Consider the following 144,179-nt stretch of genomic DNA (forward strand, 5'->3'; position numbering starts at 1 on the left):
ATTCCTAGCCAACATGGCTTCTCAGCTTACAAAAGCAAGCAAACAAAACAAAACAAGGACAACAAAAACCTTCCTAAGGGTAGTGTTACAAATTAAAAAAAAACACACCAAAACCCAAAACAAACATGCACACAAAAAGACCAGCCCTTTAAAATGTTTTATAAAGTGTCGTTTCTGTGAGTAAAAGGCCTTGGCTAAGACAAATTCTGTCTGTTCAGCTGAGCAGCAGTGCATGTCTATTGCTGAACCATACATAAAATATAGAATAGTGTACCAGTTATCAGACCTAAAAATAATATCTATAGCATGTACTATACCCACACATTTAAGGAAGAGGAAGACCCATTCTTCTATTTTTTTTCCTTTTCATATTACCAATATACCCAAATTTATTTTTGTCCAAAAAGGATAACAGAATAGCATAGTTCAAAATATCCCATCTCAGGTTCCTGTTACCTTTAGATAGCAAGACAGAGAAATATCAGTATAGCTCCATTAATTTCAGATAAGATTCTAGGCAGAATGTAGCAAATCTGAAAAATTTTCTGTGTACATGCGTCTTTGGTAAACAACTTTAGTGGTTAGAAATGTCTGTTTTATATGTAATTTATATTATCTTACTATATCTTTATTATTTATTTTATATTCATTATTGGCATTTATTATTTGTATTAATTATTTTATTATTTTATTATTTGAATTCTCTTTTCGTAAACTGTTAACTGACTGGGAAACTGTCATGACACCAATTCTTGGGCTAGCAATTTGAGTCTTATTCTGTGTTATGATGAAAAAAGAGCCCAGTTTGGAGTTTATGAAGATATTCCATTAACAAAAACGTCATTCACATGAATTGTTGTGTGTAGGAATTGTTGTAAGACAAGTTTAATTTGGCTTTTTTTCCATATACAAAAACCTTTAGTAAGAGGTATAATTAAGCCCCTCCAGAAAAGATATTTATGATTTTCTTGGCTCAGAATAAGCAAGAGTTTTAATTATTAGTCGAGGATTTACTATTTTCCAAGTTGAAAGCGACATTATTTTTTATTTCTTCAACTTGCAGTGTTTTTGAAGTACACTGCTTTCTCTACCTTCCACTTAACTACAGGGATTTTTTTTAACTAACAAAGTAGCACAAAACTTTTAGATGTGCTGCTTTGGAAATGATTTACATAAACCAACCTAGATATGTAGGCTGCTTTTAAAAGTAATGTCTTCTATTTATTTACATATAAACTACAACAAATAACACAATAACATTAATATGTAAAGCAAATTCTCAGCTGAAAAACACTAGTTTCAGGTATAGTTACCACCACTGGCTATACATTGTCACCAGTTATGATGAAAAGCCTGCATGCTGCCCTCATCAAAATCTGCATCAGCAGACCACTGTTGCTGTCACTGCTGCTGAAATGCACCACCCCTCACCTAACTGCACTCATCTGTACTTCCATCCATGTCAAATGCCATTTTGTCAAACGGCCCCTCTGCTGCTATCTGTCACATGGAACAAAATGTAATGAGTTGCTTCTGGTAAGGTTCAGTCTCTACTGCTGTGCTGCCAACATCTCTTTGACATAATGGGCCAGTGTTATAAAATATGAGGCATTACTTTCAGAGCAGCCTCTATACTCCTGGGTACAAGAATAGTGAAGCTTTGTCAAAGTAGATATCACACAGAATATTTATTTTTTATACTTATTCACTAGCCATTCTGTCATCCTTCAACAGCAAACTAGAGAAAGAATAAGATATACGTTAATAAGCTTATAGTTAAATACATGAAAAATATTCACAAGAACGGTGAAAGAAAAACAAAAAGAAACAAATGAGAAAAAATTCCATACTAAAAGCAAAGGAATATTAGTTTGTGTCCATGAGTGACGTGACAGAATCACATAGATAAATTTGATTCTTTTCCTTAAAAAAAAATTGTAAGAAACCTAATTGGAAATATGTTGGTACCATGCTCAATTGTTGCAGTTTCAGAGAACATCCCTATGAAAAGCTTAAAATGCTGTTAAAGCTCGTCTCCTTTTCTAACTGAAAGATAAGAAAAAGCAGAAATAATATTTTAAATTTTATTGGAATCCTATGGAATGCATTTATTATTGTATCATTGTTTTCTGAAAAATTTCTAAATTGGTCGTATTCAATCATTCTAAATTTGAATATTAAGAATATTAACTTTCAAAGTAAAATGGGTTTTCTCCCCTTATTTTCTTCTATCATATATAATACCATGAAAAAAAAAATCAGACTAAATTAATGTTTTATGTATACTTTAAAAAACAAATAAGATGTTGATCAGTACTATGTATCACCTCCTAAAAATCTTGTATTGGAGCTAAGGCATAAATGATTGAATTTTCAGTTGTTTCTTTGATTTTTGGACAAAGAGCTGTTTGAATTTCCTGGTTGTTTGTTGGTAGGATGTTCCAGGGTTTTTTAAGGCTGGTTTGTTTTCTTGGGACATAAAAAGCTCTTTCAGACTTGCAATCATGAACAGCTTGAATGACCAAAAGGCAATTAATTACCTCAAGATGAGAAAGCCCTTTTCACTAGCACTTAAATATTTCGCAAATAGAGCTAATTAACTTTCATCTTGCTGTCAGACCACTTGAACCTAGGCACTAATTTAGGTTCTTAAACTAAATAATTGTTCTTGTTGATTGCTACTGACTAGACATGCAAGAGGAGTAAATTTGTCCTGGGAGTAATTACACGTACAATCGCTAGATTCTGAGTCATTCACTGTTATTCAGTAGATACGCTTGGTGTAGTCCTGGGAGATCAGGACCCAATAAATGCTGGTGCTGCCCAAAGGGAGAAATATTGGTAGAATATGTGGCAAGATGATCAAGAAGTGTGATGCTCATGTGACTTCAGCTAAGCTTCCTGTTGTATTTCTTTTGCTTTGGGCTAAACACAATTTATTGGCACAGAGTTTTACTGTGAAATACCTATACATTGAGATATTTAATGATAGATCTAAAAATAAGAGAAAGAATAAGAAAAATAAATCTGTTTTGAAGATGCTTTTTCAAACCTTTTAAAGGGAGTTACAGGTTGATATTAATACAGGATATTTGTATAATAAAATGAAAAGATAGGTGCCAAAATGATAAGAATGGGAAGTGAATGAGAAGTGAGACTGATCAGAGCTGGTAATTTTTTGGCTAAAATATTCATCATTACATTGCTGTAATCAGTGAGAATCTTCATTACATTTCCAGATGTTACACTTACTGTAATATGCCTGAAATATGGTCCTGATTCTGCAAGCTGGAAAAAATCTTACCACACTAAATGGTGGTACTATAAGAGGAAAAAGTAGCTTTAGTTTTCCTAATGGGCTTTGCTTTTGATCCATCATGTATCTTTGGGTAAAGCCCTTTAAGCTACTGTTTCTTTTCCTACAAATTGCTAATGCCTTCAGTCCCCTCTTTGGGATATAAATTGATATTAGGCCAGTGGAGGCATGGGTATTCACCTAGCAAATGTAATGAGAGCTGTTCATTGCATTTGTTAGTGTACATACCACAAACAGCATAATCCAGCCCTTCAAATGGTTCTGTTGGGCTTAGAGGGAATACTTACACATGTAAGTCTACGAGGTTATTGTTTAAGTCTGTAGAGCCAGTGAGTCTGATCGCAAAACATAAAACAAACATCTAGGCAGAATCCCCTATTTGCATCCCCTATGTGGTAAGTTACTTAAAAGGTTTTCATCAACTATTTATTTTAGAGATAGTTTTTAAAACACGTTGTCTTCCTAGCGTTTAAGTGCTTCAGCTATCCCTTGAACAAGTGCAGATAATTAATTAAAGCAAAGATTTCCCATAGTCTCAGGAAAGCACACTTGTCAGGCAATCTTTACTATTATTTTAATCTCCATTGTTTCACAGATTGTTTATGTTAATCTTCTCCTGCCCTTTTTACTGTTCCAGGCAATTTTGTGGCAGAATTGAAAGTGGAGGAGGCTGAGACAGACAGCATGAGGCATGACAGCCACTCAGGCTCTCCTAGTCTGCGTATGGTTTTATGTGCTTCTAATTATCAATGTGTGGGAGTTTTGTCAAAAAGCTGGGCGTGTGGTTCCTTTTGTTCTTCTGTGTCTGTTGTGGTTTATATATTAAATGGGACACAAATGTGATTTATAGTGCATGGCATTATGCAGTTAGGGAAAATTGGTCTTTTCCAGGCAACACAAACATGACCAGGAGAAAGAGTGCACATGAACAGCATGTTCCTCTCAGTCTAGAGGGAACACTTCAGTGAAATTCAGAGAGATAGGGAAAAGTAAACAACATGTGAGAATTCCTCTTCAAAAAAGGAAAACATCCTTCCACATGGTCAAAAAATACATAGCATCAAAAGACAGAGCTCTGAGAGATCAAAGATAGCAGTCTTCCAGCAGAACCACACTGAAGTGTGAGAAGCACCACGACAGCGTGAAAAGTGCTGTATGCTCGTCAGCAAAGTGTGCACCATAACATCAAGGGATATCTTTTGGCCATCTCAACCCTGAGCAGTGCAGGTCAAAACAATCCTACATGAAGATACTGAAGGGATACTGTCTTACTCACTAATAATGTAAAAAAAGCTTTCTGTAGACTTACACATCTCTGCTTATTGCAGTTACCTGTCAGCCTATAAGAGAGGAGGACATAGTACTGTGATGGGGTTGCAAAGATTATGGATATGCTGTGACATAGGAAAAGTAAAGAATAAATTAAACATGCCCCGGTGGCGCAGTGGTAGGAATGCCGCCTTGCAGCACTGGGGCCCGGAGTTCGAATCCCCCCTGTGGTGCAAGTGGTAGAAGTGTGCTGTGCTACACAGAGGCTCGAATCCCGGGGGCTGGACTCGATGATCTCTAAGGTCCCTTCCAACCCGCACGAGACTGTGATACTATGAGACTATGATGATGATGCCTATTCATTTAAAAAATATGACTACACAAACAGACAGAAACTTCTAATGATAAATCTTGATGGACTGCTAATGAAATACACTTAATATTTAATTTAACAAAATAAAAATATACTTGAGGGTAGTTCTTTATACAGATAAAATGTAAGGATACATATTCTCAGAAAAACAGAAAAAAAAAAAAAAAAAAGAGGAAAACCAGGGGGACACTTTGCTTTTTCACTCCCTTTTAAAACTGAAGATTTTAAAAACTAAGGTACAGTGTCTGAAGTGCAAGCTTCTAGGGCAGAGGTGACTATTCTAAACAAGGGTTTGGAAAGGGTCAGCATCTCTTTCTTCTAAGGATGCATAGTGACTTTAAACTCCCCCCAAAAGACTAAGCTTATTTTACTACTTGTAATTAGAGTAATAGGCATTATATGAACCTGAAATAAACACAAGACAAGAAGTGATAAGAAGTCAAGAGAAAAGAATGAATACGTGGGTATGTAATTAAAAAGAGAAAGATATGAAGATTTAATTTAAAAAGTTCTTTTGAAGATACTTCTCTCTAGCAAATGCCCAAAGTCTGTAAAATTCAGTCAGACCTATGAATAACACCCAGCTCCAGAACACTGTCTCACAGTTGCTAAATTCTTTAGTTCAGACATGGAGAAGGGAAGAAAGAAAAAAGCTCTTCTAAAAGAAAACCAAATTTTGAGTTGGGCAGTAAAAAACAAACAAGCAGTAATGGAAGAGTAAGTTGTCTGCAGGTTGCATTATTTTTGCATGTGAGAAAAAGCAGTAGAACAGTTTTGTACTTCAAACATAGGAAAGTGGAAACCCATATGAGGGAAAGAAGAACTTTTTAAACACACTCTGGCATATGGTTTGTGACTTTAAACAGAGACCTGCTCTTTAGAACAAGAAATCTTTGCAAAGACTTTCCAGGATTTTGCTCAAGTCCTTGTTTCAAGTGTTCCCTACCTCATTCCACCAACACACACATTCACAACAAAATGCTGTGCAATGACAAGAAAACGAAAAACACTTCTGCCTCAGGGTATGCATGCTTTTCTTTACTGGATTATATTTCTTCATTCCTGACGTTTCATCCACTTATTTAAATTGTTCGAAAAACATTTCATTTGTGTACATTAATGCAAAACACACTCTACTGGAAGTTTCATGCATTTTTTCTCTCCACATTTTGGGTATTTACTGTTTACAGCTGTGGAAATTCCATATTTTGGCACCTTTCAATTGTGAGGTCTAACAGTATACTTTAGAAATAACCAATTTATGTACTTGTTGTACATATACATATTTTGGGTAGGTTTTTCTTGAAAGTGCTCCTTCAAGGCTGAAAACTAAAAACCTGTAATGGCAGAAGGAGTAGTGTGCTAATTTGACTTTGCTTTGACAAATTCACTTCACTAACTTTACTACGAGTGGAAATTAGAATGTCCTTTGTGAAATATACAGTGGCTTCTGTCATCTATGGCCTGGTCTTGTTCTTCTATTCCTAAGCAAAATTTGATTTTCAAGTCAGCCCATGGATCTGCAGTTTGATAACTGATTCTTAGTATTTAAGTAGGCCAAATCAGTTCTTGCATGAGGTCAGAAATACCACCAACTCTGTTGTTTGTGTTATTCACAAAGCTTTCCTCAATTTTTGAATCAGAAGTAGAAGTAATTTGCATCTTCAACCATGCAGCAGATACCTGTAAATGCATCTGCAGTTGAACTAGTAGTGAGATAATCTGTTGCGTTTGTAATGAAGTACTTCAGTGGTAGTAAGGTAACTGGTAGTGAGAATCTTATGTTTTTAATGCCTTTTCTGAATTATATATGTGGAGTATTTAGAGTGAATCTAAGGTTAATATTTCTAGCAACTTGGTTATCAGTCAGGGAGCTGCTTATTTTGACATTCAAGCTACCTTTCAAAGCAAGAGAATGGAAGATCCTTGCAGTATGCAAAGGCAGTAAAAGTTTGTTTGTTTTTTTAATTGAATTATTATGATGAAGACATTACATAGAACTTGTATCATTACCTCTGTACTAAAGGGCTGAAATCCCCTTTCCAATCAGACAAAACAAATTGCCAATCCAAGTGAAGATCTGCAGGAAAATGCTTACTAGAGCTATCACTGAAGGGTGGGCTGGGTCTTATACAGGCTCTGTGTTTTCAGGCAGTGGAAGGCAGGTCGGTCCCTGACCTCTTGCCCTTCACAAGCCTTTCAGTTTCACTTACGTGTTCTTCTGTGGTGCCCATAATAAGTGGCTGAACTAAAGCAGAACTTACAGTTGATTAGCATGGAACAAATTTTTAACTGAATATAATGCATGAAATGGCCATCCACTGTGCTGTGATAATTTAGATTGCAGACATATTAGACATATTAGCTGCTGCTGGTTTTGCTGTTTTGCTTTGATGCCAATCTCTCCCTCTCCCTCTTTTTTTTTTTTTTTTTTTTTTTTTGGCACTCATGGAAGCATTTGTTTTGTCCTCAGTCAGCCATCTGGTGCCTATCCATTATCACCTTTTGGGAAAGTGCCTGTTTCCATTGGGCCAGAGTCTGTTTAGTTTGAGCATTCTGTAGTCTGAATTCCTGGAGCTTGAACTGGCTCAGGAGTTCTGATTGCAGGGAACTGAGGAGTTATTTTGAGACCAGTACTGCAACATGGTAGACAGTGTAATTATGTAGAAATAGGACAGACTGTACACTTTAATCCATCTTTGAGACATTTAACCTCTGCTGGATTAAATATGTGGTATTTTTTTACTGAATATATAAAAGACAGATGAAAACTACTATAGAAAGGAAAGGAAATCTGCAAGGCAACAATCTGAGGATGATTACATAACAAATATGAAGCTGGCATGCCTCTTTTTGGAATAGCTCATCATGGTTTGATCACCATTATAGTTATCTAAAAAGAATATTTTTATGCGGTAGATTATGCTGTTGACTTCTGAAGTAACTGTCATATTGTGGAAAGTCCAGTTTGCTATCTGTAGAAACATTAGTAAAATCCTTGTAGGTCAGCCAGTACAAAGCGGAGAGTCAAACTATTGCACACTTTCCCTGGATAAATGACTAGTTACAAGTCAACACGTGCTTGGGGATTCCTGGCAGTTAGAGAAGGTCACCATCTGTTATAGGAGAATAAAGTCCAAAATTAAGTAAATTGGGTGAATCACCTTTTTCTCAAGGGAGCTTTGTTTACCCTCAGTGCATTAATAATTAGACTTAGGGTTGCGAAAGTTTGCACAGTAGGGAGAATCTTGCACTTGAAAGAAATAAACAAGTAGCGTGAAAACCAGGTTTTAAAAGCCCCAGTTTAAATAAAATTAAGCATGCTTTTTTAATAGGAGGAAGTAGGAGACTGGAAAGATCAAATAGATCCAGATGTCTTTCCCTGCATCTTCATAGGAATAGTAGTGGGAGGGGGAAGAACTGAATTTGCCCACCTCAAGGAGTCCTGTGAAACATCTTTTGAGATTTGGGAGAACTTGGAAGAGTACCAGAAGTGATGATGGGAGGGAGACAACTGAAACCTGAATCAGCAAGATGGAGAAAGGTGTACTGCTGTGAGCACTGAGTTGCAGTTGGTATAGTGTTTGAGAAGTTCTATATTCTGTAGAAGAAAACATGTAGATGTTTGCCATCCTTGAGTGCAGTGTAAAGGAGAGAAAACAAGGGGAGAAAACTGCACTATTTATTAATTCTGCAAGAACAGCCAAAAGTAAATATCTTTTATCCAATAAGATGAAATAAGGAAAATAATGAAACATACGAAATGTGCTACCACAGTGAGAAAGTTGGAAGGGGGAGGAAATATGAACTGTAGTTAACCCCCTCTGGCTCTTTCTGAAAGACACATCAAAGCAAGGTCTGCTAGTATATTGCTACAGAAAGTGAGATGAGTAATAGTTATCTCTGTGGTAGCACTTGGCATTGAAGATTGTGGTACCACTCAGAAAGTTAAGCAAGTCAGTGACAACTGACCAGTGACCTGGCCATATGAAAACCACCCGTATTCTTTGTAAAGGAGTGAATATCTGACAGGAAACTGCCGCTGTTCCTTTTTCTGTTGATTGTTCTGTATTAGCAATAAGATGTTCATCGATTAGTCACAGCAATGGGATATGTCATATTTCTTGTAGTTTATGCGTGAAATCACCCCTTGTATACACTTGCAATATTATTTCAGTCATTCTTTTTCTCAATTTCTGGATAGCTGTTGTGTTTTCTGGATAAAAATCTTGTGTTGTCTGTTGAATTGTACTGACTATATTGCTTGAAAAGTATGGTGCTTTTGTTGCTTGTCAGTGGGTGGATTGAAAGTCTTATCTGAAGAATAATTGATTCCTATGCCCTTTTGTGACTCAAGATCACAAACAATGTTAGCTGTTGTGGTTGTATTAACATGGTCATTGCTAGGTATATGATTTTGGCAAATTCCTGTCCATATAGCATCCTGATTGTGGGTTCTCTGGTTTAAGTCTGGTGGGTATTCAAGTGATATAACCCATAAGACTACTTGGGTATAGCGTTGTTGTCCAGGAGCTTCCCTTGAATGGTTGCACAGTATTATGATTTTCTTTTTCCATCTTTCAGTGCCTTCAGTGTATGTCCTGACATCTGTACCTTTCTGCTTATAATCTCCAGCTTCCATGAAATTAATACTTCCAGTACTGTCAGGGGCATTTCAGAGACTCAGAAATAGGATTTGTAACAGCAGCAGTATTATAAACACACTTTTATTGAATCTCACTTTAAAATGATTTTACCTTAGAATATAAGATAAGACGTGTCTTGAACTACTGCAGGTACTACCACCACTGAGAAGATAATCAGCATTCAAATTAATGGAAATGGCTTCTTTACATTGTCTTTAGTATTGAGTCACAGTGTCTGAGCTCCTGCAGAGTAGTAGATAAGTGTTTTCAGCTCTATGTGGAGAGAAGGCGAAGAAGTAACAGTGAATGATACATTCTCATAAATCATATCAGTTACAAATTTTGATTTATATTACTAGAACACTGCATGTAGAATCAGTTACTATAATCCCAAGAAACCAAACTGGAAATATCAAATGCCACCCTGGAATACCTTGTACGTATTAATGAAGTTCACTGTTTGGTGACGAAAAGAACCACGCAGTGGTTCTGTGGCACTCCCTGTTCTTTAGGAATCAACAGATCCTCTGAAAACTTTGGCAGAATTTCAGGTAATTTTGTGTCTCCCCATCACTTCCTGCACTGCAAGACAGAAATGTGGTTAAATATTTGTGTTGGTTTTTTTTTTTTCTTTTTTTTTTTTTTCCAATTTCCAGCCTCCAGTTCTGTCTCATAGTGTTGGAGCCACTTTTATTAGAGTGAAGTTAGGCTCCAGTCCAGGAAATGATAACTATTTTGCCCACCAGAAACTTTCAGATGACATGCTTATTTAAAACAGTTTTGTCTGTATTCCAAAATGTTTCATTCTTTAGAACAACTGAACTTAGCAAATGGAAACATATTTTTCCTCCCTCTTTTTATATCTATTTATTCAAATTACTTCAAGATTTTGTTCTTAAAGATATGGAAGTTGCTGTGTTTCGATCCTTTCCCAGCAGTCATTTTTGTTTGTTTTATGTCAGAAAACTGTGCTGTAGAGCAGTTCAGCTATGTGAATCAAGAGTGATACCACTGAAGCCAACTACTTTATCTTCATTCTCCATTCTAAAGGAGAAATAGGTCAAGCTTAACTATTGACTAGGGAAGGCATTTTGACAAATATGTAAGACATTTTCATGCAGAGTTATGTTAGAACCTGCTGTAAACAAGGGAAAGGAAATGCCAGTGCAGAATTCAGGCACAGTTTCTACCTTTGAAATACTAGATCAACAAATAGCTTGATCCTACTTTTTATCCCTCTTGCAAGAAACAAGTCATCAAGGAGAAATCATAGGAAGCCTCAGAAAAGATACCAGGTTTTAGAAATGGACCACTGGTACCAAGTGGCTTCTTACTAGCCCTTAACATAAAGATTGTCCTGTGTTTACTGTAATTCACATCATCATTAAAGATAGAGTCTGTTGTTTGGACCATACCCTGCCTCTTCTGACAGAGAAAACTGGCTTGTTAGAGGTTGGCAGCGTAATGCATTCATAAATGATTGCAGATTTAGTATAGTGTTCAGGAAACATATATTTAGTTATAATGCCCATTTTAATTAGCTGTCTACTGGAAATGTTCTATGTCAGTCTTGAATGTCCAGTTATTAAAAAAGAGGCTTGAGCTGGAGAACAAGATAATTTTCTTTGTTTTATTATCTGGACAATCCAATAAATGTAAGCCACCAAAAGAAAAAAAAAAAACACACAAAAAAACCCAAAACTGAAAAAGAAAAAGTTGTATATTAGTACATTATTTATTACATAATATACATATACATATATATAATACATATACGTATATGTACAGATATATATATATACATCTGTGCTCTGCAGAGATATCTGAGACAACTTGATCAGAGAGCTTCTTAACACAGGGAATTAATATCAGCAGTAAAATTTGCCCATTTTCTTGATTGTCTATGCAAGTGTAACTAGTATTATGTAGGCATTCCTTCGCTAACCCAAGAGGAAGAAATCTGCAGGTGAATGAAGATTAGCTCTTCAGACATTTAATGTGAGCAATCAAGACACCAATATTTATGTAGCTGTATATAGTTTTTTTCCTGTAAATTATGTACACTTGTATCAGAATTAATGGTGTTCTAGCTAACCTAGACTATGCCCCGGAGAGCTGTTGAGTTGACTGTTGGCAACTCAAGTAGTGTAGCTCATAATCTTTAAATATCTTCTTAATGATTTCCTTAGTTCCATTGCAATGGAACAGAGTGCAGAGCAGGTTGGTGGAGCAGACTGGCTCTGGTTTCAGCAGCCATTTGCCACCAGTCTGGCCTGCAGCCCACTGAGGGGCTGAGCCTGTCCTCCAGGCGCTCCTCTCAGCCCCTTTCCCCCTGCAGGGATCATGCTACCCAAGTTCAAGTGGCACCTGAACGATGATGAGGTGATGGGCTCGGTGAAGAGCGAGCAGAGGAAGCTTTTAGAGGAGGATTCAGATGAAGACTTTGTCTTGAGAGGGCCTTCCAGACCAAGGTTTGGACCCAGAAATGTCAAGGTCGGGCATGTCTAGAACCAGGTGGATGAAGTCATTGATGTTATGCAGAAGAACATCACAAAGGTGTTTGAAAGGGGCGAGTGGCTGGATGACCTACAGGATAAATCAGAGAGTTTATCAGGCAATGCAACAGCATTTAGCAACAGAGCCAAACAGTTCTGAAGGCAGATGTGGTGGCAAGGCTGCAAGATGAAGGCAATCATAACACTGGTGTTATAACTCCTGCTCATGATCATCATACTCATAATCCTGAAGTACCATACCTGATGGTGGGTCAGCTGTAGGCTTCGATGGAGCTGGCTGTGGGATATTTTAAATTTCTGGACTTCAGTAAGGCCTTTGCCTGGACTTCAGTAAGGACTTTGACACTGTTCTCCATAACATTCTGGTGGAGAAGCTGGCTGCCCGTGGTTTGGAAGGGTGCACGCTCTGCTGAGTGAAGCACTGGCTGGATAGCTGGACACAGAGAGTTGTGGTCAGTGGAGTGGAATCCGGTTGGTGGCCAGTCACAAGCAGTGTCCCCAAGGGCTCATTGCTGGGACCGCTTCTGTTTAACATCGTCATTGATCTGGATGAGGGGATTGAGTTCACCCTCAGTAAGTTTGCAGATGACACCAGGTTGGGAGGGAGTGTTGATCTGCCTGAGGGGAGAAAGGCACTACAGAGGGACCTGGATGGACTCAATTGATGGGCAAAGGTTAATGGCATGAGTTTCAATAGGACCAAGTGTTGGGTCCTGCATTTTGGTCACAACAACCCCAGGCAACCCTACAGGCTTGCGGAGGTGTGGTTGGAAAGCTGCCTGATGGAAAGGAACCTTGGTGTGCTGATGGACAGTCGGCTGAATATGAGCCAGCAGTGTGCCCAGGTAGCCAAAAAAGCCAATGGCATCCTGGCTTGTATCAGGAATGGTGTGGTGAGCAGGACAAGGGAAGTCAACCTGCCCCTGTACTTGGCATTGGTGAAGCCTCACCTCGAGTACTGTGTTCAGTTTTGGGCACCTCAGCACAGGCAAGACATGGAGGTACTGGATCAGGTCCAAAGAAGGGCAGTGAGGCTTGTGAAGGGCTTGGAAAATCAACCCTACGAGGAGAGGCTAAGGAAGCTGGGGCTGTTTAGTCTGGGGAAAAGGAGGCTGAGGGGAGACCTTATAGCCCTCTTCCAGTATCTGAAAGGTGCTTACAGTGAGAGTGGGGCAAGTCTCTTCTCACTGGTGACAAGTGACAGGACGAGGGGAAATGGCTTCAAGTTGAGCCAAGGTAAGTTTAGGTTGAATGTTAGGAAACACTTCTTTACAGAAAGGGTAGTTAAGTACTGGAATATGCTCCCCAGGGAGGTGGTTGAATCGCCATCCCTGGATGTGTTTAAGAGCATTTTGGATGTGATTTAGCAGAGGGTTGTTAGAGTTTGGGTACTATGGTTAGGCAGTGGTTGGACTTGATGATCTTTGAGGTCTTCTCCAACCTGGGTAATTCTGTGATTCTATGATTCTATGAATTTCAGTTCATATTTCAAATGTTTTCTTATGGCTCCTTTCTGGTTTTGAACCAGGATGTAGTATAAAAGACATGGAAATAAAGAGAAATATGTAGGGGGGTTGATTTATTAATTATTATTTGTTTTCTTTCGAGTTTTCCCAATTACTACTATTTCAGATTTTTTTATTGTTTGTTTGTTTATTTATTTATTTTGCCAGAATACTGGTTTAAGTCATGCAAATTTTAAACGAGATAATAGCTAAAACTGCAACCATTTTGGAGCACTTTTTATTTTCCATATGTGCTATCCATATTTTTTCACAGGCTGAATTTGCATCTACGTAATGGCAAAGCTATAAGCTTTGCAGTACTATTAAGAAGGTTTAGGAGCAGCAGCCTTATAAGCATCTAGAGCTTTCACTGGAACTCCTATAATATCCCTTCTTGATTAAATATGAAATGAGATGTGCTTGACTGGAGCATATATGCTTTGACTATAGAACTTGAAGCACATTGCAAAGGCAGAATTGAAACCATACGTTAATGGAATGCGGATATTGATGACAGGAAGGATGTTCTCATAAACAAAGCATTGGAAGCCATATCTCCCTCCTCCTTTTTCTTGCTTCCATCTGCTAGCCAACTACACCCCATGACTCAGTCTTTATTAGTTACTGGAAATAAGCCTAAGAGTACAGAGGACCACAAAAAAGGTAACCACTTAAGTGCAGCAGCAGCATAAGTTGTGAAGTCATTAGCACAAGTGTGCATTTGAACAAAATCGGTCTCCTGTGTGAGTGTAACCCTCTACTGCCAAGGTAAAAAACTTCTTCATGCCAATAGACGTGTTTTTCTTCTGTGACATTTAGTTACTGGCAGCAAGCACACAAGACAATATTCAGAGTCAAGCATTTAATCTGTCTTTGTATTGGTGGAATAATGTCTGTATAATGTATATTTGATTGGTTCAAGACAGTTCTCATCTGGATGTAAGAAAGCAGTTGCTGTGAAACAAACTCTGAGAAAAACATCATACTCTTCATAATGCAAGAAGATTCTTTTGCAAAATGTACTTACCACCATAATATAGAAAAATGAAATTAGCATCTATTTTGTTACAACTGTGTTGTTACAAACAAAGGAATTATTTTTCATCAAACCTCGTCTTCATCAGAAAATGCATTAAGCTTTTCTAAAAGACTCTTGGCTGTTTTAGAAAATATTGCTGGAAAGTTTTCCATCTCTGTGACCCATAACTTTATGAACTGGCTGTTCTGTAAACTGGACATTGCATGGAATCCTAATTGAGCAAGCCTTTTGAGGATCTGTAGCATAAAATAATATGAGATCTCACTTTTCACATAAAATGGGAAGTAATTGATATTATTTCCATATGGTGCTTATAGAGTGATTGTCTTAAATTTACTGATGAGTCTAGAGTCCAGAGATACATTATGGTTGGATGGGGATATGAAGCTGAGTCAATCTTTTAGCGTGAGTATAGAATCTACAGGAGTCATTAAGTAAAAGGACTTGGGAACTGTAAGTAAAGCGACTTGGGAACTGTAGGAAAAAAAAAGGAAAAAAAAAAAAAAAAGGCTGTTGTATGGCTTAAGCATTGTGATATTGCTCTGGAGAAACATCCCTGCTTCTGCCATCTAATTCCACAGTGATTTTGCTCTGGAAAAATAAACCTGCTTCTGCCACGTAATTCCTTCTTGTATAAACAAGTTTTGTAGTATCCGAACATAACTCAGACTTTTTGTTTACAGATTACTTGTTTTCCGAGTACTCAGTTTAGCACCAGTACTGTGTACTCAATTTAGCCTTTCATTGCACAGAAAACTGACTTACTAGTCAGATATGGCAAAATGGTGGCATGTTTTATGTAACTCTTTAGTAGGAAGAGAAGTAAATTTGCCAAGAAATGCAGAATAGTCCAAAAGAAATACATGGAATTTGGATGAAACTCTACCACATTCCTCTTTCTTATCATGTCCATTTTGCCTGTTCTCAGACACGGCCTGTTCAGTATTGAGTAATTTGAAGAAATGCCTAAAGGTAAAATTTTTATGTTCTTCTGTGAAAATACGCAAAAATAAACATTTGACTCACAATCTTAGCAGCTGTCCAGATAACTGAATATATTGTGCAAGAATAGCTGTTGCATTAAGACATGAAAAGTCAACAGATGCGCGTCTTTGTATGAGCACATATAACCACTCAGTGCTACCACATCAACCAAAAGCTCAATGAAATAACTTAAGCTCTTATTGCACTGAAAATATTTGAGACTCTTGCCTGGAAACCTTTTGTGGAAGGGAATAGAAGATGTCTTTCTTCCCCCTCCCCAATAAAAATCGGGTACTGAAAACCCATGTAAGTCAGCAGCAGCATGACTGCTGACAAACAGCAGTGTTTGCTTGCATCAAGAAATATAAACCTACCAATTTTGGGAGCTGAACAGTGGATACTCCTCTAACGTCTTTGATTCACCATCAAAGCACAACTAAGACTTCAGCTTATTTGTAAACATGAATGCAGAGCATCCAGCTCAGCAAGGAAATGACTAATAAGGAATTCCTGACAATTTGACTTACTGTTGACTTCTTGAGTGACCAGTTCAAATAGCCAGAGGATGTGTTAACAAAACCAACAACCAGATTCCAGTGGGTGGAGGTTATGACAACATTTGTCTTTCCAATCCCATGCCTGTTGACACAGACACAGGGCAGATTTCTGATATTACTATTTTGCATAGTTCATCTTTGGCTTTTAAGAATATGTATATTGTAAGAGCAGTGACAGGAAACCATCTATACAAGTGAATGGTAAATAACTACAAAGCCGTGCTATTTTAAAAGCTACATCTTTGTTTAGAATAGTTTGCACCTCTTGTCTATCTGAGTGCCTTTCAGGTTGGAAAGACAAGATATTATAATTCCTAGTAGTCACTGATACTATTGTTTGTAATAGTAATTAAGTCAGCATGTTCCGGACAAATTGATACAGGGCATTAAAAAGAATTACCATAATCCCTCTCAGAGCTTTCCAACAAAACCACCTCTTTCTTGCTGTACTGCTGTAAATTGACCAAATTTGCAGCTCAGGAAGATTCTGATGCTGAGAAACTTGTATTGTGCTATCATACTATCATATTGTTTAGGGATTTTTAATGGCAGAAGGTATTGGATCACGTTATGGAGTCCTCTTTCAGTCACTTCTCTCTTATTTTCAAAGGCTGATCAAATGAAATGGCCTGTCATCATGATGTGCCAGTGAATTTTTTGTACATATTTGTTATTTTAGTCCCTCACAGGAAAATGGCCTTCTCGTTCTTTCACTGTAAATGTTGCAAACAAGGTATATAGTTCTCAGTTTTATAGGGTCAGGATGAATTAATTTGATTGGAAAGCTTCTCAGAAATTTTGGGATATTGTCTCCTATTTTTGGTGATAATTGAGAGAAAGAGTGTAGTGAGATATTTGCCTCTGGTGTCTTAGAAAGTCTAAATCTGTGTTCATTGTGTTCAGGTCACTCAGCTGCCAAAATGCAATGAGATCGTAATTCCTATTATGTTATCCTGTTTTTGAGTGTCTTCAATCACTAAATTTTAAAACCTAACATTTCATTTTTTAAACTGTAAAATGGAAATTGCCTGTGGCAATAACACAGATATATTCTTCCTTATTCTAGTTATCTTTCCTTCAAAAAAGGCATTCAGAATACAGACCAGTTATACAGATATATGCAGATCTCTGACCCTGAAGATGCACTGCAAAATGCAAATTCACTTTCATTAACAACAGCTTTAGACATGTAAGAGAAACAAAAATACAGCTCCTGTTCCACTTGGATTTCTCTCTCATTACCTCAAACATAGTTTATCCAGCAATACAATATTCTTTCTGAGATTCAAACCCCATAAATATATATGTAAGTCATAAGATTTGATAAAAGTAATTCTGGATTTAATGTCTTCTGCTGCTTGATTCCTCTGACTTTACATTTTCAGAGTATGAATACTAAAATAATGTTTAAAAAACAAGTTTTTCATCTCTTCCTACGTCTCTTCTAGTAGAGCCTACTCCTGAAGAAGTGGTGGCTAACAGTGTAAAACTAACAATAAACTTGCAGTCTCCATGCACACTAGCAATTTTGAAAATGATTAAAAAATAAAAACAAAAATGGAACTGTATTTGATTATGGAAACAACTACTCTGAAGAGGTAGCAATGGTCAAACACTTACAGGTCAGTTGTTTGATCCATTGCTAATATAATGGATTTGAAAGTGCCAGGCATTAATGCCAAGATATTCATATGTGAAAACAGTTAACTTATTGCTTTATGGCAGAAATCACTGTAGAAGAATTTTATGGTTGCCTTATCCACTGAAAAATATTGTAGGTTGTTCTTCATCAGTGTTCACACAAATGTACACATTGCTCCTGAATGTCGCATGTCTTTTCCCTAAAAATTTTGCATTCAATCTGCCATTCTCTGCAGATTTCACTGGTGTTATTTGGTTGGTTATTTAATGGCCCTTAGGCTGAAGTCTTTTTAACTGGCTCAGTGGAAAGAACCTTTTCTTACATGCTACAGTACAGGATAGTTTCCTTAAAGAATGTGAGAAATAAACCAGATCATCCTCCATAATCACTTCTTAGGTTTTCTGCTATTGAAGTCCAGATTGTGGATGTACACCTGACCTGTTCTGGGTCAGCCCCAGAAGCAATCAGCTTCCTCTTCCAGTGCCTTTATTCTCAGCCACAAAGAGAAAATCAAAGGTAGTACCCTGAGGTGACTTAATTGCCTCACTTCCAAAGGGAAGAAAGACAAACATTTGGGCCTGTCCCATAAATAGTCACTGTTTGTTACAATTTCTCTTGTATTTTCTCTTACATTGCCTTCTCTTAAGTGGATCAATTCTGGTTCTTGTTGGCCCTCACAGGAAAACTCTCCTTTCAACTTCCAAGCTAAGAAAGAAAACTATCAATCAATGCAGAGAACACAGGAAAGAAGAAATTAAAGCTAGAATCTAAACTAGGCATGAATTTCTCAGACAATAATGAAGAACGGTATGCAACTGAAACAAAGTATTTCATGATAGGACTCTTCTTTATTTATTAAGAGACCACATAAGGCACTGTGATTTAGTCAGTGGCTATGGTTAGGAAAATAGAAATCACTGTAAAGTTCATCACTGGAGCATAGGACTGATATAAAATGGAGAGGTTTGCATATAGAGTTCCTTTTACAAGCATTTGGAGTTGTCTTTGACTAGTGCACATAAATGAAGCTCTGACTTTGCAATATGCTGATTTATCTCAGGTGAGATTATGGACATTAACCTGTAAATCCCATGACTTATTTTCTTAACTATTACTTTTTTTAACATCTCTTTGTTAAGTAAGTTATAAGTGGCATATTAATGGCTGTGTTTAGAGTGGTTGTGTACGTTATGTACAAATGCACACGTACAAACACATATACATATATTCTGCGGATACTTGTCACAGACATGATTACAGCACTGGGCTGGAACTCAGGACATCTCAGAGTAGTGGTCATACTTACCACAGCGTGAAACTAAAAGCAACAATATTGGTAGGAGCAAAGGCATATTTTTCTCTTGCCTTTATTAAGTATATCCACTTTTCTCTAATGATTTCTTGGTAGAGGGCAGAAATCAGAGAGTACCATGTATGGAATGCCCATGTGATATATTTTTAGAGAAATGCGCCTTAGATACTGTTGTGATTGGCAGAGAATTAATACCTAGAATAACAGTGGGGCACCTACACCCTGAAATGTTGTAATATCTTTTTATTTTCTGATTTGAGCTAAAACCAAACTTGGAAAATATTTAAATCAGCTGTGCCAATAGATCACACGGAAAGTAGCTATTTTTGCCTGTCTCACTAGAACTGAAGTCATGTAAAACTTTTGGAGAAATCTGGTCCTCATGTGATTTTTAGAGTGAACCTAAGGGGGAAATGAATTTTAGAAATACATAATAATAAAAAACAGATTATTAAACCTGCTACCCAAACCTCTTATGGTTTGAAGAAGTTCCTAGTTCAGGTGATAGCTTTACTCCTTCTTTATCTGATCTGAGCCGCTATTTCCAGATGAGCAAGTTTGTCTGTATACAGGCATAATTCTTCAGCCTCTGTAATTTTTTTTCTTTCTTTTTTTTTTTTTTTCCCTGAGCTATGCAACAAGAATTGGAGAGGATTTTTTTTTTTTTCAGATATAAAAATGTGGTAATGAAAAACACCCCCCAACTGTTTCTTTAGATCAAAGTCCAAAGTTACAGATTACCTGAATTATTTTACAGATTGGCATGACAACCAACCACTGGTGAGTACAACCAACCACCAGGTAATTATGGAATCCTTGAATTGCAGGAAATGGAAGAGGCCTGAAGAGATCATTAAGTTCAATCCCACTGCTAAAGCAGGTTCCCTGCATTAAGTTGCTTATGTTGGCATTCAGACAGGTCTAGAACATCTCTGTGGAAGGAAATTCCACAACTTCTCTGTTCCGATGCTCCATTACCCTTACTGTAAAGAAGTTCTGCATTTTATATCGAATTTTATATGTTCAATAACAGCCTGGCCAAATTCATTTTCCTCCCATATCCCTTTAAATATTTATAAATATTAATCAGATTTCTCCTCCATCTTCTTTCCCTCAGGCTAAACAGACTCAGGCTACTTAGTCCTTCCACATATGGGAGATGCTCCAGACCTCCAAATCTGCGGTTCTCTGCTAACTCCTTTCAGGAGGTCCCAGTCTTTTTTGAACTGGGAACCCCAGAACTGGATACAGTATTCCAGATGTGGCCTCACCAGGGCAAACAGTGGTGGAGGGTCACTCAACCTGCTGGCCATGCTCTTTTTTGTGCATCCCATCATACCACTGGCCTTCTTGCCACAAGGCCACACTGATGTTCCATGCCCAACCCATTGTCTACCAGAACACAAAATTCCTCTTCTGCAAAGCTTTTCTCCTGCAAGTCAATCCCTAACTTGTACCGAAGCTTTCAGTTATCCCTCTCCAGGTGCAAGACTCTACATTTGCTCTTGTTAAAATTCATCAGGTTCCTCTCTGCCCAACTCTCCTGTCTATCCATGTTGTGCTTAATGGCAGCACAGCCTTCAGTTGTGTCAGCCACACCTCCCAGCTTTGTATCATCAGCAAACTTGTTGAGGGTGGACTCCATCCTTTTGTCCAGGTTGCAGATAAAGATGTTGAATATGACTGGATGCAGCACCAACCCCCGGAGAACACCAGTAGTTACAGACCTCCAACCAGACTTTGTGCTGCTGCTGAAAACTCTCTGAGCTCTGTCTGTCATCCATTTCTCAGTTCACCTCACTATTCACTCATCTGTCCTGTACTTTGTAAGTTTTGTAACAAGGATGTTGTGGGAGACAGTGTCAAATGCTTTGCTGAAGTTGAGGTGTACAACCTCTATTGCCTTTCTCCATCAACTCAGAAAAAGTTGACATCATAGAAAGCTAACAGGTCATTTGAGCATGATTTCCCCTTGGTGAATCCATGTTGACTACTGATAACTTTCTTCTGTTCCCATTGCTTGGGAATGACATCCAAAATAAGATATTCCACTACCTTTCCAAGAATGGGGCTGAGGCTGACTGGCCTGTAGTTTCCTGGTTCCTCTTTTTGAAGAGTAGAGTAGACACTGGTTATCTTCCAGTCTTCAGACACCTCTCATTCACCAAAACTTTTCAAAGATAATGGATAGTGGCTCACCAGTCACCTCTGCCAGCTCCCTCAGCACAGGTGCATCCAATTGGGACCCGTGGATTTGTTTGTGTTGATTTTGGCTAGATGCTCTCTGACCGCCCCCTCCTCAACCCTAGGGAAGACTTCCTTTCCCTAGACTTTCTCTGTTGTCCCCAGAGTCTGGGATTCCCAAGGGACAGCTTTTGTAGTAAAGTCTGAAGAAGGCACTCAGAATCTCCACCTTCTCAGTGTCTCCTGTTACCAGGGCACCTGTCTCATTTAGTAGGAGTGTTTCCAACTTAGAAAAGTCTAATTCATAAAAAAGCACTTCTCTCCCTCAGCAGGTTGCTCCTGCTCTCCATTAGTCTTTTTCCCGAGTAGTCTGAAACCAAGTGTAAGTCTTCAGTTAAAGAGTTTGAGATGCTTTGGCTACATTTGTCCTAGTAAATTAAAACTGACCAAGAACGTTTCCAAGGACTGATACTGTTCCCAACCAGCACATGTGACCCCTGTCTCCACTAGTAAATTGTCTTCACCTTAAAAACAAGGCAGTGACCTGCAAAGTCCCTTTGGGGAGTAATCTCTGCGCTGCTCTAGCTGCCAAATTATACTCAGCAGTTACTTGGAGACAGCAATTGGAATGGCTCCACTCATACCAGGGAATGTACTGACAGTTGACTAGCACAGTGTTTCAGTAACTTTACTTCCAGTGCAGTCTAGAACTAGGGTAGATTATGACATCCAAAATCTCAGAGATGGAAATCCTGATTGTCATTTTTCTACTTGATTATAAGAATCTTACTCATGACAGCTCTCCCCTTCCTTCCTTCCTTCCTTCCTTCCTTCCTTCCTTCCTTCCTTCCTTCCTTCCTTCCTTCCTTCCTTCCTTCCTTCTTTCCTTCCTTCTTCCTTCCTTCCTTCCTTCTTCCTCCCTTCCTTCTTCCTTCCTTCCTTCCTTCTTCCTCCTTCCCTCCTTGCCTTCTCCTTCCTTCTCTTCCTCCTTCCTTCCTTCTGCCTTCCCTTCCTTCCTTCCTTTCCTCCCTTCCTTCTTCTTCCTTCCTTCCTTGCTTCTCCTTCACTCCTTCCTTCCTGTCGTTCCCTCCTCCTCCTTCCTTCCGTCCTTCCTTCCTTCCTCCTTCCTTCCTTCCTTCCTTCCGTTCCTTCTTCTTCCTTCTGTCCTCTTCCTTCCTCCTCCTTCCTCCTTCTTCCTTCCTCCTCCTCCTTCCTTTCCTTCCTCCTTCCTCTCCTTACTTCCTTCCTTTCCTTCCTTCTTCCTTCCTTCCTCCTTCTCTTTCCTTCCTTCCTTCCCTTCTCCTTCTTCCTTCCTTCCTTCCTTCCTTCCTTCTCCTTCCTTCCTTCCCCTTCCTTCTTCCTTCCTTCCTTCCTTCCTTCCTTCCTTCCTTCCTTCCTTCCTTCCTTCCTTCCTAAGACAATGAGACATTATCCATGCTAGCACAAGCAGTATTCAATCATAATTTACAGCATATTTCAAACTTGATGTAGTTTTGCTCTGTGACTTTGAAATTAGACTTTCCCTTGTTAGAAAAGGACAGTAGAAAAGTAGTTAGAAAAGCAGGTGGCATAGGCACAGCCTCTTCTAAAGTCTCTGCAGCTTCAGTTTCTTGATAGCATGCTATAACCAGAAAATGTTTCCATATCAAACTACAAAGTGGCTTCAGTTGCATGGACCTGTTCAAAGTGTTGGAAAAATAATAAAAAAATCATAATAAAGAAATTATTGTTGGTACTTTAGAGCAGTTGAGAAAGTAAGCACTAAAAGGTTATAGACAATGGAAAATAACATAATCTGCTTATAGTGAAGTACATGGGATAATTTATTTTTAGCTGAAACAAAAATAATAGGCTTTTAATAAAACATGAGGGATAACAAAAGCAGAGACTTCTTTCTATTTCTTTCTTCTTTCACCTATCTGTTTTCTGTTTGAATTTTCTCTGAGCTTTCTTTGCTCTGCATCTTTTAACATTTGCTTTGTTGTTTGTCTATTTTCTGTGAGTCATTTTTAGTTCACTTTTAAAGCAGAATTGCCAACCTCCCCCATTCTCCTAGAAAGTAAATAAACACAATAACCACAATGTTTGTGTGGACTCACAATTAAATAAAGAGTCTTTCCATCTTTTCACAAAACACAACGTACTGGACTCACTGATCTTGGCTATGCTGTCTGTAACATCAGGACTTGCCAGTAGGTACTGAACATTCTGTGTATCCAGATATACTAATGGTTACTAACTTAATTTTTTTGCTTTTAACTTTTTCAATTTCAGTCTGAGCTCAGCCATTTTAGCTTTAAATATTCTGCAAGTTGCTTTTTTTTCATTGACAGTCTTTTACTCATTTTACTCAGTGAAGTAGGACGTAAAATGATAGAAGTAAATAACTAATCGGAAATAAAAGCTAATTATTTCAGTGCAATAAAAAGACATTGAAATAATTTGTTCATCCTTTCCTATATTATTAAGCTAGTAGTTCAGTGTTTTTCTAGTTAAAAAATTAAAAACATATGCATATTCCCAGGAGACTGAAATTAATTTCTTGCTTTAAGGTTAAATTGTTATGTAAGCTGAAAACTGGCTAAAATCACTTCATGTTATGTAGCTTTTAATTTAGCCAAGCCTGAGTGATTAAGTTATTACACAGGATGTGGGCCCAGCAGTAACTCATCCAGCAACTTAACTGAGGTACAAATCTGCCATATCATCTAGGAGCTGTAAAGTAGCCCTTTGCTTCAGTAGCTTAATTCTCAGGCAGGCATTTTGTGGAACACCTGCTCTGCTGTTTTGGCACATCTTACCAACCTGCAAACTTTTTCTCTGTGCAGCTCAGTATCTATAGTCCCATAACTGAAAAACAAATAATAACGGTTGAGGAATAAAGGAAACAATTGCTAACAATATATTTGAGATACTTGAGTTTTTCATCAAACCATTTTCTCATTTATTTTTTTGAAATAATTCTTTGATGTCCATTACTGAATACTTTAAAAATTAGGTCTGAAAAGCATCACTCAGGAACAATGAGCAGAAGAGATGTTTCTGACTTGCAGGGCACTGATTAGAAGTCCTCATGAGACTGCTTGGAATGTGCCTGTAAGTTTAAGGAACGAGAACCATGATTTTCACCCAACATGTGTTTAAATAATCATACATACTATGAGGGGTGCTCTGAAAGTAATGCCTCTTCATTATATAGGCACATGATATCAGAAGCAGACCCTGGGGTACAGCAGTAGAGACTGAACCTTCTGGCAATATCCAGGTATGTTTTGTTGCTGTGTGACAGATGGCAGCAGAGGGACAGTCTGACAAAACAGTGTCTGTCGTGGAAATATGCATGAAGCAACGGTGTGTCACTGAATTCCTCCATAGAGAAAAGATAACACTCACTGACATTCACTGATACTTGCTGAATCTTTAAGGGCACCCAACAGTGGATGTGAGCAACATGAGGTGGTGGGTGGTGCATTTCAGCAGTAGTGACAACAACAGTGGGTCACGATGATTGGTGAGGATTTTCACAAGGATGACATGCAGGATTTTGTTCATTTCTGGTAAAAAATGCATTGCTAGTGGTGGTATTTATGTCAAAAATGAATGTTTTAAGCTGAGAATTTGCTCTATAAAATTGTGTTATTGTGCTCTTTGAATCTGTTGTTTGCATGGAAATAAATAGAAGATACTACTTCTGGAGCAACCTGTATAGTTGCAAATGTATTTGTATGTATGGTTGTGAAAACTGTTCATGCTTTTCCGTTCTCTGAACATTTTTCTTTCTGAAGATCATAGGCTTCAGTTAAAGAATTGGGATGCTTTATAGCATGTGTGGAAATCTGTTTTTGGGCTACACTGTTGCTTACTAGAAGAATATTTGCAGAATGTTAACTGTCATTCAGTATTGATACATTATTAAATAAAATGGGCATTTATTATTTTAATTATTAGTTTCTACTTTCAATAGAATAGAATATCATGGAAGTTATTCTCATATTTAGCCATGACCTGGAGCTTTTATTTTATTTTATTTTTTTATTTATTTATTTATTTATTTATTTATTTATTTCTGTTAATGAAAATATTTGCTATTCCAATACCTCTTATTTAGATTTTAGGCAAATAAAGAGCAGCTTTAAATACCAGAAAATACCCCAGAATTTCAAAGTTACTGTACTTGTTTATTACATAAAACACAAGTGTTTTGTTTGGGATTTCTATATTCCATTCCTGTGTAGCCAAATCCTTCAGAAGTGTGAATCATTCACATATATTGAAGTGACTGGTACTTTTTCCCCCAGTTTTTATGGAATCAGAGAAGACCAGAAATGCATAGATTCCCGTTTTCTTCTTTTATCTACCTGTTGTGGGTCAACTATCTCTTCTACAGGGAGAAGGTATGAAACCCATAGCTTTGTAGGTAGAAGGAAAGAGAGAACATTCTATTTCTGAAGCAACCATTTTGAAGCAAAGAATGGCCAGAGTGTGGGGAATATTTTTCACTCTTTCTCTGCTGAATTCTGTTTACAGACTTAAATAACTTCTCCAGTTACCAAGTTCACATTGAATTCAGATCCTGTCCTCTGCATTGCCTGCATCCCTGTCACTACAAATGATTCCGCAGAAGGGTCTCTCAGGTGAGTGTACTTTGTAATTCAATAGTCAATATTTAAAATGAATATTAAATACTTACAGGCTCAGGACTTAGCCCTTGTGTGACCTCACTTGAAATATCTTTTGCATTTGGCAATGAAAGTCTGGTAAGTATTCTAGATTACTACTTTTCACTGAGTATAATACATTCATGCTGGACATTATCAGTCTATTCTTGCTGTCTGTTTTTCTACAGTTTACAACTGAGAATGTTACGTAGAAGAATATTAAAAAGCTTATGAAAGCCAAGGATTATCCAGTCCGCAGTACCTCTGCTATCCAGTAGGTCACTTTGTCAGGCAAGAAGTTCTTCATTTATTGAGATTTTGTAACAGCTAGTGCTTTCACTGTTTCCACTATAAATCCATACTTTCAGGGAATTGCACTGTGGTCATAAAATATTTTCCCAGCCTAACACTTGGGTACTTAATCCATCAGCACATTTGTTTTCATAATATTTGAGAAATCTGTTTGGTTCTTTTTTAAAAAATTACAGTAGTGTAAATGAAAAAACACAAATAAAACATTAAAAAAAAATAGTTGCAGCTTTCAGATGTTCTTCCACACATCTCTAATAAAAACACTGTGTTGTTTTTCAGAGTGAAATTTTTCAGGACCTCTCAATCTGCCCTGTAGTGGTTATGGACCTAGACTTCTATTTGTGGAAATAAACATTTTAAAATAACTATATGTATCATTCTGGAAAAAAAAAAAAAAAAAAAAAAGGAAAAAAAAAAAAGAAAAAGAAAAACCAAAAGAAAAAATATCTTTTCTTTTACATGTTTAGCCACAACTTACCCAACCAAAAATGTCACACATCTTTAAAATTGGAACATGTGGCAGTTGCACTGCGACATATAATAATAAGCCACAAGAAGTGTGTGCATTAGCAGATTGCTGGTATACATCTTGAATGTAATGTGAGCCTGCAGACCAAAGGCTGAGAGACTTCAGTATCTTCAGAAGTGGGTTAACAGCACACTGCTGTACATCTTGACATGATTAATCGGTCTTAAGTGCAATTTACTGTTACTGTTTCATTGAACTCTTCTATATTTCATATGCTGTATCTTTTCATTATGAACAATGAAAATCAAGAGATGAGTGATAGAAATCAACTAACATTTTGAATACATTCTTTCCTTTCTTTTTATTTATTTATTTACCATTTTTCTTCTCCAGCTTCTTGATTTATTCATTCACTTTTTGATGGATTTCTTTTGTCCTAAGATACTGACCTGCCCTCCAAGCTGTAGTTTAAGACAATAGCAACTACTATCATTAAAAATCATCAGCCAATTTGGAATATTGAAAAGATTTATTTCTGCTTTAGTTGTAATTTCCTATCAACGCATACTTTTATTACGGCTCACTGTCATAATACTCCAGTGCAATTCACGCATGCTGGGGATATAAAACTGCCTTACATTTGAGACTGCAAGGGATTCTGTTACATTTAACTTGCTGCCAGTGCAATCCATTCAAATGCTATGAGATCATGGGCAGAAAAGTGATCTATTGGTATATGTATGTCATCTGAACATGCAAGTGAAGAATTCTTCAGGAAAGAGCTGCCAGTGTAGAACACATTTTATTTAATTAACATGTAGGAAAGGAATACATATGTACATACATATATATATGTATAAATATATATATAATCTCTGAAAAGGAAGTAGAAATGGCAAATGTATGCATTTAATGAGATAGAACTATGTTGAAGGATCAAAGTAAAGTATAACCGTTTACATCTTTGTGGTTTGACAGACTGTCCATTGTAATTAAAGTAAGATAAAACCACAGAATTACAGCATTATTCCTACAAAGAAGTATACCATTCTTCCAGATGTCATAAGCAAATGCCAGGCTGGTTGATATCAGTTCATATGGTAAGGATCAATATTTGCATCCTGCTTTTCCAGTAGGAGGAAATTCATCTAACTTTTATTACTGAGATGGTTCTTCTATGTGATTGAAGAAATGCCTAAGTGCATTCTGAAATTGTAATTCATTTTCAGCAGAGTATAAATAAATACAGGAAAAAAAAAAAAAGAGAGAATATTTAAAATCTGCTATAATTGATTAAATCAGTATCTGGGGAAAAAAAAAAAAAGCAAAAAAAAAGAAAAAAAAAAAAAGCAAGCAACAAAGAAAGAAAGCTTTGGCTTTGGACTACCAGACTAACCACAAAAAATCTCTGTGAAATACCTGGCTCAGCACGTACTTTACAATGGTAGGGAATGCCCAGTGGCATTTACTTAATAATTATGTTAAAGGGAGAGGTTTTTTTTTTGTTTGATGAGTGCTGCTACACACCAGGAGGTGCTTAGCAGGCTGGAATTATTTTCTTTTGCTCTTTTTTTAGTCCAAGATTTTCACAAAGAACTTTTCATTACTTTTTCTGGATGAGGAACATAAATCTTCTAAAAATGTATTTGGTTTATGTAACTTTAAATCTATACAGTCTTAATATTCTATGAATTTCATTTTAACCTTTGAAAGCACCTTCTTGTGTGCAAAGAAAACACCAGTTGTTCTTTGTGAGGTGGGAAAAGAGAACACATACCCAGTTTCCCACATGGTGATGTCTTTTTCACTATGCTCATTCTGAAACTTTCATTGTGCAGGACTCAGCGCAGATTCAAATTCTGGCTTGGAGCTAACACAGACACACTGTACTAGATCATAGTATAAATCAGCACAGGTGCCACCGAACTGAGTGCAACAGGAACCCAGAGTCTGGCCAAAGGTTTCTCTGTTTTTATTTGTTTGTTTGTTTGTTTGTTTTTAAACCAAAACTGAAGCCAAATGTAAATTTACTAAACAAAAACAAAAACAAAAAACAAAAAACAAAAATCCACCCCAAAACCTAAAAAAAACAAAAAAACAAAAACAAAAAAACCTCAAAAAACTGAAAAACCATACCAAACCAAAAGCAGTCTAAGACAAAAGAAATCCCAGTTCATCTCTTCAGCATGTATTCAGCAGAAGGAACAAATGGAACTGAAGACCCCCTGAACGTGGCTTTATGTTGTGCACACTCCACATCTCCAGATGGCAGGAGAAGATGCGCTTCTGAATTGCCAAAAGCAGTTTTTGTGGTTATGTGCAGTCCTGGTAGTAATAAGAAAATTAAGAAGAGAATGGCAAGAATGGATGTTTTTCTGAAGTTTTTGCAATGAGACAAATGTCATTATTTTTAAATAAATCTGGCAAAACTAAAATATTGTCAATAAAGTCAAACTGTCTATGGAAGTCTGTTTTAAGGTTTGAAATGGGGCTGCTGAGAAAAAATGTTGGTCTCTTGCTCCATGTGTGACTCAAAAGTTAACAGTATTGAGTCTAATAATAGCTCAATAGCACATTTCTCCCAAAGTAGTAACAAAAATGGTTGTTTATTAAACAGTGGTGGAGCTGTAATGCTCTCTGCAGTGCTCAGTGAAAGTAAAGGCAGTCTTTAAGACACACTCAAACAATTGAAACTATAGCATTATCAAGCTCTCAGAATTTGTGAGATTATCACACCTCCAATTCCTAAAATTCAAGTAATAGAACTGAGAAAACTATGAACTGAATGAAACAATGTATGGAAAGTGAAGTCCATTCCTTTAGATGATTTTTTGTAGGTGGAAACAGTTTTGATAAATGAGTACAAGGTATTTTACTTTTACCATTTTCATCTACAGATAAAAATTTCTGATCAAGGGTTTTCTAGGAGATCTTTTAGTAGCTTCAAGAGCCTTTGAAGCAGGCTCTGGTCTGTTTCGGGCAGTCAGGAAATACACTCCACACTGGCATGCTACAGTGTAGGTAGTATTTACAGTTCTTAGAAGGTGTTTACCATCTCACTTTTTTCTTTATAATGATGTATCAAATTATTCTTGGCTATGAAAGCAGCAGACTGCTGTCAGCTGGCTTTTGGCTTTATTGCATTTATTTAGAGACAGGTCTGTCCTAAGCTAGTTTGACTTCTTGTTAGAACATTTTTCAGGATATGAAATAAGTGGAATATGGTTTCTGCATACAGAGCCAACATGGTGGGAAAAAAAAAAAAAGTGTTGGATTTACTTCTCTCTGGAGTTATTTATATAGCCTCAAATGAAACCATTTGCCATGCAATTATTAGCTGGAACTGTTTTCGGCTAAACAAAGAATGCAAACACAGAATAATAATTATATTAACAAAATTAGAATATCTTGAAATTGTATTCTCAGATGCAAAGTCTGTAACTTTGGGAAGTAGCTCTTAAAAGTAGCTACAGTACCTAAATGCTTTGTGACTTTGTGTTCTGTGTGATACATTTTAAGAATTCAGGGGTACCATAATTAAATGCCACTTGCCAATATTTTCCAGCACTGTGTAATGTTAACTGCGCATATAAAACATATTGTCTCCTGCTGCTGACTTTTTATTGTCCTATGTCTGTAGCAAACACTGTGTTGGTATGCTTAAGGATGTAATTTTGTGCAGGAAACCACAATAAGGTCTGGGAATAATTGCAACATGAGATCAAGATTAGAAGATAGATTTTCTCAAAAATCATTTCATGTTTTTATCACAAGGTTTTCACAATGTACAATAATTCTAATGATCGCTTAGTGTATAAAGATAAATGTTAGAAAAAATAACTGACATTTAATGTTGCCACACATCAATCTAGTTATATAACTCTTGATCAAGGCATGATGTTACCTTGTCATCTGGTCCAACAACTCAGCTTGAATGCCATTTTGTTACAATATTTTACTATCCTTATAACTGTGAACAGTTTGACTTCAATGAATACATGTAAGATATTTAGTTTGTCCCAGTCTTCCACTGTTACTGGTAAAGCTTTTCTTGAGGAAAATTGCCATGCCTGGAGATCAATAGAAGATGTGACTGAATATATTTTGCCTTCCTTTCCTTGTTATTCTAATCAATTTTCTTTCTGGTATAAGAATTCAGGAGAAAGGAGTTAATTTATTGCAACGATCTCCTCTTTTTTTGTTTTATTCAGAAGTCATCCTCTTCTTGATACAAAATAGAAGGTTCCCCTAGCCTCAATGACCCTTGCCATTTTGCACAAAATTCTCTTTGAAATATTTCTTTTCCTTTGAGAGGGAGAGGAATTGATTTATGGTTCCAGCATTTCACAGACAATTCAAACCAAGTCCACAGCAACAGAACAAGCAATGCTGTAATCCATACAGCATGTGCCATCTGTAGAGGATGTAATTGCAGGAGTGTTATAACCTCTTCTCTGTGGGCCAAACATGTGGAACATTCTCTAAATATTATGTTCGGCTGAAAATGTTTAATGTTGTGGTATTTTGAATTGGGACGAACATCCAGTAACAATGTACTGTTCCTAAGCATTGAACAACTGTATCAAACACAGCATTTGAAGAGGGGCTTGTAAAACACAATGTCTTATAAAACCTATAAAGACCTCCTTGGTGTAAGAGTGGAGGAGTTGCACTTTAGAGCTTTGATATAAGATCAGTAAATTTGCTTAGAAGTGTTTATTTAGATCAATCTTTTCTTTATATCATTGATTAGAAAGCATACATTAGTACTTTCTGCTGTTAAAACGCATTGCTTGGAATAATGGCTAAGCTTAGATAAGTAGTAATTTTTAACAGTAGCACCTTAATTGCTATTTTTTTGTCACAGAAGTTGCTATCAAGATTGTGAAAGTTTTGTGGAAGGAAGTGGCACATGATAAAGCCAGTACTCTTCTGTAGGAGCTTCAAGTCTTAAGTTGTTCCATCTTCAACCTGATGAATATTAACTGGATACCAACTGGGTATGGGCAGTGAAAATATGCTTGTCTTCTTGGAATAAACATTTCAATTTGAGAAAATTTTCTGCCACATGTCATCCTGTCTGTTGCTGGAAGAAAAAGGTTGCAATATATGAAGAGCAAAGTGATAGCTTCTTACACAAAGCTGCACTCAGGCTCAAATTTTCAAGAGGAATCTTCCCAGTTCAGCCTTTGATCTTAGAATCCATCTGAGAATCCACTCAAGCTGCACCTTGAGTACTGTGTTTTTGGTGCTCACTACAAGAAAGACATTGAGACATGTGCAGAGGAGGGCAATAAAACTTGTGAGGGGTCTGGAGCACAAGTCTTACAATGAGCGACTCAGGGAGTAGGGATTGTTTAGCCTGGAGAAGAGGAGGCTCAGGGGAGACCTCATTGCATTCTACAGCTTCCTGAAGGGAGGTTGTTATGAGGAGGGGCTTGGCCTCTTCTCCCTGGCAACAAACAGGACCCAAGGAAATGGCTGCAAGTTGTACCAGAGGAGGTTTAGATTAGACATAAGAAAAAAATTTTTCTCTCAGAGAGTGGTCGGGAACTGGAATGACTGCCCAGGGAGGTGGTGGAGTCACTGTCCCTGGCAGTGTTCAAGAGGCGCCTGGATGACGGCTACGAGACCTAGTCTAGTAGCTTATGGTAGCAGTGGTGATGGGAGGATGGTTGGACTAGATGATCTTGTAGGTCCTTTCCATCCTTGAGATTCTATGATTCTAGGTGCCAGAAACAAAAATTTACAGCTAGTTGTCACTGCTCTTTTCCTGAGGAGCTCCAAGGGGGCTTCTGCCTTTTAAACTGAAATTATTTAGTTGTTTAGTAATTGCAACTGAAGTACGATGGACAAAAGTTGAGCTCATTCCACAAAGACAAATAAATACTTAAAAGTATCATACGACAATCTGAGAAACAAGCACTGCTCTGAACTATGGATAAACAAAAAATTAGTTTTAGATTCTTTTATTGGAGAAGGTAGTGGTAGAACATGAAGTAATGACTTTAAACTAAAGGATTGTCAATGGCTTATGGGCTGGTTCAGCCTGGTTCTGTGACTAGTGGGACAGATGGATTTTGCAAAATTTGTGCCTCCGGAAAATAGAAAACACAGGACCCCAAATTAATTAAAAGCAGCGTCAGTGACCAGGGAAAAAACAAACTAATTTACTAAATATGCTATCAGAATGCAAGATAACACACTATAATAATAATAATTAGAATGGAAGCTAACAAATCAAATACAGTGGGAGAGTATCTGAAAGCTGTAGGCCTTACAATAGTGCTAAGGCGATGCATGCAGTCAGGACAAGCAGCAGGCAGGTACCTGGAACTGGAGCATTAACACTTTAACTCCCAGTGCACTACATGATGTTATGATGTGGAATACCAGTAACCAAAAATCACAAATCCATGACATTTCATCCCTTATTCTACATTACTACGTCATGATTAATTTATACAGACAAACAATAATTAACAAGCATTAAACACAGACAAATCTATATATATTTACATGGAATTACTGACTGCCCTCCCCCAGTATAGACTTATATTAGACAAGAAATTCTTCACAAAGTGGGTGGTGAGGCACTGTCACAGGCTCCCCAGAGAAGCTATGGATTCCCCATTCCTGTAGGCATTCAAGGCCAGTTTGGACAGAGTTTTGGGAAGCCTGGTACAGTGGGAGGCAATCTATACCAAAGCTTTGAAACTAGACAGTCTTTAAGGATCTGCAAATCCAAACCACCCTATGATAAACAATTTCCATGATATTTTCATAGTTTTGGTATTGCAAGGGTGAGATTAACTGAATCCTTAGCTCCTCTGAGTACCACACCCAGAAGAAAACCATGCTTAGGAGTGAGCTTAAAACTGACATTGTGAATCCTGCTAAGATTTATAACAAATACTGTTTAGGGAATCTCAGTGCCTAAAAAATTTGGGTGGCAGCCAAATTAAGGTTTTTAGATTAAAACATATTATTCAGACACCTAATCCAGTCTTGAATTTTTATTTTAGTTTTTGTTGTTGTTATTGTTTTTTAATATCTATCTTTACATAGCTTGCAAAGGTGATGTATAGGCATGGTAGCTGAGATTTGAGGTCAAAATACCAGTCCAGTGCCTTATCCACAAGATTATCTTCTTGCCTAGGCACTAGAGACATCGTTTGAAAAGTTTCACCTGTGGTTAAGATTGCAAACAGATTTCCTGTCTTCTACAGTAAATGTTTCAAAGAGGGATAGCTTTTGGTATGAGGTAGCACTCAACAGTGGCTCTTCAGAAGTGAAGCATAAGGCTATAATAATACATTTAATATGAGTTTTCTCCTGTTCTTCCCAGCTTAGGAAGGAAAAAAGATTTCATTCTGTCAGAGCCAAATAAAATAAAAGTTTCATATTATTTAACCTCCTTTCCTCATTTTGAGGTTCCATAGCTCTTCAGTAACTCTTCATATGACTCTAAAAACAATCTGAAAAACAACAGAGAAACAGACCCAAGCCCTTAAGTTCAATGTTAAATAATTGCAAAATTTGCTAGTCATTTTGCAATCAAAGATATAGAATTACATCAGGGCATTAATTTGGCATCTTTACTTCAGCATCAAGCAGGTTTCAATAAGGCAACTCTTGCATCCAGCAACCTGTTCTTAATCTACAATTTTTACAGAATGTTAAATCTTGCAGCTAATCACTTGCTCGTGTTCAGACAACTAAGTGACTCCTCTGGGTATTCTTTTAGAATAAAAATAATCACTAGGTAACAGAGAAAAGGGTAAATATTTTCATGAGAAATAGTTGTTTTTATTATTTTTGGGAATAATATGAATAGTTAAAGACACTTTATGCATAGTTGTTTGGTGCTGCAGTGTAAAGGTGTAGAAGTCTCAGCTTAAAGAGAAGAAAGCCGAGTAAGACACTACATGTAAAACCTTTTTAGTAACTACATAGTAGCCAATTCTGGATAACAGGTAAATGAGGTGGTTTATTTGCACTTGGGCTTGGGAACAGAGTTCAGAGCTTGAATGAAGGATGTGATTTCCATAAATATTTAAGGGGAAAAATTTCAGGTATATTGGGATCCCTGATGGCTGGTTTGTTAGTCTAAATCAGGGAAGAGGTTCTTGATTCCACTGCTCCCCTGACCATACATATGTATCCTCCACTATAAGAGTAGGGTTCATAGTGTAGATCCAGTCCCTTACAGATAATGTTGGAGTTTGGCTAAGTGCTTCATACTTAAAATACCATTCAGTTTAGGTCTACTTTTACGTTTTAAACCCATTCAGGGAGGAAAAGAGGCATACAAGTCACTTTTTGTAATAATCTGAGTGATTGCTACTATAGAGCCAATTAACCAAATTTGTGCAGCTGGGAAAGAAGGAAGTGAGCAGAAAATATATTCATTTCAAAGATTTGGATGCTTTTAGGGGCAGAAAATATCCTAGGTTTTGCTCCTTGGTTCCAGGCCATTCTTTATAGTTACAGTAGCTTGATGTAAATATAAGTAGCAGTTATTAATTGATCCAAGTAGGGCATATCTTTAAATGGTTGATGACAGAATGAAATTCAAAATTCTTGCCAACATCCAGATCCCTTCTTGCAAGCATAGTGGTGCTCAGAGTAAGCTGCTGTAATGACTGTCTGTTTTTAATGAGCAGTGTTAACTGAACAATATTCTTTTTCGCTTCTGACATCTGGCTTTTTGTTTACTAAGTCTAATGATAGATTATTTTCACTTTGATAAAAAATTTAGAAGAAAATAATTGTTCTCAAACAAAACTTTTGCATGGCATACAGTCATAATTTGAGTGTGTGCATGTGTTCACTGTTGAGTTTAAGATAAGTACTCAAGTCCTTGTCTCTTGACAAAGTAGTCTCTGTTAGTTTTTTTCCAGTTGAACCACAGGAGTTCATAATTACTTGATGGAGTAAATAGTTACAAATTTTCAAGATAAGACATAATTAATATAGATGTTAAGTGAGACTGAGAAATGACATTTCTTACCTATGAAATAGGCTGTGTAGCCACTTGTTCGAAACAGCACTGGTGTCAGAATATTGGAAGCTTAAAATGCAAAGTAAAGTTTTTCCATTATTCTATATTAGTCTTCTATTAAAATGTGGCTGGAAAAACTTTGCAAGGCTAGTTGGTACAACTTTGCTGGCAAGTGTGACTAGTAGATACAAGGAAAATATTCCAAGAATGGAGGAGAAAAACATGCATAATGTAGAGGACAAGTTGTGCCTTTATGACATGTTTATGAAAAATGACTTTCAAGTGCTTTACATTATCTGTGAGGTATGATATAACCATTTCCTAAAATGTCTTTTTTTTTTTTTTTTTTTTTTTCCTGTCTGACTTTACATCTGTTTACTCTTGTGTCATGGCATTTCACCTTGAAATTTTTGTTTCTTTAATGATGCTGGTGTGGAATTATTGCTGGAGTTTTCAGCAGAGTGATTTGTGTTTTCTTATTAAAAAATAATATCAACAATGGGCATGCTCATGAGCTGTATATGGCGCTTTTCACAGATGTGCTACATTCTGATCACTTCTTTCTGAAGGCGGGGAAGGAAAAACTTCAAGACCTTTCTTGCGCTGACTTCAGTAACTATGGCAGATGCAGATGTTCCCATTTATTTATTTATTAAAATTATCTAGTAATAGGGGTAACAATCAGAAAACAGCCTGTTACTGAAGACATGCTAACTAGTTATTTCTAGATGTGTAAAATGTGATACCTAGGATGTGAGGATGTGTAGGTTTGCTTTAGATTATTATAGATGATGTTGGCTGCTTGCTAGACACTCTGGCTTGGCAAGTGTTAGAATAAAGTAAACAAGTTACACGTGTTACATGTTAGAGTAAACTAACTAAAGTAAACACTTGCCTATATGAGGTTTATATGGAAACTCAGCCAATTTAGATTGACTCTTATTTTCTGGATCTCCAGAAACAAAACTGTTAGCAATGCTCTTGGAGCAGTAGTTGGATCTAGTAGACAGGATTCCGTAGAAAATAAGTGTGGGTGACTGGGAGAGGAGAAACTCAGTTTATTGTGAATTGTGGCTCTTGATGGGAATCATCTGAGTCTGGGTTAATATTTATCTGGAGTGCTTGGGTGCTTCCAGTTCAGTCCTCTGCACCATTCTTCAGCAATATCAAGACATATGGTATCAGTGAAACCAGATGAAGATGGTTGAAAAACAAATTAAATGTTGTTCACTGGATACTTGAATGCATATATGGAGTGGACAAAGACTGGCTTTGCAAATAATGCAAAATAGACACAGGTGAAAGAGAATGTTAATTTATAAAAGAGGCAAATGTCATTCCAGAAAGTTTTTAAATGTGTGAGGAGTGAGGATGATTTTATTTCATGCTACCTGCTATTGGTGAGGGAGAGGGCACATTTTCTGAAAGGCACATAAACTGGTGATAGCTTATCATGAATTGAAGGGAAGATAAGTAGTTTGGAAAAATCTGAACTCCAAAGCAAGGATGAAAGAATGCAGTTTGTTTAGTCTGGAAAAGAGAAGAAAGAAGAAGGGATATGATAAGGGGTTTCAGATGCAGGGAAGGTTATTACAGAGAAGATGGTGATCTATCTATTTCCATCCCTGCGTAAGGCAGAAAGTGAATTAATTGGACAAATTTGTCACATGGCAAATTTTTGTTAATTTTTAGAAAAGTCTTTTACATCAAAGGACAGTCCAACAGTCACGCAGAGTGAGGAAGAGAATTTCCATAAACAGGTATGTTGATATTGCTCAATTATCTTCTTTCAGGGAAAGGCTAGGTAATGGATTTTAATTTAAGCAAAAGGCTGTAACACAAATTTTGTGGTCAATTTGGTATCACTAGTCTGCTGAAAAAAGCAATAGTTTATAGGCAAATATAAAATTAATGTAAATTTTCAAAGAGGTTTAGAAATTCAGTGCTTGGTTGCTTTACCTGGATAAGCTACCAATTTTTTTGTTTGTTTGTTGGCAACTCATTATTAATGATTCATAAACAATAAAAATAGCATGGATTTTATTATTTATGTTTCTATGGCAAGTTACTGCCCTAATGATTAGCTGTATGATTATTAATGCATTTGTAGATTCAGTGAAAATTAAGATGGGAATTTGAGTTCATCAAATTAAGCACAGTGATGATAAATTTGTTTTTCTTTATCTTTTGGCACTTTGGGATTCATTCAAAACTATTAAATAAAGTTTTATTCTCTCTTTGTAGAAAATAAAATTGTGATTATCATCAGAGAGACCTGTAGAATAATTCAAGGTTGTACAAACCAGCCTAATATAATTTCTGCTACAGAACTGCAGTATGAGAACATAGTATTAGCTAATTGGATATTTAGAGCTTACAAAATAAATTAGATTTTCTTAATAAGATAACAAGTTTGATAAAGTAACCATATAAATGCATACTACATTTTATAAACATTCTGTTTGGCATCATATTGTATTTCATTTACAGAAAGCAGCACTTGAAATTGTCCATAAAACATACATTAGAAGAGAAGCCAATTGACAAAATACAGCACTTAAAGGGAAACAACTGAGCAGGAGGCTTGGACAGACGTTCCAGGAATATACATATTCAGCCTGTTGCAAATCAAGATTTTAATGAGAGGCTTGGAAATAAGCATACACTTCTTACAAACTCACGAGTTATGTTCATAAAAAAGCATTCTGTGACAATAGACAGATTTCTTTCATCTTAAATACAGTTGATGTTAAAAAGAAAGTTTAGAAAGGGTTAAAAACAACATTTTCTTTTGCTCATGTAATATTAGGATACTGCATTTACTATAGATGCTGCCATGCAAAATAGAGTCTTAAACAGTATCAAAGAAAGAGCAATGTGCATTTCAGCTGAGCAACCAAAACTATTGTGTTTGGTTAGTTATTAGGAAACACTGAGAGCACCTTCATTCCCGTTCTTCATAGAGAACAAAATACTGGAACAGGTACAGTTGAACCTATGATTAGCAGTGAAGATGAATTTTAAATAAAATACATAAATGGGACTAAACTGGGTTCACTGTCTTTTAAAGTTTTTCTGTTAAGATAACATCACTGTGAAGAAGACCTGCTTTATTGAGACACAGATTAGGCTGTAGTCTGAACTTCACTGAGTCAAACATAGCTATGATTAAGAAATTTGTGAAGGTGAACTGATATTCCCTGATATTTTTATTGATTTTGGATATGTGAAAGATGAAAAAGATAACTGCCTTGTTTGCAAGAGCAATTAAAAAAAAGTTGAACTTTTGAATAGGTATATAAAACTAAAAAATAATTACTCATGGTCAGAGACACAGCAGTCTTGAGACTGGAAGCCATTGCACGTTAAATACTTTTAAGAGTTTTCAGTCAACATTTAAATCCTTTTTGTACTGGTGGAGTTATCTTGCTGACTGCAGGCCGTATATTGAAGTAATGGTAACTGCACCAACACAAGTCTGCCAGACCACTGTGCAGCCTGCTTCCCACACTCCTGCTTTTTTTTTCTCCACTTTTTTGCATCATTACTTCATTACTTTTTTCTGTTCTTCCCTATGCTTCCCTATGCTTCCCTATTTATTAGCCCTCACAGGAAGCAATTTTTAGAGCAGAGTGGAGCCCTCACCTGGCATGTCTCATAGACCATTGATTACATCAGCTCTGTTTTCCTTTTCCACTGTATAAACTATTTCCATTCCTGCTCTACATTGCCATTCTTCCCAAGAGTGGTCTGACATGATAGCTGACAACAGCTGCCAAAGTAAAAAGCTTCTTCCCCAGTGGACTTTCAAAGCATCGCTCTAACATAGAGATCTGGTTTACCATGCAAGTTAAACTGCCTTGTTATTCCCTGCAGAAGAATTTAGGTTGGCATGAGCTCCATGTTGTGTGCCTGGAGAGGCATGGTCTGTGCACAGTACCACTGTCACTGCTGTGGCTCCATACAGGACTAGTTACATGCATTTGCAAGGAAGAATAAAGTGAGAGTGTATCTTGTTCTGTTCTACCTAGGTGGCAAGAAATCTGTTGTGGATTTCATGCTCAATAAAAAAAAAAGAAGACAGGAAAAGCCACAAGATTCCTATGTATTGCAATAGTACTCTGTTTAATTGGGGCTGTCCTTGTTACATGGTGCTGTTTTAAATGTGATTTGGCTCAAGTTAAGAAAATTCTCCTTATTTACATAAAACACAATAAAGTTACCAGTAAAATATTTACAACATAGACCATCTGGGAGGGACTGAAACAAACAAAAATCATATTTAATTTAATAATTAGAACCAAATAACAACTTACTTCTAGGACTGGGTTTGAAGAAAATTTGAGCTTCTCCCTCAGGCTCAGGCATTGCCCAAAATTTAAGCTGAACCTTTTCTGAGAGGTTCTGCAATGTTAATTTAACTCATTCTTCCTGCTATTCCTTTTTTTTTTTCCAATTTCTGTGCTGTCTGGTCTAGCCACATTAGTATCCTGTTGTTGCTGTTGTTCTATGATGTCTATACATGCCCAGCAGTATGTGGCAGTGATTGCTGTGCATGAAACTCCAATTATATCACTTAGCTAGACTTAGGGCATACCTTCTAAGCAAAGATAAAGATGGCAGTTTTACTTCACAGTTCTGATACAATCCATTTTACTATTCTGCAATGTCACTGCAGTGATCTAGCTATCTGTTTAAAGAAATGACTAGAAGTAAAACTTGCTCAATAAAGTATCTATATGCGGCTCTCTGCCTACTCATCCTCACCTTCCTGCATTTCTCATTTGACACACAGATACTATATGCAATTTCAGAATCAGCCTCCAGTGTATCTGTTTTTTGTTTTTTGGGTTTTTTTTTGTCTGTTTTATTTGTTTCTCATATTTCTCCCACTGAACAGAGGGATGAATATCTGCATAAATTTCTGTTTATTTTCTTGTAAATTTCTCCTTAAAGACTATTTCTGCCATAAGAGTCACAAGTAAAGACACTTCCTCTCTAACACAGAATAGAGGTATACATAATGATACTTTCATGATAACACTCTCATCTATTTATTGTCCTTGGTTATATTCCACCATATCAGACAAGAGCCGTAATCATTAGTGCAGAGGAAAATGTCTCCTTGCTTATCTTTTCTTGTTTGATAACTAAACAACAGTTTTGATAACAGCAGTAGCTGTAGCATTTTGTAGCTAGCATTTTGCTGTGACTGGTAGATAGCTACCAAAGACACAGAAAAATAGTAACACCTGCAATAATGACTTTGAAATACAATATATCATATAGATTTAAAAGATCCTGAATGTTAGCTATGAATTATAGACAGTTGGGTGAGGTCTCAAGGTCACTCCCACTTGTTCTTGTGGGGGACTTCAACTTCTGAGACACCTGCTGGATTAATAATACGGCAGATAGGAAACGGCCCTGGAGGTTCCTAGAGTGGGTGAGAGGTAACTTCCTGACACAGCTGGTGAAGGAGCCAGCAAGGGGAAGGAAAAAATCTGGACTTGCTGTTTGTTAACAGAGGTCTTGTGTGGGATGTAAAAGCTGGGGGCTGTCTGGTGCATAGCTGATCATGAGATGCTAGATTTCCCAATCCTTGTTGAACCATGGAGGGGAGTCAGCAGAACTGCCACTGTGGACTTCTGGAGGCAGATTTTAACCTCTTTAGGACTATAGTTGAGAGGGTCCCTTGGAAGGTAGCTTTGGAGAGCATGGGAACCCAGAAAGGGTAGGAATACTTTAAGGAAGTAATTTTAAAGGTGCAGGAGCTAACCATCCCCAAGTCACGGAAGATGACATGACAGGCAAGGACTGACTGATGAAAAGGGACCCCAGTGGGACAGTTGGCTGAATATGAGCCAGCAGTGTGCTCAGGTGGCCAAGAAGTCCAATGACATCCTGGCTTGTGTCAGGAATGGTGTGGTGAGCAAGACTAGGGAAGTCATCCTGCCCCTGTACTCAGCATTGGTGAGGCCTCACCTCGAGTACTGTGTTCAGCACCTTGGTACAGAAAGGACATGGAGGTACTGGATCAGGTCCAAAGAAGGGCAGCAAGGCTTGTGAAGGGCTTGGAAAATATGCCCTACGAGGAGAGACTGAAGGAACTGGGGCTGTTTAGTCTGGGTAAAAGGGGGCTGAAGGGAGACCTTACTGCTCACTTCTAGTACCTGAAAGGCACTTACAGTGAGAACAGGGTTGGTCTCACTGGTGACAGGTGACACAAAGAGGGAAATGGCCTCAATTGCACCAGAGTAAGTTTAGGCTGGATATCAGGAAAACTTCACAGAAAGGGTAGTTAAGCACTGGAATAGGCTCCCCAGGGAGGTGGCTGAGTCACCATCCCTGGATGTGTTTAAAAATTGTCTGGATGTGGTGGTTAGGGACATGATTTAGCACAGGGTTGTTTGAGCTAGAGCAATGTGATTAGGGTGAGGTTGGACTTGATGATCTTTAAGGTCTTTTTCAACCTGAGCAATTCTTCAGTTGTATGATTCTATGATTGTATGAAGCATGATTGAGATAACTTTATACTGACACTGTGGAATCGTAGAATCATAGAATCATAGAATCACAAGGTTGGAAAGTACCTACAAGATTATCTAGTCCAGCTGTCCTCCCTTTACCATACCTACAGAAAACCACTAAACCATATCTCCTAGCTCCCTATCCAGACGTCTTTTGAACACTGCCAGGGATGGTGACTCCACCACCTCCCTGGTCAGCCATTCCAGTGCCTGACCACTCTGTGAGAAAAAGTTCCTTCTTATATCCAGTCTAAACCTCATCTGATACAACTTGTGACCATTTCCTCAGGTCCTGTTTGTTGCCAGGGAGAAGAGGCCAAATCCTTCCTCATCATAACCTCCCTTCAGGAAGTTGTAGAGTACACTGAGGTCTCCCCTGAGCCTCCTCTTCTCCAGACTAAACAATCCCATCTCCCTGAGTCGCTCCTCATATGACTTGCACTCCAGACCCCTCACAAGTTTAATTGCCCTTCTCTGGACATTTTCCAGGGCTTCAATGTCTTTCCTGCAGTGAAGAGCCCAAAACTGAACACAGTACTCAAGATGCGGCCTCACCAGAGCTGAGTACAGGGGGATGATCACCTATCAGCTCCTGCAGGACACACTATTTCTGATGCAAGCCAGAATGCCACTGGCTGCTTAGCCACCTGGGCAGACTATTGGCTCATGTTCAGCTGAGCATCAACCAACATCCCAAGGTCCCTTTCCTCTTCACATTCATCCAGCCACTCAGCCCCAAGCCTATAGCACTGCGTGGGGTTATTGTGGCCAAAGAACAGAACCTGGCAATTGTCCTTGTTGAACCTCATCCCATTACCCTCAGCCCAGTGATTCAGCCTATCCAGATCCCTCTGGAGGGCCTCCCTACCCTCAGGCAGATCAACACCACCTCCCAACTTGGTGTCATCAGCAAACTTACTGAGGGTACACTCAATTCCCTCATCCAGGTCAACAATAAAGATGTTAAACAAGATGGGCCCTAGAACTGACCCCTGGGAGATACGACTTGTAACAGGTCACCAGCAGGACTTAACTCCATTAACCACTACCCTCTGGGTACGACCCTCTAGCCAGTGATATGACCCTCTAGCCAGTAGAGAATAGCAGCAGGAGATAACATCAACACTCCATTGGTGTGAAAAACAGAAAATAACATGATGAGTTTTGAAGAAAATTGCCAGTGGTAAATATCTGTGTGTGTATGTGTGTTGTGTTTATGATTGTGGGGTAAAAAAGTTTTTACATATTGCACATATTAGAATCTGTTAATTTAAGAAAATGGAGAGTTTGGAGTGTAGCATGCTGGATTTTATGGCACATCCATGCCTTATTGGAGCTACAGTTAGCTTGAAGACTAATTCTACCAACTTCTCCCTGTATTTTAATTATTCTTAACCTTTGCAACACTTCCAGAGACTAGGTAGTAGCAAAATGGTTATGAGAACTGTATATTTCCCTCTTCCCTAGAACAACCCCTTTTTTAAGAGCTTATATAAAGTGATGACAAAGAATATAATAAGAAAGTGTGGTTGGCTGAGCTTTCCCCACTGTAAATAGTGCAGGGTCAGTCTATCATTTAATAGCTACCACACTTTAAAATGAGCATAAGAAAATATACATGCAGTGAATACAGTACTTATTAAACTGTCAACTGCTCAAAGCTTTGCATTAAATAGAACAAACATAATTACTAGTTAATTTATATTTCTGTTACTGATAGCTGAAATATGTAAACGTTCTTGGGCAGTATCCTCTAGCCAACAGATATAAGGGCAGAGCACATTTTGAGGAGTGAGGTAATTAAGAGATTTATTCACTGTGGCATTATTCTTGTAAGGACCATGGAAAATTTTAATAATTATCTGTGAAAATCATGTGGTGTTTTTTTTGTGCATGTTACCAAATATCCAAAGGGTATGGATATTGACCTTCGCATGTCTTTACTTGCCAGGTCAGTCATGCTTCATGCAATCAGTGTGTGATTGAGGCTTGAGTCAGACCCAGACACCATCTCTCTGTAACGTCAATTTATTATCATTTCTTGGGTGAGTTTATGCTAGAAAACTTTGTGCTGCTTTTGGGTTGCTTTTAGTCATAAAATCATAAAAGGCCTGGTTGAAAAGGACCATAATGCCATAAGGACGTTTAATAGGATCTCTACACACTCATTACTGGATTCAGCTTGAGTCTGCTGCTACTGAATGTAGACTTAAGCTGCATCTGACCGTCTACTGCTTCTACTGTTTTATATAAATTTAGTCACAGGCTTCGCAGAATTAGGGAAAATATTGCTGTAAGAGATCTTGGAACTGTGACAATCCATCCTCCTGCCTGTGGTAGAATCAACAATCTAAGCCATTCCTGATGACTGTTATGTGCTTAAAATTCTGAAAGGAAGTTGTAAACTTTTCCAAATTAATTTTTTTTTCAGAGCCATTAGTATTAGGAGTTCATTTATTTATTTATTTATTTATTTATTTATTTATTTATTTGCAAATATATTTTAATTTCCCCTGCTTATGTTTTAGCATTGAGCATTCCTCCAAATAAGAGAGTAACCCAATTTGATTTATTGGTATCAAAATCAACACTACAGGTTTTAAGCAGTCTCTACATAGTTGAGGAACAAATCTGATTGATTGTCCTGGAAAGTGAAAGGCTTCCTCCAAAATTGGATTCTCCTCTTTATCAGATTATGTCTATATATACTATGAGGTATGTCAGTGCTGTCATATGATGGTCACAAGTACTGTGGCTTTTGGAAGATCTCAGCCTTTAGGATTAGCAGTGCAGGATTGTTTTGGAGAATTTGATACTACATACCACTTTCACTGCAGTTTAATTTACAAGGGCTGCTTTGAAAATAATAATTTTATGTTATGATGTTGGCCAAAAATGTCAGAGATGGATGTTGAGAATATCGCAGTAAAGGCTGAATTTTCCCAACAATATACTGTAATATTCTGTTGCCATGTGACAGATGATTAGCAGAGGGGAAGTTTGAAAGAATGGTATCTGACATGGAAGTGCGCATGAAGCAAAGGTGTGTTTCTGAATTCCTTCAAGCAGGAAAAATGGCACACATTGACATTCATTAACAATTGTTGAACACTTATAGAGACTGAACAGTGGATGTGAGCACAGTGAGGCAGTGGTTAATGAATTTCAGAAGCAGTGACAGCAATAGTAGGTCTCCTCCACTCACCAAGATTTTTAGGACTGTAGCACATAGGCTCTAGCTCAACACCAATGAAATTACGCAGGTAGTGATGGTGACTATGTTATAAAATAGTGTTTTATTGCTGAGATTTTGATCTTTCAGCTGTATCAGCTGTAGTTTCCATAGTAATAAATAGGAAGCATTACTTTCAAAGTGACCTACTTATTATGCTGATAAAAAATGTTTCATTATTTCTAGTGTAGTACAATTGTATTTTGCTTTTCTTATTACCTGCAGAGCAGAGGGTGAGGATCTGGCTTTCTGTGGTGTATATTGTGACTGCATTTCACAAATGAACGGTGTAGATGCAGTTAGTCTGAATAGTGCTGGCATGATCAGTACTGTGGATGTATTCATCCACAATAAGAGCAGTGGTTAGATGGGCATTCTTGGGAGTTTGAAAGTTGGAATAGAATGGTTGGGATAGCAAATGAAGTGTTAGAGCCATATTATGTAAGAATAAAAACTTCCCTCTCAAACAGTGAGCATAAAAGTGTGGTATGAGGAATGAGCCTAGAAACTGAGTAACTTTTTTCATATTTCCTTGAAGAACACTTCTGTATTCCATCAATGAGAAACTCAAGGACTTCAGGGCCCAAACCAGGACCCCCTTTTTATAAGACTGCTGAGATAGCTATACTATGAAATAAGTTCTAGTAAAAAGCCAGTATAAGTATAAAAAAGCAGTATAAGTTATGTATTTAGTACCAGTTAAGAAATCAATGAAGAATGTAAATAACAATAATGATACCATTTTTTTTCTGTTTCCCATTTCTTGAGTGAATCAAAATTTTGTTTGAAGTGTTGCTTGGAAGATCTCAGAGTGTTGGCTGCAAAATCTAGAAGGTACTTTTTGAATCTGCAAGATTACACTGTTTGTAGACTGGTCTTTCTGTAATTAAGAATTAAATAGTTTTTTAGGCTTTTAAGGTATCTGAAGCATACTAACACTAGAAGCTCAAAACATTTTGATTGTCATGAATGGATTGTTGCAGTACAGTTTTGAAAGAATGACGTTTTTTGTCTGTAGACTTCTGAGAACTGAGCACAGGAAAAAATGTAAACAAATGAGAGAACATTTTCAGTTTGCTGTGTTTCTTCCCATTCATACACACCTCACTGAATAATACAGGTTCCTGTATATTGTGCATTGAATGCAAATCTGTTTGTTTAGTTGTTTTACAGCTTGACAAAACTGCAAATTCAGATGTAGACCAGTGTTTGGCCCTTTCTCAGATTTCTCTGAAAACTGTTATCAGAGGAAAGAGCTAAATAAGTTATTTTAGCAATTAGCAAAGCAGACTCATTAAAAAAAAAAAAAAAGTCATGTAGCATTATTAAAATCAAGTCAGAGTAGTTTGGATGGGGAAATAGTTCATCTGGGTTCTGAATGACTGGCTACACTGAAGCCCACTGAAGCCACACATGCATTACACTGCAGCAGTAATAAAGAAGCTGTGGTATTCTGATGCTTTTTTTCATACATTATCTCATGATGTAGAGTCTAAGCTTTGATGAGATTGTAGATACAGCTTTTCTACTACACCAGATTGTCTATCAGTGCCATAATATTTCATATTTCATACAGAAATATACAATAGGATGATATCGTGTTTTTTTGTTTGTTTGTTTGTTTGTTTTGTTTTGTTTTGTTTTCCTTTCATGTACCATGATGTCCATAGACTCATATTTTGACAATGAACTAGCATGGCATTTTCACCAGCATATCTGTTTATTCAGGTGTATGGATTTGTGTTTTGCTTAAGAGCTGTTAATGTAAGGAATTTCTTTGAAAGTTCTGGTAGGGAATTTCGGGAGTCCAATTTGTCATTTAAAGTACTGTACCCTGAAAGATCACTGCTGCCTAATCACTTACTTGAGGCTTAGTCATTGTTTATTTTTCCTTTCACAGTGGCATATTTTCTTTGCCTTGTTGGTTTGAGCAAAGGACACAGCATGTGTTTCTTCTGGGATTAGTGAGTGAAAAGACATCAGCCAGTTATGTGAGATTCACTGTGTTTCAATGGAAAATGCCAGTACCAGATAGTTAATCCCAAAACACAGTCTTTGAAAGCCTGCGTTGTAGTTAAAAATGAGGTACAAACATTTTGGGTGGGTAGACATAGCTGTAAATCTTAATCTGATAGGTTCAAAACAAAGTAATATTTCATATTCCGTTTCTTGCTCATACTGTGATGGGAAAATAACTTTGCATATGTTTTTCTGTTATTTGTGGTTGCACTGAAATGGTTTCAGTCAATTAGGGCAACAAAGCTGGTGAAGGGTCTGGAGCACAAGTTTTATGAGGAGCGGCTGAGGGAACTGGGATTGCTTAGTCTGGAGAAAAGGAGGCTCAGGGAAGACCTCATAACTCTCTACAACTATTTGAAAGGAGGTTGTAGTTGCATACTCTTCTCCCAGGTAACTAGTGACAAGATGAGGCGGAATGGCCTTAAGTTGCACCAGTGGAGGCTCAGCTTGGATACCAGGAAAAATTTATTCTCTGAAAGAGTGGTGAAGCATTGGAATGGGTTGCCCAGGGAGATGGGGAAGTCACTGATGTTGGAGGTGTTCAAGAAATACACTGATGTGCCAGTTAGGATCAAGGTTTAATGGGCAATATTGGAAGTGATGGTTTGATGGATAACTTGATGATTTCAGACATCTTTTCCAACCCCAACCTTCATTATTCTATAATAATCATACATGGACTAACTGTAGCAGAGCATGATTTTGTGTTGATGTATTCTCACTCCAACTGCATAGGAAATTAGAAGGATGAATCCCACCAGACAATCTAATTCAAGAGAATAAAAAATGACACTTCAAAGTAGGCAGTGTCTTCCAGCATTGGTTTAAATCCTTGAAGCAGCTATGGCTGATGCTGTGACTGATTGTGTGAACATAGGTAATCAGTTTCAGCAGGGGCATGAATTACAAATATTGACTCACCAACTTGTACTAAAGCTTACTAACCTCTAAAGAACTTTATAACCTGAAATACCGTGAATGAAACCTTACATAAAATGCAATTATTTTTCCTTCTCCAATGCTTATTTTAAAAGTGTAAGTACTAGTTCTTCTTCCTAAAACCATCATGCTTAATAATCATTATTTTTTCCAGTGTATAAACTAGGTGGATCTGAATACTTATGGGAAGAATCTAAAGCATTTGGTTGCTATTATTGTGGAGATAACACATGTGAAGAGTTAAAGAAATTTTTAAAATGCCTTAGTGATTTTTGTTTTGTTTCAGAGCTATATAGCACCAAACCACATCCTGTAGTACAACGTCTTTTCCCTTTTTATATGTATGTTGCAGTATCAATTCAGGTTAATAAAACAAAGACAATAGTCTTATTCTCTATTCCCCATATTTTATTATTTTTATTTAAATATAACATGCTATACATTGTTGCTCAGTGATTTTTGTTTTTCTTTTCTTTTTTAAATCTCTCCTTCTCAAGAGTCTATCTGACAGAGAACAGAGGATATGGTAAAGAAACTGTGAAACTCTAGAAAAAGGGACTTCAGTTTGCTCCTACCACCACTGGGTATTACAGTATGTTAATCATGCAGGAATCATTGTTTCCTTAAGGACATTTTGTTCTGGTTCATTTTGAGAAATTCATGTCAGAAATGACTCCTGACTCACTTAGGAAAAGTGATGTTTTTCATGATTTTGGCCTCTGAGCAGCATAGTGTTCTGCGTACTATGATAATATTTATGCACAAATCCTCCCCTGATCATATAAACTAGGTAATTCTGTCAAGAGAACCTCACCTGTACCCTAAATATTCTTTAAGTACTGCTTTTGCCCAAGCTGACATTGAATGCTCACTGTGGGTGGTCCACTATGTCTTGACAGTTTTAATAATCGATTACAAATTTTTAACAACAGATACTCACTTTTATTATGGTCATTAAGTTTTGCTGATCACCTGAAATTACATTCAAAATCTGAAGTTCTTATTTCCCTGTCTAGAAAATCTCATTTGTGAGGAAGCAAGCTGGAGATAAAGTACCATGAAATCCATTAAATGTAATGTTAGCTATCAGTTAGAATGTTGTGTCTCAAATTACTTTCTGGTTTTAAAAGAGTTGACTTTATTCAAGAACAGGAAATACAGTCTGACCACTTTGTATTTTATGGGAAACCTATTATTTTTTGTGTGTTGTTTTTCCTTTTTTCTTTCTTTCATTATTATTATTATTATTTTTAACAGCTAATATTTAAATAACAGATTAAGATTGAAGTGCTGGTTAAACATTGACTTAAATAACTTAAAGAAGATTCCAACAACACCAGCCTTTATAGAGGTTAAACATTCTCAAAAGAAACATTAAGCAAGGCTCTCCTTTGTACCAAAATACAGTTTCCAAACAATAAAAATAAAAATGACTTTTTCACAACAAGAAATATTGAAGATAAAACTGCATCATCAATATAATCTCATAGTTATTACTTAAAAGTATTTAGAACAAAATAATATTGTACTACTTCTGTTTCTTACTACAGACACTGCAAAGGCTTAATTATTTATTTAGTGGAATACATTGTGAAGACAGTGGTACAAATTATTTGTTGTACTGCTTTCTATTTATCTGCTCTAACAAAATGAATCTCAGTATGGTTACATTGGTGAGCTATCCAGAGCTCTATAAAATTACAGAGTAAAGCAAAACATAAAACAAACCTTATGTACCTTTAATTGAACAGACTTCATATTATGCTAAATTTTGTTATACTGCAGTTGCTCAAGTTAAGCCATGGGACTAGCAACACTTAATGAAAATGTGCTGGATATTATGCATTTGGAGCCTTCAGTGACTATGGTGGATATGAAAGGCATGCTAAAGCTGGATACCAGCACAGCTTTTTTGTTGGCTCTCATATATAATATACATGTGAGTAATAATCTCTGATAAATGCATGAGCATGATTTTGGATTCCCTATCCCTCAGTCCTTATTTAGGTATTGCTCCCACTCTTTTTCTGTGACTCTTCAAGCTCTTAACAAGGACAAATGCACTGAATGGCAATATTAATTGAATAAGGTGTGCTGTGTTGCTATCTCATCTTTCAGAGACCAAATTTAACACTTGGAAAGTTCATTCTGTTTAATTTAAACAATGGCATTATCAGTGATTCTAATAGGACTGTCTACATCCAGGTGTCAGCCCAGTGCTTGCTGCAAAATTTCTTACTGATTGCAATGCATTTGTTCTTAATTCCACAATGAAATCAAAGTCAGACGAATATACAAGCAGATGCATTGATACCCAAGTACAGAGATGGACCCTGCTTTCAGTTTAAAAATAGCAGAAAGTACCTTTGAAGTATTTCTTGAAGTTTGTTTTTGAGTGCTAATATGTAAGAAAACCTCTCAAACATAAAGACACACAATACCATTAATCCAAGCACTGCATGTTTGGTCTTTTGATTAAGTGCAAGAGAGTTAGGAAAAAAAATGGATTATACACATGAAATTCTGCCTTTAAAGCCTTGTCCATTACCTATTCTCACAGTACTTACAAGGTTCTGATCTTTTAACTTATCAGCCCTGTGTGAAGCACTGAGAAAAAGGGAAAACAACAAAGAAGCAAATGAGGAAAACATTTCAAATAATAATAAAAAAAAAGATATTTAACATCCTATTAAATAAATAACTTAGAGAGAAATAAAAAGGAGTGAAGTTAGAACATACAAGCAAACCATAGTATTCGTTTTGTTAGAACAGTTTGATACTGCTTTGCTTATATTCTTAAATCCTATCCATTCTTCCACAAGGCTTCTCCAGAAGCATCTTTTTTTGTGCATATGACCCAAGTGCTTCCAGTAAATGCTTGCATGTCTAACTGTTCATAGGCTTGAATGAGCAATTAAGGTCTTTGATATGAGTTAGTATTCCATAAATAACTTTCCCCACGAAGATCATTCATTAGATTGTCTCACATTCCTTAAGTTCTGTTGCAGAGAGAAAAAAAATTGTTCACACTGGCAATGACTTATATCCCCTTTGATTCAGCTTCTATCTTGCTCTTAAGATAGAACACTGAACTAAATAAAAGCATTTCATTTGCCAGCAATGAGTACAAAAACTTCAGAGGCTTCCCCTGCTCTTTTCAAACAAGCAGATGTCTGCACTATTTCTTTGCAATTATTCTTCAAGAAGATTACCAATTATTAGTGACATAAGAGCCTTTGGTTCATCTGCATTGATAAAACAGTTCCTTCATCTATGACATTACTACCATTGGAAGAAAGTGAGCTGAAGTGTTTTTCCTTCTTGTTTTCTGTCCCCTCTTTGTGGCTCCCCTTCCATTCAGAGCAACAAACATTTGCCTTCCATTGTGCTTCCAATTTAAGGATGCATATGTGTTGTATCCATTTTCTTCTATTCTTTCCTTCAATTTGCAATCACTATTAAACTCCTTCTGTTGAAAGAATAAAAAAAATGCACCATTTCAGAACAGACATAATGCTTCACTGTGTAAATACCATTGATATCAACAGCACTTATATAGCAAAAAAGTGGGAAAAAGTTCATTTGTGCACAATTATAGAAATAAAATGACAAAATTCACTGAGAGTTGAATTGCAACTTCTCTGTAGTGGAATATAACAATATTAAATCAAATTCTCAGTCATAAACTCAAAGTATGAGGTAGCAATCTTGGAATTATTCATCACACTCCAGTTCTAATAAATACAACCTTTAAATATCTTGAACCAGATTATTGATACCATGTGTTAAAGTAAAATGCATGGCTTAGACCTACTTCTTATTGAAAGTAAGATCCTTTACACCACACTGGCAATGAAAAAGGGCTTTTTTAATGAGTATGAATCACTGTTACACTATTGTTACAGTGGATGAGAGGACCTTTTACTGTGCTGAACTGAAGATGGGCTTAGTCTAAAAAGATTCATTTACTAGCCTTTATGATTCATATATAACCCTGTATCTTACTGAGAAGATATTAAAGTAAACTTGAGAGTAATTTTGGGTAAAGTAGTAGTAGGACCACAGAGCACAAGTATTTTCTTAACAGAATAGAGCACACTCAAATCCAATTTGTTTCCCAAAAAGGTTTTTCAGCTTTCAAATGAGTAGTTAGTTAAACAACCATAAATACTATTTGTGTTCATAAACCTACATACAGATTGTTTAACTTCTACTTGCAGTAATAATACTACAACACAGGAATAATAACACAGGAGGTGTCAAGGCATTAATAAAGCAGGTGGCTCTTAATCACATTTCAAATCCACAATAATTTTTCCAGTCTGCCAGACTGTTATTTTGCTAAATAAATCCAAAAATTCATCTTCCTTGTCTCCCTTGTTCTAGCCAGTCAGTCAGACACCAAAGTATCTGATAAACAGAGAAAACTGATAAAACAGAAACAGTGTCTTGACTTGTTTTCTCAGATGCAGAACCACACTGCAGACCAAACTTTTAGTTCTATTCTTAGACAATACAGAGGGAGCAGATGATGTTGAGAAGTGGCTAAGAAGTATTATTGGCAGGGGTCTGAGTGTTAGCCCAGAATTGCTTTGCTCATTTCAAACGAATTTCAGTATAGCCCTGCACCAATGTCTATTATGCACATGCTTAAGAGTGTTTTTAAAATTTTTATTGGTTCTGTTTTTCATATCCGTCTGCAAACTGCCACACTGTAGTAATATGAGTCTAACTGCAAGTCTAGGGAGGATGGGAAAAATAATAACAGAAGCATTCTTGAAATCTCTGAAGTATTATGGAATACATTTTGATAAGTCATTATGTTGTGATTTTATGATGTGAATATTGAAAAATTATCTCAGTTGGAATTAAAAAAAAAGGCTTTCCACATTCGTATCCCCCTGTCAGCACTATTTCTAATACACTGTGAATTACTGAATCTTTTGGCAGCAGTTTCCACCTATGGTACACGAAAGCTGCTCTGCTTCTCTTTTTTTGTTTCTCTTTAGTTTCCTACTTTCCTTTCTCTTTAGTTTCCTACTCAAGCTAACAACTTGAGTAGGAAAACTTACCAGAGCTTTTGGGATAGATCATCACAGATGACTATGTTAAACGTAGTTAACTGAGACATATGGACTTAGGATGGTGTTTTAAACTTGCATCATTTTGTATGTCTATAAGCATACCTGTGATCAGTATAGCAACGGAGCTTAAGTGACAAAAGGTAACTTTGTCAGCTGCGCATTATACCTTTACATCTATCAGTGGTGTAGGACTGACCACTAATCATCTAGTATTTCTGTCTAGTGTAATTTATCAAATTAAAATCCACATTTATAGGAGCTAAAGAATAATTTCTCTGTTCAGGTCTTTGAGGAGGTCAGAGGTAACTATGAAGCAGGGCTGCCTAGAAACAGCATGGATGAAGAAAGACTGTTTAGTTTGTGTGAACTAAACACACATAAAGTAATTTCTTCTTTACATGGGAAACAAACATTCAGGTCCCTCGATCCTCTTGCTACTCTCAGGTTAGCATTACTTCACAATCTGCAGCAGAGACAGACTTAGCTACATTGCTCTATTTAAGTCTATAAATATTTTGAATACTGATCAATTTGAAGACTAGCTCATTGCCTTTGTAGGTGACTTGTATAAAGCAAACAATATGCAATAATAGAACAATCTGGTGTCTGTGCCATTGTGTGGATGTGAGTATAAATCAGAGTTTACTAGTCTGAATTACAGATCATATTGATTCCTGCTAAAAATATTTGGGTCATAATTTTTTTTTCTAATGGAAAGATCAGTTAACCCAGTCTTAGACAAATGCAGATTTAAAGACAGCTTTCAAATGATAGCCAAATTCTTCTCAGTCAAAATCTCCGTCTCCTTGTACTGTCTATAAACTTGTGTATTAACTGGTACATTCAGTCTATACATGGCTGCTTTAGAAATCTTCTCAACATTCAAAGTTAGACAATTTGGTGTGCCTGCTCCATCAGCTGAATTTTTACAAGATTTTGGGTATCCCTTCAGAATAATGCAGTCTAATAAATGTGGTTGTACTACAGAGAAACAAGGAAATCTGGTCTTAATTTTCAAATTTTGTAGACCCTTCTCCATCAGCCATTATTTAGTAAGAAATGTGCCTGAAGCAGTGTGCATGATAAATGCCTGGAACAGGGAGTGTATGGATGTGGGACCACCTGAGGATGAAATTTTGATGAACACCTTTAGTAGTAATATGTGGGCAAGCAGGGTTTCAGTAGGCAAGAAGGGGAGCAATGCTGACTACTGCTGTCTGTTGAGAAGGTAAAAATAATACTTACAGAGCCGTAGACTTTTCCTTTCTTGTTCATAGCTAAATAATAGTTGCTTTTGATGGACTTAACTGCCACAACTCCAATTTCTACAGATGTTATCTCCAATATGCCTAAAAATAGAAATTGAAATATTTGTTTCATTAGGTTTTTTCACTACAGAAAAATAGCAAAAAACTTGAAGAATATTCCACCTCTAGTATTCAGCACCGTCTGACTAATAGACTTCAGCAATGTTCTTTTCCAAACCACTGCAAAAACGTACACAAATATTGTTTCAATTAACATGTTTCCTTTGCTAACCCTGCATTTTAAATCTCATAAATACTGAAACAGCTCCATTCTTCTTAGCATAGATTTTACTAAGATTTATCAGAAGAGACATCTGAACCACAGCATTAAATTAAATCTATAGCATATGTCAATAGAATGTTAGATTTATCCCAATCTACAAAACCAGTGGTAAACTATTTATTCCTTGTAGGACATTTAGATAAACTAAATCTCTTGGCTACACTGAGCTGATAAATTCATTTTTTGGCAAGCGTGTTGACATCTTGGGATATAGTAAGACTAACCCTAATGGCCACATTATCTTCTTTGCCTTTCAGATATCAGAAACATTTTACTCTGTTTGTAATAAATATGATTAAGCTTTGTTTCTTTAAAACAAACTATTTCTGGGATACTGGATGACTCAAGGGGCCAGTGATGGGAGACAGAGCTTTTCATCTCTGTATTTTCTGCCTGCATTTTCTGCATACTGAGTTGGGACTGGTAGAAGTTAGTTAGTACCACTTACATAGTGAGTGACTTCAGAGGTCTGTTTTCAGCTATTATTAGAGCAACTGGACTGCTATGTTGTTTTAATACGTATACTTTCACATAGAACAAATACAGGTCCAACCAAATAACTTCTAAATATTTTTTTCAGGTAGCATCCAGGCTCCAGAATTTCTACTGATGTTGAAGTACTAGTAGTCAGAATACAAGACACAAAGGGGCTACCACTGGGGAAACTGAAGGAAGAGCAAAAGGAATGAAAAATCTTAGAGGAAAATATCCTAGATGGAGCCAACAAAAAGCATGACCAATAGGTCACCTGGAACAACATTTATGAGTTAGCTCACTTAAAAAAATGAATATGCAACAATTTCCTCCTAACTACGTCCAAAGCATTTTATCTGAGCACAGAACTAGAAAATTCATATGTTCTTTTCATTTACTGAAGAATTCCTTATGCCAACCACGCATCAACAGTATAGCAGGCTATTCAGCTCTTTTATCTGGAAATGCCCTGAAAATATGCCATCTATGCAGTCTGTGAAAGCATGTGGACTTTAGGATGCAGCAGAAGCTCTTACACTGCTTTTTTTTTTTTTTTTTTTAAATGAGAAATCAGAATGAAAAATTAGTTCTGGTAAGGATGGACTTGATATATACACTAAAAAACCTTCACCTTCATGCTGTGATAATGCTGAATGTCCACTAACTTCTTGCAGCCATATGAGAACTGCTCTGCTCAAATCCTCTCTCAAGCTGAAATTCAGGGAATTTGAATCAACAGTGAAGACACAGTTACACATGGCACTACAATTCTGCTACCTGAGAGGGAGCAGGAAAATTAGTTTCCAAACTCAGAGGTATCCAATTCAGTAGCAGCAAAGGCCTCTCTGATATCTGGATCTGCCTCACTACTGCCAAGTGGAAAAAGATATGGTCAGTTAGATAAATGAAAACTCTAAACAAAATTTCCATAAGTTATTTCTATGTAATGTTAGCTTGGAATCAGCACAAGGTCCTTAAGTAGAAGTAAGATGAACTTTCAATTAGTGGAGTACTCTAGGAAGATCCAGAAAATGTGTGGGTAGTCAGTTAAGATCCATGTCACAGTATCACAGTATCACAGTCTCATGCGGGTTGGAAGGGACCTTAGAGATCATCGAGTCCATCCCCCTGGTTTCGAACCTGGGTCTCCGGTGTTGCAAGCGGCATTCCTACCACTGCGCCACCGAATGTCCTACATTTGAAGCTGACTTTATTGTTGCAAAGGAGCTCTGTGTCATTTTCCACATGTAAAATGAATAGAGATACACTGTTTAATCTGAAGTTGTGAGGTCTCCTTAAGGTCCAGATAGCTAGCCCAGGACAAACAGATCATTGAGCCCATACCAGCCAAGGGGTGTTATGCTTTTTACTTAGTAATGTTGCGCATTTTCAAAACAATGGAAAAACTAAGTTTCTTCCTTGATTTTCTACTAGAGAATTAATACAGAGCAGTGGTCCTCAATATTTCTCTCCTGTTGGTTATCCCCTAAAATAACTGTGCTCTAAATTCAGGCAGAGTTAAGTAAAATGGTTTGGGCTATATGGGTGAGAAGCCATTAAAGAATAAGAAAGTGTTGTGAACACTGATATGACACTGTCTTCTTTTTGTGTAGGTAATGTGTTTTTAGGATTTTCCATGTCAAAAAAGGAAAAGAAGAATTGTCAGAACATTAGTGCAGAGATTAATATCTTTGTGCCTGAATTGTCTCATGGGAAAGACTAGACTGGTTCCATCTCAAACATCAGAAACAATAAAAAGAGAATCTGATAGTGGAAATCTTGCCATTATTACTTGTTACATTTTGAGATAGGTTAAACTAAATTATAGTTTGTCACATTATCCTTGTAACAAGCACACCATATTAGATTTACAGAGTATTACACATGTGAAACTTCTGAGAACAGTTGGAGAAAAACAGCGTTTAAATATGAAACTTGAATTGAATTAATAAATTTTAAGAAATTTCCCCTTAATCAACAATAATAAATTACTCTGCAATACATCAGCCCAGTTAAAGTAACAGAATTATTCACAGAATATATGAAAATATAATAATATGTTTCTGGTAAAGTTTGGTCACAATCTCATATGCTATTACATCTTCAATGAGACAGTCAAAAGAAAGTCAAGAGGAGAAATCTTATTGTGTTCATTTCATATTATAAAGCACGGTAACTAACTTGCTTTCACCCCATTATAGTAGTAACTGCAGCTAAATGTGTCTGAATTCTTCTAAACTGCTATGTTTGTTCTCATAAACACTGATCCTGGATATATTCTCAGTATGTTTTGTGTATTTGGAAGTTAAAAATATGTTCTGCAATTTTCCACTTTTGATCTATTGCCTCTTGGGCAGCACAGATTCGGTTTGGTACATATCTACCTTGCTGCTAAGAGCACACCGTGGAGAATTTATGGAGCGATACGCTCATTATAAGCACTCAATTAGCTATTTTTTAAATTGAAAATTATTCATCAACATTCACAGATTTTCATGGAGGAATTTCTCTCAGGACTTTCATAGAAATCTACTGAAGGCAATGGGAACCTTTTCATAGGTGTCAGTGATGTAGGCACAAATTCCAGAGGTCAACATGAGAGCATCAACTCATCTGACACCAATCTCCACGCAGAAGTGATAAGGAATTTCCAGAACTTTGAAACAGACTGGATTTAAATCAAGCCTCTTTGATGTAAGGGTGAAAATATGTATTTTATTATTCTCGAGTCATTATTAAATTCAGCAGGAACGTGTAAAGAAAAGCAATTGAGGCGTACAGTATGAAGCATAAAACTGTAGTTTTTTCACCATCTAATGATACTGACTTCTTTGAGGGCACACAGTTTTCTGTGTTTTCCTCATAGTTTCTGTGACTGAGTCATGCACCATGACCAGGCCTCTATAGTACTGAAATAAAAAAATATAGATAATTTCCATTGTCTTTCAAGAATAAATACTTTAAAACTTAATATTCATCACTTGCTACAGTTTGGAAGCAAGAATCTGTAAATAGCCATAGGCAATATGGCTGAAATGATGTAATGACAAGTGTACTCCTTGGCCTTAAACAGGAAAACTATTGTTGGCAGATGAATTGTCCTTAGACACTTTTATAACATCCGAGGTGGTTTATCTCAGTATTTACATTAGAATGTTTTTCTGGTATCTGACACGATCTTGTTTCAATTTGGGCCCATTATTTCCTGTTTTAAATGTAAGTTGACGGGAAAAAAGAATTCTTTTTTTCATTACAGATAGCTTTTACACGTTCAGAAGTTACCACACCTACTTTTCTACCTACCATCTTAATCATTCTAAGCAAGTCCAGTTTTTCAGTGCATTCCTTAAAGCTGTCAGATTTTCTAGGTCTTTAAACACTGTGGTTTGTGTCCCCACAGCACAGCTGTAGTACTCTTAGTAATGTCTTACTGGTGTTGAAACATGAAGAAACATTTCACATTTCCTGCAAATGATACATGCGTCTTCACACATTTATGCATACTTCTTTCTTTTTCATGGGATTCATTTCAATTTGTGATTAAATATTTGAAAGAAATTCAAGCAGTCCTTCTTATCATACATTTGTGAATTTGATTATACTTAATTAAGTTTCATACTCTGCATATGCTTAAGTGTCCTCTGCTTTATTCTGTCACTTCTCTAATATGTCATACTAATTCAGACCTCCAAAATACGTGCAACTATTCCATGTTTAATACTATAAAAAAATTTTATTTTCAGTTCTTTCTTTTAAGCTGTTTATAAATTTGAGATACTTTGAAGAAAATCTTGAAGAACCTGATGTCCCTGTTCAGACCGACACTGAAAAGCTGTTAACTGGTTTCCTATATAAGACTTTCACTTAGTTTTTGCTGGCTGATCTTGTTGAAGAGAATAGCCTTAGAAATATTAATTTCTAAAATATTTTGCAAATGTATGATGCTTCACACTTCTCTCCTGTACATGAAGATTTTAGCCCATTATTGGTGAAAACTCAGTAGATTTGGTTTTACAATTAATTCATTTAGTTAATCATTTCTTAGGTACTTATAACATAAACACTACTTATTCCATCCTTTTTCTCAGTATAGGTATTGTCTTCAGATCTTTTGTGTTTCTCTTTGTAGAGATAGATATTTTATGTTTAGCTCATCTTCAGTCATGTCAGAAGTGAATAAAGTGAAAACCAAGTAACTCACCCAGCTTAACTTTATCTTACTATTTTTCTGTTCTAGCACATGCCAGTTTCTGTTTGGAATTCATGTTAATTTTTTTTGTAAAGAAGGAATCAAAAACAATATTTCAAATACTATCTAACATATACAAAATTAATAAAATAAATACTTTCTATGGAATAATTTTATTTGTAATGAGGTTTGATAATGAGAAATTTAAAAAATTGTATTTTCAGGAGAAAAAATCTGGTCAGTAGTTACTCATTTCTTGTTTCATGTTCTTTGGGAGTGTGTAAAGAAAAATAAAATTATAAATTAAAAAAAGAGGACAAAAAAACCACTGTGGATTCCCTTATGGTTTTAAAACAGATAGTACACTATTATTTTACAGCCATTACTCTGTAAACTTTAACAATTGTAACTAATCCCCTTTGACCACATCCACTGTAAAAGCATGGCTTTCAATATCCAAACCATTTCCGTCTCAACATAATTAGAAACATTTTAAATATCAAGGGATGTACCCTGTAGCCATGCATGTGCTATATTTACAGGTCCCAAGGGCTAGGAACATACTCCCAATGGAACCCAAATATATTTAACTTAAATAAACTTTATTTTTATGGTTTATAAAAGTGATCATTATATAAATGAGAAAGTAACGGAAAGCTGTCTTGCTGCACACAGAGGGACTGTTTAAAACCAAAAGAAAAAAACCAAACAAACAAAAAACAACCTCTTACATAATTCTGATCCCTAATTCAAAATTTCTTATGCTCTTATAAAAATGTCAGTGATATGCAGCAAAAAATTTACAGAACATCCTACAACAATCTGAAATTATGCCAGGCAGTTTCTTCATAGAATTATAGAATGCTTTGGGCTGGAAGTGACCTTTACAACCACCTTGTTCCAACCCCCTGCTATAGGCAGGAACACCTCCCCCTAGACCAGGCTGCTTAAAGACCCATCCGGCCTGGCCTTGAATGCTTCCAGGGAGGGAGAATCCACAGCCTCACTGGGCACCCTGTTAGATTGTCTCACCAACCTCTAAGTAAAGAATTTCTTCCTGATATCTAGTCTAAATCTACCCTTTTCATTTAGAACCAATTTACTTCATCCTGTTGCTAACTACCCTTACGAAAAGCCACCCCCCAGATTTCCTGTAGGCCCCCTTCAGGTACTGGAAGGCCACTATAAGGAAACAGTAAACTTGACACAGTGCAAGATATGTAATCGATACTCAGTCGATCCAGTTGTGCCAAACAATAAGAACCACATGATTCTGGAGTCAAATTGAACTTCACAGTGTGAAGCAGAGGCCATTTTTCTCTGTCCTGTGTAAAGTAAGTAAGTTCTTAAAATGCACTGTATATTTGTCATGCCAGTTTTAATGTAGAGGAAAAGAGACCTTGCATCCTCCCCTGTTCTGAGCCTAGTCATCTCAGATAAGACGCCACATATATGGCAATCCACAGGCAGTCCCTCCTTCTCTTCATTTTTCTTCTGTGTGATTAAATACTGTGGATTAAGAGTGATTTAACTTGGATGGAATGTGATAACTGAGAGATTATGAAACTTTCCAGTTTCCTAAATGATGGCATGAAGATGCTGGGCCTGTGAAGGCAGCTGCAGCTCTTGGCGGGTGTCTGGAGAGAAAGAGTCTTGGCAACACACCTCCTACCTGAGGTTTGAGAACTTTGGTTTGGTCAGCATCCACAGATAGTATCTGGGAGGGTTCTTTTGACTGTCAGTGGCTTGGAAGTCACTGAGTCACAAAGTCGGTGATAAAGCATCATGTTGAAGATCTCACTGTTCATAACAGGTGATTTGAAAACATGCTGTTTAAAGAAGAGAGAAGACTGATTGGATGTGGTCATGCAAGAGCAGAGTGAAATGCTTAGGAAATGAGAGGCTGTTGGGTCCATTTCCTTCCTCTTTCACCACTGAACACATCTCCAAATCAGAACACTTTCCTTTTTTTTTTTTTTTTTAATTTGTTTTGCTAAAGAATTTTTGACTTCAAAAAGAGGAAGGTAGCAGAACAGAAAATAAACCTATGAAAAATAAAAAGGGATATGCAAGAGCTGACTTTGGAAGCACTTAGAACCAAGCAAAGTAGCTCCACTAAAATGTAACCTTCTGGATTTCGTGGCTCTATGTGAAATATAGCTCCAGGTATAAATCTACAACGTAAAAGAGTTACAGACAGAAATCCAAAATAAGCAATAGCCTGAGCCATAACCTAAGCTTTGACTTAAAACCAAAATTTTATTGGAAGTTAAAATCACTTTGGTCCTTTTTATTATTATTTAATATTTGTTGAGACCTCAACCTTTCCTGTTCTAAATCAGATGTCAGAATATTGAAATATCACTAAGAAAGTTTCTGATATGTCATATTTAGATCAATGTAGCCAAAATGTGAATGTCCCGTGAGCTTTCTGACATCTGATGCATGTGGATAAGCTTGAGATAAATGTCCAGACTTCTGAGAGACTGTGGGAACAGGACTTCAGAGCCCTCCTGCATGAGAACAGTATCGGCATAAGTCATGAAGCATCCATTGTTCACAAAGACCATAAAAAAGACTAATTATTAGAGCTCTTTATCAGATTAGAAGAAAATAATCTTCTCCTCCTTTCCTTATCTACTGCTTTTATGAGTTTGATTTCAGAGCAGAACATGGATCACTTAACCAACACTCCTCTGTACACTAAATAAATGATGGAAACACTATGGTACACAGGAAGAGAAAATCTTATGCAATAGTAAGATCTGTTGGCTAGCAAAAGAGGAGCTTAAAGTTAGCTGCTTTATGTAGCTGAATGTCAGGAAGCAATCCTGACATGTCTGTGAAATCCATTCTGACATTTAATTAAAAATGAGTTATACCTGCTAGTCAGTGGAGAAACAGGCACTTCTGAACATCATCACTTTCTGTGCTAAATGTCAAAAGTCAGGCAAGTGAAACTTATCCAAAGCAAATGCAAGAGGACATATCTATGTTGTCATTTGAGGTCAGATCAGTTTTTAGGGACACCTTGTCTCTCACTTTCATCACTTACATGCAATCATTTCATCAGATTTCTCCACAGTACTGCTGGAGCTAATCAAAGGGAGGGAAGATGACAAAGATTCTTTCTTTCTTCATTTAAATTTATTTAAGCTATGGAGATGTCTTAGCTACTGATAAAGCCAACCATGCTTTGGGCAAAGACAAGAATAGGTACTGCTAGCTCTGTGAATGTTGATGGAAAACATAAGAGTCTGAAGACTTTACTGTGCCAAATATTAGTTTCTGGGGTAGAAGAATTATAGATGACAACTTAAACTGACCAAGTTATTGTAGCAATTCACAGACCGAGAGAAAAAAGAGGGGAAAACAGAACACTCCATACTGGTATATATGCTTAGTTGCATGGTTGTGCTTGCCTGGTTTGTTAGCTCTGTTGACAGAGATGATTTAAGGATTTCCAGCCCTCCCTTCTCCCTAATATTCTTCTCTGTCTCTATGCTGAAGTTCACCAACCCTTCAAATATAACCGTGGAGAAGGACTGTAAACAAAATTGTTGGAATGATGTGGCTTGGAAATAAGCTCTCAGTATGAAACAAACCAACCAAAAAACCCTAGGGAACAAACAATTCAGGTTTTTGCAGTCATTCCTGGTAGTATATGTTTTCTAGATTGCTATTATAATTGCAGGCTATTGCTTTCTTTCTGGTCTCTTTCCAGCAGCTAATTTTTTTAAAGTGAGGTGCCCAAGACTGGACCAGTATTCTAACTGAGGTCTGATGGGTACTGAATAGAGCAGAAAGATTACTTCATGTGTTTATAAGGAAACTTGGATACCAATTCAAATCCTAATCGAAACTTGGCAGACCATTTGTGTTTCCATTTAGTCAACAGGACTAGGCACTCAGGATTTCGTCCAAAACTTAAATTTTTATGTTTACACAGAAATACATAGGATGGTGCAAAGCTTTTAAGATACCAATATAACTCAAAATATTTCCTCAAAGGTGTATGGGGCTGCCCATTTGTAACCTTTGTAGAATCCCATGTTACCTTTCACATTAATGATTGTTATATTCACCTCCTGCATTTTACCATTTGTACTTGAATAAGAGAGCAAATTGGAAGAAACTTTCAATTTATTGCCCAGCCTAACACACAAGGAAAGGATAATATACAGACAATGGCATGGTGAAAGAAATGTCAAAATGGAGGGTGTTTTTCTGGACAAATAGTTGTCCTTCACTTACAGTTTCAATTAGGGCAGATCTCTTCTGAGGCAGTCAACTAATGATCAGCAACAAGGTCTTAGCAAACACAGTATATTAAAGCACTGGGCACAAATTATATATAATGGGGCACTTAGGCACTAGCAGGAAATGAGCCTGGGTGCTAAAAAAGTCAGATAAGTAAAAGGTATTTCAATAAGATGTTGTATCTCTGCTGTATGATGTGTGAAACTGTGCTGCAGGTTGCCTCTGATGAGCCTCTCTCAACAGTCTTTATTCAAGAGACAGGTCTGTTGCCTCCCACTCAGACGGTTTCACACATGCTTTAGCTATTCTAGTTAAGGTGGCTGAGCTGAACATAGAAATGAGAGAACAGTTTAATTCAATAATTATTTTTAATCTGTTATGATAGTTCTCAACTTGACTTGTTATACAGGACAATAGGATTGGAAAAACATCTCTCAAATACTTATCCTCTTGTGTAAGGTGGGAGACAAAGAGAAACCTATTGCATAACTGTAGCACAAAAGTTGGGAATTTACACTGCACTGCCAAGGTAGGATCCTTTACTAAATCTGTATGGTCAAAATGACCTAGATTTGGGGTAAAATGGAAAATCACTAAGTTTTAAAGGCTCCTTTTCATGGGACCTATGGCTAGGTACAGATTCCAGAACTATCCTGCTACTAATGTGTTTCTGTGTAAAAGTCTTGCCAAATGCATTAATCCACCACATCATTTAGTTGTTGGTTCTAATGTTTTATGGCTGTTTTTGCTTCTCCCAGGAAAAGAGGTACTTTACATATGGGATCTGTATGATTATAATGTAAGACAACCCCTGGACAGAGATAATGATCACTCTTTTTCACATAATTATCTTAGGTGGCAGTTACTCACAAACATTTTCATCAGTTTTCATCTACAATGTCACAAATTACCCCAATTTAACTTGGTCACAACAGTAACATGTTAAAAAAAAAAAGAAAGAAAAAAAAAAAAGAAAAAAAAAAAAAGAAACATCATAATGATTGAGGGGACAGAAGGAAGATTTTGGAAGAATAAATTGGGGCAGCTGTACAAAAGGGTTATTAGAATCATCAGTAAGTGACTGCAAACAGCACTTCATTCCGTCTTAAAATTCCTAACTGTTATTAGTCCCTTACAGCTTTTTTCTCCTCCAAATTATTTTACTGTCTGCTCTGGATGTGACAAAATGAAGGGGAGGTCTTTGATCCTAATACTCGTATTCACATAATTTGGGTCTATGTTTATAATTTAACACTGTCATAGACTATGAGTAGCTCATAACTCTGGAGGATCCGTTGCCAATAAACTACTGTCTTAACTTTTTTAGAAAAGACGTTCACTGAAAAAGACAATATCAGCACGTTACTGGATAATCTTGGAGTAAACAAAAAGACATTGTGAATGGACTGAGAAATTCATTGCAAGTTGTTAATGCAGAAGATGTTAAGGCCAACAGCATACTAGCTTAAAAGTCTTACATAGATGACCACAGGTCATGATTTCATTGCTTTGCCTGTTAACTTTTTGTTTTCTTTGACAAAAATTATTCTTAATTCATCCTAAATTATAAACAATCAAAAAGGCACCATTCAATAACTGCAAGTATTATTATTACTATAATGATATATAATTAGCTTTTATTTTTATTGTTAGACTTGCACTTTGTCCTACATATCTTTCATTTAACCATCAAAGGTAAGCTGAAACACTAAAACAAGTAATAAGGTCTGTACACTTGCTCACAGATATAAACTATTGCCTACTATAGCAAAAGCACCTGATATATGTCTTTCACAGTGTTTTCATCTTTAATACTTGGCTGTCTCCTAAACTGGCTGGACCTGGTATCTTCAGTCTTCTAGTACAAACAGTTTTTTTAACTCCCGATGAGCAGTGATAAGCACTGTCTTCTTAAATATTCATTCAACACCTCATCAAAAAGCAGAACGACAAAATTGTCAATCTTACACAGAAACTTAAAAGGCTGATCTGCAAAGCACAATCACTTCACACCCTTTTGCTTCCATTACCTTCATCTCCTATTTTGTTTCCCAACTTGCCTGCTGACATCTTCAGATAACAGCTAACAAGCATGTTTTGCACACAGGATTATCTGATCTAATAGCACGTGTGGCCTGGGTTGCTGGAATCTTTTTATTTCTCTCTTTTCTTGAAACACACAAGAATTCTGTGCAAATACAGAACTATGTTTGGAACAGTTAATGGACAATGGGATTCAGAAGGTCTGGTACATTCTTTCCACATTTTCTTCTCAGCATTCAGTGTTTAAATTGAGTCTTCTGCTCACTGGATTTTAGCAGCACAAAAACCCATTCAACTAACTGACATCAATCAAATCCTCAGCTGACAGTGAGTGGGATTTTTCCTGCAATCCCAGCAAAAGCCTTGCTAGGGAATATGTGGAGTTAAGGCAAACAAAATGCTGGCCCTCACCACTATGCACTTGTATGCCAGATTCAGAGATACCTTTAGTTACACTATGGCCTAACACTACAAAGAGCACCTGGATCCTTAATCATATTGTTAAAATTATCTGACCTTCATACTTACACCTCCTAGAGTGGACTGGTATATCTGTGAGAGCCCCTGGGATGAATTCAGTCTGATTATTACCTCTAAAGACTTTAGGCATACCCTCAGACAATAGCTTGTTCAGTTCTGCGTGTCTGACATGTTGTGAAGACTGTGTCACATCCCATCAGTGTGCTGCTTATGATGCCAAGGTTGTGCAGACTTCCTCTTGCAGGGTCTGGCATAAGAATGCATAAAGCCAAAAGAAACAAACCAGAGTTTGTCTTGTCCATATTCCTTTCCAGAATTTTTTCCTGAAGTGAGCTAGTATGAAAATTTTGAGGAGGTTCATCTCAGGAAGAAAGTTTCTCTATAAAAAAGCAAGGAATGAACTAACGTGCAGTGTGAAGGATGAGGAGCATTGGATCCAAAAGCCACATGGGCTGCTAAAGTATTTGATCATGTAGACCTAATCTTAGACAGTTATGGAGATGAGCAGGCGTAGAGCTGCTGTACTTCTGTCAGTGGTTCTGCATGTGGAGACAGATGATTCTGAGACATGTCAGAGTTACTGTGCTGCTCATACAGACTGTGCGTAGACAATAAATACAAAACTTTCCATGCATGCTCTAATTACTGGGGCAACTATATTCCCTAAGAGGCATCATCTGTTTTATATACCTGCTATGGAACTATTGTATAGGTAACAATTAACAAAGAAGTAATGGGTTAAAAACAGAGAACGTAAGAAATCACTTTTCACAGAAAGTCACACGTAAAGTCTTTGCATTGCTTGTGCTCAGCTGGGAGTAAATGTAGAGATACCACAGGATTCCAGCTGACAGGGCAGTAGAATGCCAGATAAAACTAAACATAGATGGGTATTTTAAAGTGATGCACATAGGGAACAGTGATGTTAATTTCATAAAAACCAAACCTTGTAGAACTGATTATGTCTCAACAATCACTTCTTAGTCACATAACAAATAGTAGAAACAAAAATTTAGGAAAGTACAGGAAAGGAATAGGGAATTTTTAGGTTATGGAAAATATAGTAGCAGTGTTTTAATCTATCTGAGCTTCCATTTCTAACATACAGGCTGTCCTAGTCTCTAATCTCATAAAAGAGGGAGTAATCTTGTAGAAATTCTACACAGAAGGGGGACATGAATGGTCAGAAATTAGAATAAGCCTGAGAAATGACTGAAATTTAGGTTTTTAAAGGTGTAGCAGAAATAGACTGAGGAGATGGAACTGTGGGCAACACCGAAGAAAGGAAAACTATGATGCCTCTCAGATGAAATTATTGGTTAGATGCTGAATATGAAATAGTCTATTTTTTTCACATTCTGCTTGTTAGATAACACCAGACATTGGTGGGATGTCAGTTTATGTCAAGAGCAGTCCAAATGATTAACTAAGCAAGTTCTAGGACATAAATACCAACATTAATCTCTGAACTGAATACTAGTAGATACTAGAAAAGCATAATAGACAGTTATCATTGTATGTGTTTTTCTTTCCTGGCTTCTGCTACTGCCAAAAGCAGGAAATCAGAATGACCTTTAGTTTGAAGTGGTGTGTTTACCCTTTAGTTTTTACATATACATCCTCTCAGAAACAGAAATGGAAGAAAGTAGAGAAGCAGCCAACACGAATTTGTCAAGAACAAATTCTGTCAAATCAATTTCATTTTATGACAGTGTAACTGTTTGTATCTTGAAAAGAGCTAATTAGTTAGGCTTTCGACCCTATAATGTTACATTATCTCAAATACAGTAAGTACACATAAAACTGTATTTAAGTGTAATGAAAATTGGGATAGAAAGTGAATTAAGAGAATCACTGTCAATATTTCACTGCCAGAACAGAATGAGATATTGAGGAAATATGAATGCAGATTTGAAAAAAAAAAAAAAAAGAAAAAGATATCAATTTTGTAGAAAAATCGCTGTGCGGCTACTTGTCCACTGTCTGGACTTGAGTGAACAGTATGAAAAACAAGCATCTCCCTAAGACATCTCAAGATGGATAGCAGGAGTGAAACAAAAGAAAGTCTTTCTATTTCGTCCAGCACTTGGAATGTATAAATTGGGCTCTGTGCTCATTTCAAGATGTGTCTAAAGATGAACAACTAGCGCTGTAACATGTCTAGAAAATACAATTTGCAAAAGGAAGTGAAATAAATTAATTGTTTATCTTAAGAAGAAGAGATTCAAAAGTGTAAGCATATAAGTAACTTCCAGATTCCACTGATGAGGAGTAGAAACAGTGGGCTAAAGAAAACAAAAAAGTAAGAGTTCATATTAAGGAATGATTTTAATAAGAGTGTTGAAATTTCTCTATATTCTTTGCAGATGCCTCAGAGTGTGTGAAATCTTCCAGAACAGATGTTTCTACCTATAAGTAGTCAATGAAATTCTGCACTTTTTACATGACATTCTGTATGGTATTTGCATAGCATGTCCAGCACTTTCAGAAATGCACAAAATTATAGCGTTCATAGTGAGCACATGACCTTCTGAAATATTCAACACTTTTGGCTATTGAGAAGCCAGAAGGAACTGGTAAATCTTAAAGAACTTAGGGTTCAGAATTGAGAAGCTGGACTCCCATCTACAAGAGTTAGAGATCTGTGGGACTTCTTTCAAAAACCAGGCTTACAGACAGTAAGTGTTCTAATAAGTAAGGCACAAAGATCACAGAAACACTTTTGAAAATATCATTCTCAAAGTCTGTGTTCCTCTGCCTACCTCTGATAAATTATTTTCTTTTTATTCACCATTTCTAGGGCCTCTTTTTCTCCTCAAATCCACATTGCAATCTCCTCTTTTCTCCTTATGGAAGTCACTAAATAAATAAATAAATAAATCTGCTTCATAGAAAAAGAGTACGCTGAAACATGTGACTGAGAATTACAGTGGTTGCCTTTAAACTGTCAGTCTATGACAGATATGTTGATATAATTTGCAATTACTCTACAAATATGTAAATATATATATATATATATACATAAATTCTTTATGACAGTAGAGAAACATCACTGTGATACTGACACTATTCCCAAGTGATCTGTAACTTCAATTTCCGTATGTTTCATGTATACACTGAGCTGTAGCTAGTGTTCCATCAAATCTTGAATAAACCAGAGACTAAGGAATTCCAGTTTAGCAAAACACCTTCTTGATTCTCTACTATCTTGTGCGAGTTCTGTCAAATTGTTGGAAGAATCTCCAAGCTATTAATGCTGCTGCAGCAGACATCAGCTGGCAAAACCCAGTGCCCACTGCTGTCAGCAGTCACCCAGGCCCTGTGTTTTACCACCCCCATGGCAATGAAATTTTCACTAATGACCAATCTGAACTTTGCCTGGTGCACCTTTGTGCTCTTCCCATCCTCCCGTAATAGACTTTACTTCTTCAAGAAATCTGGGTTTATACCTAGATTATAAGTAATAGATGGGCTAAAGCAAGTGGCTGATGGATTTATTATACTCAGTGATATCTTCATACTCAGGCCTCATAAAGTAGTTCTTATCTTTGTGCATTAAAAAAGGCTATTTCTATTTACTGTTAACAGACATGCTGCTGAATGACATGTTCACATTTTGTACATATTAGCATAAATAGTACAAAATTCCTGAAAATGTGTGACCCTCATTCCAGCATCAATAAGTACTGGAGATCAGGTTTAGAAGCCAGTAACTTAATTACACTGGATTAGGAGATTGTTTTGCAGAATAACAGCAAAGATTGAAATAGGACTTGCATATCTGAATTCCATTTCAGAATTTTATCCAGGGAAACCACAATGTTTACACAGAATAAACTTCTCTAATTATCTTACCTGTTTTAAGTATCAGGTGATTCCACTATAGCATGTCATAGAAAAGACTCCTAAATGCCTTTTTAATTCATAGAACAATATAAGCTGGGAAGATTTCTCAATCTCTCTGTTCAGAAAAGGGCCACGTTCCAAGATTCATTAAGTTGCTCTGTTTCTCTTCTGTGGCATGTTTATTATCTCTTATGTGTGGAAAAGAGCCATGTGAACTTCTATAACTGAGGATCCTTATCTTCCATCTCTATCAAAAATCTCTTCCAAAATTAGGTCTGCCATAAGCAAAGTGAAACCTCAGTGGAAGTCACTGGGGTAGAACTGGCATTAGATTCAAACCTGGACCTAATTCCACTGTAAATGAATTAGAAACCTTAAGCTTTGAGAAGATCACCGACTTTTGACAAGAAAGTGGCTAATGGGACACTGTAAAACACATGCAAGAAGACAGTGGCAGCTGATTCTGATTTCTCTTCCAACATGTGGATTATGTTACATTCACCCAAGAACTAAGCTTTCATCTCAAAGAGTTGTGAAGGTGAATGCTTCTGGGGTCTCATTCTCTAATTATGCCTGACTTAAAATTCACTTAACTTAGACTAACACACATAGGAAGTCAGGTTCTGTAAGCTGTTCCACCTTTCACCTTACCACACATCTGGGAAATATTCAGATCAAGATCATAACCTTACATTTTGGCATTAGCTACCTAAAAAAAACCATTAAGATATCACCAACAATTTGCCTTTGAATGGGAAAATTAGAAGCATACTTAAGATGTAAACAATGTAGTGGCACTAATATTTCTGGTAATGATTAAAGGCTACTACTTTAACTATAATGGAGTAAACCAAAACTGACAGTCCTGGTCCATGCCCATTTTCTGTTAAAATAAGATAAGAAAATCCCGGTGGTATATAATATTCTGAAAGCTGGGAGTATTTAGAGATGAGTATATTTGGTGAGGTATACAAATGAAAAACAGTATGTGTAAAGTACTGTAACAGCTTTGTGGTTACAAAGCAGAGCAGGGGATAGGATCCAGATCTTCCTACTAACAGGTATATTTCTTGAACCTGTGAAAGTTGTCTTTACCTGTAGAGAGGCTACAGGACCTGTGGATAACCTAGAGACTATGCAGTAGAGTACAGCACTTATTAGCCAATTAATTTCACATTCATTAGCCAATTTATTAGATTATCATCATCATCATCATTGTTTTGCTTCATGAAAAAATACTTGAAGTCAAATACTGGTACGTGTAGGAGTCTGAAGGGAAGAGCAGCTGGGGCATTCCACATATGGAATGGGGAGATCTAAACTCCCTTTCTCCTCCTGTTTCCAACTCCATACTTAAAACCCAAAACTAATGTTGGGCTATTGTTATGAAGGTTTTGTTGTTAGTCATTCTGGCAGACCTTTTTCATTCCTAGGATTACATCTATTTTGAGATTTCTGCTCTTCGTTCCTTTCCTTTCCTTTCCTTTCCTTTCCTTTCCTTTCCTTTCCTTTCCTTTCCTTTCCTTTCCTTTCCTTTCCTTTCCTTTCCTTCCTTTCCTTATATTCCTTTCCTTTCCTTTCCTTTCCTTTCCTTTCCTTTCCTTTCCTTTCCTTTCCTTTCCTTTCCTTTCCTTTCCTTTCCTTTCCTTTTCCTTTCCTTTTCTTTTCCTTTTCTTTTTTTCCTTTTTCCTTTCCTTTCCTTATATATATGTATATATATATATATATATATATATATACACAAATTATTTTTATTTTAAAGTAATGGCTGTCTAGTGTAAAATATCCAGAGACTGAGCAATTCTGCTCAACTTCTGGTACCAGCTATCAAAGACAGCAGGTGAACATTCCCCATACATTGATACATCTGAACAAAGACTAATTCCTTTTTGGATGTACGTGAGTTATGCTGAAAGTGCAAGTTAGTATTCTCTCTGCAGAAGGAAACGGAACAGGCTGCAGCATAAGGAGTGAGAATAGGTGCTATGGTCTTTCCATGCAAACAAGAACTCTAAAAATATTGTATATTAGCAATTTGCTGTCTATTTATCTGTTCTTTTTATCCCTCACAGTTGTATTTTCAGATTAGAGTTGTAGAAAATGAAATTTCCTTCCAGAAATGAGTACTTCCTACTCAATCAAATTTTCACATTAATGAGTAGAAAAACAGTTATGATCTCAAATTCTAGAGCTGTATATACTGCTAAAGATGGTGAAATGAGATACAGCGCAGGTTAACAAAAGCATCTGTCTTGCATGTTTAGTTTCTCAAGCCTTTGATGTGTTTCAAACATCAGTAGAGCCTTCTCCTCATCTTCCCCTCTGCAGTTCAAGTTCAAAGAAAATTATATTATGAAAAGGCTGAATTGTAACAAAAGATTCCTAGCAGCTTTGAACTGTCACATAAAGTTTTGTATAACTTTATAAGAAATGCTACAATATCTGAGCTAACATGAATAATTTTTGTTAGTTGTTGATAATTTATCTACAACAGGAAAAATATCTGCATGTGGTAGAAATAAAGTATAGCTGGGAACATTAGGAATATGCAGGATGTAAACAAGCCATTGGATTTACTGTGAAAAATTCAATTTATATATTTAGCAGAAGACCCCAAACAAACAAAAATTTGTTTCAAGTTTTTTGTTTTGTTTTGTTTTAAATCTATAGCTGTATTTGAATATCCTTGCTCCTCACAGAAGAGATATGCACAAGTCTGGTATGAAGGATCTACTAAGAGTAGGTAACACTCTGGAAGAGTGAGGTATAGATACAAAGATAAAAGCCACTGTCAAATATCACCACCCAAAAGAAGGTGGAGGGGGAAAAGAGAACACTACTCTCAAGACCTAATTGATGAGATATTTCCATACTTACCTTTTCTGAAAACAAAGTTATTTTCAACTTAATTAATAACTTACCAGATTAGTGTAGTCTTTGCTTCATTTTTATTAATAAAATTTATCATGTTTGCTCATTTAAGGGATACAGAAAGTGCACCTAAACCTGCCATTTTTACGCATTAAGAGCTACCTCTGTTCTCCATGCGTTGCTTTTCCTGGAACTACAGGATGAACCAGCACTGTAAACTGACAAAGCAGTATATCAACCATTACTTAGTCATGCGAGACTAAAACAGTAAATACTGACTCGCATTTCAGGTAATTTACATTTGTTTCCTTAAAAAAAAAAATAAAAAAAAAATGGATTAATATGCAGATTATTGAACATCTGCAACAATAAATTTCAAAGCAATATGTGAGTGTGATGTGGGGAAACAACATGTAAAACTACATATGAACGTACTTGAAGTAGAGTTTGCATGGTGGTGAGGAATTAAAAAAACCACTAAGTAAATTATATGTTTAATGCCATCACATTGTTCAGACAAACTATCTCTTGTTCTGTATTTCCACAGTGCTGGGGATATTTGAACTAGCATCACAGATTTCTAAGTGCCCAGCATATGATGTATAGCTCAGCAGATGATGCAGCAGGCTGATTTTGCCCAGAGGCTTGACTGCTATTAGTCCTAAGGCCATGAGGTTTAAACTAACTTGAACATCTCTGTGGCAGAATGGTGAAGAAATATATTGTATGTTCACAGAATAAGTGTCACCCAATTTTTCTGATTTGGCATGCTCAGCCACATTTGTACTGGCTTTCCATTTTTGATCCTATGTTATCAAATTTACTTATAAATTGGTATATGGTGGTAAAGATTCATTAGCCATAAGCAGTTTTACACATCCTACGACTTAAATGCAGCCAGAAAAACACAGGTTCACTCACAAAACTGAACTGGCAGAGGCCATATCTCTATATAACTTTGCGCCTGAACATACCTACATTCATTTTATTCATTACATTAAAGTGTGGGTATTTTTTTAACTTGTATCTATAGTGACATGTACTAATCAAGTGTAGATAAAGCTAAGTACCTAATTATGCATGGGATGAGCCAGATGAATGTTAGCTTCTGAAATACTATTTACAAAGGCTTCTTATATATATTGCATAATTAATGAGTACTTTATATATGTATTCCTAAACTCAGAGATGGACTTAACAGGATGGGAAATGCCTGGTATTATCGGAAACCAAATTACTGCATAGCTATCAAGTACTTTCAAATTACTTTGAATGTTTATAAAGTGCACTAGCTAGTACTGATTACTAGTACTGATTATTCTTATGCAGAAAAATTATGTAGAAAAAGGAACGTTACAGGCTCATTCATATAGACAAAATTATAGTGATCACTTGTAAGTAATTCATGCAATCCAAGGGCATAGGGTCAATTTGCTTCTCTTAAAATTTCACATATTTCAGCACATGCATGAGACAACAGTCATCCTCCCTTCTCATATTTCTACCCGCAAGACAGATGTCAATGTTGTCTAATGGATAGATCTGGTCGAAGCTATTTCCCATCTGGAGGCAGGCCAAACAAAAGAAATAACAGCTACAGCCAGAGAAGGATCTAATTTAGTAATTATTTGAAGCTTTTCACTAATTACAAATATTCTTTCAGTTTAGCTGTGTTTAGTCAATACTTAGCAAGCATCCACAAAAAATACAGTTTGTTTTTATTGCCATAAAACAACATGTGCTTACATCCAGCATTCCTACAGATACTAATTTCTACTACTAATTATCTAATTATTCAAGATTAAACTCATTAATGTGGGTGTTAGCATTACTCTCCATACCACATGTGTTTTCTGCCAGATGTCCCATAATTTGCTGGCATTTTCTTAATCCTTTAAGAAGAAACATCATCAAATGACATAAAGAGAATAAATGATTAAAAAGGAAATTGATGAACAGTGCAGTGGGTGCTTCAGCACAAGACTGAAGTGTATTTGTGCATCATGCACAAAATGACTGCAGATATATTGCAAATGCATCATCAAAAAATTTGTCTGTAAAGGGACGCTTAATTAATGCAGAAGAGATACAATGGAGCATTTGGCTCACAATGCTGAAAAGTAACTGTGAAACATAATAATAAAATGCAGTGTCTGAAAGTAGGTGTACAAAATGGTTGGGGTGTATTGTTTTTCTTCCTGTGAGCCATAAACAGGGCTGGCAAATGCAAGTGGTGACAGAAGTTTTAGTAGAGATGTGTCAGCTACAGTTGAGTCATATGCTTGCTTTCCGATTTCTCCATATAAAATGCTTTCACTTTACAGCATGGAAGTCTTGCCAATGCTGGAAATAATTGACTGTTCAGGTCCCTGAAAACATCATGAATAATAAAAATCAAATTAATAATAACAATTAATGAATGTTGCAGAATTAGTAGATAATACACTACACAACAGCATTTAAAGTTCATTTTAAAACTTCCAAAACAATTTTTTTTTGCTTCGTTTATTGTGGAAATATTTTGATTTGGCCTGTAGAGTGGGCAAATGACATTAGACATGATGTCAGACAAGCATGACATTTAAGACTTGCCTAAATGTAATCAGTTTATTCTTGTGCAAACATTACTTCCATTAAAACTGTTGCTGTTTCTTTCAGTCCTACTTTCTCCTCTCCCCTTGTAATAGTTTCCTCAGTATCTACTGACTGAACATTCGGCCTTGAAGTACTCACTGAATGTGCCGAGTAACTTTTTAAAGGTGGTTTTCAGACATCCTACTTTGCTCTGCCAGATTCCTAGTTAAGCCTGACATCAGTAACAACAAGCAAATGCTGTTTTCCGCTGGTGTAAGACAGAGAATCTGAGCCCCAGCTCACCTTATGCCAACATCTTGTCCCCCTTAAGTGTAGACTGCTGAGATAAGACAGGAGCAGTTCCTTCTCGGATATGACTTTATCAAGAAGGACATATGTGAGATTCAAATGTTAGCAGGATCCTTGTACATCTGTGCCATGCACTGAGGATGTCTATGGTGAATAAACAGATATTTTGATTGCAAAGGGTTACACAAAAATCTGGATATGATAGGTTTGACTTATGGAAGCTGCTCAAGAAATTATTATAGACAATGTGGCAGCACTCCTTGTCATTAAAGTGCAAACCGTGACCTTACCGTATAACTGGAAAAATACAGGTCTGTAGCATTAGATTTGCTTGAATATTTTTGTTTGAATCAAATCTCATATGCTTGGTTTGGTTTTTATTTAATAAAGTTTATATAATGAGAAAGTTTAGCCTTATAATAACATAGTAAATTTGATACTGAAAATCATTATAATAAGTGAAGTAGTACATTTGCTAATAAAGCTAGAGGTCACCCACTTGGACAAAACACTTTGCATCAGAGTTTTAACAGGGCAAATAAATTCTTACAGCTCATTCAGCTTACTCAGATAAGTAAGTCATCCATTCCAACCTAAGAAATGATTGGGGTTTTGAAAGAAAGTAAAATTTCTAACAGGAGAGAAATTGATTATTAAAAACAAGGTGTCAGTAGAATAATTCTGCTACTTTTAAAATCTAAAGGGCACAGTAACTAGAAACAATTAGTTCAGTATAATAACTGCATACAGTCCTTGGCTTAATAAATTAGTTCATACCAAATGCAAAGCATGTTTTGACAAATTAGTCCTTGTGTTTCCAACATAATGTCACTTAATGTAGTTTAACTAACAAAACAATGTTAAATTGGCTTTTGAAATTTTAGTTACATGCTAATTTCTTTCAAAATGTTGCTTGACAAAAGCCATATGTAAATAATTATCTTGTAAATAACTAACTTATCATTCACAATTTTCTAGCAAAAACAAAAAGAAAATAAAATTGGAATTGTTCATTAAGCCATATAACTACCCATAGAAATGTCTGCATATACTTTGTGGTTAGCAGAGGACAGTGTTAAACAATACCAAGCACCAAAAATCAACAAAATAACTAAAAGCAACAAATACAAAATGATAGTTTTCAAATTGAATATTTCTGCTGGTCACCGTAAGTTGCGATAACACAAAATGGAATAGTGTAGCTGAGTTATTTATTACATGAAGCAACTGCATCATATATGCAACTCATAAACACATAATTCTTGCTTAGATTCTTGTTTAAGTGCATGTCAAAAATCTCCTGTATTGCAACTAAAAAAATAAATTCCAGGAAAATTTTCTAGAGAGTCAGCTTTAACCACTGAATCATTATTCATCGTCTCAACATAATTTGGGGGCTATTGTTTGTCTTCCTGCTTAAATACATTAACAAAGAACACTTATGTAGGAAAACAGTTACAACCATATCATTTTTAGATAATCTTGTCTTTGGAGAACAGTAGTTGATATGCTATGCAAACAGGAGGACACTGTGAATAAACTACAATCTGCTCTTGTTTGTCAGCTGTGTAACTGAAACTGCAAACTTGGTCATAGAATCATAGAATCACAAGGTTGGAAAGGGTCTACAAGACTGTCTAGTCCGACTGTCCTCCCATTACTGTAGCTACAGCAAACCACTAAACCATACCTCAGAGCTCCTCATCCAGTTGCCTCTTGAACACTGCCAGGGATGGTGACTTCACTACCACTCTGGGCAGTCATTCCAATGCCTGATCACTCAAAGATCCTTCTTATGTCCAATCTAAACCTCTTCTGGTCCCTTCATGAAACTGAGCCATGGACATGCAAAGTGCATTTATGCTAATATTAGGATAAACACTAAGAAGAAAGAATGAAAAGCAAGACAATTCCTCTTAACTTCTAAATCCACTTAAGCTGAACTTAATATACACAGATGAAGTATGTATAATAAACAAAGATGAAAATACAAAGATAAAACACAAAAATAATACACAAAGATGAAGAATTTCTATTTAGCTGCAGTGATGCTTGGAGATCTCATTCAGGATCTGCTGTCTCATTTTGCAAAGTTCTGTATACACACTTGTTCTTCAACTGATTCTCACCCCCAAAGTTTCCATTCTACACACATATTTGAAGATGCAGTGAATGGGATAAGCAAGCACTAGTTAATACTGTGATTGTGTGGTTTGATTAACTTGCAACCGCTTTTAGTGAGTGATACTATCTACAGATGAAAAGCAGAGATTGGAAAGAATGGCACGATATCTTCAACAGATTTTTGAAAATCTGAGAAAGGTGAGAAGGAACAGACAAGAAATAGCAAGGGCGCTTATGAAAGATGATGTAATAATGGTCAGTAAAGACTAATATGGCTAGCAGAGCCCAAGCAAAGCTTTCTGAAGGAAACAGTTTTCAAAACATGCTAACAGACTTTGTACAGTGAGTCATAACTTCATACTATTAACATTTCTTTGACTAGACAAAAGTACTGCATAGATGAATTCTGGGCATAAAAATGGCTGCGTGAGAAAAATGAGTTGGAAATTCTATGAGGGAAGATTGGTGGAAGATGAGAGAGAGAGATCACAGTGAGATCATCTCCAGATGTCAATGAGACCTAAATCTTTGAGGGCAACCATGTGTCCACTATAGCCCTTTGAGACAAAACTGTGTTCAGAATACGATGCTGTCAAGGATAAGTTCAAAGTCATGTTGAAATTGCTATTTTTCAGGAGGGTGCATGCTTGTCTCTGAGGCAAACTAAGAAACTGGATACTTTGTCGTCCATCCCAAGCATACAGTAATTTTTATGGATCATTAAAGTTTGGAACATAGAATGGGAATCTTCTGGGATAGTCTGAGAGAAAGGAATATAACAATCTCTGGCCTTTCCAAGCTTTCCTCTAAGCTAAAACACATTTTAATTATTAGCTCTACTTAAAATAAATATTCTGCCAGGATGACCATGTTAGAAGTTAGCTTATCTGGAATTACATTTAAAACTGATTTTAAAACTTCACTTCAAAAGTTAAGGCAGGGAGGAGGGCTTGAAGATGAGAAGCTAAAGTTAACTGTGTATTTGAAAGATTTTCCCTCTTATAAGGGTTACAGCTGAGCAGCAAGAAGTGTATACTTTTAACACTAATAATGCAGGGACAAACCTCTGTCTTATAAAATACTGGTTTACATAAGAGAACTGAAGCTCTTGCATTGAAATTATCTGTTGTTATCCTTCAGCTGTGAACCAAAGTGCAATGCAGTATGTATGAGTAACCTAAGGAAATAAGGCATCTTTAATTTGACATTCAATACTGTCTGGATTTAAAGTTCACCATCATTGGTGAAAACACTTCTATGAACTTCCCAACTCCCTTCTTTGCACATAACACAGTGAAGTCCATTTCCTTGCAACTCAAACTCAACTCTCAATCAGGATAAATGCTACTTTATCACAATCTGAAAATATACACACAACAGAGAATACTTCTGTAAAAACAAAAACACCAATAGGAATTTATGTTGCTGATCAGCTATATTTGTGCCAAATACAGTTAACAGTTGTTCTTTATCAATCTACAAGGAAGGATAGATTTTTATTCAAGAAAAAAAGAACGATAATCGCTCTATCAACAGCTCTCAGCAAACATAAGCAAAGAGGCATTTCCTATTTCACCATTTAATGGGAAATAATTGAATACCAAAAAACCCACAAAAATTCTCCTAGCCATTTCTCACTTACAAATACGAGCAAGAACTGTGAAACTAAGAAGAATAAGAGGATCAAATGCTTATCTACTTGATGTAAAAGTGTTTTACTAAAATCAACAGAGTGACTTCATTTGCACATCACTGAGGCCTTAAGTTGACCTTTTTAGGGGGGTTGAATATAACCTTTTAATAAGTTTATTGGATATTGGTTTGTTTCAATTTTGTAAGTGGTGTGGTATGTAAAGGCTTTGGGGTTACTTAACAATATAACAATATAATTAAGTTTTCATTCTGTAGTTTTAGTGAATTAGTGACTTTCAAATGCAGATGCCCAGAGCTTCTGTAACCCACTGAACAATGCTTATATTCTAAAAAGAACAATTGCCCCAAACATACTCATTATTTCATTATTTCATTATTTCATTATTTCAATCTTTGACACAAAAGTAAGAGGCTACTTAAAAATAAAGAAACAAGCACACACACACAGACACACACACACAAAGGAACCTCAGTGATTTCAACAGAGATAAGTCAGCCTGTGTATATGGCACCCAAGAATGTGTCTTAAATTGTTAGTTTTCATGCTGCTAATGAGGTATTCTCTCAGCTAGGATGTGCTACACACCAAGAATGCCCATGGGAATGAGCCATGGGAAAGCGTCTGCCCATGAGTTTTATTTTGTCAAAAGACTATTCTGTATGATATAAAATTAGTAGTAGACTGAGAAAGGTAGTTCAAGAGCTGGTTTAAAAATGCCATTTCCTTTCAGAAATCTGTGCTTTCTACTCTGGTGAAATGTAAACTATCCCTTCTGCCAATGAATTCAATAGCAAAACTGCTGCTGATCTGAAGGGAACAATTCCAACTGCTACTTTCTTAGTATAGCGTAATACAAAGAACAGATGCACAAAATCTCCTGAGGATGTGATACTGACTTTGTTTCTGTCAGAAAACCAACATTTACCAACTTAGGAAAGAAAACAAAAGCAATATATTTTATTACTGAAAAGATGTTGCACCACAATGTGACAAGACAGTTTTGATTTATATGATAGAGAAAAGGGTTGGCTTGGATTTTAGCAGGTGCTCTTTAGGGCTGGAAAAAAGGAGGGTAATTAAAAACTGTTCGAGCTAAAACAACAACCCAAAATGTAATATTGAGTTTGTAATATTGTAAATACAGTATTGTAATACTGAGTATTTTTTCTTCTGAAATAGATGCACTAAGTCATATACAAGTTTTAATAGCTGAAATTCTTGTTTCCTTTGTAAGCAAAATGTGTTTTCTAATATTCATTCTCATATACATTATCCAAGCAAACCCATGGTCAGGGGCCCTTTTTCATGCTTCATAAGTTCAGTCAAATTCTTGGAGTTTGCACCAGGAAAATTTTCCCATCGCTTTGATCAAACTTGCATCCTTGCTCCACAGCATATTGCAGTTACAGAATGTTCTTTTAAAGTAAACTTATAATTACACCAGGTAAGCTTTTGTTTTTCCTAAAGAAGTAGAAAAATTATTTTACAAACTTGTCTTCTTTCTTCCTCTTGTTTCCTTTCAGTTTCCAAGGACATGAGTTAAAGATAACATTTATGCTGTGACTACGCTTTTGTAAGTGTTCGTCCATTACCTTGCAAAGCAACCATTGCGATCCTGCAAACTATTTCTTCACACAAAGAAAATATTTAAAAGAAAACTCCAACCAACTAGAAACAGTGAGAGAATAGTCTGGCATTCTTCAGGTGTATTTTCAAAAACGGAGAACTTCTTTCCATGAGAAAACTTAATTGGCATAATTTTACAGTAAAAGAGAGATTACCTGATGTCTCCTGGCTTGCAAAAAACATCCACAACTTAGGGTAAGCCATTTTTTTTTTTTTTTTCCAACTGCAACAGCAGAAAATTAATTTTTTTGCTTGCTATTTTATTAGGAAAAAGGAAGTTCAGTTCACTAGGTGCTTGCTTATATGCATATGCATATACATACCCAACTTTCATTTTCTAGTGCTTGTGTCTGCTTGGTTCAAGTCAATGACAACTTGACTTCAGCCAAGATAAAAAGAAAAATGAATTTCTACTGATATGTTTTACTGTACATGGTCGTACTGATTTGCTTTCTTTTTCATCTTTTTTCTCTTAAACAGTACCTACCAAAGAAATATGAACAGCACCATCTGAGTGACATGAAGGATAGTGTTTAGTACTTTCATGCGAGCCTTCCCTCCTGTTTTGTTTCCACCTTCATTACACTAGGCATTGGTGAAACAACAGGACATAAAGAGATGACAGATTAAGTCCACCTAGTAGAAAGCATACAGACATGTCACTTTAAGCTGCTAAAATAGCAAAAAACTTTGAAAGCAAGCTTAGAAACAAAAATCCAAACTTATGCCAAATCATGCACGTTGGTGTGCCATTGTTAGGTTTTCCATGAACATCCACACCTCTAATAGATTTTACATTTCAACATTCTATAATATTACTAGAGACTATTGTTTTAGAAAGAATTTACACCTGTGGAGGTGAAACCTCCAATGAATTCCATAGAGTGAAGAAAAATTTTTAACATGTTGATGTCTATATTTCACCTGGGCCTCATGTGGAGGAAAGTACTCAGAGCAAATTTCAAGAGAAGCAAAGGTGATTCTCTGCTCTGTCTAGCCACAGCATTTACAACTGCAATGAAAATCAGTCTGCGATGAGGGCTTCTCACTCCCTAGGTCATAAGTAGGGACAGTAAGAAGGAATGATACCTTACTCTTTCCCTTTTCTTCCACAATATAAGAACAATATATCCTCCAAGTTAGAGAATAAGTGGTATTTTTTCAGAAGGGTATCTTCTGAGCTGAGGTCTGTAATACTGAACTAGGACCAAAAGACTTTTCAGCCCCTTATAGCTTAATAACAATAAACAACAGACACGTGTCAAATTTCTAGTTTCAGTTCATATGTTAATATAGAAAGGTATGTGACACTCTATTTGGTTCTGGCCCATCTTTACATAATGGAAGGTATTTTCAAACTGGCATTTATCAGTTTCAGAGTGATCATGTTGCTGTTGTAATTTTGTGCCAAGAATCACTTACTGATCAGTGCAGACTTCAGACCTGACAAGGATGCTAGAATTTGACTGCTGCCTGCCCCTTACTATGTGTCCAGAGCACTGCAGTGCTCTCATGTACAGGAGTCAGCCAGAGGACTCTGCTTTTGTTGGGTCTCCTCTGCTTTCTGCATGGCTGAGATTTTCAACCCTCCAAGAGTCACCAATTTGCCTCCAGGCTGGAGTTTGCAATGAAAGTCTTGATGCCAAGATTCTGTCCATGCCATTCTGCCTCCAGTCAGGATGGGGAAACTTTCAAAATAATTATCCAATTTTAAAGACAAAAAGTAACAAATGGGTATCCAAGGAGCTGTAAGGTTCAACATAGGCTATTTCCTCAAATGTCTAATATTGGCCTACAAATACCAGGCCTAAGTTTAGCAGTGATTAAGATTGAAAACTCTGCAGAGCAGAAGAGAAATAAATCTGTACTGAGGAAAACTGCTGTGGTGGGAAAGCTGCCCTCTACACATTACCACCCACAAAGCCATATGGGGATTCCATGGATAAATATGTGACTGCTAGCAAGAGCTGGGTGGGAAACAATTTCTCTACTGAGGAAACATTTCAAGATTTCAAAAGTGTTCCCACTCTGCACCAAGGAGGCTTACCAAGACACTGCTACCAGTGGAATCAGATCAGAGAACATTTGCATCCCAAGTAAAATATATTATAAAACAGTGAAAAGATGTGTTTTAAAACCCACAGATTTGGAAAAAGAGCAACAACAATAAAAAAACCAACAACAAAAATCCAACGTAAAACCTTCTTAACAACTGCTAGAGTCTGTGAATAAAATAAGAATAAGAAAAACCTAATCAGAGTCCTGGTAACCTGGCAAAAATAATGTAGAAGAGGACAGAGCTCCGAAGAGCTAATGCACTCATTTGATTTCTTTTTTTAAATGTAAATTCTGTAGTGTGAGAGCATCATGTCACTGGATTGCTTAATATGGAAATAAGGGAATCCTAGATACCATGGGCCTGATCCAGAGTACCATATCCAAGCCGGTGGCCTGAGATCTGTTCCTTTCTTCCTTGATGGCCCAGTGACAGAGGCACAACAAAATGTAGCTGTTCACGACCACACACTACCCATCATTTCACAAACAGAATTCCATTTCCATGTCAAAGAGATGTTGATGTGAGGTCCTTCAGCGCCTCTCTCACTCACTTGAAGGAAAAGTTTTCATCATGGACTGATGACAACTTCACATGAAAACTTCATTAGCAGACTGTCCATTAAGTATTTGATCCTGCAGCCTTGAAATGCCCTTGACAAATTCCATCCCTTGCAAGTAAAAAATAAACAAAGTATTTCCCTAACATGAAAATAAAATTTGAGCTATCATATGAAATACAGTTTTTCCATAAGGACTTCATAAGGTGTGAAGCTCCCTTTACATCTGTCATTACCTTGTTATTTTCCATTGCTAGCAGATAGCCAGAGGAAATCTGGAGTCAGTAAAGGACATAAACTGAGAACGATGCAAACAACATTGATGATAACGGGTGATTTTCTACACTTCAAACAGTTATTGATGTCAAAAGCTTGAAATTTTGAAGACTTCGTGGTGAAAAATGATGGCTTCACTGACTACATTATTACTCCAGCTAATATGCACCATTATTTATCTTGCAGAATGATTATATTATCCTTCTCCACCACATACAAATCACTACAGGACTTTCAATGGTTCCTCCAGTACATTAATTAACTTGTGTTGATATTGCTTTGAAAATTAGAAACATAAATGGCTATAATTCAGCTTAACAAATTGTTTAATACTATTTTTTTTTTTTCTTATATCTTTGGTACGTCAAATACTATACATAAAAAATTCAGGCTGGTGAAGTGTTCTGGCTCTGAATTTCCTTGTCATGTCTTATAGAGAAAAGAAAATAATACTTTCTCCACAGTATTCTGATCCATAAAAAGGAAGAACATACTTGAGGGCCATCTTCTGTAAGATGTTTAGAAGGCAATGCTGCAAAATCATTTCAACTAAATATTCCCATTGTGTATGTAGGAAAGAAGCCATCAAAGCACACTGATGAACTTGAGTATCTGATGTACACAATGCAAATATTTTAGTAGCAGCGAAACACTGTCCAGCTGTCTTTTCTAAGCTTTCAGTCGAGCCTAGCAGGAAGCCAAATGGTCCTCGGCTGTTACATAAATTTGGTGACATCTGAAAGAAGTGGTGTGCTCAGTTAGACAGACAGGTTTTTCATGGGAATACGTTGTATTAGGAAAGTTATAAAACAGCTGGAGTTTTAATACAGAATCTGTGATGGATAAAATCCAGGGCTACTGGCTCTGCTACTGCCTGCCCTTAGTCACACCATCTCTATTCAACCAACATATGCAACATATTAACAATCCAATAATTAGTATGCATTCCTGTCTGCTACTTAAAACTTCACTCCCAGATGCTGCTTTGGTCTGATCTCAATTTTATTACCTTTGATGATTCCCTGCACTTCGTAATACTAGTCTCCATTGCTATTCATTAGACTGAGCAGTGGTTAGGCAGACACTAGCCAAAGCCAGGTTTCTAACAGGAATGCCCTTGCTTTCATTTCATGTGGCTAACTTCTGCCAATTACTGCAAGTCCTTACTCCAAATCCCCTGCAACATGTTCATACACTATCTAGGCAAAACAGCAGCATCCATAAGAATAAAACCAGGCAGCTAGATAACAGGCTAAATGAATAATTAGTAAGAACAAAAAACAAACCCAAAAAGTTATTTCCAGGAAACCACCCTGAGTAGAATAACATCCATTATTTAATCTTGTTTGTACACAAACAAACACACACACTCTTTGACTCCATGGCTTCAGAACTACACTCATAATGCTACTAGACACCTAATACTTTGCAATAGCTGGGCAGTAAGACCTGCCTATCTTATTTACATCAATATGTCTGCTAGAAAAATACTCATGACAAGAATGTCAACATTTTAAAAATAATTTCAAGGAATCAAATCTCTCATCTTTCTTACTGTTCTGAGTCTTGCCTCACCTTTTTTACCTAGTCCTAACTGATTTCTTGCAATATATGAGAACTAAGTGAAATTATTTGGTATATCTTTCTGGATAGCAGCTATAAATGCTATACACATTTGGAATTTATCAATTTATATGCAAAGGCTTAGCTTGCAGTATAAGGATATTAAATTTCATTTAAAATACATACAAAGGTAAAGATTTCATACAAATTTAAGCAGCCAAGATTTGGGTTTTAATGCAACTACTGCATTAAAACACCTTTGCCTGCCTCCTTGCTTGTTGCTGCCTCAAAATACGAAGTAAAAGGAACACAGCAACTGGAATGTTCAAAATTAAGCCAGAAACTGAGGCACAATAGATCTTGACTGTAAGGACAATTTTGGGATCGACTTGTTGCAAGTGTTTGTATAAATCTCTCAAAAGAGGACAGGGTTGGTAATTTTTTCTATGTGGAAATCTTTCTAAAACTTGAGTTTTCTTTAAACAGTTTTATTAAGTGAAACCCAAGAGGAAAGCTAATACTTGGAAGAACGGGTGGTATACATCCAGACAGACATCAAAACAATTGCACGAGTCCCTACAGTTGCTGACTTTCAGACAGCTTTATTTGAAAATGGATTAAATGCATCATGTTTTCAAAATCTGACCTTGATTCTTTTTTCCCGGATGACAGTTGAATTTCATTTTCAAACTGTTGATATTCCTACCTACTTTCAATCTTGTTTTCTTTTCTGATAGGTAATTTAGAAATGTGTTGTCTGTCACTGCACAGTTGACATGAATTTCAGAATGGTGCAACGGCTTAACTTCTGTTACCCATAACAAGCAGTTTTTCAACATGGGTATTTCACATCACGTTCTGTTTCAGGATACATCTTATGCTGCTCTACTTACTGATGGGATGGAATAAACAAACAAAAACAACAAGCTACTCACATTCCTCCAATCAGGCAATGACTAATTAAGTGTTAACATCCATGAATGGTGTCAAACCAAACAAGGGACGAATGGAGCTTGTTTGCCACACTCTTCATCAAAATACTACTTATGAAACAACTCACTGGTCATCTTGATAATGGAAAAATAAACAAAAAACATAACTCATAAAAGCTGGCGTGTGCAGATTTTGTACTATTGAAACATCCTTGGCAATGTTCAAGGAGACCAAAGCTGATCCTGCAAACTACTCCTTCTAAGTGATACCCTCCAGAAAATTACTTGAGTCACTACAATAGACTTTTGATTTAAAATGGAAAAGGCTGCATTCATTTTGAGATCCAGTCTAATCTGTCAGAAGATAATTAGATATGGTAATCCCTGTGGTCCATCTCCAACTGCTGAATATTAACTCTTATATTCAACTTGCACAGTAGGCTAAAAGATTGTTTTCCTACTGCATAATTCTAGGACCAGCAACATCTCACCTGTACATAAAGGAAGCTGGCAACACAGACTATTGCTTGCAGGGAATAAATACATCACTTTAGACTGTTCTATTCTAAAGTACACTATCTCCAAGCTGTCTATTTAGAAAATCTAAATTGGATTTACCACTGCAAAATTTCAGTAATTTCATTAACTGGTCTACCTAACACTCTTATTACACAACACACTAGATGATATAAACATAATTTTTAGCACATGTGTATTTTAAATCAAAAACCAAGTTGGACAGCACAATGCAACATTTGGCAAATCAGCCTTATCTGGGTTTTTGTAGTAATAATGTCTAAACAAAAGTAGACATTTACTGGCAACAGCAAACAGCAGAACTTGTCTCTTTTCCTTTTCACAATTCACAGTATCATGCCGGCATTTGTTATACATTTCTAGGCACATTTTGACAGCTAAAAATGTCCCACGTCATATCTCAATGTAATGGCTGTTTTACATTATATTTCTATATCTAATCCACTTAAAAAAAAAAAAAAATGATGATCCAATTATTTTTGGTACAAAAGAATTCCTTAGAAATACTGGTAATTAAATCTAGCAACCTGGAGAATTCCTTGAGTGTCCTATGATTTTTTTTTCAGTGATCTCATATAGGCAAATTCAAGACAGCTCCTATGCAAGCAGTGTCCAAGTTGCTTCAAGCATACGGGCCATATCAAACAGATGTAAAAGATTATTGTGCTGCTGCTCTGAAGAAGCAGGAATGAGGTGAGACAGAAGTGAATTGCCACGCTTTAAGCTCACTGGCTGACCTTCCAACCCTTCCTCAACTTGTTTCTGCATACTCCAAAGCATAAAGCTGCCTCTTCTCTTCAAAAAGATTAAGGAAATTGCTGTTAGAATGTAAGAAAACATCATAAAAAGAGATGGAGGGAAGTAGGTACTTACACATTCCTTTCTTTATTTTACATTGGAGATCACTGATTTCAGCAAGTTTGAGTTGAAATGAAACAGCATTAAAGGAGATATGATTGTTCTCAGGAACACTTTTTGTTTGCAAAACATAAGCTTTATCTTTTTATCTGAAAACTCACAAAGATTATGTTTAAAAGAGCAATGTTTACTAGAATGTTTACACCACTCTCCTGAAAATGCCTTTTGTTTAATTGTTTCTTACTGTTTTCCCAATGAAAGTTAGCTTCTGGGTCTATAAATTTTCATGGGTGAACAGACAACAACTGGTTTTAAACTAGTGAAATGTGATCACAGACTGTCAGAAAATACTAGAAAGCGGAACACATGCAGGTGTTCTACCTAAATTACTTCAAGTGAATTTTTAAAAAAGCAAACAAAAAAGGGAACTTAGAGTAAAAAAGTAAAAAGAACCTGTAGATGAAAAAGACCGTGTAGGTGCTAAATGTTTAGAGGATATGTAGGAATAACTTTCCCTGTATATATACACACAGGGTATGTGCAGCTGACCAACCTTCTTGTTTGAATGCACCAATTAATCAACCCAAAATACACATCCATGTGTGAAGTCTTCAGAACTGAAGCAGACAGAGCAGGGGATGGGCAACAGCAGCTCTGCTGCTTTGCTAATGATAGCTTTTCCTAAATTGTTTATGCAGTGTGTTGAGAGTGTCAATTGATGTGGACGGTACTGGAAACTTTCAGACATAATTAACCTCTGAAACCTCTTAATGCAGTTTCACCTATAATCTACAGTTCCGTATCAGAGAAAAGCACAGAGCTTGTTCAGGCCCAATTGCAACAATTCACAGAGAAGTCACTGATTAAAGCCAGACATGCAGACAGTAAAAGAAAAGGAAAACAGAAAAAAAAAATTGTCATGTGGTGTCCATTATCTCCATATATCAGCAATGGTCCAAACATCTTCTGTGACATCTTGATACATCAGGGAAGTGCTAAGAATAGCTCTGGTTGATATATCTATCTTAGAATGTCAGGAACAACTGAAAATATACCTAAAGGCTTTGGGAAATACTGTAGTGAAAAGGTCTGTCACAATAAGGCGAGAAAACAAAACCCAGCACACTGCTCTCATCCCCTCTCAACACAGAAGAAGAAGGAGACCACTATGGATTATATCAAACATAAATGCACAGCCAGAAAAAGGACAATGTTTGTTTATTTGTTTGTTTGTTTGTTTAAGTGCTTTTCTAGACACAGATAGATTTTCCTGTAAAATGTCCTAGTTCCTCCTCTTTCCTACATCCAGAACTAATAGCCGTTGCCTGAAAAAAAATGTCAAGAGGAGAAAACAAGCATAGTTCCTCATGATTACCTTAAAATCATTGATAAACACAATGGAATGAAACCAGGGAAGTAAGGATCGGTCTTTTCTATATGTTTGACAGAGATTGTGACCTGTAGACAGTTTCTGCCCAGAAACCAAGAGTTCTCTGCACAGCATTAGGCCATTAGTGGCACACAACCCAGTTTTCTGGTATTTGTTGACTTGGTAATTCTTAGGAACCAAAGACAGCTCAGGACTAGCTGGAACTCTCTGTTCATTCATACAGACACAGGTGCCTTGAGCCTCAAACATCATTAGCTAAAGCATTTTATGCATAATCAAACTGTCTGCCTGAATCAAGGACATGATCATAGCCCTGTACAACATAGACTTTTTCTGTGTTTAGCAATGAAATTGATTGCTTTGGCAAATAACATCTGATTTTTTTTTATCTGCTATTCCCCATTTTCTTCCTTATTTCAAAATAACCTAAGTGTAGAATTTTTATGACTAACCATTATTTCAGTCAAATGTGACTTCTCATTTCACTTTATTTCTCATAGAAATAATGGATTTTAATCTGACTTTCAATTTAACTTCCTAAAACCTATGATTACATTTATTTTGTGAGTGGAAAATGCTTTGGCATCTCCACATCTTTCAGAAAACAGAAAAAATTAGTTCCTTCCCAAAACTACTCATAAGCCAACAGACTCCTTTGAATTTAAATGAAACCCCATACGCCAAATGAAGAGGAAGAAAATGCTGTGTGATAAATTGATGGTTTGCCTTTGTCTACATTAGTTGTGTTCTTACCATCACTTTTAACAGCAGACTTCAACATTTTCAGCTCTTTGCCCTGTTAAACATAACGTAAGCCAGATCCATTTCTGTGTTCACATTTATTTCATTAGCTGGGTAGAAGGCAGTATTTGCAACATGAAAAGTGTAACTCTGTCTAGGGGATTTGCTAATTTTGGCAATATTAGAGTTCTTCTTAGTAGTCATTTCCTGCATCAGTGAGGAACTGTCTGTGAGAGTCCTGAGTGCTGAGGATGGAACCTGGCCTAGAGTATGGGTGTGCAGCTTTAAGATCAGGTTCCTAGGAGCAGCTATAGGGGGCAGGAGAATGGAAACTAAATCTTACAAGAAAAAGGCACGCCTAGACAGAACCATTCAGTGCTAAAATTCACTCTATATGCACCAACACCCTTGCCCCACTGCACCCTTAAAAAATTCAAATTCAGCTTCCCCAGAATATATATTAAATATATTAACATTAAAGATATTTGAAAAGCAAGACATCTTTAGTTCCAGAATGCAACAAATGGATTAATGCGATCCACTAAGATGCATAGTACATGTGGATGTAGCTTTGTTGCTTAGTGTCTAAAAAAGCAGGAAAACAGTGAGGGTAAGTCTCACTGCTGGACTCTGTTCAGCAATGACCCTGACCTTCTAAAATTTGCAGAGAAAAGGGGAAATCACAGTAAGAGAATATAACTCTTCTTGTGTACACTGTGGTGGGAAAATCTAGAAAGTTGTGAGGCAGTGTACATTGCTGGCAAAAGAGTGGGAGGAGTACCACTGACTATAAATATATTTTGAGAATTATTTGTAACATGTAGAGGAATGAGATCATGTAACAGCCAGCTAAGGCATACCGTGAGCAGAACTTATCTGTTGTTAATGGAACTTGTTAAAATTCTGAACAGATTTATATGACAAATAATGGTGATAAGGGAGGCTACACTAGGATTCTAAGGAGGTTTTCTCTGGTCCTGCATTCCCATGCCTCGACCCATTGTTATTTAACAGACACACACACTGCCAGTGCCCATGGTGGAGCTGTGTACACAGCAGAACATCCCAGTCACAATAAGCCTTGCAGATGATGCAAAAAAAGATGCCAGAGAAAGAGGCGTAGATAAATTTCTGATACCATAAATTCATTAGCTGCATGTTACATGGCTTTGCAGAACTTTCCTCCTCTTTCCAAAAAGCCACAAAACCACTCCTCCCAAACCTACAGCTCTCCAGCTGCCAAAAATGGGATGTCTGCAGGTGGGAGAGGCCATCTGGAAGCGCCCATCGAGTGGATGAGGGAGTGTTCTGGAGGTGTAGTAAAGATGTTGCTGATACTGTACATAGGCTGCTGCTTCATAGAATTTGTCTGTTGAAACTATCCAGTAGGAATGGTTCCAGTATTAGTGTTTTGGCTTTGATGTTTATTCAGATAAACAGAAGACAATTTCCAAGGTTGGACAAAAAAGACAAGGATTTTGTCATGTGAATTCAGAGTGCTCCTGCTTCCCCACCAGTTATTCTGCAGCATGTAGTACAAAGAACTTTGTTTTAATTTCCTTTCCCTCTTTATCCCACAACTGACCTTTTCCTTTGGCTATTTCAGCCTTATCCAAAGCTGACATCTGTAACTTCTTCCAGGATTGGCACAACCCATAAAATCAACTGATATTTTCTTTCCTGGACTAGGTTCTAAGGTGGTATTACTACTTTTACAAGGAGATGAAATGATTCTCTTTATAGAAATTGAAATCCCAGTGTGAAAAAAAAAATTGCCTATTTCACCTTGCCAATTTGAAAGAAATATGAGGCATGCATACCTGAGATTGTGGACTGGTGTACTCAGATATACAGGGTCAAAACTCTAGTCCTCTCTATTGAAAATATAAGTGATTCTGGTGATTTTACAACAAATGACAGTGTTGTTAGCACTCCCTTCACTCTTCCTTCTAAAAAATCCAGAGCCTCTGTTATGAGTCAGGACTAAAAAATAAAAAACATTATATACCAGACAGTCTAGATCTGCTTTTGTGTTCCACCTCTGTCAAAGGCAACACCAGATATTTCAAAGGACTGAAAATTTCTACTGTAAAATTCTTCCTGGATACAGCATAACAGAGTCAAATCTCACTGCCTCACCTTTTGGTCACAACTGCTGAGAAGTCTAGAAATTCCAGTGTGTGATTTAAGCAGGAATGAAGACGGTCTTTCCTGCACTGTCAGAAAAGCCCTCTATCTCCAGCTGTTCACCATCATCCCCAGATACAGTTTACCTCCTCTCCATACACTTCAGTATACACTTGGCTTTAGACAGTATCTTGCATTTAAACCAGTAGTTAGACTGGTTGGCTTTGCATAAGAGAAATTATGGACTACTTACAATAGCCGATGAGATTTAGTAAGCTTCAGGAGAGAAGTTATCACAGATTGCTGGAGGGCATCTCCTCTACTTCCCAGAGTCTTGGATGTCTGTGTCTTAGCAATTAGTTGTCTTCATTTTAAAAAATATCAGACCTAATTTTCCTCTCTTTCCGTATGTAGTTTTCTTTTTTCCTGTGTGCTTCTTCAGTTACATTTCTTAAGCACTAGTTACTCCACTGACGCTTAAGAATGTGAGTAGGAAGTACTTAAAATTACAAATTTAGAATCCATATGCAAGATCTGCTTGTTTTCAGGCAGTGCACCCTTGGAAGGATGGACTCTCCTCAGCTGAAATTGGTGGTGATTAAATTAGCAGTACTTAAAATACTTATCTTTAATCAATTAAAGATAATTAAAACAATTTAAGTTTTCAAACTTGTATCTTCCAAAGAATAGCTTTTGTATTATCAGTAGCACCTAGCTTTGCTCATTAATGACAATTTGCTTTCAAAAAATTTTAATTTCCTTATATCAAGTGGTTGAAAGGGTATTCTTATCAAGAGAAGTTACCTTCTAAGGTCTCTGTCTATATACAGATTTTTAATAGCCCATTTTCAATCACTTCTGTAAACTTTTCTACTTTATTTTTAATTAGTGTTAAAGTCACCATTCATTCTTTTGTACATATACATCTATGTTGCAGACATCATCTACTATAAGAACAAATCAGTTAAGCATTATATTAAATTCCCATTTCTATAAAGAACATTAACATCATCCTTTGTATTGTAAACATAAAATAAGGAATAGAGTAAAAAAATCAATCCATGTTTTTTGTGTAGAATAAACTTGACTAAAGATAAAAAAGAAAAAATCCAGGTATTTAAAATACTCTGAAAAGGAGGGAATAATATAGCTGTATTTGAAGGCTTGGTTAGCTAATCCCTCTAGAGATGAAGAAGTCTAACACTGAACAGCAAACCTAAACTCTGTAACACGGTATTTATAGATTTTCTTTAACAGGTGAGTATTTTACTACTTGTTACCTTAATTTTTGCTGCAACTCAAGGAAATTTCTGCCACTATTTTAAAAAAAAAAAACAACAAAAAACCACACAAAAAGCACCTGGAGCTGCCACTTAAAGTTTGGAAGCATCACTGAAGTAAAACAGCCTGCTGGGCTAACACAGGACTTTGTAATACTGTCATTCTGTAGAGAGCTATAGTGCAGTTGAAAAGTTTACCTTTTCATACCACTTATTTTTGTTTAGAGGTATTTTCATTTTTGGTCCCTAATGGAAGCCAATTAGAAAAATGGGGGCAAGAGGTTAGAGATACATCTGGTCTCTCTGTTTAGCATAGAGGTTTGTCATTTGCTTGTTGCTGATGGTAATTTGGAAGGAGGGGCTCCAGGGGAAAGAAAAACTTCTGCACCATGATACTTGCGTGTTCTTCTGTTATGAACATGGAATCTTCCGTTTCTCTTATGACATTTGAAATAGTGCTGCCATAAAAACTTGTATTTTTCAGCTTTCTGTTTAATTGGTGGAGTCAAGAAAAGGAGGTGAAGAAATAAGACAGATCTTACTAGAACTGACACTGTTTAAAAAGTAGGCTATGGCAGGCATGGCTCTCATTATGTTTAAGTGAATTAGTCTGTTTCCTTTAAAAAAAAAAAGGAGGGGTGGGTGGGGGAAGAGAGATTAACAAGCCACCAAAGGCCGGCTGTAAGATTTTGACACTTTTAGTGGCTTGTGACATATGACTTGTGATTATAAGCTCTCCTTCAAAATCAGAAAACAAACCTACCACTTGGAAGAGGAATGCCAAAAAAAAAAAAAAAAAAAAAAAAAAAAAAAAAAAAAAAAAAAAAAAAGAAAAAAAGAAAGAAAAAGGAAAAAAAAAAGAAAAAAATCAACAACAACAAAAAAATAAACAAACAAACAAACAAGCAAAAAACCAACAAAAAACCCAAACCGAGGCCAACCAACAAGAAACTCTGCTACAAGGTCATCTTAACTATAATTCATAAGCAAGGTATTAGAACTAGAGGAAAAAATAAGTTCTTTAATGGACTAAACTTTGAGATTTCTATAAGATATCTACACAGCTCTAGCATTTGTTGTGTTCTGCTGGGTAAGGCATATGCTACGGTCCTCCTGGAGGGATTAATCCCATGCATTCATAATATAATATAAGATAATGCAATAATACAAATTTCTACTTATTTACAGCATGTTGTACATCATGAGAAGTTTTAAATCATAAACCTGGTAGAGAAAGGCCTTGGAGGCTCTTAAGGCTACACAAGGATTAGATCTGAAAATACAAATACATAAATATAAAGTAAATATAAATATAAATACAAACAAGTATGCTTATCGGTTATTAGAGCCTTCACAGATTCCAAGGAAACTTAATTTTATGAAGCACATTACGTGCATCATCATGAAAGCTATTTCTGCAACATCAGTATATCAGGGAGTGTGCAACAAGAAGTTTTCAAGCAGAAAAGACTTAGCTTGGGACATAACAGACAACTGTGAACGAAGAGGTTATATGTATTTATGGCAGACTACTAAGGAGAAAGTGTGGTGTGGCTAGTGGTCTTACAGTGAAAATTTTTGAAAACAGTTAGATTTCATGTACTGAGAACAAAAATATTCCAAAACTCCTATTAAAAGATATTTAGTTGAAAAGTCAACAATATGAATGTTAGAATACGCACAACTGCTGTTTATTCAAACACCAACAGTATGTTCCCATCCCCACATGTACTTAATGAGAAGTGTCTGGTAATCCCAGCTATAATTTATTATACTAACCACAAGGTAACAGAAAGTAGCGAGATGTTTTCATGTACTGCTTTTTCTGCTTATCCTTACAGACACTTCCTGAGCCTACATTGGTGTGAGTACAAGTACTCATGCCCTTTACATCTGCGACTCCCTTTTCAAGGATTTTACACCATGGTTAAGGTTTGAGATCCATGGATAAGAGAGAAATCCCATCAACACAGTAACAACTATTCTTTGTACTGTTACTCAATATAATAGTTCAGACAGCACTAAATATCCTTTTCAACCTAAGCACTACCATTCAATTTTTTTTTTTTTAATTTTTATTTTTTTTTAAATAAAAAATATTTTATATTTTATAAAATATATTAAAAAATTTTAATATATATATTTTTTAAACTTATTTCATTTTGGTCACAGCAGTTACGAGATTTCAGCCTGTGCTGGCAAGCTAGATGAGTTTGTTATGGACTCAGCGCAGTTGAAAAACAAAAAGGTTACATTTGCTGACCTTTTTGGTCTACTGTGTACATTTATAAATTCAGCAAAACCAAAAGAGTTCCACAGAAAAATTATTATAGATATTTTACAATGGTGTTTTTCTCTAAATCCTCATCTTTGCAAAATGTTTCCTGTTTAATAAGCAGAATCAGCTGCAAGCAGAGTCCACAATTGCATGTGTGGCAGAACTGAAGGAATAAAGCAAGCATGGTGAATTTTGAGCAAATCTGGATAATGCTTTGAGGAATTATTTGGTGTGTGGTCTGAGGCAAGAAGCCACAGAGAGGCGGAAGTTAATCTTATGTACTCCCCAGCTGCAGATATGTCTTTTTCAGAGCAGACTGCAGCAGGAGACACAGAAGAAATGACCAAGAGACCAGATTAATACCACATGAGCCAAGTGTCAGTCTCATTATATGTGTTTTCACTAAAGTTGAAAAGACTTAAACTTGGATGGCTGTCATTTCAAAGAGAACTTGTGACATGTAAAAGTAACTGTAATAAATTAAACTGAAAGAATAATGCCTATGACACCAAAGGGAAGATATCAATAATAAAAATGGTAAGAGAAGAAATAATAATAGTAATAACAATAATCATCATCATCATAAAAAAAAAAAAAAAAAGAAAAAAGAAAAAGAGCTTAACTCCAGGAGATCAACAACTTCAGAGAAACTGAGGTAGTCTTAAGAATGTGTGATTGGACCAAATATTAAGATTATTAGGCAAACTTTATTCTCAAGTTTCTTTGATTGATAGGCCTAGTTAAGGAGAAGAGAGTAAAATTGCTTGCTTTAACTGTTTAATCATGGAAATGATATAGATCTTTGAGCTGAAATATCCTTGGTTTTGGACCTTTAAAGTAAACTCAAATCTGACATCCTTTATGATTCTAATGTTCATGCAGCACAACCAGGTCTCAGCTCAGATTGGCAGAAGGACAGATCCAATTTATGCCTGTTTGTTAGGAGCTATTTTGCCAATAACTTTTGGGTTTTTTGCTATGCAACAAATGGATCAAGTAATATTGACAATGCTTGCAAGAATGCTCCTTTTCCAGGGAAATACTATGTTTTAGTTGATCAAAAGAGAAACGTGTTTGCTGGATTTAAGAAATCAGTTAGTTTCATCTTCTATAAAGTGAACAATATTACTCTTCCTATTCCCTACTTCCAAACTTTTCTGAAGAAAGCAATTAACTTTCTAGTGGACTTTCTTTCTGGCACTTACATTAGTGTTACTGGTGTGCTTCATAAATAATTTCTTTTCATGAGAGCCTTGCCCAAGTAGGAAACATTACTATTCTGATTTTATCAGCAGAAAGGAGACAGAGAGAGCTTAGTGCCAAATATATGTATGAATTTTATTTACAATGAACAAAAATCTTATATAGAACCTGATATTTCACAATACCTAATGCTCTATGGCACTTAACATACTCAAGATGTACTGCCCATAGGATATTATTGTTTCAAATTATTCACTCTTCTTACTTTTCTCTTAAAAAAAAAAATAATAATACACATTTCTTCTCTGTGTTGCTTAACTATCAGCAGAAGGAGCATGAAAACTCAGAAGAGTCCTACATCTTTTATTCCCAGTCTGTTTTCACCTCTTCTGTTGAAGGATATGAACCTTTCGTTCCACACATTCCCAGGTCATTTTTCTGGCCCTTTTGCATTTCAGCTTTGATTTAATTAAAAATTCTGTAATGGTCTTTAAGAGCCTTTCTGATGTTTGTATAAATAATAGCTTCTTCAAAGAATGCTAGTGTTGGAACTGTTCTTATACAACTTCAGTTGCAACCCTGAAAGAGTAGTTGTTTTGTAAGGTATGCAACCCAAATGAAATGCATGTCCCCGTTCAAACCCCCATAATAATCTATTTCACACATTGCATTTACTAGTAGTAATCTATATATGTCTTCCATACAGTGATGCTAAAATGTTTTCAGTAATGTCAGTGGATTCAGTCTTGTAGCTCTTTAATATAAGCATCAGCTTTGAATCAACTGTCAATTACCATTCTTGACTGGCTCATGACATATAGGAAAAGAAAGAACTAAAATGTACCTCTATATGCCATTGTATATACAGATTTGGGTTTTAATTCCACCCTTGGGCTACTTGAGCATTTGAAGATGTGAGACAAGTGATCCACTTCTCTGCAGAGGACTTGAAGCAGAGATTTTTTATTGGTATTGTCTCCCTTCCCCTATCCTGCAGTATTTCTCACAGCATGTTTGCCATGGGAAACGTTGCCATTGGCAGAGTGAATAGATGGCCAATCTGCATAATCTCAGCATCTCACCCAGTCTTCCTTGACCTGGGATTATGGCTGCCCACAAAGCAAAATCCAATAGAAGCAGCAAAGCTGCTTTAACTGATTCAAATACTGGCTCTCAGGAAGGGTGTCTTGCAGCTATTACTGCTAACTTCAGTTAATTGTGTTTTGGCCCATTAATCAGTTTAAACTAAGAATTGCCTTACAATGTGAGTCATTGCTTGTATCGTCTTAAGAGTCTTTGGAAGTAGAGGTGATGCCCTGTTGATAAAATATACGTGACATGTTCATAACAATCGCCATACTTGAACATTTGCCTTTCCCCAGTAGCTTTATCTATGCATAGAAGAGCTGACATGATCATTTTGTTCCATTATGTACATACTAATCTCTTTCCAGGCTGTTTCTGGAAGGTAAATTTATAAAAGAGCTTACAACATTTTGGATGTCTGGTTGTACCTCAGAGCATCCCATGATGCTCAGATTGTGCAGTATTTCTTCTCCAGTTAACAAATGGTTGTGCCCAGCCCCTTGATCAAATACCTAGTAATGCCAGCAGCAAAACCCTACATGTATCTCTTATGGGTGGAGGTTAGCTTTTTAGCATCATTGTCCACTTGCTGCAAGTCTACTTCAAGGTATCTGAATGCTCAGCTTACATGGTTTGCTCTAGATTATTCTGTTTCTTTTCGTGTTAGTGTTAGTTTTGCAGCTATATGTTCTCAGTGAGTACTCTATTAATCTACATATTCCAGATGCTACCAGTAGAGTTTTGAAAAGGAGAGGTGTTCTGTTGTCAGGACATGGGCCATCTGCACTGCACCACTTCTCCTGAGGCAGGGGAAAAAGGTACAGTGATGTCAGCTATGGTTAAAGTTACCACAAGTTATTGGATTAATTCTGTGGATGAGAGGGGTACTTTCAGATTACCATGGTTAACATTTTCAATTTATACCCCCAGAAATCCACAGGAAAACTGAGTGTCTGGGAAATACAAAGTGAATGAAAGATAGTTTGTCGCTGTCAAAGGCTGCTTCAGTGAATGTCAAGAAGCTCAGCATTTCCTAAAATGTAAAAATGCCTGAAAAAAAACCAGCATTATGACTACAGTCTTATCAACAGCTCATCATTTTAAATACTGCAATTCTCTATTCTCTTCTAGAGCATACACTCTTATGGCCACTGTAGCAACAGTTGGTGAGATTGTAGCTATGTAACTTCTTCAAAACCTAAGGATAAACTTACAAAAGATGGCATACCTGATAACATTAAGTCATAAAAAATACTATATTCCACCTCCAAAAGATTAAACCACTTAGAAATCTAGGGACATTTTGATTCCTGTCACGTGCATCTTTCTCATAATACAAGTAGGAGATAGACAGTACAAGGATAGTGAAAAGCTGAAGAAAATGATCAAACAAACCAAAACAACATTTTTTTTTCTTCTTTAACACTTTTTTTTTTTTTTTGTGGCTGGTTTCATTACTTCCAAGGGCAAGGATGACCATCATTCTACTTGTAAATAGTTTCAACTTTGACATTAGGAGCAATGCAAGTTACTAATCCTCAGGAAGAGAATAATCTGAGTAAGAGAAAGAGCACGTATCAAACCGCATCTATAGAACAGACTCAGAGAAGATAGAACAGAAGTGGGGGTTGGAAGAATTGATATCCCAGTGCCGATCACGTGCTTACAAGCAAAGTCAGCAGGCATGTTAATGAGTCTGTGGCTCTGTAGATTCAAACTGTGAGCAAACTGATGATGCAGAGTTGAGATGGGTAATTCACCTACTGTAGTGAATGTGCCTTAGAGAGGGCTGAATTAGCTGATCTCCAGAAGTCCCTTCCAACCCCTATGATTCTGTGATTCAGGGGCAGTAAATCGATTGCTGCCAGAATGGGAAGTCATATTCCCCTCTTCCACTTCTGACACATGCTGCCCTTATTTCTTTCTTGTCATCCTTTCCAGAGTTGCTCAAGCATTCTGATGTAAGTGTGGTATCATTGGTACATATCCAGCCTCTACTTAGCACCATCCCTTAACTGCACTTAAAGAACATCCTAAGTGCTTCTAAAATTCTTAAGCATCCCCTCCCCAGTTCTCACATACTGCAGTCTGTAGATTCCAGAGACGTGCATTGGAAACCTTAAAGAAAACATACATTTCCTTGATTTCTATGCTATGTGTTGAATCTCTAGTATCAGTAATTGAAAGAGGAAGAGCAGTCAGACTTCTTCAATCCTGTTTTCTCCCCTCCTCTCCCTGTAGGGTGAATCACTAACCCTGAAAAACAACCAACTTTGTCCATCACACATTCAACTACCGCAGGAATAGGCATTATGCTGAATGACTAAATCAAATTTTAAGAAAGACCTGATCTTTGTATAAAGTTCATACTTATAATGTAGCCTTTTCCTCTCTTGCACAGCATCAGAAGTCAGAGGGAGAGGGGAGAAAGGATTAAACCTTTTGGTGTAATTTCAACATTTCCTTTTTCTGGAAAGTCAGACTCAATGCGTGTGAAAATTCCTCTTTAGCTGTAGAAGATATACACTACTGACAGATTATTTAGAGGTAAATGTGAAAGGGGACAGGCTAATAATTCTTTAGGCTGACTATAAAATAGGGGAATGCTTTACAGCTGACACTGTGAGTATATCAACCCAGTAATTGGATGCACGTGTTGGTAGCAGTAAAAAGGCACTGTCCAGTTGTCCACCTTACATGGGAATCTACTTTGAGTGTATTCTTTGATTTACTGTTGCAATTAGAACTGAATGTTCAAAGAAAGAACATAAGTGACCTAATTTAAAAGCAAAGAGTGCCTTTAAAGCCATTATTTAGTGTGTGACCTGGCTCACTCACAAACCTTTCTTTCCCTTGCAACTTCCATTTGTTGCACTGTACTCACAAAGTAGCACAATCAGTTTTAATAATCCGTTCAGCTAATGAATTCAGTTTTAATATCCATCCAGTGATTAAAAAGTAAGCCGCTTCCTCCTCACTCCTCTCCCTGAAGCTTTTCATTTTCTTCATAAAACAGAATGCTTTCCCAGGCTGGCTTTTCAAAACTTCATGTAACACTGTTTCCTGTCTCCCTTTTACTGTGTTGTAACCAACAGAGATGTTTTACAACAACCTGGCTCTAGCAACAAATGAAATTAATGCTGCTAGGAAAGAATCTTTTCAGTTCAGGAGACCAATGGTTCCAAGTATCATTAAAGTACTTTTTTGCATTCAAAGTATATGAGCAATTAGGGGTGTGAGATATATTTCATGAAGGAAAAAAAAAAAAAAAATTTTTTGAAGCAGAAGAAGGAAAATCAGTTTGTAAGTACTTGCATTTAGAGTAGCAGTACTACTATGCTTACCAACCAAGATATAGGCACATGCTCACACTACTAAATGCATCCTCCATTTCTTATTTGATTATTTGTTTTTTAGGGTCCAAAGCAAGCAATGCTTTCTACTCTATACAGTGTAATGTAGCTGATGTTAGCTGTTAATGTTGCTGAAAGCATCAGAATTTCCTAGATGAAAAACCCCAGAATACAAGGACAAGGTTCAATATTTTACGGCAACTGCAAGCAAATTCAGCAGCTATTCAAGATGTGCAAACTGAATTTTTTGGTGAGGAACAGACCCTCATAGCTTGATGAAGAAAACTCTTCTGAAAACTGAGAAAAACAAAAACAAGCCACAAAAAATAGCATTAGAATGAACCCAAAGCTGAAACCCAAATTGTTTCTCTGCTTTGCTGACACTATTGCTATCATCCCAAATTTCAGATTTATAGATAAATGTACAATATTTATTACAAAAGTTTCTTTCTCTTCTTATGAACTTTCCTTATGTGATTATATAACTCGCTCAGAGAGAAGGTACCTGTTACCCTTAACTTCAGACACAGGCAAACAAGACTTGCTAATAAGAGGGTTTTTCTTCTTTTCCAAAATGAAAGGTTCTATGGATGAAATGAAAACTCCGCTATTGCAGAACCTGATTGAACTCCCATTTGAAGGGAAAAGGCCTCTATTGAAACACACAGCTCTAAAACATCTGAAAGTCATCTTAAAATGCTTTATTTCAAAACAGAGTATCTTATCCTATGAGTGAATGCATCCAAGATGTTTCAAAAGAGTGAGCACATTCAAGGGAGCTCACTGAGCTGCCTTCAAGGGAAGTTCTGACTGTGCCATACCTTTGAATCCCCCCACCAGAGCAGCAGCACTACCTTGCTGAGCCATGCCTCTTGCCCTCACCATTCTGGGGTTTTAAGAACAAACTTTACACTACCTTTAACTCTTTAATTTTTGTCACATGGTTACAGGTTAGATTTATGAAGACAAAAAAAGTCTTCTTACACCTGTGTATTCTGAACAGATTTATGATAGGGCTATGGTATCAGCATGGAGGGTCCACAAGGCAGGAATGCAGCAAGGGTAACAGGAGAGTGTCATGTAGACATTAAATAGTACAATTCTTTCCACATTCATAAATTGAAAGTGCCTAAGGTTGTACATTGCCAGTTATAAATTGTCTAACTGATTTCTGGAGGGGAGGGGGGGGAAGGGGGGAAGAGAAAAAAAAGGCTTAAATTGAGAAATCATCTCCATAAAAACATAAATTTCACATTTAATGACAAAACAAACAAACAAGCAAAAAAAAAAAAAAAGATTCAAATTACTTCAGTGAGACGGTACTATTTCCTATTTAAAATATTTTTAATTTCTAGCAAAATAAAGTGTCTCTAAATAAAGCAACAATACACAAGGCTACTAACCCTTCTTTAGAAAGAAATGGAGAAGAGTTCTCCCATCAATTTGGAAGCAGCATTTTGTGAGGAGTCAATAACCCTAAACAGCTATCTTGAGCAACTGTGGTAGGAAAGTAGCATATTTTCCTGACTAATCAAATCCACTTTGAGCTGCATATCCAAGATTATTGTACCTACAAAGGTTTGAGGTATACAAAAAACAAACAAAACAAAACAGCAACAACAAAAACCCTCCCAATTAAATATCAAGCTGTGTATGCTTAATCAGAACTTTTTTAATGCTATCTGTGTGTATGTAACCCATTATTTGGCATAACTATGTACTTATGTGCTTTTACACATCATGCATCCTTAAAACCTCTAGCACTGATGATCAGTATGTTTAGCAATTAGATCGGCTGTCCATGATCTTTTGGGCTGCAGAATGAGGCTCTGCTATTTCTAGCCATTTTTCACTATGTTGCTGACCCAAACCCTCAGTAACTAAAGCAAAAGCAAAAACTAACAGGAATGTCAGGAGATCCTAAAGCCATACATAAAAGATAATTGCATACTCAAGGAAAAAGCCTGGAACAGATTAGCCTGTGAGCAGTAGCTAATTATTTCATGCTAGCTCTCCCTGGGAACGCTCTTACCCTGCACTTGCAGTGTCTTTGCACTGTTTGGATTAATCCATTTTGGAAGCTCTGGGCGCCAAATAACAACCTGTCAGGTGGTGTGAGCCCTTCTGGCTTTGCTTGATCTAAATCAGCGCAAGTCGCTGAGCACCCAGTCCCTTCTCCCACCTCTTCCAGGAGAGGTGACACGAGGCAGTGGCTGTGCCGCCACCTACCGTAGGCTTTGCATAGCACCGCTTGGTCCGCAGGAACCGCTCCGGTAATCCTTCCACTAAGACGCAGATTCGGCTACACGGCCCCCACTCCCCAACCACACACCTACCTAAAGGTTTTGTCCGGCAGTCCTTGCTCGAGCACAACTCCCACTGCAGACTGCAGGTTAGCTGCAGCTAATTAAGCGTCACATACTGTGTCACTAGTATTCAACTAAGGTCTGTGCTGTAAATGGGAAGGTCGCGAGCTTCATAGCACTGCTTACAGTTGCCTTAAACATCAATTAAAAATAGCATATTACTCAAAAATATGTTGAAGTTTTCCTGTGCTGGTTTCTGTCATGCAGCCCCAATGCCTGTGGTTCTTCAAACCCAAATACTTCCTCTCTCCTTTTAGGTGCAAGACAGGTCTGAATCTGGACAAGTGCAATTCTCTCCACTTTTACACAAGGCTAAAGATCCTCTTGGTCATCCCAGATGTCTGGTTGCAGCAAAAGCAATTTGACTACTCACTGTGGAGTTCTGGGATTTGCTTTTCTCCCCATAAATACTTTAATCTCCAGAAAGCAGTTCTGCTGCCCTGGTTCGTGCATGCAAATGTCCCCAGCACAAACAGGAAAGGGACTTCACAGCTGTGGCACTGAGGGATGAATTAGTACTTCAGCACTGAGCTGTTGCATTTCAAAGACAAAGCTTTGTCTGTAAGGATCAATAGAACAAAATCTGCAAAGGGTCCTGCTTGCATCTACTGACAAACACACTCCAGCTCTGCTGAATGGAGCTTCCTCCAACCTCCTGACAACGCTGTCAGCAGCCACCTCTGTTCCTGCTGCCCTATAGGTAGAGAAAGGCTGATGGAAGAGTTCCAGGCAATCAAGTTGGAAAGTATCTGCCAAAGTAAACTTTTATTTAGTGCACTCCATGCAATACTTACACAGCAGAGCAACTAATGCTTCTTGAACAATTTTAAAGGCTGAGGACTAAATTCTGTGTTTATTCTGACTTTCTCCAACTGTTCTTCTTACTTGACAGTGCTTAACTGGCAGGCAGCCATGAAAGCTGTTGCCTAATTACACAACATATCATGATCTTAAAGCACTGCAGATAAGGCTTCACGTCAGCACAAATGGATTCTAAACATTAGTCTATGAGAAAATCAGCCCTCAAATTAAATTCCAAACACAGTCTTGTGTTCCAATAGTCACTATTATGAGTCTAGGGAAGAATGGTATTGAAGGAGGAGCTCCTATTAGGGATTAAATAGCCTTTGACACTAAGTAGGCTCCAGTTCAGGGAGCTGGCTGGCCAGCCCTTTATGCATGGCAGAAATTTATTCACATGTAATCACACATTTTTAGATTACCTGAGTAATACCACATATTTGCATGGAATCAGCCTGGCTGGGAACTGTGGTGGCACTGTGGCATTCTGATTACACAGCTACAGGAGGTGTTGGTAGGAAGAGATTTTGAGTCACTTGCAATGCTTTGCTATACAGACATCCATGAAATTAAGATACAGCAGATAGGGGGTCTCAGCCCATGTGCTTTTACAGAAAACACAGTTTCACACTGCAAATTACTGTAATCATTAAAAGAATAAGATACAGCTGTTTGACCTGTCTTCTGCTAGCAGAAGCCTAATTGTTCCGTGCTTAAGTACTTTATATGCAATGTGGTGTAAGTGGGGTTAGCTAGCTGCACACTGTAGGGATGATAGGAGCCCTTTCTTCAATGCATGTAAGCCTGAAAGACAGAATACAACCACATATAACACAGTGATTGGTTAGCATTTATACAAAATACATTCTTCTCTCTTTCAGTAGATACTCTGCAGATGTGAAAAAATAACCATGACATCTCCGAGAATGTCAGTTCTCTTTCTGATACGTTGATTGGAAACTAGGAAAACCAATCATATCCCACAGTTATACAAAGTTGTGCTTGTACATCTTTCAACTTTCAGTCCATGTGCATGTGCATTTTGGTTTATTCTCTCCCTTATTGGTGGGATCTCACAGAAACTCAAGCATATGTACAGCTTCACTCACTGAACAGCTCTACTCAGAAGAGCATTTCCCTCTCTGCACACACTGTTTTCAGGTTGGGTTACTCACCAACTGTACTGCAGAGGTGTTCTGTGCAGCATGGCTTTATGTTTGCAGAGATGCACACAAAGATCTCAGAATCCCAAATTCAGGGAATCATGCTGTCCTCAACAAAAAAACAGTGATCTAAGAAATACAGTGCTAGGACCTTGTTCTAAACAAACTTGTCAAAGTGTTTGGAGCTGTTCTGTTTTCCAAGAACTCAGCTTTCTATGAAATACTGAAGGGAGGTGGTAAGACAGCTGTGTTGACAACTAAACCCTTTACAAACATTAAGCACATGATAAAGTACAAAGTTGCAAGGTGGAGCAAATGAAGCAGTGACATATGATACATCAGCCTTCTCCTCCTTCCTTCTAAGACTACATTACGGGTATTTAGAAGAAATACAGCTGAATTAACCGTGATGTCTGTCATACAGAAGGGCAGCCTGCTGAAGTACTCTGTACTTGACACATTAGCTAGCCAGCCACCTCAAGTTGTTTAACAGAAGCTTTATCCCCAGGTTTCTCTGGATTTATGAAGAATAACCCCAGAACCAAGGAGTGGTGCTCCAGCACTGGAGCCCAACTCTTGCTTAACAGATCTGACTTCTTCAGCACGCTCCTGTAGCGGGATGCAGTCACTGAAAGAGTTACAATGCAATATACTGTGATTTACTACAGTTGCTTCAGTTTGAGACTGCACAGGCAAGAAAACCGAGTAAAGTTACATTTCCAACACTGACAGCCAGAAATACATTACCAGAAGCACGCTATTACTAGAAGCCTAATTAGTCCTGCAGAAAATCTCGAAAGCACAGCCATGGGAACAGCCGTACGACTTTTACTTTGAAACCGTTTCTCTCCGAGCAGAGACTGACAATGAGATGCGTGTGAGGTCCGCGCGGTCCCGCCGCAGCCGCTCGCCATGCAGCGCTCCGGCTCCGGCGCTGCCGCCCGAGGAGCCCCGGGGGGAGAGTGGGGCGGACGGCCCCGGTGCGGCGCGGGGAGGAGTGCGTGCGTGGGGGGAAATCGATGCATTGTTTTAATAGAGCGTTCTCGTCAAGGCAGTTTAATGACAGGGGGATAATGATTTTCATATTCGGGAGACAATGCTCCCCCCAACACACGCTCCGCGCCACATCCTCACAAATCTTTCTAATTTGCTCTACTGCCATGCAGAGAAACAAACTGTGCTCGGCGAAGCCATTTGCAAAACAAACGCGGCCGGGAAGGTCTCCTCGCGCCCGTGCCTGCGGGAGCTCCCGGAGGAGCCCACCCCGAACAGCCCCCGGCGCCCCCTGCCCCGCTCCCTCCCGGGCCGGGGCTGCCGCGGTGAAGGCGCGGCGTTGGAGCCGTACTTACTGAACGGGCAGTTCTCCTTCTTGGTGCCGCTGACCTTGCCGTTCTTCTCGATCTTGAGAAAGTATTTGTTGTAAGAGTAGAGCTTCCTCTTGCGCACGTCTCCTTGGAGGTGATTGTAGCTCCGCACGTGTCTCCCCGCACTGGAAGGAGAGGAGAAGGACGAGGGGAAGGAGGAGGATGATGAAGAAGAAGAGTTGGTGGCCTCCGGGGACAGCATGTCCTGGCCGAGGTCATGGCAGGTGACAGGCACAGAAGACACCAAGAAGAGCAGCAGCAAGCAGCAACAAGGCAGGTGGGAAAAGGCTGAGGCACCATTTGTCAGTATCCATTTGCACATTGTACTGAAACTCTGGGCGTTGGAAAATGTCTTATCAAAAGAAACATACTGGATGGGTAAAACCTGGTAAAAGGCAAGTGGAGAGCCGGTGGTTGCTGCTTCTGGTTAGATCCCTCTGAGCTCTGATCTGGCCTGAAGTAAGTGCACCAACATCCATAACTCAGGGGACAGATCGCCTCAGAAGTTGCTGCCTTTTAATCCTTCGAGTCCTCCCTCAGAAAAAAGAGCTGTTGGTGTTTTGGGGGGGTTGCTGTGGTTAATCCTCTTTCCTTTTTCTCTTCCCCTCTCCACCCTCCCCCCCTCCCACCCCCCCATCTCCACCCCCCCCGCCCCACATACACACACACTCCCCAACCTGGTTTGAGACTTCCCAGTAGTTATTTTGCTCTCTTCCTCACTCCTTTCTTCACCATCTTAGATGCAGAAAGGTCTGAAAAATAGATGACAGCAGAATGAACAACAACAACAATAATAAATAACAACCAGCGGAAAGGGGTGCTGGAAGGGATTTTTCATACACACCCCTTTACACACACACACTCGCACTCACACTTTGTGGCTTTGCACCTTCTTCTGATCCCCACCCCCTTGCCCTCTTGCAAATCCCAAACCAGTTGCACAACTCGTCCTTTCTCACTGACAGCCACAGAGGAGGCAGTTTCTTTGTTTTGCTTTAAATTCTCCAGAACAGTATTAAAAAAAAAATACCCCCACAAAAACAAACAAACAAAAAAACCCCCAACAAACAAACAAACAAAACCCCACAAAACAAAACAAAAAAAACCCAGAGAGAGAAAGAGAGAGAGGGGAAAAAATCCCAACTTGTCTCTCCCTCCCCACCCCTTCTTCCCTTCCCTTCCCTTCCTTTCCTTTCCTTTCCCTCCCCTTTGGTTGTAAACAGGTTGGAAGCTGTAGCCTAAATGTCAGCGATTACAAATCAGAGGTGGGATGTGCCTCTGGTGGTCAACCCTTATTTGCAGGAGGTCAAGCAGCGGTGGGACATCTGAAACCCTTTTGCAGTTGGAGAGAGCTGTGCCTGCTGCGGAGGGAGCCCCAGGAGCTGCCCTCGCTTCCTCCCGGGCTGCAGCGGCAGCAGCCGCCGCCGCCTTCGGCTCGCTGCTAATTGCTGCTAAAGCGCTCCACTCCTCGGAGTGCTGGCCACCAGCATGGCTTGGAGACTCATGCCTTACTAATTTCCTTGTCTTGCAGGCTGAACCAATCCCCTCCAGGGAGGCTCCCCCCGCAACAGTCAGGGGGAAAAAAAAAAAAAAAAAAAAAGAAAAAAAAAAAAAAAAAAAAAAGAAACTTGTTTTCTAGCGAAGGATTTTATTTTATTCTTTTGGCAGCGGAGCAGTTGAGAAAGCCACCTGGAGCTTGTTGCCTGCTAGACCTCCCCCTCCCCCTCACTGGAGGAGGGGTTGGGTGGAAAGGTTGGGAAGAAGTACATGCTGCTAGCAGACCCTGAGAGAGCAGATTATATGCTGGTCAGAGAGAGTAAAAAGGGGAAGAGACGTAATTAGCTCCTTTTCCTTCTTTGCCAGCTTCCATGGAGGTCTTTCTCCCTCCTTTAATGAATCACTGATTTCTCACTTCCGTTGCTGAAATAAAAAGTTCACACTTTAGTCTGCTCTTCCTTTTAAGCCTCTCAAGATTTATTGTCTCTTTCCCCACCCTCACCCTCCTTGTCTCAAAAGAAATCGGGGCCCTAAATGACCATTTTCTAATTGCTAACATGAGTCATTTACTGAATCACGCGTATGACTTCAAAGCAAAAGGGGCTTTATTGGGATGGCAAAGGTTTCCCCTATAAAATATGTCTGAATGTTTTTCTCTCTCTTTTTAATATTATTATTAAAGCAGTTTCCTTTGCCAGAAAGAAACAAATATTCCATTTCCAAGGTTATTTTAAAGTGATTTTTCAAGCAATTATTTTCCCGGACAGGCATATGTTGTTGTTTTTCTCCTCTGATTCTGTTTCTCCTAATGGATTTGTCATTTCACAAACTGGATGTTATGACAGATTCATATTTCTATCCCGTCACCAAACTGTCAGTCTTCCAAGTAATTAACAGGCATCTTTCATATGATGTACTATCTTTTAACACCATAGTGCAGGATAGGGGTCTGACAGGATATGGGCAAGCATTGCTAGACGTTGAGTGTTCGTTCAATATTTAGTATCGTAAAATAATGGTTCTGGAATGCAAGTAGGTGGAACTAGGGGCACAGAGCGGTGGAGAAGTGAGCTGCAAGAGAAACACAGCAAGTTCCTTGATATGTAAGACCAGAACTTTTGTGAAATAGAGGCAGTTTAATAATGCAGATCAGTGGGATGCAATGGAAAACCGCCTATGCAATTACATGTGGCATTTGGAGTCAATCTTCATTTAAAGAGCAGAAAATGTAGAAAAGAACAAATAGTTCTAAAATTAGACTGATTCATTAGATTAGGATGTTAAATATATTGTTAGCTTCACAACAGAAATTAGAAATGATTTTCTCCAATTATGGTGTTTATTCTGGAGAGAGTTAGCTCTTAAATTTATGTTCTCAGCTTCTGGGGGTGACATTTAAACAGCCTTAAAAATGAAACCATTTAATGTTAGAATCAATATGTTTTATGATGTTGTTTATGGTTCTTTAGAGTATTTATTCTGCACGTATTTGCACTGAGTGCAGAGCATGTCAGAAAATTTTTAGTGATTCTGTCTTAGGCTTTTCTTTTGTAGCATTTAATGAAAAAAGAAATAAAACCAAAATGAGAAGGAAGAGCCTACTCCTTGGAGAGTGTCTGTGGAATTACTGTTGGTGTTCACTTACTGTCCTGGGTACAACTTACCAACTCTGAAACTGATGGTCTTTTGATTCCATCAGTTTAAATAGTAATTACTCATCACAATGTCTTAAAATCATATATTAGATGAAGCTTTCAGTTTTCTCTCTCTCTTTCTCTCTTTCTCTCTCTCTCTCTCTCTTTTTTTTTTTTTTTTTTTGTCAAATGCTGAAAAATGCAAGGAACTGGCATTTGAAGATCTCTTTTGGCTAGAGAAAATAACAGCATGAGGGTCAAACAGATATATTTAACACCCTTCCATTCTAAAATGGGTACTCTCTTGAATTTTACACTGCTTAGACCTATTTCTAGCTTGGTTGTTCTCGTGGTTAACTACAAAACTGCATACCTGCTTCTGGCAGGTGCAGTATTCAGCACAGTATTCTGCACATACTGCACATAGAGTCCTTTTCTATCCCGTGTGATGACAGGGAGGGCATTTACAAAACAGAGTCCCAATGAAAAGCTGACATAGCTTTTTAGATTATATCTCATTCTTTTTTCTCCTTTCTGTATAGTCTTTCTTTTGCAGCACAGTTGAATCCCTAAATACCCCACTACTTTGTATTGTTAGGTCACCTCTTGGGTTAGCCTGAGAAAGCCTGAGAACAGTTCCACAGGAAAGATGCACTATTTAACGGAATTCAATCTGTCCCAATAGATTTGAATCACTAACATAAATGTATGAATGTAGATTATATCTCTGTAATGAGGCCTGAATCATTCTCAGTTACTTCAAAGGGCTGAAATTCAACCTCCCTTTTTAGCAGCAACAATCAGACCTTAATGGGTTCCTTTATTAATTGTTCCATTGCTAAGTTTGAAAAGCAGCTACCTTCAGTCCGGGTCCTGGGCTAGAAATGGTACCTGCTGCTTCTGAACAGAGCTTCTCTTTTGCCTTATGTTCTCTAAGATTCTCAGAAAACTTTTCTTTGCTGCAGTTTTAGAAATGTTCAATATCCATCACACTGAGGATGGAAATAAAAACCTTTCTAAAAAATGTGCAAAAATTGAAGATGTGTTTTAATGATTTTCCTTTCGGGCTGTTCTCTTGCCAAGAGATGTTCAGGGAAATGAATGGCACTGGTAAGTTTTAGCGGAAAATAGTCTCAACACAATATAGTCTTTTGATTCTTGCGGCAAATGCTTATGTCCTGTTTTTGTGTTTGGTCAGCAAATGGGGAATGTTTCATTTTTGGTTATTTTTCTTTCCTGTGTAAGTAATTGATCTGAATCCAAGAGGAAGCATTTTAAGATAGCTGGAATAGGTTTTTTTTACCGTACATTATTTCCCTTAGGCAATACATTATCTTTTTTGACATTATAAATATGCCTTTGAGTGTTAATGTAATCAACTCACTCTGAGATGTCACCAGCCCCTCAGGTTGAATTGCCAGATAGCAATCGTGACCACTTGCTGCTACAGTACAGTGAGAGAGGCACATGCAGCTTCTGGTCATGGGACCCGATTCTGTTCTTACTTAAGGTGGTGGGAAATCTGCCAGTGATTTCATTGAGAGAGATCTGGGCCAGGAACATCACTGGTGGAGAGTTATTCCTGCCAGAAACGAGGAGTGCCAAACAACAACGGTGGGTCAGATGCCTCCATCTATATGAAAGTTAAAAACTGCCGAACTTGGCGGTGCTGTAAAACACTGATCTCAGTTGTAAGGAAAAGGCAGTGGCACGTAGAATCCACAGTCACCAGCCAGCACTGAGATGAGATGTTTGGCTCAAGACTCAACGTGCTTGCGGAAACATTTTCACTGAGTAAAGAGTTTGTGCCCAGCAACAGCAAGGATTAAAGGCCATTGAATTTCATCAGATTTAACTGTGAAATAAAGCATGACAGAATAATCATTGCAGTTTTCTTCTTCTGAGAAATCTATAAAATTGTCATTATTATATTTGTCCTTGTTTTTCACCTTGTTGTACACCTCTGTGTCATTCAAAAAGTGTTCAAATACTAATAATACTATTCTATTTTTATATACAGAATGAGATATAAAATAAACCATTAAATCATCAAGGAGGAAGGCTGAATAAAATGTGGCTTATCCATATACCACATGAAGCTGGAATCAGAGATATAATGCCAGAATACTATGTTGGCTGTTCGTAGTGTGAGTTTGTGATGTTGGACACAGTGCTAGTCTGTTCTTTGCACATTCCTTCCAAACGGAGCATTCAAAACCTGGAAAGGTCTCTAGCACAGCCTATGCAGATGCTAATAAAATGGCTGTTCCAGCATTTAACTTAAAAACCATTTGTGTTTCTAGGTTAGATGTAACCACAGACAAGTGCAAAAAGAGGTTGAGATAAACAGAATTTAGCTCAGACAAACTTGGCACCCCCCAGCTCAGAGAATCACTGATTCGCCTGGTGCCTTGCCTGTGCTACTGCTGGTTCTCATAAAAAGTGGGGTCTCTTTGAGGTGTGCTGGCAGAATGGAGGGTTTGCTGGGGTAGCATGGCTGCTGGAAATAAGTAACCATCTGTGGCTCATTCTGAGTCTTAAAAGACACAAACCTAAGTAGGATTGTTCCTAGGACTATGCAGGTCATCTCCATTTGAATACACATATGAATTACAGGATCACAGGATTTAATCATTGGGATCTACCCCATTACTTGAATATGTTTCTCACTTATGGTTGTATTGGCAAAGCTGTCTGAATGCTGAACTTGAAGCAAATTAAGGAAACTGTTTTTTCTTCTTAAAATGCTAATTGTGGCTTTTCTCTTTGAGGATGCTATGCCTGACAAAAAAGATTAGAAAGAGGTCTGCAAATAATGTGTTTATGACATTTAAAAATATCCACGTGATTTTTGCTTGATAAATAGAGATTACAAAGGTCAGCTAAAGGAGAGTATAGACTCCAGAGACTGAGCTGCAGTCCCATAAATAGCAATGTGCATGGGTTAGACACTGGTTGTGTTTAGTAATGGTCTGCTGGCAGCCAGTTTTACATACTCTGCAGCACAAAAATAATTAAAAAGGCAATATTTTAAAAAAAATAACTTTAATCTTAGAGGATTTGTTTTTCTTTCTAATTTCATACAGAACTGCCATGAATACAGGGTATATAAATGCTGTCTATAAATATGCATGATTGAGAACAAAGCTGTCGGAAACTGCCAGGAAGGAGTAAATGTCAGTTAGGTTTTGCAGAATTCTTATTTATTTATTTGTTTATTTATTTATTTCCAACCCCCACTTAATCTCATTTAAGCTTACATTTCCCATGGGAAAACCAATACCGCTGAGGAAACAGGACAAGAGGTGGTGTCTTCAGGTTGAAGCAGGAGAGGCTCAGGTTAGATATTAGGAAAAAATTCTTCTCAGAAAGACTAGTGTGCTATTGGAACAGGCTGTCCAGAGTTGATGGGCATGCTGGGGATGGTGGTTGGACCGTAGGTGATTTTACCGGTCTTTTCCAACCTTAATAATTCTGTGTGCATTCTGATAGACTCTCTCTCTGCAAAAATGATACACCCACAAGTTTTGCTTGTAGTAGTTAATGCTGCTGCATTCAGACACTGAATGTCTCTGTGATTTTGCCATCCTTTTGCTGACAGCAGCCTCTCACTCAGTCTTCCAACCTCAGCTGATCTGGTGCACCTAAACTTCAAAAAACAATCTGAAAATGGCTTGTGTGTTGTAGTAATTCTTGACAGAGACAAGCTGACCCTTTCTATGGATAAAAAGTAGGATGGTAGTGAATTCCTATTTTCTTTTTTGCTTCCACAGCAGTTACTCCATCTGATCACACCATTATATGAAACATTCCCTGCAAACATTTCTACTTCTCACTTGTAAGATTCAGTTCTTGAACTGAAACAAAGCATTGTCTTATTTATGAAATCAGAACTCCTGTTCCAGAAAGCTATCCAGAAAAAGAGAAGATTTAGTACTTAAATGAGTAAAATCATAGAATCACAGAATGGTTTGGTTGGAAGGGACCTTTAAGACCATCTCATTCCAACTCCCTGCTATAGGCAGGGACACCTCCCTCTAGACCAGGTTGCCCAAAGCCCCATCCAGCCTGGCCTGGAATACTTCCTGGATGGGGATATCTTTGTATCTCTGAATTTGTCCATTAACTTGCTAGGAAAGGTGTGTATGTGGGATGTAACTGAGACAGAACTGAAAAAGTTATGCTACTGCTTTTGTTTGTTTGTTTGTTTTTTAATTTTTTAATAAACAGGAGTATGCACCCCGAAAGGTGCTCAATATCCAGCACTCTTCCTGGATCCAACCAGAGTCAGCAAAACCAAACCAAAAATCAGCAGCTCTGCTAGTCTCCATCCTTCCTCAGTGCTACTGGCAGAGAGTGAAGAAGTCACATCTAGGCACTGCTTGCGGAGCTAATTGAAACAGAGCTGACAGCTAGGAACATCAGCCCAACAGCTGAACATGCTTGCCTCACCACAGGCAGCCCGGGTAGCCGGCTGGGCTCCCTCTGAGCTGGTTAATGGCTCACACATTGCAGGGGGAGCTCACACATTGCCTCTCCTTTGTCAGTTAATTTGTAGCAGTCACTGGAACCACTTCTGTGAGCAAACACCTCTCAGCGTGAGGAGGGGATGGAAATGCTGGGCGGGCTGGAGAGCCACGGGCAGCTCCCGAGTCCCGCGCCGCTGAGAGGGCATTGCGAAGGCTCGTGGACAGATGTAATCTGCTCTCCTCAAAAGCATGGAACGAACGCATCTCACCTCAAGTAACATGAAGAAAGGAAATGAATGCGAGTGGAGTCGGTGAAGTATGTGGAATTCTTTTCCTAAGAATGTCAGTTTAGGGTGCCCTACAACGCCTGATGTCATTGCTAAGAACAACATGGCTCAGATATGATTGCTCAGCTAGATTCAGCCTCCTTATTATTTAGTCCAGGATTTCAGAAAGGACAGTTAGGCTCTGCTCTTTAGCAATGCGACAAGGGGAAATGACTTCAGAGGGTAGATTTCGACTACATAATAGGAATAAATCCTTTACTGTGAGAGTGGTGAGACACTGGAACAGGTTCTGGATGGAACACTGGAACAGGTAAGGTTCTGGATGTCCATGCCCTGGAAGCGTTCAAGGCCAGGCTGGATGGAGCTTTGAGCAAATTGTTTTAGAGGGAAGTGCCCCTGCCTATAGCAGGGATGTTGGAGTGAGATGATCTAAAAGGTCCCTTCTAACCCAAACCATTTTATGATTCTATCATTCTATTATTCTGCTCTTGTGCCCCACCCAAAATATGGGACCCTCAAAGGCAGAGAATTTCCAAGCTGTGTTCTCTTTAGAAATGATGTTCATAGAATCGTAGAATGGCTTAGGTGGGGGAAGACCTTAAAGATCATTGAGCTCCAATGCCCTGCTGTAGTCAGAGCTGCCCCCCACCAGATCAGGCTACCCAAAGCCCCATCTGACCCAGCCTTGAATGCCTTCAGTTCTCTGGGCAGCCTGTGCCAGAGCCTCACTGCCCTCTGAGTGAAAAATTTCCTCTTAAAATCAAACCTAAATCTCCCCTCTTTTATTTTAATGCCATTTTTTCTGCGTCCTGTCACTATCAGGCCATGTAAAAAGTTGATCCCCTCCTGCTTGCAAGCTCCTTTCATGTACTGAAAGGCCAAAATATGGTCTTCCTGGAGGTTTCTGCTGGTCAAAAGTACTCTTCATCATTGTTTTGGAAAGCAGCTTAATTAGATCTATATTTATTAGCAGCTTGTTTAGCTTTTATGAAGATCAAAACACAGAGACAAAGGATAACAATATGGTATCTTCTTTCCATCATTATTTAAAATGTTTACAGCATGTTAAAGTTTTAAGCAACTCTCTGAAGAGTAGTCATCCATTCTGCTGAGCTTAAAGAAATTATTTTTCTTTATGATATGTGAATAACATCAGGCCACACAGATCCAAATTATTGCAGATTTTAGCCAAGTTGGCAGTCACTGATGTTAATAATTAGCTCCTAAATGACAGATTCTCAAAAAATGACATCATGTTTCATGTACCCTACATGCAGCTAAAAGCAAGGAACTCTGAGAATGACACACATTGTTTTTACATGCCATTAACTGGCAAACTACCTTCCTTGGATGTTTCTAAATATTTAGAAATATGCTGAATTTTTTTTTTCAGTGCAGCTCAGGATTATGTAGACCCTAAAACAGACTGGAATCTGCCAAACCAAGAGATATTACAGACTATAACAAGCAGCAGAAGCTTGTGTATATGGTATAAGCTCATTTTGAGCAGATTTAAAAAGCATAGAAGGGCATCTTGCACCTAACAAATGGAAGGATGAGGCCAAAAAAGGAAAGCAACATTCCTTTCTTTCTCTTCTACAGTGCTTGTAATGCTGCCTTGCCTCTGGTATTCCTTCCAGCCCTGAATAATGGAGTTATCCTATTCATGTGATTACTGGGAAAAGAATATAATCTTGGAGTCTTTTTTTGTATATTTAGGTGACAGAAATATAAACAGCAAAGAGCAAGTTACTTAGTTCTCACAAATGTTGACCATTTTTTGTGGAAAAGCACTACTTAATACAAAATACTGTCTAAGCAGAGGAAAAGGGATGATGAGATAAGACAGCATATAATTTCCACAGATGATGCAGATATAAAAATACATCTTTAATTTCTGCAGTATCGAACACTAGATTTTCTCATGTCTTCTGAAGTTCCATGACTCTGCTTTACAAGTGATTTAACAAAAGCAGTGGCTTCAGCCCTCCTCATGTAACTTCTGACTTGCTGGTGTTTGTGCCAGAAACACACCAAAAGGCAGCCAAACTATTCAATTAATTGGCAATTTTATTACAGAATCACAGAATTGTAGGGATTGGAAGAGACCTCCAGAGATCTTTGAGCCCAACCCCCCTGCCAAAGCAGTTTCCCTACACCGGGTTGCACAGGTAGGCGTCCAGGTTTGTCTTGAATATCTCCAGAGAAGGAGACTGCACAACCCCCCTGGGCAGCCTGTTCCAGTGCTCCGTCACCCTCACCATAAAGAAATTCTTGCACACATTCGGGCAGAACTTCCTATGCTCCAGTTTCTGGCCGTTTTCCCTTGTCCTGTCTCCACGCACTGCTGAAAAGAGTCTGGCCTCACCACTTTGCCCCCCACACCTCAGATATTTATAGACTTGGAGCAGGTCACCTCTCAGTCTTCTTTTCTCAAGGCTAAACAGACCCAGTTCACTTAGTATCTCCTCATGGGGGAGATGCTCCAGTCCCTTCACCATCTTTGTGGCCCTTCACTGGACTCTTTCCAAGAGATCCTTGTCTTTTTTGTACTGGGGAGCCCAGAACTGGACACAGTACTCTAGGTGAGGCCTTACCAGGGCAGAGAAGAGGGAGATCACTTCTCTTGGCCTGCTGGCCATGGTCCTTTTAATGCAACCCAGAATGCCATTGGCCTTTTTGGCTACAAGTGCACACTGCAGGCTCATGGCCAACCTGTCGTCCACCAAGGATGCCCAGGTCCCTCTCTGCAGAGCTCCTCTCCAGCAGGTCATCCCCCAACCTGTACTGGTGCATGCAATTATTCCTCACTCGGTGCAAGATTCTACTTGCTTTTGTTAAACCTCATCTAGTTTCTTACTGCCCAGCTCTCCAGCCTGTCCAGGTCTTGCTGAATGGCAGCACAGCCTTGAGGCATGTCAGCCAATCCTCCCAACTTTGTATCATCAGAAAACTTGCTGAAGGTGGCCACTATCCCCTCATCAAGGTCACTGATGAAGATGTTGAACAAGACTGGACCTAGCACTGACCCCTGGGGAATATCAATACTTACAGGTCTCTAACTGGACTCTGCACTGCCAGTGATGACGCTCTGTGCTCTGCCAGTCAGCCAGTTCTCAGTCCACTTCACTGTCTACTCATTTATCCCACACTTCCTCAACTTTGCTATAAGGATGTTGTGGGAGATAGTATTAAATGCCTTGCTGAAATCAAGGTAGACTACATCCACCACTCTCCCCCCATCCACCCAGCCAGTGACAACATCATAGAAGGCTATCAGGTTGCCTAGGTTAGTTAGTTAGTTAATTATTATAGAGTCAAGAAAATGTCCTATACTACAAGCTCTATTCAGCAGTTTAGATTCATCGTTACTGAGTGGTAGGAGTCTTAAAAATTAAAAAAAAAGCCCAAAAATTTACAAATAAAGTGTTAGTCTGGCCAGTCTTTCTTAGTTTTTGTTCCCTATGGATATGCATTCAAATCTGTCAACAGTCCACATTTTTAGAAAAGCCACCACAGCTTATCTCTGTTTTCTCTCACCACTGAAAGGAAAAGGGTTATTCTGTGTGCTGGAAGTATAAGGATGAGGAGAATAATTTTTTTTTCTTCTTCTTCTCAGCAGTTTGCAATAAAAGGCCCTTTTCCAGAAGTCTAAAACAGAGATTTTGTGCTGTTCATTGACCATTAGACAGTTGTTCCCTGTTGGCCATCAAGAGAAGCATACTTCTATTTTCTTAAAACTGCTTAGTGTCTCCAAGGGGAGACAGGGAGAAGCTATTCTTCCTCCAGTATGTAAACTTGCCCTTGAAGATCTGTTCAGATATGCACAGTGCTGTGGTCCCTTAAAGCAGACTACCTAATGCTCAACATAGGACATCTGCAAAGAAGTGGATGAATGATGGCTGGGATGTCTTTTCTCCAGTTTTTGGTTTTGTACAGAAAAAAACTGTAAGTCGTAACTATGATGAGTTAATAACTGAGGATAGGAATGTTGAGAATAAATGCAAGTTCACTCACCAAATCATAATGTGTTCTGCCAAGTAAAGTGACCTAGAAAATACTTTTATAAATAAGACCCTCTAATCGATCAGGTCTTCAGAGAAAAATGGGCTTGACCTTGCAAATCACTGAGTCCTTTTCCGTCCAGTCAATTTCTTGCACTTGTTTTTAAGCACCAAAATTTTCCAGTAAATTTCAGAATGATTGTACAAATGAAGTACTCTTAGGGTAGGGTTATTCAGCTTTTCCTATTAAGACTTTCAGCTCACTTACAGAAAGTTACTCAGATATGACTATATAGATGTCACTTCTATAAATTCAGATATTGGTAGTGAGATCACTGGCATTTTCAAGGGATGAGAAACAACCCAAACTGTGAGAAGAAACTAATTTTGGTAGGCGGTTTTTGAATTCTGAAGGAAACTAACATATTCATAACTTGAAGGAATGGTAGCTGTTGTATATTCTCCAAGGAGAAGATCATTATTACAGACACCAAGTCTAGTGCTTTTGGTGAGCATTAGAAGGAACTGGTAGGCTGTTTGATCTTTTTCATGTGAAAACTTAAAAGCAAGTTAGAAAGATACTGGGCTGTTCTAGATGCAGAGTTCATTTTAGATGATCACTGAATTCATTTTCTGTAGTATTCATGACTTTGAAGAAGCCAAATAGATCGCGATTGAAAGCTGAACAGAATGCTTGCATTACTTACTGACATCTGTGAAACTGCAGAATAACCAAGAACAGGGCAAACTCTCTCTCATCCTTTCACAATAATTTATTTTCTGTTTCTTTTTATGAGGATCCTTTCTCTCTAAAACTCTAATTCTGCGAAACTTAGAGAATAAACAGGACTCAAATTTCAGTTGATTCTGGACAGCTGACTTCAACAGATTCTATGTGGTTTTCCTGCGCTGACAAAATTGCAGAAAATACACAAGGGCGTGGCAATTCTAGAAATTCCCTGGAAATTCCCAAATCAGACTAAGGAAGACAGTAATTAATGCTCGTTCCATGGATGTTGACTTTCTTCATCCTGCCTATAGTTTATCCATGTACTACCTGTATGTCGTATGCGTACATCCTCAAGTATCACAATTTAGCAGTTTGTTTTACATACTGCATATGTTTTACATAGTGCATGGAATACTTACCAGACTGCATGGTAAATCACAAAAGAGTGGAAAAAAAGAAATTTGCACAGCTGCAAAAGGCTTCTGCTTTTATTTTTAGTCCTTATCATTATTTTTTTTTGTTGTTCAATTATGCTATGCATTTATATAGAGGGTTTGCACTCTGGCCGGAAAAAAAAAAAAAAAAGAAAGAAAGTTAAAAAATTCACTAAATTCTTGGCTACAAATTTCTGCTAGATTAAAAAATGAACAGTTGCTCTAAGTACAAGCTTTTTTTTTTTTTTTTTTTTTTTTTTTTTCCTCCTTTCCCCTGTAATAATTACTGGATGATTTTGATTTCAAAAGACAAGTGAACAACGTATAAATTCTTCTAGTCTAACTATTACGTTACTGTAACATATAAATATCTTGGCGTAGTTATAGTGAACATTTGTAAACAATAATAGTCACTGAAGAATGCCATCCTTGCAACTTAGAAAAAGGGCATTTCTTCTGCTACCCTTGTTCTAATCCCTCTGACTTTGGTCTGCTCTGATAGCAGTCATTAGGAGCTGAAAGTGGTGCGTATTTAGTTGTGGATGGTGGTAATGGGCAATAGATAGACTGAGATTCCCTTATCCTCAGGCTGAGTGAGAGGAAGGGAACTTGTGCTGGAGCCATTAGCAGCCACTGTAAATTAAAGGAAAGTTGGGAGAAGGTGTCTGACACAGAAAGGCTTCTGCTGACATGACTATTTGTCACACTTTCTCAAGGCTATGTTAAAATCTACAATCTGTAAATGCTTCTAGACCAATTCCACAACTTGTTTACTCCTAGAGTTCCTGCTGACTTTGAAATTGTGTCAAAAACGGTAAATACTACATCAGACTCAAGTAGTCTTGTCTTTGTTTTCATTGAGCCAACTTTTGTGATATTTTATGCATAAATAAAATGTGTAAATTGATGAGGTATATCAAGAATCATATCCTCAGGCAGTCGGCATTCGAACAAATAATTCAGTAATCAGACCCAGGAAGTAATTTACACTGACACTGATTCTGACTGAATCACCCTCTTCAGAAATGTGTGTGCATACATACACACACACACGCATCCTCTGTTCCCCAAATGGCTTTTCACAGCATTTTTGAAATTACCTATAATAAATATGGCAGTAAATTTTTAATTGCTTTTTGTTTGTTTGTTTTTCAGCTGACCTGAATTAGAAGTAGTCAAACTAGAGAAAGATAAAGTTTAACTCGTGTCAGAATCGTTTATGATTATGCCTTTATGTGACTGTCAGATTTTCATCTCTTACTGATAAGTGCAAGGTATCTAAAACATTCTTCTTTCCATAATAAAGGATTTTGGTACAGAGATGTTCATCAAATGCTTGGCTGCTTTTGAAGAAGATACAGTCATCTGCACTATTGTCCATGTACCTAAACAGATCAGAATGTCTTCTCTTATCACCCTGTTGAAGGCTTGGGAGCTGTTTCTGTACAAGAGGAAGCTGCCTTCTTCAAATTTATAGATGCTTCAGGTAAATCTTAGGCCAAATGAAGGAACAGGAACTATGAAAAAGAGGGAAATGTACAAGTGGTGATCTTCATTCATGCCTGAGTTCTTACTGATGTGATGTGAATTTTCAGTTCAAATCCTTCTACATGTGGAAGATTCATGTTCATATCTCAGTTCATAAAAGTACTTGAGCAACAATCTCATTTTCCTGTTAATTATTATGTCACTTTCCACTTTGCTTAGACTGTTGTCCAGAAAAACACCAATTCTAGCACATTACCTGAGGGTTGAAGCAGTTTGACTTGATTTTGGAGAAAAGGAACATAAATTAAGTTCATCTTTGGCTTCTCTAGCAGCCACCTGCAGAGGTACACTCAGTGTGCTGTTACTGGCATTAATTCAGAGCTGAAAAGGAATGGTAAAGTCTTCAAAGATGAAATAAACCAATCAACAATTTATCAGAAACAAGAAATGGAAACTGGTCAGTGACTTGATTACTTTGATTTGAAGCTTGGGGGTGTGAGGAACTGTGTACTCAGGATCGGGAGTATTGGGTCTCAGAGTGCAACATAGGGATCTGGACTCAATGATGCTAATGGACCCCCTCCAACTCAGGATACACTATGATTCTATTATTTATTTTAAAATTAAGACTTGAGTTTCGGTTGCTTTTCCATGGTCTGTTTATGTGTTGTATGACTGCCTAATGCAAAATAAATAAGCAGCAGTCCAAGCAGCACTGAAATTCAAGTCTCTCTTCTCACAGGTGTTAACACTCACTGGATTGAATCTTTCATGGAGATAAGCAGATTTAGTTTCAGCATTCCAGCATGCAATGAGCTTGCACTGCAATATAAGGTGTGTTTGGTCCTGTCTACTTTTAGGTGCTCAAGTGTTTTTGTATAGATGGGAAGTTGATCTGTACATACTGATGAAGCTTTGTTGAAGCCGGAGGCACTTATGAGCTTTAAACAATCTCTCAGCAAATGTTTCTGAAAGTTCAGATTAGATGCAAAAGCCTGTCCTAAATCCCATTTTGGTTACCTCAAATAGCCATGTATTAGTATTATTTATCCAACTGTAGCGCTATGAGATAAATTATATCCCACATGCCAGGCTACTTTTTGCCTTCAGAGAGGATAAGATCACAGCAAAGTATGAAAACAATGCAACTGAACTACAAGAGAATTACCAAGAGATTTTGAAATCCTTGACAGAGGAAATCCTTGTTACATGCTAGGAAATAGAGGTACAAGCTATGGAAATTACTTGCCAAAGGCAATCTAGCAGGCAAGTAGCAAAGTTAAGTCCAGTCTGATTCTGCTACTCCATCTATGCACCAAACTCTTTTCCCATGTAGTGTCCACTGACTTTGGATTGTAAAATAGATGACAAAATGAAATTTTGCTCATCGTCTTATTTGGTCATTTGCAATTATGCCCATCTGATACTGTTTAAAATTTAAGAAATAAACCATTGAATTTGCTTCTCTATTTCTCAATTACATCTTTCATTTTAAAATTGCTACCAGCTTTCTAGATCTGTATTTTTGTACATGGCATGCTTTCCTTAGAATATGGAATAAAGTTTACATTTGTAATTGATAAAGATTCCTTTCATTTAATAAGCATTAGATGCAGGAATAACTTTAATGGCTATCAGATCTAACTTGCTTTCTAATACGTGCTATAGAAAGCTCCTCTTTCCTGCATCTGTCTTCTGCACAATTCCTGCATCTACTTCAATAAGCTGTGGTTCTAAGAACTTTCCAGAAGCCTCTGGCAGTGGATGCTACTCAATATTGTGATGGGGAACAATCCCTGGGTATGACATCCTCTGGTTTATTGATGAGAAATTCACAAATCAGTACAAATAAAATTGAAGCAATGAGAACATATTCCTAGTTATTGGTTTCTAAGCTTAGGAGATTTATTTTTGGTCTTTTTTATTTATTTATTTTATTTTATTTTATTTTATTTTATTTTATTTGGATGCTCAAAAGAATGAAAAGTAAGCTTAACTTGTTCTCATAGCCAGGAGTTGCATTCACGAATAGATTTTCTCACTTTCCTGTTTGTGCCATGGCAAACTACAACTTAGATCTAATGAAAAAAAAAAGTTTTGTGTTTTTTATAGAATACTGATGTTTTTATACATTCAGGCTAAAGACAGCAGAATTATTTATTCTTCTGTAATATATTTTGAACCATCAAAGTACTTTTACATTTCTACATCATGGGATTTTATGACAGTCAGAAAGGAATAAAGGAAGATGACATTAAAGTGAATCAGAAATTATGGTACAAAATTTTACATTTGTCATTTCCTCGAGAAACACATTCTTTCTTCTGTTGTATAGGAAATAAAAATGATGGGATAATGGACACGTGTAGTTGTAAGGGCTGCTCTGGAATCTTGTGAGTTAGATTTGTGATTTTCTAGTCTCTATTTTTTATTTTATTTTCTTTCACTGAAAAATTCAGAGGAAAAGTCTCAATAGTTTATCGTTAAGTTTCTTTTTTATGCAAGATCAAATGTCAGCAGGAAATAAACAAGAAATAAAACTAGAAATAAATAAGTATCTCAAGAAAAAAAAGCACCCTTCTTAATTCCTTGTTATTGCTTTTGGCTGACATATTCCGAAGTGTTTCAGGTAGCAGATGCCATCATTAGTTTCATTATCTAGGTTCACACAATTAAGGAAATCCCACTTACAAAAACTTGTCTGTTAGCTACTTCTGATCCAAAACCTGGGAAATCAACAAGAGAAAGCTGTTAAGTAGTATTAGTCTTTTGGATTAGACTAAAAATCTGCTAATTTGATGTTGCATATATGTCTTCGCAAAAGCAGTGACTAGATCTCAGTGCTAAAGCCTACTGTTAGTCCTTACAACAGTGCAACCCTGTTGGCATGTTCTGACATCTTTTTTGCGCTAATCTCAAGATTTGATGGTTTGCACTGTATGGCTGGCCTGCCATCCTGTCGGCCAAGGTCCCCCGTAGCTGCAAGAACAGTAACCACAGAGAAGGCACTGACAGGGAATCTGAAAGATCTGGAATGGAATCTATTGTGAAGAATTGCTATTTTTACCCTTCTACACTCTTGTGGCTAGTTGATGACAGATCAGCTACCAAGTACTTCAGTAGAGGGGAAGAATCTCCTTTCTGTAGATTGTCTAAGACCTTACGCTTTGTTAATTGTTGTGTAGTGATATAAAAAATGCCTGGGAGAGGGATCTGCATATTCTAGGTGGATGACACAATCAGTCGTCGTTTGACTATTACCTTCTACCTCTGGAAGGATGGAGGGTGAAAAAAGAAAAAAAGTGGCCATGACAGTGAGATTTATAATTGAATCAGTATCATGACTAAAGGATCGTCTGTGCACAGGCAGTAGTACCATTAGGACAGCACCTTTGGAGAGATTCAAGGTGCAAGATTTTGGAGCACCACAGCATAATCTATTTCTCTCTCTATTGGTTCTGGGCTGACAGCCTCAGAAGCAGTTTTTATTGCCTATATGAGTTCCTGCCTAACTTTCTTTCTCAGGCTTTGGGTCAGAAGAGCAATGAAAACTTGACTCATTCTAGGAAAGAAGCATGGGTAATTGCGCAACTTTGGCTGTGACACCAGTGTCACTGTTGTTCAGAAGAGTCCCTTATAGCACCTGTTGTAATTAACTGGTGACTTACGTGCCTTCTTTTATATTTCTCTTTCCATGGGAAGTAGAATTTTCTAGACTCTGAAGACCGTAACATATCAAAATGTACTAAAATGTTTCACTTTACTAACTTGTTTACATCTATATTCCTAAAGTCACAAAGTAGTCAGGAAAAGCACATTCTAATTGGCTGTTACCATTGTTAAAAATGTACCTTTGACTGGAGGGCTGCTGCTCACTGTACAGACATAGGTTTTCTTTCAAGGTTTTGTTTTAAAATCCAGCTTCAACATGAAGGCACAATTTGCCTCACTGGAGCAGACAAACCCAAGTGGGATTTCCTACTTAAAGAGACTGTTTTTTTTTTTGTTTTTTTTTTTTTCTCTTCAAATAAACAAATAACTAGACAGTGCCAACACAAAAGCCAGTTGAAAAACATCACATGCATGAGGCTTACTGAGTGTCTATAAGTCCTTTTTTGATCTTTCAGCATGGACCTCTGAACCCAACAAAATAAACAACCTAGATTATGCCCTAATTGCTCCTAGTGAGCAGAGCTGCAACACCTGGGTGTGTGGTTTCCCTTTATAAATTAAAAGGTCAAGCTAGTCCCTCCTCCCTTTAGGAAAACATCCTGTGCCTATGGTCTCAGTGGCCTCAGGCAGCTAATCAGCCCTGTGCCTAGTGGGTTTACTTGTGTGAGGGGGTGTCTAATTTGAATGGATTTCTTTTTCCTTTTAGTTGGGAACTTGTAAGAAGTTTTTGCGCTCTTTAGAAAATTTATTTAAGCAACACTTAACAAATATGAACAGCCAACCTTTGCAGAGGTATGATGAATCTTCTGAATACATTGACAAGACCTGTAGAAATACCTAGACTATTATATCTTGCCTCCCTAACAGAGACTTGTCCCAGCAGGATGAATTCCTCATAACAACAGCTTGCCATAAAAGAAGGAAAATAAGATAAGAAAATAAAACTTGCTTAATTAGAACACAGTGAGAAGGTAGAAAGGAAACTTGCATTTAAAAAAAAAAATTAAAAGAACATAAGAAGAAAATGTTCTTTGGGTTACCAACAACATGTAGTGTTTCCAGCAAGCCTGACATAAGCAACTGAAGGCAGAAAGAGGCCCTGTAAAGTATCTGCCAGGTCTCCATTCTCACATTTCCTTTAGAGTCTCTTTCAAAGTGCGTGCTGTTCCTTTCTGTTCATAGATCTAAAGTTAGAGTGATTATAATTGGAAAACATGTGCCATTTGTGTATTTCCTTACAAGTGCAGGAACACTTTGTCAGACTAAGGCATTCACACTTTGCTTTTCCAGTTCTTTGTGTAATGCCTACTGGTCTTTTTGAAAGTACTACAGATGTGATATATTTTAAAAATAACTATTCTTACAAGACAGTAAACAGTCATTTGAAGTAATTAGCAATAAACAGCTTCTAAGTGATGCATCAGATCCTGATATGGAAAAGGAGAATACCACAGATTTATGTTTAGTGTTTCTATCTAATGCAGATGAATGCCAGACTAAAGAGGAAGCTCACAAAATCTTATGTTATACCAGTGGTAATAAATAGGTAACAGTAGAGAAGAACTTCATAAGGGTCAAATGAATTACATAAGGAGTAACTAAATAAATAACTATTTTATGTTTCTACTTAGGCTGCCAACAGAATGATGATTTTGAGATAGTTACAGGTGATTTTACAATGGCTGCCAAATGTTTACACTGATGTTAATACATATATTTTGTCCACATAAGCCAGAATCCAAAAATTTTATTAAACTGTCTCTTAACTGATATGCTCCATCTGTGTTTCTGTGCATATATCATTGGAGGTGTGTCATTGGCTGACAGGCTGGTTATGCTGATTGCCTGAGCTGGGTTGACTTGGCACCTGGACTTAGTGGAGTTAGTTTTGCTCCAGAGGTATTTGGTTAAACCTACATATACTCTTTCTGTTTCTATACCAAGAAAACCTACACTGCTGAAAAAAGAAAAGACAAAAAAAAAAAAAAAAAAAAGAAAAAAAGATGACTTTTCTTTTTGAATAATCTATGAAGGAAAGTTGTGTTGCCTATATCTAGGTCTCTGCACCATTGTGCCAAGGCTCTGCTACTTCTGAGCTTGCAATAACTCATCTCACTTCTCTCTCTGCAACCTCTTATACTACAGTGTCTTCCCATCCTTGTTTGCACTCTAGCTCTTCCTAAAGGCTTGTTTTTAACAATGACGATAATTAATGACTGTGTTTCAAGGCTTCCCAGTACATCCTGTCATTTCAGAGCCTGTCTTCTATACTGTAGACTCTGAGAGACAGTATTTGTTTTCATGTTTTGTCTTATGCAATGCCAAGCAATTCATTCTGTTCAACAAACAATAAAAGTGGGTGAAATTTTGTTTGCTGTTATACTTTTGCAAATTTTAAGCTTTTAAACTCCATATTTAGAGAAGAAAATGAATATTGTTCATGTGCCTATGTGCATATCTACATATGCCTACACAAAATTGAATTTCAGATGGGGAATTCATTTGTTCAGCCATGCGAAAGAGATTTTTCTCTTTACTGGCATTAGCAAATGTTTTTTCTTCTGGTAACCCAAAGTGGTTTACATATTCAATATTGCTTAAGAAAACCTCTTACTGTTCCTTATTCCCATAACTATCACAGATTTACATTATCAACATTGCAGTAACCTAACACTGAATGAGTAAATGCAGCCCTCTTTTTCCCAGTCTTGTTTCAGCTCTTTCAAAGGCAAAAGGGTTTTGTCTGACACTTTTATTGTCCAGATGGTCTGTGACGTATACAGTTGTTGTATTTGGTAATATAATGATTATCAAAACATGTCTTGTCCCTCACTTGAGGGTTATGGCTTGATGCATAGATCTATTATAAAAATTGATAGTCTTAATAAATGCTAACCTACCAATTATTTAAGTGTACAGGGATTTTGTTGTTGTTGAATTTTTTTAAAGATGCTAGATGGCACTGCTGGCCCAGGCTTTATTTTGAACAGCTGGGTTTCATAAAGCTAATTCTGCAAGTTACAAAAAAGGGCATGTAAGGTATTACTTAAACTTGACAGCTTATTCTGACAAATATATACCATGATACATGGAACAAAGTTTCCATTGCAAGAAAATTCAGGTTTAGGTCTATAAACTCTAGCTGACTGCACTTAAAATTTTTGTACAAATATCATTGTGTTTCTATATTTTCCTGTCTTTTTCACATCACCTCATTTTATAGTTGAGTTGTGATAGCTCAAAACTTGTTAAATATTTTATTTTTTATTCAAAATGTCAATCATAGTACTATAAATATTTGGGTTTTTAATCAATAATTAGAGATCCAACTATTATTATTATTTCTATTATTATTATTTTACTGGAATCTTTTACTTTACAAACATTATGCCACCCATGTTGAAAGGCATAAAATGATTATTTAGCAGATCTGAAGAATACTTACATATCTCTGCAGTTGAAACGCTCTCCCAGTAGCACCTGAAGTTGTTCCTTTTGCATTAAGATTTGTGACTTTAAAAAGTTTATACAATGTTCTTGACTATTCATTCCCTGTTTAGTTAGTATCAAATTCCCTTCTTTTGTTTATTGTGCAGTAAGCTTTACAAAGAAACTGCAAATTCTCAGCCTTTTGGGCAGACAGTTGGATCCCGTGTCTGAGCATTAGGGGCAACCAAATGGAACCTGCACCCTTCTGACCATTGGCTGGGTCACTGACTGGGGCGTAAAGACTCACCTGAGTAACTCGAGAAATCCCTTCAATCTCCCCTTTTGATTTGCCTTTCACAGGCCAGTACTTTTTATTTCTTCTCATCTGTCTGCTATCATGTTAACAAGCAAGGGAGAATCTCGGCAGATCACTGACAGCATAATAAAATGGGATTTAGATTTCAGTATTTGAAGAATGACTTGCTTTTAGGGTTTTAGGCTTTCGTATCGTACCTCTATTGCCCCAGTGATCAAAAAGCCCCAAACTCCATCGTGTACACAGCTGGGTCTATGAATTGTTCACCTCCACTCTCCAATCATCATTTGGGCAGAAGAGTTGGTGTATGTTCTGCCGCACTTTAAGCAAAATATTCCTAATACATTTCTGTGTAATACTATAATATGTTGAATATTCTGTGGAGCTTTTTCTCAGGCAATTACTTCAATCTAAATAAAACTGAAGATGCAAAGCCTAATTCAACACAGTTGAGTGGGGAATAGCCCAAATTCTTTCCAGACATGAATTAAGTGAGATGAAGAGGTGAATTTGGCCTTATGTAACTGCATTGGAAAAATCATACTTCCTCTTGGAAACCCAATGCAAATGTAACCTAAGATTATTGTTCTGAAAAATCTGTGCCAGGTGATGCTCTCAGGTGATTATTGTGCTAAATATTTCATGAGCATTGAGAGATACTGCTCGACAATGTTGTGTTTAGTTCCTTGTAAAAATAAAGCCAAAGTGAACATTGGTAGAAGAATATATATTTTTAGAATAAAACAACTGTGGTGTCATGAAGAGCTGAAACACCTGCTACTTGATTTACTCTAAGTATAAGATTCTACTGAACTTTTGATTTGTATAAGGCTGACCACAACCACTAAACTGTGTTATTGCTTTCAAAAATGCTTCTGAATGTATTTAACTTGATTCTGATAACTCTTATCTGAACTAAAGAGTAATGAGGGTGGTTTTGATCAGAATGCCAAATGACATTGTAGCATCTATAGAAAAAAGTCCACCTCTGTAGATTTTACTTAAAAACACAGTTCACCAAATGTGGTGGCAGCAAATACAGTGATATCTAGTAGGATAAACTGTTATGTGTATTGGTTTGTCAGCTGTTCCTAATTCTGCATAATTTAGATGCTGTGAACTGGAGAGGTGCACATTATTTATCAATAATGTATGTGCGGATTAGTTTCATGTGAGAGAAAGCTGAGTAAATAAAACCACTCTAATGTTCTTTATTTATTATTAATCAGTGCAACAGAATAACTCTTAAAATATCGCAGAACACCCTACACGTCAGTAGCAATTTTAGAGGCTTGTGACCTATTCGGCTCTAAACTTCTGAGACCCTTGTTTAAATCACATGATACTATGTCTGAAAGTACTCCAATGTGGGGTCTGATTGGTTTTAGAAGCCTTTATTGACTTCTCTTAGTCTAACTTTAATCCAAGTCAACAGAGGAAGATTTCAAATTACAGCCTATTCTCTTAATAGATTCCCGTAATGTACTAAGGAATTTGTTGAGAATTTCATCATATTCCCATATACATATGGGATCTAGCCAGGAGACTATCAGTTTACATTCGGGACTGAAATTGACAGAGGCTGAGCACACCTTCTTGAGGACACACTCTTATGAAACAGGTGTCTGGAAAATAACCTAGCATTAATGCCAATTCCACACAGAAGAAAACTTCAAAATGGAATTCTAGCCAGCTGATTAGAGTCACTTTAGCTACCCAGAGTGAAATGTGGTGAAGTTAAAGTGAATTCTGTTGTACTCTGCAGAATTCCAGGGAGATGTCATGGTTTGGAACATGGGTGAGCCATCTCATGAGAGCTGGGAATGTGGGCTTGCAATGAGAAGTGCATTCCTGCAGAAATAGATGGATGCACTCACTCAAGTCTTGAGTCTGATTGTGAGACAGGGCTTTTGCACTATCTGCTGCAAAATGAAACCTGCAGAACATGAGAACCTCCCTCACCATTTTTGTCTTCCACTTCAATACATTTTAATAAATTGTTTTTTGTTTAGTTGACTTCATCAAGAGTGCTTGAGAGAGTTGATTACCTCATTGACAGCAGGGTAGCTAAGAACTCAAGAACTTAGGCATTCACTGGGAAGTCAAATGCCATCAGCAAGAAAACTATTATTTCATAATCTGATGTGTGTTGTGATCTCGGTATAAAAGAGAAGCTGGTAAAAAAAGGGAACTGCTACTGCATTATATGTAGATTCTGTTTCAACCAGTGTACAGTAATGTGCTCAGGGAATGAATGCTCACAGTTCAGCGGAAGGGTCATTGTCTCAGAGCTTTACATCTACATATGACCATGGAAAAGTGCTAATGAGGTAAAAGTATAACTGTATTGAAGAAGAAGCTGTATGTTCTGTAATAAAGTGGAAATACAAGAATAGATGAATCTGCAAAATTTAGGAAGCTGTTGAAGAGTTGAAGAAGGATTTTCAGGGCTGTAGTATTGGAACTGAACACTTAAATTACTCTTGAACAGGCATCAGGTACCTAAATTTTTTTCTTCCTTTCTCTCTCTTTTTCTCTCTTTCTCTTTCTCTTTCTCCTTCTCTCTCTCTCTCTCTCTCTCTCTCTCTTTTTTTTTTAAACAAACTAACAAACAAACAAAAAAACCCACACAACTCTTAAAATGAGATGTCCTGAAACTGGGACTTTGAGAACATTTAAGTACATAAATAAAAGGCTATCCTATTTCCTTGAAGATTCAAGTGTAGGGCTAAAGGCTTGATCTGCCTTTACTAATTCCATTACCTTCAACAGAAGCAAAATTGGCTTTCATTTGTGTGCACACATAGTAAATCTGAGGTATCAACAAGACCTTCCTGACACTACAGTACTTTTTAAAAAACTGTTTCATTTTTAACCAAGTTAATTAGTTTCCAAGTGAGTGGGATGCTTTTATACCCTCTTAATATTCTCTTAGCAGTGTGATGGTTGCCTGAGGTTGAAGTGTTTTTGATTAACTATATGCGATAATGAAAACCATGAGAACAACCTTATGCAGAAGTTCTCTCTTTCTGATGTTACATATAAAACAGCGGAAGTCTTACAATATTTAACACACAGCTTTTTCTCTTCTCCTGCTCCTTCTCCAGACCTCTCTAAGCCAGAGCTCAAGCTAATTAAGGAAGTGTTAGAAACTGTTACAACACTAAGACTTCAGTGTTTTGTAAGGTGTTCCCAAGTGGAGAATTTAACTATTTTTATGAGGATGAAGGACTGATAAGGACAGAAAATGTCTACAAGAGCTGTTTGGTTACTGTAATGCTCTACAGTATCACAGAACATGACATTCAGCTGAGTGCTCATATCTTACGGCTTGCTAATGAACCAACCCAGGCACTCTGCATCATTTGCACATTTGTTCTTATTTTTTGTCCTTGGTGTTTTCCTTTGTTGTTGTTGTTGTTGCTTTGTTGTTGTTAAGCTAAATGTTGTTGATTGTTAGATCTTTGCTGCATTCTAAAGCCTATGAAATGGATTATGACTAGCCTGTTGGGGCTGAACAGACAGCCAGATGCTAGGGACTGCGAAAATGATGCTGAGTGGCTGCTCTGTGTTATGGATCTCATTTTTGATATTAATTCCCACTGCAAAAATACTTTCGGATGATATGGATGATTTTCATGTGAAAACATGCATAGCAGGGTGTAGTCCCTGGTAAAGATTTGAAAGGATTTGATTCCTCTCCCAGTGAAATGGGCAGGAGTTTTGCAATTTCTTTTAATTAGGGAAGGATTGAAACCCTTAAAAGTAGGAAACAACACTGAGGCAGGCATATTTTGTTGTCCCTCCTGGATTTGATGAACTGCATTGGAATTCTAGTTCACCTTTAAAAATATCTTAAGCTATTCAGTTTGTATCAGACTGAAAATACTAGCATCCTTTTCTATGTCAGTAGGAGGAGGAATTCTGTAGGTTGTTGGAGTTGATGGCAATCTCCCATTCTACTCTCTGAGTTCTCAGCCCTTGCCAAGTGCCATTCCAGCTTACTTTAGGGCTTTGTGAGTGGGGATGATATGGCTGAAGTGTCCTTACAATAATGCAGGAAACCGAGAGAATCAAATGCCTACAAATAATTGTGGCTTCGATGTTGCAATATATTACTTACAGTATTAAATGTGCCTGATATTGTATACTGTCTAGAGGATACCATGCAATGAGGTTTTGTACCCATGTGATTTCTGCTGCAAACTATTATTGAAGCAGGAGCTAGAACTGATGTATTACTGTCTCATACATGCTACAGAAAAAGACTTGAGCATATGTCATATTTCTTTGCCTTTTTTTTTTCTTTTTAATGTTTCAGGGGCAGATCTACGTCAATAATGGAAAAATAAAATCAAAGCCAGTATAATTAAAAGTTTATTGATACTGTTCCATGTAAACAAAAATTATAGAATTGTAGAATGGTTTGGAAGTGACCTTAAACCCCTCTGCCACAGACAGGGTTGCCACTCACTAGGTCAGGCTACCCAATCTAATCCAATCACATCTAGTCTGAAGTCAGTTTAGATCAAAATAGTCCCAAAAATAGTCCCAGCCGTAGGCGCTAGATGTGAGCATGGCAGACACAGCCTGACTGTATGTTAGGCATAAAGTGTTTTGAAGCAAAAATTATTCTACAGAAATCCTGACAGTACCACATTATTCAGAGTTCATAAAACATTGCTGTATTGCACTAAGAACTTGTCATAGCTTGTTGACCTTTTCTATTTGGTATGCATTTGTTAATTTGTTAATTAAATTAACATTTAGCAAATAGACAAACACTTCAGTGAAAGACTCTGCTTAATTACCCTCATAATAGAAAAAAGAAAAGAAAAGAAAAGAAAAGGAAAGGAAAGAAAAGAAAAGAAAAGAAAAGGAAAGGAAAGGAAAGGAAAGGAAAGGAAAGGAAAGGAAAGGAAAGGAAAGGAAAGGAAAGGAAAGGAAAGGAAAGGAAAGGAAAGGAAAGGANAGGAAAGGAAAGGAAAGGAAAGGAAAGGAAAGGAAAGGAAAGGAAAGGAAAGGAAAGGAAAGGAAAGGAAAGGAAAGGAAAGGAAAGGAAAGAAGAGGAAAAAAGAAGAGGAAAAAAGAAGAGGAAAAAAGATTTAAAATACAGCTGGAATAATCTTTGTCAGCGCCAACAAAAAGTACTGCAACGATTATCTACAATTGCTGCCATCCTAGAAAAAGAATAACAGATACCTTGCCTCTTTGAAATCCTTCCTGTGTATCCACCAAGTTGTCTGCTCCTTTACAAATGCTATACTACAAAGGTGCTAAATTGCAGGGATCAAATTAACTCTCCATACATTCAGAATAGTGTTTCTCTGAAGTAAACACTGAGTAAAGGTTCAAAGTAAGAGTAGTGGCTTTGAAAAGGTGTTTGGGTTAACTGTAATATTAGTTTCTACCGCAGCAGTATACTGATGGCAAGCAGACACATCACAGCATGTCACCTTCTGGCAGATAGATGTTGCGCTGTATTTTGCATCCCTTTTGGCTTTAGCAGAGTGTAAATCTGGGTAAAATTTGTCCACTTGTGTCCAAAGAACGTTGCTACAAAAATTAATGGGGAATTCAGCAGTAATTTTCACCACTGGGAGGAAAAGTATGAGATCATGCCAAGTATGACTCAAATCCAATGCTCAATTCCAATTTAAATATTAGCAGCCTGATACAGCTTATAACATTATATTGCTTTAAAAATAAAAAATAACACTTTGTCAGATGTGAGAAGTATGACTCAACTTTCTACTGGCTAATAGTAAATGGCAAAAACAATATTTTAGGAACATTTGTGACTAATTTAATGTCACTTATTTGTTTAATGAGATGACCTTTAAATGCAAGCCCAAATTATTTTATAAATATTTATATTTCCAATAAAGCTACATCCAGATATCAGTCTTTTGACGAGAACCATCTGCAACATTTGAACTCTTTGCAGATTTAATTCCTTATTTATGCTTTTGCTTTCGTTCTGAAAGTAGTGCTCTTAACCAAAGTTAATGATGCAGCACCTAAATGAAATGCCAACTCTGGCATGATACAGATACCCAACAAATATTAATGGTTCACTGCTCAGATAGTTAAAGTCACAGACAGACATGGACAACAATTTTGGATTAAAAAGCCATGAAAATTCATTGTATCCCATAAATATTTTGGAAGTGTAAATGCTGTAGGAAGGAGATGAAAACCCCACAGAAGATGTGAGTTAATTTGGATTCTGATAGACTTCTGACCATATTTTATTCAGTAAATACAAGCAAATTATTTTGGAAATGGCTCATTACTCCTATTTATAAAGATAGGAAATCAACACATTACTAGGTAGCTTCCCAGATACTAATTTTGCATTCATCATTAACTAAAGAAACAGTTCCCTGGAAGCAACAAATCTAAAGCAACAACAAATATCTTGCAGTGACTCATGACATTATTCGTTATTTCCACTGTTCTTTCTGCTGACGTTCCTGATATCTATAGCAATGTCACCTGAATTTTAAAGAAAAGCTATAAATTGAACTATTTCTTACTGTTTCACCCGTTCAATTTAGATTTAATAATTCTATATATTTTATTACATGGGTTGAAAAGTATATAATGCCTGAGCACAGTTCAAAATGGCTTTTGTGTTTTCTCTGGTGTGGTTTTTGTCTCACTACTAATGTTCAGGATAGACATCTTGTCAGTGTAGATTAATCTGGTAGATTTGATATCAGGTGCACAGATTAGGACTTAATCCTGCTGATTTCTGCTCAGATCGGCAGCCCACAAACCAGAGTTTTGAGAATCAAGTCCTTTGCTATCTAGGCAGAGAATATAAATTGTTTATCCTAAATAGCTCATGGCATGCATTTTGTTCATATGTAACTTTTGTAAATGACACAGCACAAATCAAGCTATTGCCCTTAATGTAGTTGAAAAAATGGAGGACATTTTTGAAGACAAATGTAAGGAAAACTTTAGAGGGATAGTGCTTTATTTTTTCCCTCAGATTAGGGAAATACACTGTTATACTTTTCAGTTATGATGCTGATATGTAAAACTTCAAAGGCACTACATTAAAAATTGGGGTAATATATGTCTGCTCATTAGAAACACATTTTACTGTAATACAGAATAGCGACACAGAAATGGTATCTATTCAGCGCTTTTGAATTTTATTGCTTTCCTATCACTTATGCTTTGGTTTGTACTTCCAGAATCTTGACCTTATCAAAGAAACTGGTGTCAGGCTCCTCATGTATGTGTTTATTTTCTCCTTGTTTTGCTCTTCATAAGAATCAGTTATTTTTCTGGTTTTAATGAGCATTAATGAGCATCTATTTAAAAAGTTGGTGAGACTGGAGAATCTTTACAGCAGTCTCCCTAAGTATTATCTCCTTGGTGGTGGTTTACAAATTCTCACTAAAGCAAAATGAGGGCACTAATTTCTATCAGCCTCTCCTGTTTTGTCCTCACCCTTAGCACTTGAGTGGGAAGAGGGAACATCATAAAGAAGATGAAAAGCTTTAGCATACTTACCCTGCAGGCCAGAGGATGCAGAAGATCACATCTGCCTCTACCTCTTGGATCTGGATCTTATTAGTGTCACCAAGCAGTGAATCCTCTGTAGCTGTAGGCTGGATTTTTCCTGCTGTTAACAGGCCCTGGATTGAACTGGAGTTCACCAAACTTTATGCAGCTAAGTAAACTCGGTGCTACTCTAAAGTTTTCTCCAGAGTCTAAGATGACAACAAATGGGGTAGTGTTAGCACAACAGCCCCATGGAGCTGTTTGATCTCTGCAAATTAACTGGAGTGTGAAAGTGCATCACTTTGGACTGCCCCTCCTCCAGCCATAACCTGCCCTGGGAGAGGGAGGTGAAGCTGAGCAGCCTGCGGTGCTGGGGTGGGGAAATGGCTCCTGCCCCTCTGCCTGAGATTCTCTCTGTGGTCTTAATCTCACCAAGCTCTGCCTTTGCTATCAGGCCCCTTCTTGCTGTATTTCCTACAAGATGGACAAACTGGAGGTCAGGAAAGAGAAAAGGCCTCCTGTGGGACACATGCATAGGAAACCAGCCAAACTGGAAAAAGAAAAGTAGGTGGGAAACGTGCAAAACAAAACCCACTCTCCCCCTAACCCTGGAACTTTGAACTATTTCTCTCATTTGGATGTTATTACAGAGAACATATTTCCATGAATAGTGTTTGTGATGAATTTGAATCTGATACCTTTCTATTGTAATGTCCTATGCTTTTTATAAAGATAAACTAAAACTGGGATTGCAGCTTCAACAGATAACCTGTAACAGGAACATGAGCCTAAACTGCTTGGAAAATACAGCTGTAGTACCTATAGTCTTGCATGGCCTTCTCTGACATGAAAACTAATTGTCTATTACTGGAGACAGTTTCAATGATAAGTGGTACTTAAGAACATCGTTTTTAATTAGAATAATCATATTACTTGCATAATGTCAAGAGTTTTAAGAATGTTGTGAAATTTCCAGTAAAATGGAAGGCAAGAAATAAACGTAAAATATCTTCACTTTTAGTTGAGGTTCTTAGATTTGCTATTTTTATATTTCTTGGACTATATTTAGAAGTTGATTTTAAATACAAGGGGTTGATACCCTCAAGGATCTTTTTGGGTGGCACTGAACTTAGAAATGACTACAAATGAATATATCATCTGAAAGTGTTACTACATTAAACTACTACAACATCAAGACGCAAAAGATGGTTAGGAAGAAGTCTTGATAAGGATAACATTGTCACAAGTTCTATTTTCTTTTAGATGAGGAACACAGATTAAAGGCTACACAGGATGTTAACTGTTTAGTTGCTACTGCAGTCCAAGTTTCTGGCTTTCAGAAAGAAACTGGTGGCCTGTCTCAGTGAGTTCTTGTTTGTGGATCCTTGTACAGTAATGATACCCGTATGGAAAGAGAGAAAAAAAAAAAAAAAAAAAGTATGAAAAATGCAATGCATAGAAAGCAACTACAGCAGTCACTAGATTAAGGTGTAGGGAAGCACAAGTATGAATTATGTACAAAGCATAGGGCAAAGTGGTCTTAATTTTAGCTATTAAAATCACAAAGATTCATGTGGGTCTTGAGCCATTCACTGAAAATGATCTTGCAGGGCTCTTTTTCATGCATACTCACTGAATGTTTTCAAAACTTCTTTTGACTGGGTCCAGTTATGAAAGGAAAATTTACAGGAGCAGTACCTGAAGATCGATGCATGCAGTGAATTAAGGTTAAGACTGGTTGAAATGGGTTGAGTTAGCTCATGCTTTGGCTTTGTCAAGGAATGAGTTAACATCACTCTTTGTCAGAAAGTACAGTGGTATTTAGTGATGAAGGGTTGCTTTTTTTTTTTTTTGGAAAGACTTTTCACAGCACAGTGCTACCTAGTACCATATTAGGACATCAATTTGTATGGCTGGAGGAAAGAATGTGACCTATCCACCAGCCCTACATGCCACAAAATCCTGGGTTGGAAGAATTGGCTAGACTTAACTCTAACATCCTTATGAAATGCCAAAGTCAAACTAAAATGGGGGTAGTTTCTGTGTGTTTTTTAATTCCACCCAGGAAGCTCTCTATTTGAACTCTGGTTAAACAAAAAGATAGTCAAGGGGAAAAAAAGTTTGGCCTTTGTAATGCAAAAGCCTGTTAAGAATTTCAGTGGTGATTTCTATTGGGCATAGCATTTTGGTTCAGATTGTTTTTTTAAGACATAATTTCTACAGGACAATTCAATAGAGGTTGAAAGTTGGAGTTTATTTCTGATTTGATACCCCCCAAATCAAATGGCATACTTCATTGAGTACTTTAGTCTTCGCTAATTTATGATGTTTTTGACTTTTAAGTGCTCTTGGCCTGTTCTGGATCATGAACTTGGAAGCCTTTTTGCCAGCGAGTTAAAATTTTCTCCTGGAACTGAGAGCTGCTTTCCTAGGGTGGGCTTACTGGATTTGGAAGCCAATCTACAAGAGTTTTCCAGACATCTGAACTGTAAGGAAAAGAACGAGTTAGAGGAGATAAAAATCAAATATGTATTAAAAAGATCTGTGTTGCACATCTTTTAATTTTAAAATTCTAGTTGGTTCACAAAGAAAAATATTTCTTGCTATTTAATTTTCTGTATCAAATTCCTGATCCTTGTTGGAATGAAATGAACAGGAAAGAATATATCTACCACTTTCAGAAGATAAATCTAAAATGTTTATTCAATGGAAGCTTAAAGGTTCTTCAAACTATCTAATTCTGATGTCAGACAATGAATGTTGATGTAGATGTAAAAATATGTGCTGTTGGTTGAGTAGATTCTCTGAAAAATATCTAACTTTTATCTGTGGGATGCAAACCATTCTTTTTTGGGATATTTTGGAAATTATTGAATTGTATGTTTTCCTTATTTAAAGTATAATTCTGAAAACAGAAGACTGAGTATCAGCAAGTAAAGATGGTCCAAACTGAGTTAATGATGCTACACTTTCAATTTCACCTTTCACTTTTGTAGAAGATTCTTATAAATGCTTAGTTTTCATTTCTGTTCTTCACAGCACCTCAGTAGTCTATCTGAGTGACTGAAGAGCTACATCTTTTCACTTCATATTCACACTCCTTTCTTTGAGTTGACTCAAATTTTCAGCTTACTTTATTCTGCAGGTTGAAATAGCATGGAATCCATACTGCTACAGAATGAACAGTACTGCAATATCTCATTTGGACAAGTTCACAGGCTGCTGTAAGGAAGAAGTAAACTGTTGATAAAAACTGGTAAGATAATAGAGAAGAAGGTTGTGAAGAAAAAATTTGCTTACACATTTTGTATGCAAGAAGAAAATGAGTATTACTGTGGATTATTTCTTCAGCTGTTCTGTAGCCCTGGGAAGTTATCCTTATGATTTCTTTCAAGGAAGTTTGTTTGTGACAGTACAGCTTGGAAGAGATTAACAAATAGCAGAACAAAAGTTGGTCTTATGAAATAGGCTTGCAACTTCTTCCCCTACTTATTGAATATTGGATTTGTTGGAGACCAATTTCCCCACAACTTTTAAAATCAGGAGATTTTCCCTTGACGTGATATTTTTGCTATTTTTTTTCTTTTTCAATGGAAAGGTTTCAGCTTTTCAATTACCCACAGAACAGAAAAGGTAAGTAAGAAAAGCAGCAGTTTACTGAGTACCCTTTAATGAAACAGTATGAAGGCACTGGTTTAAGACAAAATATTGAGCCCTCTTGACTATATTCACATTACTTATTTACTGGATCTGATGATCCAAGTAGCATGTTTGCAGTTTATGTAGATTCACTTTTTTTTAATTTTTTTTTTTTTTAATTGTTATCTATGTTGTGGGTTTTGTTGTTGTTGTTATTTTTGTTTGTTTGTTTTGTTTTTATTTTTTTTGTGCTAATTAAAGATGCGCCTATTGACTGGAAGGGTAACTTAAAGGACTTGAATTTATGTCCTCAATTAGTCCCCATGAGGCATAGGATTAACGTAACTCTAAAGGAAGCTAAAACATTTCCTTATGCTTACTAATTCTGGTGGCCAAATTTTGAAGACGAAAATATGAATGGCAAACAAGTACATGTATTAAAAATAGAGGTCTTATTGATCAGTCTTATTTAAATTTGTCTTCAGGAAGACCCTGGACGTCTTTGAAGGTAAGACATTACACAGGCCGAGTATTAGTAGTCCCATTAAGAAAAAAATCAGCTTGTAACTCTATCAGCATAAATACAGAGTTATAGAGTTGCCTTTCAGTAGGCCCAGGGGAGAAACAATATGAATCCACTAAGACTTCAAAATAATTCAGATTGCTTTTATTGTTCTTGAAACATTAAAGTGGAGGATGAAAATGAATAAACGAGTGCTGGCAAGAGGTTAGCAAGAGGCAAACAGTGTGTAGCCATGTCCATGCAGCTATCCTGCTTCGCCTCCTTTGCTCATGACCTGCAACGCCCTGAATGCTCTAGTCCTGGATCTTTGCGGAAAAGCAGTTACAAGCTGTGCCAAACTCTGTGATGCTTTTGTGCTCTGAATACTTGTCCTCCAGGGGCTAGGATGAAACCACCGCATTCATTTGCACTTGAGTAAAAACTACATTGTTTTTGCAGTCATTTGGCATCATGTTCAAAAAATATAAGGTCAAATTCAGCTCTGGTGTCGCAACTCAAATGATTTCAATGGCATTTTGCCCACCTACATCAGAGCTGGATTTGGCCCATCATCTGGATCTACTTAGTGAATACTGTGCTAAATGTTCAATGCTTTGCACAGGGTTTTAGTTATGTGCTTACCATTGAATTAAATGAGAATTGTGTTCTTAGGACCTTATCCAAATTATGAAACTGTAGGACTGTGAAGAGAAATATATTTCTGTTGAAGTTTGTGCAGCACCAAGCACATTGGAACTTGTGCTGCAGTTGTGTTGATGGGTGCACCTACCATGCACATATTAAACAAAACAAAACACCTTGTTAGTGCTTCAGCAAAGAGAACATAATAACAAACAATGAAGAGATTAATCTTTCTGACATGGGATAATTTTGCTTCTGTTTCTGAATAAGCAATGACTTCATATATTAATGAGTATACACTTTTCCTAAGTATGTTTGTTCTAATTGGTCTGGAAAATAGTTGAGGTTTTTCCTCTTGCAGGGCAATGTGCAGAAAAAAACTTGCCTTCATCACTGAAAATTCAGTTTTTAAATTTGCATTTTGAAATCTTCAGAAATTGTTTAAAAGCCATTTCTTTCTTTAGTTTTGTACAGACTTACTTGTTAATTATTTTTTCAAATTTAAGATGATCAGGAAAGCATCATAGTAAGTTGAAGACCTTTTAAAAGACGTTCACTGTATATCGGCATGTGCTCAACTAGAAGTGATAAGATTATTTTGATTGTATTCTTTTTTTTTTTTCCAAAGAAAATTGGATTTTAAAATACAGGATACTTTTTCAAAAGTATTTAGCTTTCTAGGAAAAAATACCAAAAACTAAACTTCTTGTAAATCTCTCAGAACTTGGGAAATAATCAGAATGTAAGCTCACAAGCTCTAGCCTACTTAAATATCTGATGCATGCAACTCCAAGACCATTTTGAACATATTTTCCTGATGGAGTCTTTCTGTCTCTTAGACCTAAGAATCTGATTTCTTTGGTCATGAAATCCTTCTAGAAGTAAGAATTCGCAGCAATTTTGATTTTAAGAAATGGAAATTTCTTCTTGTCCTACCATGCTTTGTTGATATTTTTTTCAGTTTTAATTAACCACCTCCCCCACCTCCACCCCAGAAACAAACAAACAAAAACAACTTAAAAAAAAAAAAAAACACCCAGAAAAAAAAACCACCAAAAAAACTGACCACAGCAGTGATATGAAAAAATCTAGGTAGGGCACTTAGTCTTAGACTTATCCAGTGGATACTTTCATGTAGTTCCAATTTGTCTATCCTTTTCTGTCTAGTTCTAAGCTAATCAACGATGTCCATAAATCTTATCATTTGTTTGATCATTTGAATATTGTTTCATGATGTTGTAGCCTTTTGAAGCTCCAAGTATGTATGAAATAATCATGCTCAGTACTGACTCTTTTGTTCAACTGTGACTAGCAGATAAGGAGTTTACGGAGAGTGTGGGAGAAAAAGAATACCTGTGGAGAAAATGAATATGGTGATCTTGTCAGGGGTGAATTCTACAGTTATTACACATACAGGAATGAGAAACAATCCTCTAAGGTCAGTGGGGATACTATGGAAAAGACCAACTCAACATGAGAAGGCTTCTCAAACCAAAGGATATGAAGTAGAAGAGCAAGCATGTACAAAACTGACACTGGATTGTAGCAGTGAATTCACTGGTGTTTGAAAAGATGTATCGCTCTGTAGAGAAGTGCTGTACTCCTAAGTGATGCATGGTTAAGAATACTGAGGCTGAGAAAGAACTGGTCTTTCAGAAACTATACAAATGATATTGTTTTCCCTCTAGAAAAAGATCTGTGAAGTAGTCATGACACAGTGATCTAAAGGAGGCCTTGAGGGACTGGAACCAGGAAAACAATTAGCAGTAATTGTAACTACTTTTCTCCATATGTGTTAGTATATTCACCAAAGTACCACACAGTTTTGGAAATTTAACCTAGTGGATTACTAGGATAAACTTACAGCAGTGTGTTACTGAAATAAAGTAATCAGACAGGATTTTTGGTGCATCACCTAAAGATAAAAGTAATTAAGCAACAAGCAGACTGTGCATCTTTTACAGTAATAATTAAATATGTATATATGGCAGAAGCTGGAGAACATATGCTGGCACTGATCCCTAATGTGAAGGTATTTTAAGATACTTGCTTTTAATCGTATTAGATACAAAATGTGTAAAGAAAACAGTATAAAAATTCAGAAGCAAAACATGTAATTGTTTCTGACTATGAGTGGTATCTAAAGAATGAAGAAAAACTCACCATGGACAACTTCAGTTCTTTGGAATGATATTTGGATTTGCAGATGTACAGTAAGTGCTCCAACTCAAGTTTTTGGGAGTGGAAGACTTTCTTGAGTACTTACATGATTTCAATTACTCATGTAAAATAGAAGACAGCGATTTCATAGGAACTAGAAGGATCTGAAGCTATCCAAATATGTGTTCTCAA

General features: G+C 37.2%; 1 protein-coding gene, 1 long non-coding RNA gene and 1 pseudogene across 4 annotated transcripts in view; 2 read left to right on the forward strand and 1 right to left on the reverse strand.

Annotated features, from left to right (window-relative positions):
• The first annotated feature begins 11,947 nt into the window (after positions 1-11,947).
• On the forward strand, positions 11,948-12,364 carry LOC107305947 (annotated as a pseudogene).
• A 37,221-nt stretch (positions 12,365-49,585) lies between these two features.
• Positions 49,586-109,057, reverse strand: FGF10 (fibroblast growth factor 10). Of its 3 annotated transcripts, none has more exons than XM_015848689.2 (5): positions 108,854-109,057; positions 108,241-108,315; positions 107,549-108,112; positions 54,836-54,939; positions 49,586-51,975 (listed from the first exon to the last, which is right to left on the reverse strand). In XM_015848689.2, exons 3-5 carry the CDS (start codon positions 107,883-107,885, stop codon positions 51,778-51,780), a joined length of 639 nt encoding a protein of 212 aa, XP_015704175.1. In that variant the 5' UTR covers positions 107,886-108,112; positions 108,241-108,315; positions 108,854-109,057; the 3' UTR covers positions 49,586-51,777. The 3 variants fall into 3 exon arrangements, with proteins under 3 accessions (XP_015704175.1, XP_015704174.1, XP_015704176.1); XM_015848688.2 differs by having other exon boundaries at positions 108,820-109,057; XM_015848690.2 differs by lacking the exon at positions 108,854-109,057 and adding an exon at positions 108,436-108,639.
• A 6,211-nt stretch (positions 109,058-115,268) lies between these two features.
• LOC107305943 overlaps positions 115,269-144,179 on the forward strand; it is a 36,881-nt gene continuing 7,970 nt past the window's right edge. The window contains exons 1-2 of the long non-coding RNA XR_001551938.2: positions 115,269-115,479; positions 140,190-140,300. This is a non-coding gene — a long non-coding RNA (uncharacterized LOC107305943). The remainder of the gene's footprint in view (positions 115,480-140,189; positions 140,301-144,179) is intronic.

This window comes from Coturnix japonica, chromosome Z (genome assembly GCF_001577835.2).
Source record: "Coturnix japonica isolate 7356 chromosome Z, Coturnix japonica 2.1, whole genome shotgun sequence".
NCBI lineage: Eukaryota > Metazoa > Chordata > Aves > Galliformes > Phasianidae > Coturnix > Coturnix japonica.

What these genes read in the sequence shown, in the direction of transcription:
- FGF10 (XM_015848689.2), bottom strand. Translation starts at nt 107,885, where the DNA reads ATGTGCAAATGGATACTGACAAATGGTGCCTCAGCCTTTTCCCACCTG. An exon ending in GAAGGAGAACTGCCCGTTCA is followed by an intron (nt 54,940 to 107,548) that starts GTAAGTACGGCT and finishes TTCTATTTTTAG; the next exon opens with GCATATTGGAGATAACATCT. An exon ending in AAGGAAAAGTCTACGGCTCT is followed by an intron (nt 51,976 to 54,835) that starts GTAAGTATTATT and finishes TTCTTTCAACAG; the next exon opens with AAGGAGTTTAATAGTGATTG.